The sequence below is a fragment of the Bubalus kerabau genome, chromosome 2, assembly GCF_029407905.1.
Source record: "Bubalus kerabau isolate K-KA32 ecotype Philippines breed swamp buffalo chromosome 2, PCC_UOA_SB_1v2, whole genome shotgun sequence".
Lineage (NCBI taxonomy): Eukaryota > Metazoa > Chordata > Mammalia > Artiodactyla > Bovidae > Bubalus > Bubalus kerabau.
This window is the reverse complement of record NC_073625.1, coordinates 190,255,762-190,392,431: the sequence shown is the minus strand read 5'-3', so window position 1 is coordinate 190,392,431 and position 136,670 is coordinate 190,255,762. Positions and strand designations below refer to the sequence as shown.

The 136,670-nt window shown below is 51.5% G+C and overlaps 1 protein-coding gene and 1 long non-coding RNA gene across 6 annotated transcripts; one reads left to right on the top strand and one right to left on the bottom strand.

Moving 5' to 3' along the window:
• Positions 1-22,057: 22,057 nt before the first annotated feature.
• AGPAT3 (1-acylglycerol-3-phosphate O-acyltransferase 3) lies at positions 22,058-108,861 on the bottom strand. 5 transcript variants are annotated; one of them, XM_055569772.1, is made up of 11 exons: positions 108,713-108,849; positions 108,258-108,344; positions 84,277-84,338; positions 40,685-40,911; positions 34,931-35,100; positions 34,163-34,324; positions 33,112-33,265; positions 32,530-32,632; positions 29,714-29,789; positions 24,786-24,984; positions 22,058-24,210 (listed from the first exon to the last, which is right to left on the bottom strand). In XM_055569772.1, the coding sequence occupies exons 4-11, from the start codon at positions 40,860-40,862 to the stop codon at positions 24,122-24,124; spliced, it is 1,131 nt and encodes a 376-aa protein (XP_055425747.1). In that variant the 5' UTR covers positions 40,863-40,911; positions 84,277-84,338; positions 108,258-108,344; positions 108,713-108,849; the 3' UTR covers positions 22,058-24,121. The 5 variants fall into 5 exon arrangements, with proteins under 5 accessions (XP_055425747.1, XP_055425746.1, XP_055425748.1 ...); XM_055569771.1 differs by lacking the exon at positions 108,258-108,344 and having other exon boundaries at positions 108,713-108,861; XM_055569773.1 differs by lacking the exons at positions 84,277-84,338; positions 108,258-108,344; positions 108,713-108,849 and adding an exon at positions 69,158-69,271.
• On the top strand, positions 34,332-35,268 carry LOC129644245 (uncharacterized). Its single transcript, XR_008710781.1, has 2 exons — positions 34,332-34,480; positions 35,028-35,268. It is a non-coding gene; the product is annotated as an uncharacterized LOC129644245 (long non-coding RNA).
• Positions 108,862-136,670: the final 27,809 nt, after the last annotated feature.

Below are 136,670 nucleotides of genomic sequence, written 5' to 3'. Positions count from 1 at the left end.
AAAAGAGATTGGCAGGAAATGCATCAGAATGCCAGGGGTGACTGTGTTGGACGAGCGGTGACTGCCGCCCCCTGGTCTCAGCAAGGTTCACTGTCACCGCCTCAGTGCAGTGCTTCCTGCCTTCGTTTGTACAGAAACAGTATCCTCTCCCCGGGCTTTATTCTGCGCTCTGTGACTTAAATAATTAGCAATAATGAATCAAACCTGGCTCTGTGGTTGGCATTTCCAGACATTCTGTTCAGCGCTCCTATTTTCAGCTCTGCTGCCTTTTCCCTTGGCTTTCTGACAGCCTGGATTCTTGCTCTTCCCTTTCAAGCTGAAGTTATCCCCCAGGAGGCCTTTCCATGCCCAAACCGCCTGTCCCTCACCTGGGGTCCTGCCAGATGGGTTGGGGTGGGGCAGGAGCAGAAGCAACCACCCTGCACTGCAGGTGGCCGTCATATGTCCTCCATCCACCGCTCGGGCTGTTTTTCTAGCCCAGGAGACTGCCTTCCCTGGGGGCAGAAGCTAGGGCAGGCCTAGTGCCTCTCGTGTCAGCACCCAACACATCTAATATGTGGTTCAAGGGCAGAAGAGAGTGATGGGAGGGAAGGGCGTGTTATGGGCTGAGCCACCCAGAATGCTGACCTCCAAAGGCCCCAGAGTGCCATGGGCACAAACGGGAAGGCGGGGTGGTCAGTTAACCCCAACCTTGTGTGTCTCTTCCCCCCAACTGTCTGGTCACAGTGGCCTGTGTGGTGACCCAGACTCCAGCAGACACGCAGAGTACCCCAGACCCCGTGCCGGCAGTTCGCTCTGATCAGCTGCTGCTGGGCGGCCAGGCACTGGCAGGGTCCCACCTCCAGGACCTGCTGGGGGCTCCGGAGCAGGCAAGTAGGATGTGGTGGGGTGTGGACACCACTGGGCCTTCCCTCAGTGAGTGGTGGGATCACACCCCAGAGTGTGGGATGCACAGAGGGCCCACGGAGACAACCAGTTCAGTGACGGTCACTGTCACATTCCTCGTCCTCCCCCACCTCACCCTCCGTCACATCCTTCCTCCTCTTTTTGGGACGGACAGAAAATCCCATCTGCACCCAAGTCTTGCACATGCCTGTCCTAAGACGCAGCCTGATCGGTATCACACAGGAGGTATGCTGCCCTCAAGCCTAAAATAGACACACCCACGGCCTGGCCTCGGAAAGTCAGTGACTCGATGATTACATAAATGCTATATGTTTAGTATGCTGACCAGGAACTTGGCTAGCACACGTAATAAATGCTTTCTTTTTGAACTTTACTTTCTAGGGGGAGGGGGAAGTTCACACCAAGTGACAAGTCGAATCTTAGTTCCCCTACCAGGCCCCCTGCAGTGGAAGCGAGGATTCCTAACCACTGGACAGCCAGGGAAGTCCCGTAATGCTTTGTTTTGAACATCAAGAGTATTTCAGTCAGTCAGTTCAGTTGCTCAGTCATGTCCCATTCTTTGTGACCCCATGAACCGCAGCATGCGAGGCCTCCCTGTCCATCACCAACTGCCGGAGTCTACCCAAACCCATGTCCATTGAGTCCATCTCATCCTCTTCGTTCCCTTCTCCTTCTGCCCTCAATCTTTCCCAGCATCAGGGTCTTTTCAAATGAGTCAACTCTTCGCATCAGGTGGCCAAAGTATTGGAGTTTCAGCTTCAACATCAGTCCCTCCAATGAACATCCAGGACTGATCTCCTTTAGGATGGACTGGTTGGATCTCCTTGCAGTCCAAGGGACTCTCAAGAGTCTTCTCCAACACCACAGTTCAAAAGCATAAATTCTTCAGCGCTCAGCTTTCTTTATAGCCCAACTCTCACATCCATACATGACCACTGGAAAAGCCATAGCCTTGACAAGACGGACCTTTGTTGGCAAAGTAATGTCTCTGCTTTTTAATATGCTGTCTAGGTTGGTCATAACTTTCCTTCCAAGGAGCAAGAGTCTTTTAATTTCATGGCTGCAATCACCATCTGCAGAGCCCAAAAAATAAAGTCAGCCACTGTTTCCACTGTTTCCTCATCTATTTGCCATGAAGTGATGGGACCAGATGCCATGATCTTCGTTTTCTGAATGTTGAGCTTTAAGCCAACTTTTTCACTCTCCTCTTTCACTTTCTACTTACTAAGTAGGGAACTGATTTTCTCCCTGAATCTTTTAATGAATGTTTGAGGACCATGACCCTGAAGGAGGCCTGGCTGCCCCGAGGCCCCGGCCAGCTGTCACTGACTGGCCAGGCCAGGAGCCCCAGACCAAAACTGACAGAAGGCAACAGAGCTGGGCCCACCTGCGGGCGGCGAGCTTGCCAGTGTCGCTCTGCCCTGCTCTGGCCGCAGCTGGCACAGAGGCCCCAGGCGAGTGAGGGGCTCACCACTGTCTCTGGTCTGGCCCCCGGGGCTGCTTCTCCAGGCCCAGCGGCCCCTTCTGGCCCCAGGCCCCTCCTCGCCCCTACCCTCCCTTTGCAGAGTTCTACAGACTCAGGCAGCCTGACAAGATGGCAAGGGTTGGGGAAAGATATGCAGTCCTCCCAGAAAGCTCAGACAGAGCATGTTTTCTTCGAGGCCACTGTGTGAAGGAAAGGAATGGATGTTGTTTAAGACATATCCTCATGCCAGGAGACACAGAGAGAAAGCTGGCCCTTTGGTAAGACGGGCCTTTACTGTCCTCTGCATCCACAGCAGAACCAGCACTAAAGAAACTGTACTCATAGCCCAGGAAGATGACCAGAAAGTAGAACTTAGGGAGACGTTGCCGGTGCCATCTCAGGGACGGCACCACCTCTCTGTGTGGCCCTGGAATATTCTTAGACATTGACAACACGTTGAACCACAGAGAGTTTCAATAATTTCCATACTATAGGAAAACGCAAGATTTTCTGATCATAATGCAATAATACCAGAAATTGATGGGCTTCCCAGGTGGCACTAGTGGTAAAGAACCTGCCTGCGGATGCAGGAGACGTTAAGAGACATGAGTCTGATCCCTGGGTTGGGAAGATCCCCTGGAGGAGAAAATGGCTACCCACTCCAGTACTCTAGCCTGGGAAATCCCACGGACAGAGGAGCCTGGCAGGCTATGGTCCACGGGGTCACAAAGAGTCGGAAACAACCGAAGCAACTTGGCACACACACACCAGAAATTGATAACAAAATAAGGAAACAGAAACCCCAGCAATTGCTGCACACCAGCCTTTCTCTAGCAGCTGTCACTAACTGCTGTAACTTCCTGGAGGGTCCTGGGCCTACGGGCCCCTCTCTCTCCAAATTCCTCGTCAGCCAGTTTGCTCAGGGCTCACTTCCTGTGGACAGAGGAGCCTGGAGGGCTGCTGTCCATAGGGTCGCACAGAGTCGGGCATGACTGAAGCGACTTAGCATGCATGCATGCACTGGAGAAGGAAATGGCAACCCACTCCAGTGTTCTTGCCTGGAGAATCCAAGGGACAGAGGAGCCTGGTGGGCTGCCGTCTATTGGGTCGCACAGAGTCAGACACGACTAAAGTGACTTAGCAGCAGCAGCATTTCCACAAGTGGAGGTTCAGCCCTGGGCCACTGGGCTCTTAAAGCTCCCTTGGGACAGCCGTCCTGAGAACACAGGTGCTGGGAGGCCATGCATGTTGCGAAGACAGGCAACTGACACCCCAGGGCCTGTCACGGCCTCTGCGGTGGATGCTGCCAGGCCAGGCGTGCTCAGACCCAGCCACCCTCCAGCCTGGGCTGGCTGCACAGACAACACACTGGCGCTGACCTTGTCAAGCTGCAAAGCAGGTCAGCATGGACCTGGCTCTATTTCAGCATGGGTAAACAACTGACTCTGGTTTAGGGCACTGTTAGCAGGGTCCTGATCACTTGCAGCTAATGCCGTGAGTCACAGACCCTGGAGTGGGATGACTAAGTACTCAGACAAAGTGCCACCCACTGGGCTTGAGTGCAGAGCCTGGCTCACTGGTGCCCTGAGGTGACATAAGGGCGCTCTGGGCCATGCTGGTCACTGCAGAGTCCTGCAAGAGAGGCTGGACTCAGATCAGAGGGGCCTTCAGATCTGAAGGCAGAGACAGCACTTCCTGGTAGGTGCCTCCCTCCTGGTAGGGGAGCTGCAGCCCCAGTCCATAATCTAGTGCCTTGCTGGGTTGCCAGAACCAGATCCTGCAGCCTGAGCAAGGCTGGGACATGCTGGGAGCTGTAGGGGACGGGTGACGGGAAACCCACCCATGGGGGTTATTGATCCTTTGGTGTCTTTGTGTGGGAAATGGGCCACTCAGCAGCCTCGGCCCTCACAGCCTGAGGTCCGTCCTGGTGCCGTGAACATGCACAGTCTCTGAACCAGCTGGGCAGACAACCATGAGACAAGAGAAGCTGGTGGCAAAGCTCAGGGCAGCAGTATTTGCCCCAGGAGGGGTGAGTCAGAGGCAAAGGGAAGGTGGGCGGGAGGTGAAGCTGATGCTGGTTCCAGGGCCCCTGGGACCCTGCGGAAGAGACTCAGGATCAATCTTCCCAATGCTACCCAGGACCTGGCCGGAGCCGAGGTCATGCATTTTTAAGTGGCCATTAGTCTAGGCCACTCTCTAAGTGAGTTGTGTGGTCACAGAGGCTCCAGCCGGGTGGCAGAAAGGCCCTGGGGTGGCTGCAGGAGGTGGTGACCCCTCCACCCACCAAAGCCTGCAGGCAGGGTCCCAGCATGCCCACCAAGAGCTGGCCACTGTGCTCATCCTTGCTCTGGCTGTGTCCCCAGATGACCCCTCAATCTTCACTGGAAAGTCTGAGAGGAGCCCTGGGCCGGTTGAGTCCCTCAGATGAATTCAACCTCAGTCCCTGAACTAACTAGTCTCACTTCCTGTACATTTGTTAATTCTTTTTTTTCCTCTTTCTTTTTTATGTTTTAAATTATGAAAGTATGATAACACATTTACTGGAGACTTGGAAAATACAGAACAAAGTTACATATGGCTCCACTACATATTACTACATTTGTTCATTCTTAATTCTGCATTTTTGAAGTAAATGAAAGCACCTATTGCTTACTCTTGGGGTCCTCAATTCCCCTTGACTGAACCTAGTATTAGTTATGAGATAGTTCCCTGATTTAAATGGCCACGTTTCCAGTGCCCTGACCTGTGCCCTCAGCAAGGGTCTCAGTTTCTGTCCCTAGACCCCCAGTCACCAGTAATCGACCTGTCCTGAATTGGACCCAGGATCTGACCATAAGCAGGTGACTAACTCTGGGAGACAAAAGGGCTTGTATCCAAGGCCATGGGACTTTCAGGACAGTCTCAGGATCACTGGGATGGCCAGTCACACAAAGGAGGCAGAGCCACAGGCATTCTGGCCATGGACCAGGCCACGTGACAAGTTTACTGTGCTGAAGACTAGGCACGGGGTGGGGATGGGACCCTGAGACCCGGGAGGGAAACTCTTACTAGACCAGCCCACAAACCTTCAGCTAACTCCCCCCAGCTCTGGTCCAGGAGAGCAGCCTCCCTCGCGCTTACGAGGGGAGCACCCCCCTTTCCCTGGAGACCTACAGGGGCCCCACCTGAGTCAGGTGTCACAGGTGACACCAGTCCCTCATTCCAGAACAGTCAGGAGAGAGCCAGGCCCGAGCATAGCCTGAGCAAAGGAACGTGGGCTCTGTTCACTTTAGTGCAGGGTCTGGCTCCTAAGAGGGCTTCCCAGGTGGTGCTAGTGGTAAAGAACCCGCCTGCCAATGCAGGAGATGCAAGAGATGCAGGTCGGATCCCTGGGTGGGGAAGATCCCCTGGAGGAGGGCATAACAACCCACTCCAGTATTCTTGCCTGGAGAATCCCATGGACAGAGGAGCCTGGGGACTAAGTTCCTGGGGTAGGGTTGCACAGAATCAGATATGACTGAAGCGACTTAGCATGACTGGCTCCTAGGAAGGCACGGTCTTTGGGGGACTGGATGGTAGGGGGCAGATGGTGGTGCAGAGTATAAGGCCGGGCAAGGAAGAGGGTGTGAGTCTGGGCTCTGTGCCCCAGAACTTGGGATCCCTAATGCGCTGGGTGGGTATCTGGATGACCCTGATGAGCTGTGAAGGGGCTGGTCGGAGGGCGTGGCCACAGTGACTTCTTGTAGCCCATGGAGATGCCGGCACTGACTGGCCAGGGTGTGGAGGAGGGGTGGGAGGCTCAGGGGGCAGAGACTTGCAGCAGATGCACTTGTGTGGTCGGAGAGTCCTCCATCTGACCAGTGTCCTAGGAAGGCCGGAAGTCCCCGCTCTCCACTAAGTGGAGGGCGGGTACCAGCGCGGGCCCCGCCACTGCACAGGCGCTCCGGCGGCCACTGTCCATGGCCAGTGCGGTGGTCCAGGATGTGGATGCCAAGCCGGGCTCCCCGGGGGTAGCAGGAAGGGCCCCCCTGGGTTGTAGTGTGATGCCAGTCCTTCTGGATCAGGGAACTAGACACTGTTCCAGTTTCTGGGTCCTGGCAGGTCCTGAGGACTCAGCACCAACGTCGGGTGTGGCTGGAACTGCCCCTCCCGAGCTAGGGGCTCGCAAACCCCTGTCATAAGGTTGGGCGGGTACAACAGCCGCTGTCCCGGGATGGAAATGGGACGTTTGGGTTCAAGCCCAGGGATGAGGAAGTTACCCAGACTGTGGTCCAGACCTTCCTGTCACCTCTGTCACCCTGACACCTCCCCCTCAGTCTCACCTTGGCCACTTGGGGGTGTCCCCTAAGTCCTAAGACACTACTAGGGGGGCAGCCTAGATCCGGTTCATGAGTGGCTCAGCCTGGTATGATGATAGTGCAAAGGAGCATACACATGGCTGCACTCCAGCCCACACAGGTGGCCTGAAGGCCAGTGAGCAAAGATCACAGAGGTCATGGTGCCCTGCCTTTGGATGGAGGGAGAGGTGGCTTGAGGGCATGCCACGAGATGACTTCTGGGCAGTGGCGAATGGCCTGGGAGCACCAGATTGGAACCAGACCGGAAGGTCTGGGGGGAAGGCCTTGGTACGCTGCCTTAGGGAACATGGATGGGTCTAATGGGGTGGCCCAAAGTGTGTGCATCTTTGTGTCCCACCTCTGTCCACAGAGAACATCCACACAGAGGACAGCAGGTGGCCAGATGGCCCAGGGGCAGGTGTCAGCATCTCACTCCCCGGCCACTTGCAAGGCGACTCCCACTCCAGCTCTCCAAGGGTGATGTGACTGAATGTCCAAGCTGCCTGCAGAAGGCTGTGCTGCTGAGTCCATGACAAGGGTTCCTTCCTCAAGGAGCTCAACCAGCCAGCTAGGGGCAGGCTGGTAAGAGGAGACCCCCGTCCTCACTGGAGGGGGCAGCGGGTCATCACCACCAGAGGGGATGTCAGCTCCAGCCAGGGGCTTGCTCCCGGGAACCCAGGACCTGAGCCCACACTGCTCTCCAAGGGTCCTTGCAGAGCCCAGTCCATGCTCAGGAGACCTCACACATCACAGCCACAGATTGGGGACTCACGTCGTAGCAGAAGAGCTGTGGCCACAGAGACCCAGCTCTGTCACTGGTTCCCCACGCTGCTGGGAGCCCAGCCTCAGAAAACCCCTGAGTGGGGCCAAGGCTCAGTGTCCTCGGGGGTGGGGTGTTAGCTCCAGGACACTGTCTATGTATTTAGCCAACAGCAGAAGGTACAGTAACGTCCCCTCATAACCAGACTCCCCATGGGGAGGGGTGGAGTTGGCTCCTCTCCCCATTAACTCCAGAATCTACCTGCAAAATGTGTGCCTCTCATGCCTGCAAACGTAGATCCTGCTGGACTGGTGGCTCTGGTTTGGGGGAAATGTAGGGGATGCTCCACGGGAGATACACTAAGTTCTGCACAGAAATAAATCTATGGATGCCTCTGGCCACTTCGCGCCCCTTATGCCAATGGCCTCGTAATCCAAGAAAGGAGGTACCTCCCTGGAGAGCTACTTGGCCCTGACTGTGCTGGGTGAGGGGTATTTCCAGGACTGAAGACTCTTTGGGGCTTAGCCATTCATGGTTTTGTGCATCCAGAATGTTTAAAGTATTGAAAGGGGATCAAAAGCATGAGACAGGAACATGATACTATATGAAAAAGAGGAGGGATGTGCTTTTTTAAAAACATAGGATAAAAATGTAAAATTTAAGATTAAGACTCAGTGGATGGGCACACTTCCCTGGTGGTCCAGTGGTTAAGAGTTGGTCTGCCAATGCAGGGGACACCAATTCAATCCCTAGTCCAGGAAGATCCCACATGCCACAGAGCAAAACGCTCATGTGCCATAGCTATTGAAGCCCACGCACTCTAGAGCCTGTGCTCAGCAACAAGGGAAGCCACTGCAGTGAGAAGGCCCTGCTCACCACAACCAGAGAAAACCTGCAGCATCGAAGGCCCAGTGCAGCCAAAAATGAATAAATAAATACTTTTTCAAAAAGACTCAATGGACGGTTTAGAGGTCAGATTAGATGTGGCTGCTGAAAGAATGTGCCAACTGGCAGAAGGACAGAATTGCCCATAATGCCGTGCAGAGAGACGCAGAGGTGGGGCACAGGAAAGAGGGTCTGAACCTGGGGATGGACAGGCAGGTACGGGACATACCTGGCTGGAGTTATAGAGGGAACGCAGGAAGGAACAGGGCAAAGAGAAAATGTGAGGCACAGTGATGGCTGAGCAATTGCTAGAACTCATGAAAGACTGTATTCTCAGAGGCAAGGGGCAAATCAGACCTCAAGCCAGATAAAAACAAATTCATGCGCAGACATTCTAGTGTGGCTGCAGACAGTGAAGACAAAAAGGAGGAAGGATTTCTGAACAAACAGAGAGAAAGGACGAATTCGCAACCAGGCCTGAGATCCTGTCCACAGACCTCTGAGCAAGAGGAGTGGAAATTGAAAATACTGAGAGAAAGCAATGATGGCTTGTAACTAGTCACACAGCCAAACTTCATTTCAAAACCAGGACAAGACAAAGACATTTGCAGAAAAGCTAAAGTTGTTTCCCACCAAGAGACCCACTCGAGGAAGTTCCCAAAGGTTTGTTCTGAGAACAATGAGCCTAGCAGGGGTTTCTAAGATGGAAGAGAGCTATCAAGCCCAGAAGTTCAGACATGGGGAATCCAGGCAAACGGGAACTCTCTGTGAAAATAGTAACAGTGACATTGGGGGTAAAAATGAGAAAGAATTGCAGGTGCTGGGAAATATCTGGGGGTGGTCGGGAGTGGGGGACACAGATGTGAACACTGCCCTAGGCACATGCACTGTAGGAGGAAAGTGAAAAATGTCCATGATCTCAGGGCTTATTACTTTAAGAAAGGATGTTAATGGAAGCAACTTAAATGTCCACCAACAGATGAATAGATAAAGAAGATGTGGTACATATAAACAATGGAATATTACTCAGCCATAAAAAAGAATGAAACAGTGCCATTTGCAGCAACATGGGTGAACCCAGAGATTATCATACCAAGTAAGTCGGAAGGAGAAAGACGAATATCATCTGATATCACTAATGTGCATGCTAAGTTGCTTCAGTCATGTCCAGCTCTTTGTGACCTCATGGAGTGTAGAGCATAGGCTGCTCTGTCCATGTGATTCTCCAGGCAAGAATACTGGAGCAGGTTGCCACTTCCTCCTCCAGGGGAATCTTCCTGATCCAGGGATCAAACCTATGTCTCCTATGTCTTCTGTACTGGCAGGTGGATTCTTTACCACTAGGGCCACCTGGGAATATAGGTGAAATCTAAAATATGACACAAGTGGGGGCCTTCCCTGGTGGTCCAGCGGGTTAAGAATCTGCCTTGAAATGCAGGGGACAGGGATTTGATCCCTGGTTCGGGAACCAAGATCCCACATGCTGAAGAGCCGCTAAATCTGTGTGACAGAACCGAGGAGCTCCCAACAAAAGGTCCGGCATGAAGCAACCCAGATTCCTTGTGCCGCGTCTAAGACCTGAAGCCACCAAATCAACGCAGTCAATAAATATTTAAAATAAAACACAGCGCAAATGGACTTATCTTCGAAGCAGAAACAGTCTCACACATACAGAGAGCAGACTTGCGGTGGCCAAGGGGCGGGGAGTAGGGGAGGGGCGGACTGGAGTTTGAAGTTAGTAGATGATGCTATTATATAGAGAACAGATGAACCCCAAGGTCCTACAGTATAGCACTGGGAACTATTAGGTTGGTACAAGAGTAATGCAGTGTCAGGTCGTCAATTTTAAATCATTATAACTCGGCTCAAACACACCTTTACTAATAAAAATAGGAACCATTCTCAGTTTGTGTATGGCTGAAGCCTAGCTCGAAGGATTTTGAGCATTACCTTGTTAGCACGTGAAATGAGCACAATTCTATGGTAGTTTGAGCAGATAGAAATAACTAAAGATATAGAGGTTTGGTCCGTCTTCAAGGCTATGCTTTCTCCAGTGGTCACGTATGGGTGTGAGAGTTGGACTATAAAGAAAGCTGAGCGCCGAAGAATTGATGCTTTTGTACTGTAGTGTTGGAGAAGACTCTTGAGAGTCCCTTGGACTGCAAGGAGATCCAACCAGTCCATCCTAAAGGAGATCAGCCCTGGGTGTTCATTTGAAGGACTGATGTTGAAGCTGAAACTCCAATCCTTTGGCCACCTGATGCGAAGAACTGACTCATTGGGAAAGACCCTGATGCTGGGAAAGATTGAGGGCGGGAGGAGAAGGGGATGACAGAGGATGAGATGGTTGGATGGCATCATCGACACAATGGACATGGGTTTGGGTGGACTCTGGGAATTGGTGATGGACAGGGAGACCTGGTGTGCTACGGTTCATGGGGTCACAAAGAGTCAGACATGACTGAACTGACCTGAACTGAACTGATAGAGGTTTGGAAAAATCAAAGTAAGATTAGGGTTAGGATTAGCTTGATTTAATGCACACACAGAAGGATCTAAGAGCAGATGTGTAGAATCTATAAGGAAAAAAATCATAAAACTTTATTACAAGACATGAAAAAGGATTATATGAGAGGAGGAATGGATGTTCCACACAGGAAGAATCGATATTGGAAATGGCCGGTTCGGTTCAGTCACTCAGTCGTGTCTGACTCTTTGCAACCCCAAGAACTGCAGGACACCAGGCTTCCTGTTCCTTACCAACTCCCGGAGCTTGCTCAAACTCATGTCCATCAAGACGGTGATGCCATCCAACCGCCTCACCCTCTGTCGTCCCCTTCTCCTCCTGCCTTCAATCTTTCCCAGCTTCAGGGTCTTTTTTGATGAGTCGACTCTTCACATCAGGTGGCCAAAATATTGGAGCTTCAGCATCAGTCCTTATCTGTTTAGGTTATGGATATTTCTCCCTGCAATCTTGATTCCAGCTCATGCTTCATCCAGCCTGGCATTTTGCATGATGTACTCTGCATAAGTTAAATAAGCAGGGTGACAATATACAGCCTTGATGTACTCCTTTCCCAATTTGGAACCAGTCTGTTGTTCCATGTCTGGTTCTAACTGTTGCTTCTTGACCTGCATGCAGGTTTCTCAGGAGGCAGGTAAGGTGGTCTGGTAGTCCCATGTCTTGAAGAATTTTCCAGTTTGTGGTGATCCACACAGTCAAAGGCTTTAGTGTAGTCAATGAAGGAGAAGTAGATGTTTTTCTGGAACTCTCTTGCTTTTTCGATGATCCAGTGGATTTTGGCAATTTGATCTCTGGTTTCTCTGCCTTTTCTCAATCCAGCTTGAATACCTGGAAGTTCACAGTTCACGTACTGTTGAAGCCTGGCTTGGAGAATTTTGAGCATTACTTTGCTAGTGTGTGAGATGAGAGCAACTCTGCAGTAGTTTGAGCATTCTTTGGCATTACCTTTCTTAGGGATTGGAATGAAAACTGACCTTTTCCAGTCCTGTGGCCACTGCTGAGTTTTCCAAATTTGCTGGCATATTGAGTGCAGCACTCTCACAGCATCATCTTTTAGGATTTGAAATAGCTCATCTGGAATTCTATCACCTCCACTAGCTTTGTTCGTAGTGATGCTTCCTAAGGGCCACTTAACTTCACATTCCAGGATGTCTGACTCTAGGTGAGTGATCACACCATAATGGTTATTTGGGTTGTGAAGATTTTTTTTGTATAGTTTTTCTGTGTATTCTTGCCACCTCTTCTTAATATCTTCTGCTCTGTTAGGTCCATTCCATTTCTGTCCTTTATTGTGCCCATCTTTGCATGAAATATTCCCTTGGTATCTCTAATTTTATTGGAGAGATCTCTAGTCTTTTCCATTCTATTTTTTTCCTCTGTTTCTTTGCATTCATCACTTATTTAGGAAGGCTTTCTTATCTCTCCTTGCTATTCTCTGGAACTCTGTAGTCAGATGGGTATATCTTTCCTTTTCTCCTTTGCCTTTAGCTTCTTTTCTTTTCTCAGCTATTTGTAAGGCCTTTTCAGACCACCATTTTGCCTTTTTGCATTTCTTTTTCTTGGGGATGGTTTTGATCACCACCTCCTATACAATGTTACAAACTTCCATCTAATGGAGAAGGGAATGGCAAATCACTTCAGTATTCTTGCCTTGACAACCCCATAAACAGAATGAAAGGCAAAAAGATATGACTCTTGTGGCTAGGGTAGCTTGTTAGTTCCGTGTTCCTTACTAGCACTTCCAGTGTAAAATAACTCACACAAATGGTTACTATGATGCCTGGCCAGGGTGGGCGGTTTCAGCCAGTGTGCTTCCCCTAACAAGCCCAATCTTTCCATCTCTTCATATCTAGAAAAGCACTAAATCCCTTCTTGGTGACATCGGCTCCTGGTGACTAGCAGAGAACCTTTTGTAAAGTAAGTGCTTGATAGCACTGAACTCTGCCTTCACCAAAATCTTACATACTGACCTTATATTGACCTTCTTATATTGACCTTCTTATACTGACCTTCTTCTCCCTCCTTATATTGACCTTCGCTGCCACCTCTTTGGAGCAGTGTCTCAGAGCTCTCTGAGGTGCTGTCTCCCGGGCTGCAGTCCTCATGTGGCCCCAAGTAAAACTCCACTCTCAACTCTCATGTTGTACATTTTCTGGTTGACAGTTGCTTTGTTGGTGGTGCTCTGTTTTCACTTCAGCTCTTTTTCCTTCGAAGAGTTCATCTTGGGACTTCCTTTCCAAATAACCCCATCCCTCCCTCACCACCCACCCCCATTGCCTGCAGGCCTCAGAGAAGAACCCAGGGGCAAGTGACAGTTCTGATCAAGTGCTGCCTGGAGACTTCCAGTGTCACCACGGGACTCCCCTTGGAAATTCCCCACCCCCCACCATTCAGCCTTGACCTTCCCAAGTTCCTTCCAGCAGCTTCTGTGCAGGTTGGCTTTCCTTTGCTCTCCAGTTCTCATGACCCTTGCTGCAGAAACTCCAGGCTCCTCCAGGCCACACCAGGGGAGAGCCAGCATAATGGCCAGGGGATGAGGGCAGGGAGGTTGGCCCTTGTTCCCTGTCTGCAGGTCTGAGAACCGTCCAGACCTTTCACTGACACTGATCTGATTCTGGCAGCTGCTGACAGCTCGGGGCCCTGCCCTGAGACAAAGTTGAAAGTGTTAGTCGCTCAGTCATGTCCGACTCTTTGCGACCCCATTGACTGTAGCCTGCCAGTCTCCACCGTCTACGGGATTTTCCAGGCAAGAATACTGGAGTGGGTTGCCAATTCCTTCTCCAGAGGCTCTTCCCAACTCAGGGATCTTCCTGACCCAGGGATTGAACCTATGTCTCCCACATTGCAGGCAGATGCTTTGTCATCTGAGCTACCAAGGAAGGGCGACAACCCCACCGTAAAATGCTCAGCTCTGCCAGGAGAATGTCCTGCCAGTTCCAGCCAGTTCTAGCGCCACCTGGCGCTAGACAGGTGGCCCCTGGAGCCCTCTCAGGGCAAATCCTCCTCTGCCCTTATATGTAAACCTCCTCTGCCCAAAGGGCCAGGGAGCAAATGTTCAATGAGCCTCTCCATTCTCCCTGCCCTGTACCCAGGGAGGTCAGGGCCTACCGCTATGAAATGAAGTATTTTCCTGCCATATCAGTAAGCAAGGCTGCCACAGCCATCAGTGACTTCAGGCCTCCAAATGTGAATTACTGAGCCCAGAGGGTGCCCAAATGGGAGGACAATGCCTGTGATCCAGCAGCTGTCAGCTGCCACCCCCTCCCTTCAGTGAACCGACTGGTGAACCAGAAATTAAGTTGTTGTTCCGTTAAGTTGTGTCTGATTCTTTGCGATCCCATGGACTGTATTCCGCCAGGCTTCTCTGTCCATGGGATTCTTCAGCCAAGAATTCTGGAGTGGGTTGCCATTTCCTCCTCCAGGGGATCTTCCTGGACCATGGGTGGAAGCTGGATCTCCTGCATTACAGGCAGACTCTTATGTCTGAGCCGCCAGGGAAGCATGAACAAGGAGCTAAGGAAGTAATAAAATCAAGAAACAGAATGCTGGTCCCAGATAGTTGAGGTATATAAGAAACACATGATTTCAGTAAGCCTAGATGCTTGCAAAGATGGGCTCTACAAAGGACAGAAATGGTATGGAGCTAACAGAAGCAGAAGATATTAAGAAGAGGTGGCAAGAATACACAGAAAAACTATACAAAAAAAATCTTCACAACCCAGATAATCACAATGATATGATCACTCACCTAGAGCCAGACATCCTGAAATGTGAAGTGAGGTGGGCCTTAGGAAGCATCACTACGAACAAAGCTAGTGGAGGTGATGGAATTCCAGTTGAGCTATTTCAATTTCCTAAAAGATGATGCTGTGAGAGTGCTGCAGCAAATCAATATGCCAGCAAATTTGGAAAATTCAGCAGTGGCCACAGGACTGGAAAAGGTCAGTTTTCATTCCAATCCCAAAGGAAGGCAATGCCAAAGAATGCTCAAACTACTACAGAGTTGCACTCATCTCACACGCTAGCAAAGTAAGGCTAAAAATTCTCCAAGCCAGGCTTCAACAGTATGTGAACTGGGAACTTCCAGATGTTCAAGGTGGATTGAGAAAAGGCAGAAGAACCAGGATCAAATTGTCAACATCCATTGGATTATTGAAAAAGCAAGATAGCTCCAGAAAAACATCTATTTCTGCTTTATTGACTATGCCAAAACCTTTGTGTGGATCACCACAAACTGTGGAAAATTCTTCCAGACATGGAAATACCAGACCATCTGACCTGCCTCTTGAGAAATCTGTACACGGATCAGGAAGCAACAGTTAGAACTGGACATGGAACAACGGACTGGTTCCCAATTGGGAAAGAAGTACATCAAGGCTGTATATTGTCACCTGCATATTTAACTTATATACAGAGTACATCATGAGAAATGCCAGGCTGGATGAAATACAAGCTGGAATTAAGACTGCAGGGAGAAATATCAATAACCTCAGTATTCAGATGACACCACCCTTATGGCAGAAAGTGAAGAACTAAAGAGCCTCTTGATGAACGTGAAAGAGGAGAGTGAAAAAGTTGCCTTAAAGCTCAACATTCAGAAAACTAAGATCATGGGATCTGGTCCCATCAATTCATGGCAAATAGATGGGGAAACAGTGGAAACAGTGTCAGACTTTATTTTGGGGGGCTCCAAAATCACTGCAGATGTTGACTGCAGCCATGAAATTAAAAGACACTTGCTCCTCGGAAGAAAAGTTATAACCAACCTAGACAGCATATTAAAAAGCAGAGACATTACTTTGCCAACAAAGGTCCATCTAGTCAAAGCTATGGTTTTTCCAGTAGTCATGTAAGGATGTGAGAGTTGGACTATAAAGAAAGCTGAGCACCGAAGAATTGATGCTTCTGAACTGTGGTATTGGAGAAGACTCTTGAGAGTCCCTTGGACTGCAAGAAGATCCAAGGAAATAAGTTGTGGATATTCATTAGAAGGACTGATGTTGAAGCTGAAACTCCAATACTTTGTCCACCTGATGTGAAGAACTGACTCATTAGAAAAGCCCCTGATCCTGGGAATGATTGAAGGCAGGAGCAGAAGGGGAAGACAGAGGATGAGATGGTTGGATGGCATCGCCAATTCAATGCACGAGTTTGAGCAAACTCCGGGAGTTGGTGATGGACAGGGAGGCCTGGCGTGCTGCAGTCCATGGGGTCGCAAAGAGTCGGGCACAACTGAGCTACTGAACTGAACTGATCTGAGATGCTTGCATCTTCCAATACATAGAAAAGCGCTACTAAATTCCTTAACTTGATGTATCTGGTTTTTCTTAATTAAAATAGCCTCTTATGTTCAGATCTCCTGCCTCCCTTTGTTGCAAGCTTCTGTATAACCTGACTCTTTCCTCCGCCTCCTTGGAGCAGTTTCTTGGGACTACTTGGGACCTGTCTCCCAGGCTTGAAGCCCTAAACATTCCCATAAATATAATATAACTCTAAGTTTTTAAGCTGTGACTTTTTTAGTCGATACCTCTGGGCCCCTTGCTCCAATGTACATACCACCTCCTGTCCTCGGGGGGCCTTGGCACGTCCAGTTAGCTCACCCTGGTGGCCCGGTCACGGCCCGCACCCCTGCCCTGTGCCCTTCCTTCAGGGCACCCAGCCTTCCAGAGCCCCTGCCTTGGCATGGGGATTAGGGCTCAAGCCTCCCTGGCTCTCCTCCCTCCTACAGCAGGAAAACCTGCCTTTGACAGGTGACCAGCCCTTATTTACCCTTCCTAACTGGTGAGCCAGCCTCTGTCTCTCCCTCTGGGAGGAAGCTGACAGCACGGGACTCGGCAGGTGTGTCCAGTTAAGGTCAGCTCTCTTGCTTCTTGGGGCACTGGTGGGCATGGGGAGGGGTGGCCAGCTGAGCTCAGCAGGCCTGGAGGACCTGGAAACCATTTGTTGGCTGAGACCCCAGGTCCACCTTCCAGTTCCCCACCCCCCCTAACTCTGGAGACCTGGCTGTCCCGCCGAGAGGCATCCGCTCTGCTGGCTGCTGTCCAGAGGGATGGCGTCCCTCGATCTTCAGACTGCTCTCCAGCACCTGGATGGCTATTCTGGGTGCTCATTCTGGGATGGAGGACAAGCAGGAGGAAGGCCCAGTGATGCCTCGTGGGTCACTTACGTCTACCAGTGGGTGGAGTCTTCTGGGAGTCTCCTGGGAGTCTCCTGAGGAGATTCCACATGCTGACCTGTTAACACATGGTTGTGACGACAGACCCAGCGGTCAGGACTCTGAGCTCTCACAGCCGAGGGCCTGGGTTCAATCCAAGCTCGGGGAACTAAGATCCCACCAGCCAGTGCAGAAAAAAAAAAGTCAAAGCGGGAACAGCGTTCAGAATAGTAAAATGCGTTTCCCCTCTTGGGGACAGGACACGGGAATACCGCAAGGGGCAGCTCAGCTTCAGTGGCCACGCTGGGCTCTGCGGCCCGTCTGCCGCGTGGCCTGGCAGGAAGGTGCACACATGTGCCTTCACCTCCCACCCGCAGCAACCCTGAGCTTATCAGATCCGGGGGTGTGTGCAGGAAACTGAGCCACCGGGAAGAAACAGTTCTCGCCAGTGCATTGCTCACAGCTGTCCCGACTCAGCACGGTGAACACTCACCCTCGTGCCAAGGACACCACAGATGTGCAGGCTGTCCCCAGGAGACAGGCCAGCAAGGCTGAGGAGGGGTGTCTGGACTACGTACCTCCCACACCGGAAGGTGGGCGTCTCTCCAACCCCTTGACCCCAGGAGCGGTTCCATGCAGGGCACACTCCCCCAGACCTTGAGCCTTACCAGGGCGCACAGCACCCACTTCCCTCTGCACCAAGTCTCTCACTGAAGAGGGGCAAAAGGCAGATTGGTCTCAGCCTCTGTTCTGGTTGGAAGCCACAGAAAAGGGCTTGAGCAGGAGGGGCCGACAACTCCTACCTGCCCAGCTGGCTTTGGGCACTGAAGGGCCATCCCGAGACAGTTGCACAGCTCCGTGTGGCATCCATAAGGCAGGGGCCTGAGGCAGCAGCTCCCGCCCTGCCATTCATAGGGTTGACGGGACATCCATGGCCGTGGGTAGGCCCAGTGGGTCAGGTTTTCTTACATAGTCCTGGGCAGGAGGGACCGACCGTTTAATAAGAGGTGTCACTGAAGTCCTTTACCAGTAAGTGGTAACATTTTAGCACAGTCTGATGGGGCTATGATCCAGAGCTTCCTAGTCCTGAGTGGTGACCCAGACCCCGGGGTAGGTGGAGAGCCCTCAGTCCTGAGTAGTGACCCAGACCCTGGGGGAGGTGGAGAGCCCTCAGTCCTGAGTGGTGACCCACACCCTGGGGGATGTACAGAGCCCTCAGTCCTGAGTGGTGACCCAGACCCCGGGGGAGGTGGAAAGCCCTCAGGGCAGGTGTGTTGCGCCTTCCCAGACAGCGTTCCCCTCCCTGGGGCTCTCAGACCCACAGCACCCAGAGTCCCTCTAAGTCTCCAAGCCCTGGCAGGAGGTCTGGCTCCTATGAGTGGAACACCCTGCCAGTCAGTGGAACTGGCGCCCAGAGACCGCCTGTCCTCGCCCCCTTCCTCCGAGCTACCACAGGACACTTCCAACTCCCCACTGAGGTTTCAGCCTCTAGGGAGCACTTTCAAACCCATACCTGTGCAACTGCCAGGACCAGGCTGTGCTCAGGCTCCATGCAGGGAGGAGATACGGGGCAGGGGAGCCCCCAGGGCAGGCTTGGGGTTTCATCCCATTTCCTAATGGGGCTGTTCCTACATGACCACCTCAAGCTCTCCCTTTGCTGTCTGGGGTATGTGTGTACCTGTGCGTGTGTGTGTGTGTGCGCGTGCACACCAGTACACATGTGTATGGGGGGCCTGTAGGCATGCGCCGGTCCACATATGATCTGAGTTCAGGATATACTTGCAAAGCCAAGTCATGGGTAGACACATGTGGGTCAGGAGAGCCTAGCGGAGCCTGGCTTTCCCAGGTCTCAGGGCAGATGCCCACTGCCGGCACCCGCCCCAGAGCAGAGAGGCATGTCTTCGGGGCCTTGCCCAGAGCATAAGTGACACCATGAGTCTTTTAGCTCGATTTATTTTCACAAGACAGACAAATCAGACCCTGGAATAGCTCTTGGTTCTGACAAGAGTTTTTTTCTTTATAAAGAAGGGTTCCTGGGTTTTCTCCACAGAGTGAATTTGCTTTTACAAAAAAATAGCTTTTGATATATACATGCCTACTTTGGAAACCCTTTTGTCCTAGATGGCTTTTCAGACTGGTTTTTACGCAGAGGGGTCAGTGAGCATGCTTTAGGCACCAGCTGATCTTTCTGCCTTGCTTTTGCCTGACCATTGCTCTGCTTGAGTTCCCTTCCAAAAGCAACTTTCACAAGATGGGGAGGCTCAGAGACTGTCATCACAGGACGGTCTCGAGAAACAGTCCAAGCCTCAGGGTGCCTGCAGGCAGGGAACCCAAGGGCCAGGAAGTGCCCAGGGAAAACCCTCCGCGGGCCAGCAACACAGGGACAGGAGGCGGCAGGCGGTCACTGTCGCGTAGTGTGGGTATTTTATCCCTCTCTTTCACAGCAGCAATTTCAATAAACAAGCATGACGCCCACAGCATTCTATCTAGAAAATACCACCACTCAGGCAGGCTCGAGCACACCCGAGCACAAAGCGACCTTTGCAGCACACGGCAAGTGCAGCCAGTTCTCGTGGGATACAGGCGTTTAGAGTCGAAGTTAGCTCCCACCCCCACCCCCCACCCCCGACAGGCTCCCATAGACCAAAAATACCGCTCTCCTCCACTACACAAAGCAGTAGCAAAATTGTAAAAACGAAGTGTACAAAAGGAAGCATCCATATAATACATTTGCACCCTGTATACAATTTATCACCCTTTGAAGCTGGCCAACGGTCAGGTACGGCAGAGGATCAATATTGGAAAAAGAATGCCGACATCTGTCCCGCACATTTCGGTCGATGGTTTGTGTTGTTTTCCAAAGACAGAGATTTTCATTTACAGTTACAGTACTTGCTGACGATCGTTATGATTCAGAAGCCAGTTGAATTTCCTGGTATGTAGGCAAGTAACATTTGATTGTCACCACGTACAATTCTGAGACAATAAATACGAGTAGATCAGATGCATTTCTTCATGGCATCAAGTAACTCCAGTTAACACAATTTAGTGCATTTCAGTATCTCATTCACAGTTCCACTTCTGTCCAAAATACTTTTGCAAACAAAAAGTTAAGAAACTGAAAAGTTTATAGGAAAAGAAAACTCCAAGTGAACTTGTCATCACAAAGCTTCAGATTTTAAAGCATTTCAATTGTCTTTGAAAGGAGGGTGCGGCTGCCGCCAGCCTGACTGGAATCAACTGCCCTGAGTTCCTGGGTTCCCCCGAGGGCTCTTATTTCCTTCCCGGGCATTTGTAGGAATGCCTCCATTGCACTGAGTCAGCTAGTGGCCAGTGCTGGGGGTGAACTCAATTCATGCATGTCCACCCCTGCATCAAGCAGAAGGTAGTGTGACATCACCTACCCCAAAAAGGTCCCAGCGTATGTGTGTCCTGGCCCTGACATGCAAGGATGCGGAACCCACAGGAAAGTCTGCCTGCCTGCAGCACCACTCACGGCCCAGGACAAGTCCGGGGGTGTCAGGGGTGTGGCTGGCCCCAAGGGCACTGGGGAGAGGCTTGCCTTTGCCCAGGAGCTAACTTGCTAGAGAGGGGCAGGCATGTAGAGGGGGGACATGCCGTCTTCAGAGGGAAGCAGGTGGGCACGTTGGGCTGACGGTTTTAACCCCTAAGCCTGGTTACACTGCCAGGGGAAACCACAAGGTACCACTGCCTGCCACGGTGCGTGCCAGGGCTGCATGCCATGGTGCATGCCAGGGCTGTGTGCCAGGGCTGCATGCAGCTGTGGTGAGAAACTCACAGCACACAGTACACAAGGGTCAGTCAGCTCAGCTGAAAATCAGTCGGGCTCTGAAGACTCTATGTGGCTTGTCTCTAGGTGTCTCAGGCAGAGACAAAGCAACATGCAGAGAGGGACTTGTTCTTCAAATGTGACATGAACAGGGGTCACATGGGTGTGCACAGCTTGGAGACAGCGCCTGACCTGCACGTAACTGCATGCACCACTCTTCTGCAGGTGGACGTCGGTGCTCAGCAACTAAGCTAGAGTGAGAAAGAGCACGTGCCATGGTGCACACAGGGGTGGGGGGTGACCGGGCAAACAAGGTGGAGATTCCAAACTGCCCTGGTAGGCCGTTACGCCTGCGTCACCTCTACAAGCACTACTCATGTTGCTGATTCAAGTCATTACTGAGCAGTTCATACAGAGACCATCTCTTCAATCTGACTCTGCTTCTCAGCGGGGGGCTGTGGCTCAGACAGGGCTGTGCGTCCAGCACGCTGTCACCAAGGAGCTGATGACCAGGGTCACTTCTTTGGGGTTAAAAACCCTGTCAGGTAAGCCTTTCCCCAGCGTCTGCTCACCTGCTCCCGGGCTGTCACAGGACCGTGAGAGGGGCACCTGTCACACAGCCACAGTGCTGAGGGCACCCCAGAAGCCCCTGGAACCCCCCGAGGGACGGCTGGACACACAAGGAGGGCCCAGAACCCAGACTCTACTTGCCAGGCGGCATCAGGACACGTGTCCCGGCAACAGAAGACACAGCACCGGGGCCTGAGCTGAGAAATACACCATCCTGCGGCCTGGACTCAGAACTCGGCCTTCACCGGGCACCCGTGGGAGGGACCCAAGGCCTGGAGCTGCTGCCTTTCGTCTCTTCGGTGGGAGTGGGGCTGGCTCTGGACGCTGCTGCAGCAACAAAGCTACACCCCCAGAGGCTCAGCAAACCTCTCCCCTGACAGAGCGGTCACCCAACACCGTGGATTCCTGGTCCCGCCCGATCCGACCTGGGGCTACATGTGTTGAATCTGGAGTGCATCCTCCCTGGTGGTGACCAGGAGGACTGTCCCAACACTCAGCCTGATTTTGGACAATGAGAACATCAGTAACAAAGGTAAAGGTAAACAAAGGTAAAGGAAAAGAAGTAAGAAAAGCACTGTTCTGAGATGTATTAATTTAAAAAACCTAAAGGAGCCTCCCCCCTCTTCCCTCTGAAGTGGATGAAAAGCAAGATCCACCCCTCCAAAAAAAAAAAAAAAAAAGCAAACATTCATGGTGTAATTTTTATTGCTCTCAAAGGGCTTGGTATTCAAATGCACAAGCTAATCTTTGTTAAATCAGAAGGAAGTCACTGAGATTTAAAACCTACACGTGGTCTCAATCTCCATTCACCCAGGAGTCTTCACAGCTGGTTACTGACTCAGTATAGAATTTACATATTGTGTATCAATTTCAAGGGGAGGGAACTTAGCTGGGAAGCAAGAACTAGTAATTAAATGGTAAAAGATCTAAATTTGCACTTTCCAGGTAATGTAGCTTCACAGTAGTGCCCTTCAACTTCTTCCTTTAAGCTCTTCAGGGATGAGTGGATTAGCAAATGATACACACACACACACAGGTGAGCAGCATGTTGTGTGAAGAAAAACAAGATCTAAGGGAGCCGCTCACCCAAGTGGAAGTGGGCTTACTGCGTGCCACGCTCCACGCCCGAAGGGAAGCGGGAGGCAAGCTTTGGGGCAGAGGGCAGCTGGCTTCCACACTGTCTCAGTGCCCAGCCTTGAGAGGACGTGTGTGCCTTCAGGGTCACTGTGAGTGAGCACAGAACTGCGGGGCACGTCCCTGCGACCTTGGTGCCACTACCAAGGTCACCGACCCAGAATTCAATAGTGTCACTCTAAAGGCAATCTGCTGTTTCCACAGGTCTCCCCAGAATTCAGGCTTAGGGCCAATGCATAATTATTTTTTTCAGTTTGGTTTATAATTTTGCCCATTCCTCTTTCTTTCATTCCACCCCCCCCCCCACCTCCGCCCTAGAAAATTCAACCTGCCTCTATTTTGAATGCTGGTTACAGGACAGCAGAGATAACACCCATTATTTTTCTTTCCCTTGTTAAAAAAGATGAGGGGAGTGTGACTTTAAAAAAGCAAGTTAAAAGTTTAAGAAGAAAGTTAGATGCAGGCGGGTGGCGGAGCTGGAGGGGTGGCCCAGGTCCACCCTGCTGGGCAACCCCAAGGCTTCCAGCCCCGCCAGACCAAGAGGCCCAAGAGTGCATGAAACGCCTCCCTTTGGCTGCAGGCTGGAGAGGATGCTGCCAGGACACTAGGGACTCCCCTGCCTCCCCCAAAGGCCAACATCCTCCAGGACACACGCACCTGCTCAGAAGGGAGGTGACGGAGTGGGGAAGGCTCCCCACCTCTGGTTTCCATCAGGTCAACTGTGAAAACAAAACCTCTAAAAAGCTCCGTGTTAACAGTCTCCAATCACCTTTAGAAGACAGGGTGATGTGATACCGCCTTTTCCAAGTATCTGCCAGCCCTGCGGCCGAGGTCTCTCCAGTGCATAGCGCCCCTGGCGCACCGGCCCTGTTGGGGGTGGGGGGCCGACCCCCTGCAGCCCTGCCCCCTGTGGGATGAAAGGCCGCTGTCCGCCGGGAGCAAGGGGGACAGGAGCTAAGCTCCGGGCATGGGCAGAATTGGACATCTCACCGCATTTTCTCTGGCTCCACTCGCTTTAAAACGGATTCAAGGTGTCAGCAGGCAGGCTTAGGTAGGCGCTCCGGGGGAGGGGGCGTGTCCCGCCGCAGCCCCGCCCAGTGTGCTTTTCGCCAGGCCGCGTCCCCGCCGCCTGGAGGCCGGGTGCGGGCTGGTAGCGGCCGGTAGGTGCTCTGGGGGCCTGGGGACCCAGGCACACAGTTCTCAGCGGGAGCAGGGTAGAGAGTCCGCAGGGGGTGCAGGGGAAGAGGCGAGGGCCGGGGGAAATTCCCAAGAAAATTGATAAAAACCGAAAACGGGATCTAAGCGCGAGAAGAGAACGTTTCCAAAGCCTCCCTCGGGCCGGGGGAGCCCCCATATCCCTGGGGTTGGGAGCGGCCGCCCCCCAGAGCAGGCGCTCAGCCCGGCTCTCCTGCGCAGGGGCGAGGCTGGCGTCTCCATCTGCAGTTCTGCCGACCGCTTTACTCTTGGCTCAAGTTTTATTGGTCATATTAGTCACCAGTTAATAAGAAAAATAGTTTCTAAGTGTCTTTTTCCCCCGCTCTAGGTGCGTTGTTCTGTTTTTAATTGAGTTAATTGGATACCACCGTCAGGTTATGTGTGCTCAATCACAGCCATTAATTACTCCTTTTTCTTAAATTCTTGGTTTCCATAGCTGGAGCCTTTTTCTATTTCAGTCACTCCTATTAGTCGGCGGACTCCAAAGGAAGCTTTAAAACAGGAAAAAGGCTAGGTTAGCTGATCGCCTTGCCATCAAGCTGGAAAAGTCGTTATGGGGGGAGGGGCCTGCCTTTGACCTCAGACTTTCCTGGGAGCGAGGGGCGGGCGGGTCCTCTGCCCTTCTCCCACCCTGTGGGGTTGGGTAGCGGGGAGCAGCGGTGGGTGTGGGCCCATTGAGGCCTGCAGTGCCTGACACTTAGTGCCCCTGCGTCTGCTACAGCGCAAGCAATGGCAGTGTCCTGGGGAACCTCGGCCCAGCATGCCAGCCCACGCCCCCAGCCACCCAAGTGCAAACCCAGTGGCCAGGACCCTCCCCACGCAGCTCTTGGCCCGAGATGCCCGGCAGGCGGCAGGCCGGCTGGCCAGCCTTCTGGAGAGATGGCCCTGGAATCTGGTGGAGGTCATCACGGGCCCGTGGCTCAGTGGTCAGAGCTGCTCTCTGAGGCTGGCAAGGCTCGGCCTGGATCCCGGCTACCGGGTGACCGTCTCCAGGCCTGGGCATGGCCACCAGCACACAGAAGGCTCCCTCCCACCCTTGAGCCATGCCATCATTCCCCTTCATTACCTGCCCCGACAAACCCCAGGAACGTCAGGATCAGGAGCGGGGATCCACTGGCAAAGACGCCCAAGACAAAACTGAAGAGAGGAGACAGGAGGAGCGTGGCCCAGAAGAGGAAGTTGAGGAGCGTCCATGGCCGGCGGGTGGGTTTGAACTGCTGCCCAGGAAACACACCCTTCTGGTTGTATGTCTCCTGCAGCGCATCCTGAAAGAGTCAACCGCAACAGTGGCCTTCGTGTGCTGTTGTTGTAACCCAAAAGCAAGAAATGACTCTACCTAGAGTGGATGGACCACACGACACGGGCCACGGGATGAAGCTGACATGACATTCAGCTGCGGTTGGCTTATATCAGAAGCTTGAGAAGCATAAACCCTTCCATCAGGCAAGTTTCCTAGGAAAATGATCAGCCCGTGCCTGGGCACAATAGGCACCTCCAAGCCCCAGGACTGCAGCGTCTGCCGGGCCCTGCACCATCTCTGGCGACACCTCCAGAGCGAGGGTGGCAGCCGCTGCTGCCGGGAGTCCATGGCCCGCTGGCTGGGTCACGCACAGAAAGCTGCTTAACCTCTCCTTCCTCCGTGTCCTGGCGGCAAATGATGGCAGGACAGGGAGCAGGTGAGGACGTGACAGCATCCTCGGCAGGGAGACGGGGCCACACTACACACCGAGCAGCGAGATGCCGACACAGAATTCTCTGCAGCTATGACACGTCGCGTGCCAGCAAGGACATACACTCACGACAGTCTGAGTTTTCTGAAGAACCTAAGTGCCATACAATTCCATATAAATAAAAATATGTATGATGAGGCATGTGTCCGGGGCCAAGTCTGGAAAGATGAACACCCACGTGATCTTAATCACCTCAGGGGCTTGGGTCTCACCTCTTCTCACCTTTTTCTGTTTTATTTTCTGCATTTAGCTTCTTCAGCTATGTTTGGCATTACATTAAAAACAGGGCAGGGGTCTTGACAAATACCCAGTGTCACAGCCTCTTCCAATGTGTGGTCAGACACCAGCTGCCCCTGCCAACCCAGAGGGCATTGGGCGGGCGCCACAGTCCTGAGAGCTCAGGAGCAGCTGCAACCCTTACATCTATGAGGATACCTCAGAGTGCCCACACGTGCCCCCCAACCCCAAGGGCCCTTCCCGTGGGGTTCCAGAACATTTTCAAGCCTGTTTGTTCAGCCTGCTCTACTCTGCCCGCCTGCCCCTAAGCAGACGATGCAGATGGTGGTAGTCTCTCCCGTCCCGACCTGTCAGCCATTCCTCACACACCCAAAGGCCAGTGCGGTCTCCTTCCCCAGGAGGGTTTACGCCTGCACCCCTTGCATGGGCACCTCTATGACAATGTCCAGGACTGCTCCTGTGCTGTGTGCTTTTCTGTGAGTAGCATCACACCACACGCCTACCACAGTCTGCTTTTCGTACACCTTTCTCAAGATTCAGTTAGACCGAGAATATGCCTGCAGTTCATTCATTTTAACTGAATCCCAGCAAATGAATAAACAATGTGTCTATGTTCCAATAATGCATTTTTAGGTTATTTCTCACTTCCTGCTAAATAAGCAAATACTGTTTCTGGGAGATGTCACTCTTCTTTGTAAGAGGTTCCAACTTGTAAAAACTAACCCTGATCCAGAGACACACTCTCCTTTGCACCCTCATGCACGTCTTTCTGCCCATCCACCGCGCGATGCACATACACTGTATTCCTTCTTTTAACTGGTCGGCCTTGCCCGAGGTTTTCCATTTTATTAATATGTTTAAAGAAATCTTTTGGTGCACTGGTGCCTCTTTTGTAGCTTTGTTTTCTGCTTAAATAGTTTATGCTGTTATTTTCTTTGTTCCCTGTTTATCCTATTTCATGTATGTTTCTGTAATGTATGTTTGTGTGCATGTGTACACATGTATGTACATACATTCTTTTTATCGATCCCATCCCTGACTTGTGTTTCTTGAATCTGAAAAAACCCGTGTTCTTCAACTCTGGGAGTTTTATGGTTATCCCTGACAACTGTGCTTTATCATTCTTCCCACATTCTGGACATGTGTGTAGCCTCTGGATCTTTTAACTTTCCTTTTATGTTTTCACTTCCTCTGTGATACATGCTGCGTAATTTCCTCAAAACCTTTGTTGTTGTTATTTGCTAAGCTGTATTCAACTCTTTGGGACCTCACGGACTGCAGCATGCCAAGTTTCTCTGTCCTTCACTATCTCCTGGAGTTCACTCTCACGTCCATTGAGTCAGTAGTACTATCTAGCCATCTCATCCTCTGCCACCCTCTTCTCCTTTTGTCTTCAGTCTTTCCCAGCATCAGGGTCTTTTCCAATGAGTTGGCTCTTCGCATCAGGTGGCCAAAGTATTGAAGTTTCAGCTTCAGCATCAGTCCTTCCAATGAATAGTCAGGACTGATTTCCTTTAGGATTGACTGGTTTGATTTCCTTGGAGTCCAAGGGACTCTTCAAGGGTCTTCTGCAGCACCACAACTCGAAAGTATCAATTCTTCAGTGCTCAGCCGTCTTTATGTTCCGACTTTCACATCCTTACATGACTACTGGAAAAACCCTAGCTTTGACTAGATGGACCTTTGTCAGCCAAGTGATGTCTCTGCATTGTCTAGGTTTACCGTGGCCTTCTTTTCAAGGAGCAAGCATCTTTTAATTTCATGGCTGCAGTCACCATCTGCAGTGATTTGGAAGCCCAAGAAAATAAAATCTGTCACTGCTTCCACTTTTCTGCCTTCTATATGCTATGAACTGATGAGACCAAATGCCATGATCTTAATTTTCTGAATGCTGAATTTCAAGCCATCTTTTTCACTCTCCTCTTTCACTTTCATCAAGAGGTTCTTTAGTCCCTTTTCACCTTCTGCCATGAGGGTGGTGTTATCTGCATATCTGGGTTGTTGATATTTCTCCCAGCAGTCTTGATTCCAGCTTCTAATTCTCTCTTCAGCTGTATCAAATCTTCTATCTAATCTGTTAACTAAGATTTTACTGTCAATTACTAGATTTCTCATGCCTGTATATCTTACTTGGTTTTTCCTCAAATCTGTTCGATTTTTAATAGGTCTTATTCTTTTGTTTTCAATCCCTTCTTCTTTTAAAAAAATATTTGTTACTTTTTATTTTTGGCTGTGCTGGGTCTTTGTTGTTGCCTGTGGTCTTTCTCTAGTTGTGGTGAGTGGGGGCGACTCTGGTTGTGGTGTGCGGGCTTCTCATTGCCGTGGCTTCTCCTGTTGCACAGCGTGGGCTCTAGGGCGCACAGGCTTCAGCAGTTGTGCCACATGAGCTCAGTAGTGGCACATGGGCTTAGTGGCCCCAAGGCACGTGGAATCTTCTTGGACCAGGGATTGAACTCATGACCCCTGCGTTAGCAGGTGGATTCTTCCCCACTGGACCACCAGGGAAGTCCTCAATCCCTTCTTTTTTGCTTAGTCATTTCAAGCAAACTGATTTGAGTCTCTGCCTAGTAGTAGTTCCATAGCTGAAGTTTCGGGAGGGTTTAATCTTCTGTCTGCTTGACGTGCTTGCGCATGGCGGGTCTCGGTTACGAGCGCGTCTCCAGCAGAAGTCTCAGCAGCTGAGTCTGGAGTCGTGCTCTTCTAGTTTTACATGTGCTTCTCTCGGGGACTCTAGAGAGATTCACCTGGAACCACTGTTTTATGCTGATATTTCGATTTTGTTCTTGAACTATGTTGTTAGTATGACATCAATCCCACACCTGTTTAAGGACAGTGCTGTGAGTATGAATCACCAGGGAGATGTTTCAAGACTCAGAGGGGAAAGGTAAGCTTCAAAGTCACTCCTGTGCTGGCAGGTTCATTTTCCAGTTTCAAGCCTCCATGAGGATGAAAGTCCAACAGGGTCCCAGCTTCATTAGGATCTTCAGTTCTAACTTCCAGCCCCGAGTGAGGTCAAATCCATGTCTTCTGTTTCCATGTAGGCATCAGAATTTAAGACCACAGGGTGGGCGGACCAACAGACTCCATGAGCTTCCACTCACAGCCTTCCCAGCTGACTCCCAGTCCCACCTCCTCTTTTGCTCCTGAGAGAGGTCCCTTACTTTTTTTTAGTACCTGTCAGTGCATTTAAAAGGATATGCATTGTATTTTTTTTAATTTTAGAAGTTTGCTTAAATTCCTCTGAAGATTTCACACATTACTTGCTTGCTGCTGCACGTGTGCTCGGTCATGCCTGACTCTCTGCGACACCATGAACCCACCAGGCTCCTCTGTCCATGGGATTCTCCATGCAAGAAGACTTGAGTGGGCTGCATTTCCTACTCCAGGGGATCTTCCCGACCCAGGGATCGAACCTGTGTCTCTTGCATTGGCAGGTGGACTCTTTACCCCTGCGCCACCTGGGAAGCGCCTGTTACTTGGTTAAAACCCTTATAAAAGGGTATGTGTTTTATACTAGAAGGGCTTTCTGATTATCTGAGCTTCTCTGTTGCTGAAGATGAGAACCTAGTGCCCTGTATGTTCGTGTGTATAAAACAAACCGAAGAGTCAGGGGTGAGACATGTCAGGGGAATGGAGGAGGGACTGGGTGGGGTCACCAAAAAGGCTGTTGTGTCATCTATAGTGTGTCTCTTACATATTAAATCATATGTATACACACACACTCAATGTGTGTTGTATACCTACAATTTCTTTTACACACACAAAATGAAACAAATGTGATATTATCAGCAATGGTTATACAAGCACTGTGATATCCAGTACACTTTCCTCTAGTTTGTTAATTTCTTGAAAGTTAGGAAAAATGAAAGATGCAGAAAAGGACCGGAAAGAAGAATTTGACTGGCACAGCACGCCTGTCTCTAGAGGCAGTCCACGCGCTGCCTGCCTGCCCTGTTAGCTGCCCCTTGGGAATCTCTGTGAGGCCCCAGGGGTAGAGGTGGAAGTGGGGGGCGCTGGGCGCCTTTACCTTCTCCTGGTACAGTTTATGAAGCCACTGAGCTGCTTCCTTCTCATCCAGTGGGATCTCTTCCAGAGGAAATCTCCTGTTTCATTAAGAAGATTGAAAGCATAGTGAATCACCAGATGACATCAAGCTGAAACAGGGGAAAGTAATTTCTTGTGCATCAGGAACCTCTGTGAGGCCCCAGGAGTAGGGCTGGAGCCGGGGGGTAGGGGGGGTGGTAGGGGGGGTGGGGGGGTGGACTGGGCGCCTTCACCTTCTCCTGGCACAGTTTATGAAGTCCTGCCTTTTCTATTCAAAGTCCTGCCTTTTCTATTCAAATCTGACTCTCAATTTCTAAGAACACACAAACATCAAAGTAACTTTCCCTCGAGCAGTGTCCCATGCCTCGGAGGACTGCGGGGGATCGTGGAGGGCCCCGGCAGGCGCTTCAAATGTGCAAGAGCGCTGAAGCATTGCACGGGGACACTTCAGGAGTGTCCCCACGGACAGGAGCAGTTAGCCCCACTGGGAAGGCTGACTGTTCATTAGCCTCAGCAGCAGGTTTGGTCTTTCAGTTCGTCTTTGGATGTGATCATCGCTGAGAGTGTCTTTCATGAGGCAAAGAAAACTTCATCTTTCACAAATGAAATCTACTTGCCTGAAAAGCTGAAGAGATTTTGAAAATTTAATCTCACCTAACAAACTGCTGACTTCAATTGGGACAGTGGCTTGTGTGCAAACCGCATGACCAGCTGAATTACCAGCCTCAGGCTGGGAGGTATCTACCTGGTAAGACCGGGACCTCTTTCCAGGGCACTGCAATACCTCAGGGTCGCCAGCAGGGGCCGCCGAGCGCACTTAACCAGCGGACCGCGGTCACTGCCGGACCTGACTGCCTATCGCTCGGAGGGCCCAGGGTGAGAGAAGAGCCAGGAGAAATTTCCACAGCCAGAGGCAAATCTCCTATGTTGAAGGAATATCAACCTTTTTTTTCCTCTAAAACTTGAGAACTTTGGTTTTTGTGGGTTGTACCTATCCATTTTACCATATTCAAAATGAAAAGAGGATTTTTACAAGAACACGCAATCAGACATCTGACCACACATCACGCAGCCTCCGGGAGACTCCGCTGTGCACTGAGAGGACAGAATAAGACTGCTAACCCCTTAGTAAACAAAACGGTTTATCTCTGTGGACCCGGAAGGTGTGGGGCACTGCAGGAGTCCCCAGACCACAGGGAGAGAGGTATCACTTGAAGGACTCATCACAGGCACCACCTCGGGAAGGAAAGAAAGTCAGGAGAGGCTTGTCTGCAGAGAGATGACTGCCCACAGCGTCAAACTCAACTGACTGTTCTCCCCTAACTGCACAGATACCACATACAGGTTCTGTTGTATGTCTGATGTATGAAGCATGAAGTATATAAGAATTTTAAATGATGAGATAAATATGAATACTATCTCCTAGAGTCGACTCAAGCCACTTTGAGGATGCTGGCCCCAACTGCCAGAATGGACACAGGAGAGCCTCAAGCCACAGTCCCCATGGCCCTGGCCCTGCCTTATCACAGGCCCCTGGGGCATCCTCAGTAGGGGATGGGAAAATGAAGCAAAACTCCACTGGGTCGTGCGAACCTTGACTTGTTTGATTACAGGTATGTGTAATACCTGTATTACAATATTCCAATACTCATTAGAATATTGCTTTTGCCCAAAACACCCAAACGGTACATAATACAAAGCAGTAAGTTGAACCTTTCCAAAATTCTAAGAATATATCTGTTAAGATACTGAATACAGCCCCTCGTTTTCTGCAACAAAGGAGAAAAAGAGCAGATTACAGGACCAGTCCTCTCCCACTGGAGCTGAATGTCCACGTGGAGGGCACTGCATCCTGGGGGCAGGCGTGAGCACCAGTCTGGAGCTGGACCAGGTAGGTCCCCTCCCCACGAACTGCTTTGCCACCTGCTGGTTCTGACCATGGGCATCTGGGACGCCCGGAGCCCCTTACTACCCAGGGGCTAGACCAAGATCTGCCTCGAGGGCTCCCTGAGGAGGACAGGACCTGCCAGGGCCCCAGAAAAATCACCAGCCCCTGGTGGCCACTACTGTGTCAACCCCCCGCCCCCCCACCAGACTTTGTGGGTGGTTTGTCTTCCTTTCCTGAGGCAGAGAAATGTGGAGGTCCGAGTGTGGCTGTGAGACAGGAATGACCTTGCAACACAACTCTAGTCCCCGACCTTGATCTTTCGTTACAGACATGGATCCCACCATCCCAAGCAGCCCTGTGTTACCCAGCTTGATGTGCCTCTGTGTTGGCTGCCTCTAAGCCAAGGGGGTTCAGGCTGGCTAGCATAGAACCTGCCGACTCAGCCTGCGGTCGCCAGGAGAGGGAGGCGGAGGACATGGCCCTGACCCCACCATCACTCCTAGGTGGTCTAGATGGCTGTACACCATGAAAAGGGGATCACATGGGCATGCTGCTCAGGATGGAACAGCTTGTCCTTCTCCTGCCTATGAAAAGCCTACTCACTGGCAAGTTTTAGCTCTCTAAAGCCTCTTCCCCAAAGCCTCTGCTCCCTCTACTGGGAGGGATCACGCCTCCCTTGGAGCTTCTAGAACCTTCTGCCTGCACCTGGCGCAGCCTCCTTTGCTCTGTACAGGCCCCATCATGCGCGGGTCCTGGAGGGTGGAAGGCTCCAGCACCTCCACGTGGGGGCGTCCTGGAGAGGGGAGGAGCCGCGCAGAAGGTGCAGGCTGGCTCGGTCCCGGCCCCGCCCCCACCCCCGCCGGCCCCGCCCCGCCGGCCCGGCGCCCGCCCCCGCCTACGCAGTAGCTCACCTGACACACATGTCCGCCTCGTACTTCTTCCCATAGAGGATCCCCAGCAGAGATGGGTTCTTGTTTCCTCGGAAATTCAGCGTGACGTCATACACAGCTGTGACTGCAGGGAGGGTGCAGAGGGTGACAGGTGACATCCAGCAGCTTGGCCCACTGTGGCTCTTCACCTGGATGCCCGTTGTGAGGGTTCCCATCTCTCATTGGGGCGTTTAGTTGAGTCACTTGTGTTTAAAGCTAATGTCTGGCTGTTTCCTATCCATCCTGTGCTTTGTCCCTTTCTTTGATTTTGCCATCCTTTTGGATTAACTGGATATATATTTTTTCCTTTATAAGGTTTTCAGTTATATACTTTTAAAAAATGATCACTTTAGTTGTTTTCCATTAACTAGTATTTTATCACCTCAAAAAATGACACAGGAATCTTACAACATGTAAACCCATGAACTCAGATCTCCTTTTAATGCCACTGGCATTCTGTAGTTTACACAGAACTCACTGATTTGGTTTCTGGCAAATCACTGATTTCATTTCTCACTTTGCTGGGAGTCTGGGGTGGTGGTGGTCAGGGCGGGCAGCTCTTACCTGTCCCGCGGAGGCACTGGACCGCGGTGGTGAAGCCTTTGGTCCGAGGCAGCAGGTGGTACTTGAGGACGGGCAGCCCCTTGGAGGCGGCCACCTCCATGCTGACGCGGTGCTTCTTCTCCGTGAAGCGTGTGCCCTCACAGTACAGGAGGAACTAGGACGTGGTGGGGGACAAAGGCCAGTTAGAGATGCAGTGGTCACGTCTGTACACAACTCCTCACAGACAGTGGGAGCACTGCGCTTACTCCCAGGGAGTGAAAAGACACTTCCTGGAGAGAAGTGAGACTCGGTGTCCCTGGGCGCCAGCCTCCGGGTGGCTTGTGGAAAACAAAATCTCCCATCCCTCTGCCTCAATGTGAGTTGTGAAAGTGACGTCGCTCAGTCATGTCCAACTCTGCGACCTCAGGGACTGTAGCCCACCAGGCTCCTCCATCCATGCGATTCTCCAGGCAAGAATACTGGAGTGGGTTGCCATTTCCTTCTCCACAATGTGATTTACAGACACCAAATACATAAACAGCTGGTTCACAAATAATTGCCGTCAGAGACCAGAAAGAAGAATCACAAAGAACTGATTTCAAACCAATTGATACCAATCATTTCAGATGGCTGTCCGTCAAACTCCAACCAAGGGGCTCAGAAAGGAACCCCCAGGCCCCACTCTGCCCTTGAAGGGTGGCTGCTTTAAGTGCAGTGCAAACCTTCTAAGAACTGAAGTCCACGTTGACCCATAAAACTGCGGCTCACAGGGCTTGTCCTGACACCTGACTCCACAGAACAGCCTGGGTGCCTGGGCAGACTCTCCGCTAACATTCCAGAGGTGCTCCCAACTCAGCCCAGCAGGATCTCCTCTGTGTGGGCCCAGATGTGCGGGGCCCACCTGGGGCAGGTGGAAGCAGGTGGTCTAAGAGGGGTTCCGCAGGTGCACGGGGCAGGGCCGTGGCCCTGGAGCTCAGAGGCTCTTGTTGGCTTTACAACTAACAACCTGGGCTGCGTTCCTGATGCCCAAGGTAGCACAGCTTGTGTGGCCTTGCCCCGCCGCCTCACTCACCCACATGTATTCGGGGTAGTTGGCCAAGGACTTCAGGCCTTTGATGACAGTGTCCCGGTCTTCCTCCCACTTCCGTTTGCAGAACACAATCTCCAGGAAGTACCACGTCCAGCCGATGAGGGGCACGTAGAGCAGCTCCCTTTTTGCCAGGACTTTGGAACTCTGAAGAGAGGGGGAGCAGCTGGTGCATTATGGCCACGAAGTCCCCACAGGCAGTGCCCTGCAGGCAGCCCTCAGCACTGGCTGTCATCGGGAGACCCTGGCACTGAGCATGATGCCATTGGGATGGGCAGGGCCCCAGAGTGTGGGTGCCACTAGGTGAGAATCCATGGGCAGACCTGGCCGACGCTGGTAGGCGGGCGCGCGGGCGGGAGGGGAGCCTAGAGGGTATACTGGGCCTTCAGGGCTGCTCCGGCTGCCAGGCTGGGGGCTTGCTGAGGATGATGCCAGGGCCACCACCCACTGGGCTTCCCTGCAGGGGACCCCTCAGCCTTTCTCATTTGAGGCAGCTGAGCCGACGGGGAAGGATTGCAAAGGAAAGGCAGTAACACCTGACTCAGGAGGGAGCCCTGGGGCAGCCTGCAGTCCCAGAACCCATGTGATCAGCCATGCTCACATGCCTAGCCCAGAGGGACCAGGGGCTAAACACAGAGCAAGCAAAAACTCAGAGCCCTGGAGACTCCAGACCCCCCAGGGAGCCACGCCAGTCCCTCCTTGGGACCCCATGTCGCTCACCCCACACCCTCCTGGGACCCCTACATTGCTCACCCCCAGCACGCCAAAGCGCTCGCACATGGTCCACCCACAGAGGAAGTCAATTTCAAAGTTGTGGTTGAGGATGATGACTGCATGCTCCTTCCCAAAGGTGTCCACCGTGGCCTGGTCGGTGAACAGGGTGCACTCCGTGCACGACCACCACTCCAGGAGCATGACCAGCTCTGCGGACACATGCGAGGACGTCAGCCAGGTGTAGACCGCCACGCTCCGGCCAGCCCTCCCTCCCTGCTCCCTGACATGGGCGGGGCTTGCACAGCATCACCCAGATTGGGATTTTCTGCTGGAAATGAGTTTTGATGGTGTGTGTGTAATAAATTAAGTTTTCTAAACCTATAATTACCTCTCTAAGCAAAAGTCAGGGAAGAAGTCAAATGGAAGCAGAAAAAAAGGGGGATTTCCCCAGTGGCCTAGTGGTTAAGAAATCCACCTTGCGATGCAGGGGACACAGCCCTGGCACACAGCAACTAGAGGAAGCCCGTGTGCCACAGCGAGGACCCAGAGCAGCCAAAAAAAAAAAAAAACAGAAGAAATGGAAGAGGAAACCCATTTTAGGTGGATTTTTTTTGGTAATCAACATATCTAAAGGACTTAATTTAAAATATATATTTTTAAAAATCAGATCTTCACTTTTCTTAAAAATCAAATAACCCATTGGATGAGATGGTGAATAAAACATTCACTTGTTAAGAGAATACAGCATCATAATTATATTATTATTTCATTACAAGGTATTGAATACCAACTGTATACCAGGCACTCTGCCTATAAATGACATCAGATTCTAGCAGACAACTTGAGTTATTGTTATTATTATTCCCAAAGCTCAGAGACAAAGTGGTGGAGTTCCAATCTCAGCCCCCCAAAACTAAGTCCGGGGCTCTGTGGAAAGTTTCAGAGGAAGCTCCAAAATATAGAAGTAAGTGAATAAAACCAGGGTCTCCCTCGGGGGGGTCTTTGGTTGACATGTGTTAAGCACTATTACTCTTATCCACACTACTCTTTACAAAGGGTTGAGGTGGACACCTGTATCATCATGTATGACTATGGTCTTCACACGTGCTCTGGACCCATGGGGCGGCACACATTCTGTCCCCAGACGAGGCGGCTGGGGAGGCGGTGGGCACCTAGCCAGGCACTGTCACACCCACCATGGCCAGGCATCCTGAGAAGGGTGGCCTCAGACCACGAAGTGTAGCTCCCAGGCTCAGGATGGATTTCAGAGACCTGTCCTTTGTGTGCTGGACACCAACCCATCAGTTTTCAGAGAGGACCAGCCCTGGGAAGGCTGATGAGGCAGGACAGCGGGCTCCTGGCCTGCTTCCCTGTTGGCAGGAGACAACTGTGCCTTCTTCAGAGGCTGCCGGGGCACCGGATGGGACTTGGCACAGGGGCTGCCTTCTCCTTCCCGATGAGGGTCCCCACCAGCCCAGACAGAAGTGAGGAGACACACAGCTCCCCCCATATACTGGGGTCTCAAATTCCTCTTTTACATGAGGTGGGACCGGATGGAAGGCCAGTTCTGAGATGACACCCACACGCTCTCAAACCATGGAGAGGAGGGGCCATGAAGGGGTCAGCTCCAGGACACACTCGCCATAAGCTCCATCAAGGGACCAGGGCCCTGAGGAGATGGAGGCCCACCAACAGGGGCAAACTATGCCCCTGGGATAGCCTGGCCGCTTCCATCCATCATTCAAGTTGTGAATAAAGGTCCAAGGAATGGAAAGACAAGAGGTCCTCAACAGACGTTGTTCAAGGATGATTTACAGATGGCCAACATGAGAAGATGCTTGGCATCTCTGGTCATCAGGAAAGTGCAGGCCGAAGCCACGGCCAGGCACTGCGTCACACTCGCAGGACAGCTGCCATCCAACAGATGGATGACAAATAGCATGTGCCAGCGAGGACCAGAGGGCCTGGGACGCCCAATGCTGCAGGTGGGGATGTAAACAGGGCAGCTGCGTCTATGCTCCAAACAGAGTAACCAGATGACCCAGCAATTCCACCACCAGGAAGATACCCAGTAGAAATGAGAACAGATGTCGGTGTAGAAACTTGAACATGGATGTTCCTGGCAGCGTTATTCACAAAGCCAGAGAGTGGAAACAGCCCAGAAGGGTGACAACTGATGAAGAAATGGGCAGTGCACATCCATACAGGGCAGCATCGTTCAGCCGAAGTGCGGACGTGGGCCTGACACGCAGCAGGACGCAGATGAACCTGGGAAACACGGAGCTCTGAGTGTGGGGAGTCAGACAATGCCCACGCAGTGGATGATTCCATCACGTGAACCACGCAGGACAGGCAGAGCCATGCGGACAGGAAGTAGATCAGTGACTGTGGGGCTTGGTGGGGGAGAGATGGCAGGGGGCGGGGGGAACATGCGGAGGACTAGCCCACGCTCTAAGTGGGTGAATTTCACTTCCTTATTGCTATTTAAGAAAAAAGAGGCCCAAGGCTAGGCTGACCTGTCCATCTGAAAGCACGGGTGGCTGCTGGGGACTCACCCCCTCCCCAGGCGGTGGGGCCCTGGGGCTGGGACAGACCACGAGCAGCCTGGTGACGGCCTGCTCCTGCTCCTCCTCGGCTTCCTTCTGGGAAGCCTCCATGTGTCAGCTGGTCAAGGAAGAGCCGGTGGCTGAGGCTGCTGCCTCTAGAGCAGTTTGCCTGGGAACAAGGAGGTGTCCTTCCTTATCACCGTAAGGACGTTCAACCTGAGGCCTCCCTCTGTGCAGATGTCCAAGTGCAAGCACAGTCCTGTTAACTGCAGGCTCCAGGCCCTAAGCGGGCTCTAGAACTCACTCCTCTTGGGTAACAGACACTTCCCACCCATCCGACCGCAGCTCGCCACTTCCCCTCCCCCAGCCCTGGCCACCACCGTTCTCTGCTCCGCTTCTCTGAGCTTGGTCATGTGGATCCCTTGAAGGAGGAATCAGGCAGTGTTGGTCCTTCTGCGACTGCCTGGTTTCCCTCCATGTCATGCCCTCCAGGTTCATCCATACTGTCACAAACAGCAGGATTTCCTTCCTCTTAAATAGTACTCCATTGTCCATATGGACGGCATTTTGCTTGTCCGTTGGTCTGTTGATGGACGTGGATGCCATCTCCACATCCTGGCTACTGTGAACAAGCCATGGTGAGTGTATACCCTCACCTGGCAGCACTCAGGACCCGGGCCTTTCTGGCCAGAACAAGAGGTCTGGCCCAGGTGGGGGCCGCGAGGAGGAACCAACTTTTAGACAGACAAACACAGGCAGCCCTCTGGAGAGTGGGTCTAGCAGAGCTGCCTGTGGAAAGCCGGCGTGTTGAGGATGCTCTGTCCCACCAATGGCCAGCATGGCCTGAGGGTGGCTTGGCCCATTTCGAGATATATCGTCTCCCCGTGGATGGCAGGTGACTACATATGCAGAGAGGACTGATGACATGATTCTTCTGCTCATGGTCAATTTGGACAATTTTTTATTTTCAGCTCTGCTGTGGGGCTTGCAAAATCTATTTCCTCGACCAGGGATTGAACCTGGGGCACTGTAGTTTAAGTGCTGAGTCCTTACCATTGAAGTTTCCCTTCAGGAAAATTCTCAGCCACCATCTCCTCCAACAGTGCTTGTCCTTATTCACTACTCACGGACAGGAGTCCAACACCCGTTTCATAGACTTGCATGCTCTCATTACCTCCTTTAGCTCCTGTTTCATATTCTTCATCTTGTCACTCTACTGCAGTTGGGGTGAGCTCTTCATATTATTGTCCAGTCCACCTACTTGCTTACTAGCTGTGTCTAATCTGATGTAAGATTCACTAAGTTTTTACTTTAAAAAATTATTATAATTACAATTTTCATGCATAGAAGTGTTCCTTGATTCTTCTTCAAATCTGGGGACTTTGGGTAGTCTTTTGTCTAAATCTTCCATTGTATGTTTATTGTTTTGAGTTCATATATGACTTGTTTCAGTCTATGTGATTCTACTGAATTAGAGACTAATTCAGGCCAAAAGCACATTTCTGTTTGCCTCTGTTGACCCCATGGGCACTGCCAGTCTGCTCATTTCAGCAAACTTTCAAGGTCCCGGCTGAGACCCAGCCCGTCTCTTGGAGCTGCCAAGGCGGGGCCCTGGGAAGCAGTGCTGATACCCCATCTTAGTACCCTCTTCTGCGGAGAGGCGGGGGTGTGGCTGAGGGATTTCCTTTATTTACAGCCTTAAAAAAGCCAGCTTTACTCAGAGTCTGGCTGTGCGGAAGTGCTTTCACTTGAGAACGCTACTGCCAGTGGAGGCTGTGATTTTCACAAGTCAGCATTTGCCCTTTGGGCATGCACCCATCTGCCCTGGTGATGCTGCTAAGTGCTCTGCATGGCAGTATTTCTAATTCTCCTTCTCACACACAGGAAGGTGGCCTTTTATTTAGGAAAAAAGCAGCTGGGAACTGAAACCTTCGCCTGTTTATGGCTGGAAGCATGGGCGGTGCTGCTGTCCCCTGTTGGGGGCACGCACACCTGGGCTTGGACACCTCACTGCCTGCTCAGTGCCCTCCTACACTGGGGAGGGGGAGGTCTCGGGGACAGGTGCAGAATCACCGCTTCCCATAGGACATAAAATGGGTACTACCTGCTCTTCATTGTAGAAGAAAGGTGTTCTTATGCTAAGTAAATTGTATGGAAAAAACAGCAGAGTCCCTCCCATCCCCACTCCCAGGACAGCCACATTTTCTGTTGTGACTTCCACACTTTCTAAGGAGGGACGGCCACACGCCAGTGCAGACACATCACACGTGTCTTTAAAAGTAAATCATGGTAGCACCTCTGTACTTTGTTTTTTAGCTTCTGTTTCCACCTGAAAATGTATCTTGAACTTGGTTCTCTATACCAGGAAAGAGAGAGCCCCTGCTGGTCTTAGAGGCTGTGTGGGCCTCCATCCAGTGGACACACCACAGTTAGTGGGCATTTTGGCTGCTCATTTTTATATTAGTTAATATAAAACTGGAAAAATGAATATATCTGTGCATATACAATACTTTTATAGATATCTTTCTGGGTTACATTCTTATGTGGTGGAATAATTAGGGTCAAAAAATAGAACTGTTTATGTTGCTGATTGTTACGGGTCCAAAGAAGTGCCTGGGAACCCCAACCCGCAGTGTGTTCCCCTCGCCAGTCGTGGGTCGTCACCAAGCTTCCTAGTCTCTGACAGGTGAGGGTGACTCTACACACCCAAATGCACGCACATCACAAGTGCACACAGGTAACATCTGTGCATGCCTAAACATTTAATTAAGAGACAGGTAGGTCCTTTTTCTTCAGAGAGAGATGCTGAAGTATTTACATGTGATAACAGGCCACTCGAGGGGAGTGCTCCAGGCCTGGGGGCTGGAGGCCTGTGACGGCCGCGTGCCGGCAGGCGTCGGGCCTAGTCATGGTGCGCTGACACGGTGCTTGTTTTCAGGTATCCAGAGTACCGTGTGAGACCACATGGAGCCACCGTCTCTGTGGGTCCAGAGGCTCGGGTATCGGGACATTGCGTGGTTCAGCCCAGTGAAGGGCTCAGGCTGAGCACCCCATACATTCCTCGCTGCCAGGAGAGGCCCCCTCGTTCCCGGCTGTGGAGCCCACGGCCATCTTGTCTCATCGTCACAAGCACTAGCCCCCACGGAACCCTGCGCCGGCTTGTCTGGGGTTGTCCAGCAGAAAGGTGGCTGTCCTTGTCCCATACCCCTCCCCCCGCCATGCCATGCCCACCGCAGGCAGGACTCACGGCTCCAGAGCGAGTAGGCGAGGCGGCAGTTCAGCCGGCGGTACAGCTGCTTGTTCACAGGCCAGAGGACCAGCGTGCAGAGCTGGATGGAGTTGATGACCAGCCCGCTCACCACGAAGACGAAGCCGATGAGGAGGTGCACGACGAACTGGGTCTTCAGGAAGGCGAGCAGGCCCATGGCCACAGCTCAGTAGCGAGTGCAGGGTCCTTCACTGAGAATGGCCGTCCTGCAAAGACAGGGCAGCGGTCAGGAGGTTGCAGGGACCCCAGGGTGAGGGGTGGCGAGTGGAGAAGGGGTCCACAGTGGTCTTGCCAGAGCCCAGATCTGCGGCTCCCACAGCACCCTCAGTCCCTTCCCTCCTGAGAGTGACGGATGGACGTGTGGGGTGGAGGGGGAGCTGATACATGGTTCACACAGGCACCACGCACACCACCAACACCAGATACACACACCACGCACACACACACACCATGCACACACACACAAACCATGTACACACACACACCATGTACACACACACACCACATATACACACACCATGCACATACCACATATACACACACCACGTACACACACACATCAAGTACACACACACCATGCACATACCATGTACACACACACCACATACACACACCCACCCATGTACACACCCACACACCACACACACACCATGCACACACACATACACCATGTATGTACACACACACACACCACGTACACACACACAGCACACACACCATGCACACACCACATATACACACACCACGTTCACACACATACCATGTACATATACACACACACCATGCACGCACACACACATGTACACGCACACACACCACACACACCACATACACACACACCATACACATACACACATGTACACACACCACATGCACACACACCACACATACCAAATACACACACACACCATGTACACACACATACCATGTACATATACACACATGTACACAAACACCACATACACACAGCATGTACACATCCACACACCACACACACCACATACACACACCACACATACCAAATACACACACACCATGTACACACACACCACGTACACACCATGCATACGCACACCACATACACAAACACCATGCACACAAATACCATGTACACACCACATATACACACTACACACATACCAAATACACACACCATGTACACACACATCACATACACACACACCTCACACACATACCATGCACACACCATATACACATACCACATACACATACCCTCATATATACAAGAAAGAAAAGACTAGAAAACTGCATACAAATATCAATAGCGATTGGCTTCCCAGGCGGCACTAGTGGTAAAGAACCCGCCTGCCAACACAGGAGACGTAAGAGACACAGGTTCAAGCCCTGGGTCGGGAACCCACTCCAGTTACTCTTGCCTGGAGAATCGCACGGACAGAGAAGCCTGGCGGGCTACAGTCCATGAGGCCGCAAAGAGCTGGGCATGGCTGAGACGACTGAGCGCAGCACAGCACAGCATGTTATCTCTAGCTAAAGCCATGATGGGTAATTTTTCTTTTCTTGTTTTAGCATCTTACTTAAAAAATCAAAACTACACATGAAATCACTATAAAACATTCAACTAATGCCTTTTAACTCACAAGCCGTTGTGGACTTTTTTAGCTGAAAAGCTTTTGTTTTGGTCTAAGGTGGAAGGGATGACCCCCAGGAACCCAGTCAGCTTCTCCCCCGCTTCCCTTCAACAGCAGTTTGGTTTCTTGGTTTCAAACGTGAAGCCAGAAGCTCACATTTCATGGCTGTACTTGTTCTGTGAGCAGCCCTGAAATCCCCCTGTGGACAGAAGCAACAGAGCTGGGCACAGGACAGCTGGCAGCCGCTGGCCGCCGCTCCAGGTCCTCCAGAGAGGTGCCCACACTCTGGGGTGAGGGTGGAACAGGCTTGGGAGGCCTCCAGGGTGAGCCATGCCAGGCTCTCCAGGGCACAAGCGGCTGCACTGCTGAGTGGGAGACCAGGCCACATGACTCTAGACGGTGCCCTCCGTCTGCCCTTGGGTGCCAAGTGGCTGCATGGGGGTGTCGGGGGGTGAAGTCTGCGGCCATGTGGTGGGACACTAGGAGGACAAGGAAGGACCCGAGGCCGGATGCCACCTTCTCCATCAACGCCCCCTTCCCTGTCAATGCCCCACCTTCCAGTCAACGCTCCCCCACTCCTGCCAGCACCTCCTGGCATTCAGGCACTGGATCAGTCTTCCTTTTCTAAAGGTTCACATGAAGAGGCTCACAGGGTATCCATCTGTGGGCCCAGCCCGGCTGCCGTCCAGCCTCTGGTGGGAGCACCATCTCCAGTTTGTCCGCTCACCTGACGGCAGCAGGTGTGCAATCTCTGGCCCCACACTTTCCCTGCAAGCCTCTGCGTGGACACAGCCCTCCGCTGAGGAATCCATTTAACACCTGCCAGTCCCAGTCCAGCCCCTGAATCTCTGGTCAAGGACGTCCATCCACAGAGGCCCTATGAGCCACACCTTTTTCTTGGACCAGCTGCTTCAAGTGCGCACCCCTATCTGGAATGGCCGCCCACCCCCTTCCGGGAACTCTGGTTGACCAGGAGTTGACCGCCCCCTGCTGCTGGCCACTGGCCTAGATTGTCAGTCTGTCCCCAGTGCCTGGATGTGGGCCAGACCCTGTTCTAAGGAGCATCAGCAGTTGCAGTTCAGGCCCCCCACCCACCCACCCCCATGAGAGCACAGAGTGGCCACCATCTGTTTAGGCATCCCTGCCTCTCGCCCACCACCTCTGGGCCACCCGGGCATGAGTGCTTTAATAACACATCAGTCACACACGGTAACCTGGGGGGCCTTCGATGACAGTGGGCTTACCAGCCCCGCCCCCTGCAGAAGAAACCCTGCTGCCCATTCAGCTCACACCCTCCCCAGCTCCCCCCAAGGCCTGCAGACCGGCAAGGGGGAAAGCATCAACTCAGCAGCCCCCAAGAGCACCGGCTTGTGCCTGCCTCTTGAAAATATTTTCAAAACTATATATATCACAAGACTTCCTTGGTGATCCGCTGGTTAAGACTTCCTTCCAATGAAGGGGGTGCAGGTTCGATCCCTGATCAAGGAGTTAAGACTCCACATGACTCACGGTCAAAAAACCAAAACATAAGCCAGAAACAATGTTGTAACAAATTCAATAAAGACTTTAAAAATGCTTCACATCAAAAATATTAAATAAAAAAAATATATCACCAGACAAATTGTAAGTCGATTTCTACATTTTTAAGCCCAAGTTTAAATATGCTAGGGGTATAAATTCTGGTATATTGTGAAGTCTCACTTTTTAAATATACAGATCTGGACTTCCCTGGTGGTCCAGTGGTTAAGAATCCTCCTGCCAATGCAGGGGACTCAGGCTCAATCCCTGGTCCAGGAAGATCCCACACGGCATGGGGCCACTAAGCCCACAGGCCACAACTACTGAAGCCTGTGGGCCTAGAGCCTGTGCTCCGCAAGAGAAGCCCCACAAAGAGAAGCCTGCACACCGCAACTAGCATGGAGGCTAGAGAAAGCCCACACACAGCAACAAAGACCCCGCTCAGCCAGATGAAAAATAAATACATACACTTAAAGGAAAGCCTAGATATATAGATCTTCCTTAACTTACAACAGGATTACATTTCAATAACCCCACCATAAGTTGAAAATATCATTAAGTTGCTGCTGCTGCTGCTAAGTCACTTCAGTCGTGTCTGACTCGGTGCGACCCCATAGACGGCAGCCCACCAGGCTCCCCCGTCCCTGGGATTCTCCAGGCAAGAACTGGAGTGGGTTGCCGCTGCCTTCTCCGTCATTAAGTTGAAATATGTTTAATACACCTAACTTCCCAAACATCACAGCTGAGCCCCACCCACCTTAACTGTGCTTGGAATACCCACATTCGCCTACAGTGGGCCAAATCACCTGACACAAAGCCTATTTTATAACTAAGTGCTGAATATTTCTTGTGATTTACTGAATTCTGTACTAAAAGTAAAAAACAGGACAGCCATCTGGGTCCAGCACGGGTTGGTGGGGCTGACGGGGCTGTGGCCACCACTGTCCAGCATCAGAGAGAGGACTTGACCGCACGCCACCAGCCTAGGAGAAGGTTAAAATTCACAATCTGAAGTATGGTTTTCACCGAATGTGTATTGGAAAGTCCAAAAATCATGATCTGAATCACCGTAAGTCAGGGACCTTTTTCTCTTAAGTGTAGGCGGTGGGATCGAAATGCCACTGTGACTTGATAGCCACCACCACCATACATTTTCAAAATACAAAAAAAGCAAGCTTTTCTTTAAAAATCAAGAAATGCATTCCATTTTCTCCTTGATTTTGTATTTCCACTGTACCTCCTCTACAGAAACTTATTAGAATATAATTTATTATGATTGAAAGTCTTCTACCAATCACATTAACATAACATTATATAACAAAAATACATATGAATATTTAAATTTAATTTTTGCATTTCATGTTTATGGGCTAAATTTAAATTTTTCTTCTGGAATATTTGATGAAAATGCACTCTGAAACAGTTCAGCCTATGTCTCCTCAGATTCTGGGCATTTGACTGACCATAAAATACCATGATCATATCTGAGAAATTTAACCCCAACATAAGCATATTGTTGAATATCCCATCTGTAGCCCAGTTTCACCCACTGTCCCCAAACCACCTGTACCACTTCTTTCCATCCAGGCCCTGGTTGAGGGGTGGTGGGACGTTCGACCACACGCCCCTGTTCTCTGACCTAACCCCCTTGGCCCACCCACTTGAGAGCCTGGGCCAGCTGTCCTGATGTCTACAGGACATCCCTCTACAGGATGTCTGGCTGTTCCCTCGTGACTGATTCAGGTTCAGAGTGTCGCTGGGGGCTCTGGCTGTACCCACTGGCACACTGCACCTTCCCATCCCTGCCACCACCTGGTAAAGGCAGGGCCACCAGGAGTCTGCAGGAAGAAGTTCAGCTTGCTGGGCTGAGCCCACCATCTGATGGGAGATGCTGAGTTAACAGCCATCTCCAACCGCCTCTGACCCCACAGTTCCAGTCAACGCCTACTCCTGCCTAGCTCTCATTTCACAGGCCAAGCCTGTTCTGATCCAGGACCGCCCCCCTGTAATGGATGCTGTAGGGACCGTGCCTGCCTATGTGATGTGCTTAGCCTAATGACACAAGCGAGATGCTTCACACCACAGCAATGCACAGCTCTTTCACTGAGGCTGGTACGTGCTTTTAGAAAACACACGGTGTGTCCTGGAATAAAAGAATGCATGTAGGGTAGAGAACATGAGGCATAACAGGTATCCATTCATCCCCTAATGCCCCCAGAAAGAAAGAAAGTCGCTCAGTTGTGTGACTCTTTTTGACCTCCGAGATTGTAGCCTACAAGGCTCCCTCATCCACGGGATTTTCCAGGCAAGTGTACTGGAGTGGGTTGCCATTTCCTTCTCCAGGGGATTTTCCTGACCAAGGTAACCACTATTATTCCATAAAGTTTTAAGATAAACTATAGTGGGAGGTGGGAGGGGAGTTGAGAGGGGACAAATGTATACCTATGGCCAAGTCACGTTGACATATGGCAGAGACCAACACAACACTGTAAAGCCCTTATCCTCCAATTAAAAATAAAATATATTGGCACCTTTTCATTAATTCTCAGATGCTGTTGCTGAGCTGGAGAAGAAACCTGACCCTAAGTCCTTCACTGGATAAGATTTAGGTTGCTCCAGAAGCCTGGCACCTACACAGCCCAGCCCTGAGGGGTTTGTGGTCCCGTACAAGCCGCCGGGACCCCACCTTCTCAGGGCAGGGGAGGGGCTGCATTCACGCTCCCCAATGGGGAGACACAGGGTGGTATTGCCCCTCACTCGGGAGAAGAGGCGCAGAGCAGAGGTGGCCAGGTGGGGAGGGGGCGGGGCCAGGGGCTCCGCAAGGCTGTGCTCACATGGTTCCAGGGCAGGTGAATCCCAGACAGACGCTAACCCCAGCCGCCCAGGAGTCACCAGAGCTCTGATACAGCAGGGAGGGCTAGGAGCCGAACCAGACTCTCCTCCTAGCCCCTGCCCCGCCCCAGGCCCCTGGCTCACAAGCAGGCCCCTTGTGGTTCTGACACCACCCCTCCAGGGTTGTCCCACTATTTCTGAGCCTGGGGTTCCTGTGGCCACATTGCTCGGGGCTCAGGGTGGTGAGGGTGAGAGCCAGAACCAGGAGTACCGGGACCAGCTCACCACCATGCCCAGAAGGGCCCAGCCCACTGACCACTGCCAGTCCTGACCTCGGCATTCTGTTATGAGTGAACTGCATCCCCTCGCAAGGGTGTGTTGGGGTCCTAACCACCCCCAAGCACCCCAGCGAGTGGCTGTGTTTGGAAATATGATCTCAACAAAGGCAGTCAAGTTAAGTGAGGTCACTAGGGCGGGTCCTAATCCAATCTGACCAGCATCCTTTTAAGAAGGATGACCACAAGAGGACATGGGGGAGGCAGCCTCCACACGCAGCTTCTCCCTTCACAGTGTTCAACACCCTGGCCTTGGCCTTCCAGCCTCCAGGACAGGAGAGCTGATGACTGCTGTTTAAGCCCCTGGCCTGTGGTGTCACGGTCCCCCCAGCAGAGGAACACACCCATGACAAACATTCAGGCCTCATCCTCAGATCCTGCAATGCCCATGCCCTGCTGCCCAGGAGGCCCAGCCTCACCCTGCTCACACCCCCTGCACCGGCCTCAGGCACCACCAGATGCTCGTCAGGCTGGTATTGGTCCCTTTGTCTCTCTTCCTCATGAACTAGCCAGTCAGGCGGCGCGGCCTTCAGATTTCCCTCCCAGGCACCTCCGCCCCCCTCCCCCCACCATTTTTCCAACAAACCCTTCCCACAGAAACTGAAGTTGAAGTCCCAGGCCTGCTCTCTCCCACACCACCCAGACAGCTGCTCTGCTCCCTGCAGGGCGGTGAATGCCTCTCTGCATGTGGATGACCACTTTTCTACTCACACACAAGGGCCCACGCCTGCCCTCCAGCCTCTGCCAATGCAGTCTACTCAGACAGTTGGAAGAGCGGTGCCCGACAGGAAACTGCACCCCCAGCCTCAAGCATCCAGTGCCGCCCCATGGGCAGGCATCTGACTCTGTGTGGGGGCAGGAACTGGCCAGTGCTGGGGTCACCACTTCAGCTGCCCTGCTGCCCCATTCCTGATAACCACCCTGGACCAACTACCCCTCAGAGCTGCGGTCAAAGGCTGGCAGCCTCATCCTGCCCTGCTGGGGCAGTCTGTCCTGAGCAGGGCTGACCCTGAGCACAGTGGTTAGTAAAGGGAAAAGACATTAAACACGCCAAAAGTGCCTCATTTTTGTGGTTCTAGATAGGAAGTCTGGGTTACAGGATTAAAAAGAGCTGTTTAGTTATATGCAATCCAAATTCAAAGCCCACGATGAAAGGGAACCAAGGCTGTTACCTGCCCTTCTTCCTTCTTTCTCTTCCTCTGTCCCATCCACTCACTTACCATCTACCCACTCACTCACCCATCTATCCATTATCCATCCATTCACTCATCCCTTCATCTATCCATCCACCTATCCATCTATCCACCATCCATCCACCCAGCCATCCATCCATCCATCATCCATCTACCCATCCAGCCATCCACTCACCCATTCACCTACTTGTCCATCTACCAATCCATCCACCTACCCACTCATCCACCCATCCATCCACCTACCCACCCACCCACCCATCTATCCATCCACCCACCCTGCCATCCACCCATCCATCTACCAATCCATCCACCTACCCACTTATCCATCCATCATCCATCCACCCACCCACTCATCCATCCATCCATCCATCCATCCATCCACCCACCCATCTACCAATCCATCCACCCACCCACCCATCCACCCATTCATCCATCCATCCATGCACCCACCATGCCATCCATCTACCAATCCATCCCCCTACCTTGCCATCTACCTACACACTCATCCATCCATCATCCATCCATCCCTCCACCCATCTAGCTATCCATCCATCCATCCACCTATCCATACTCTGCCATCTACTCATCCATCTACCCAGCCATCCACCTACCGACTCATCCATCCACCCACTCATCCATCCTTCCATCCTCCCTGCCATCCATCCACCCACCCACTCATCCACCCATCCATCCACCCACCCTGCCATCTACCCATCCATCCATCTACCAAACCATCCACCCACCCACTCATCCATCCATTCACTTACCCACTGGCCCCACATTTGAGTGCCTATATGCAGAGCAAACAGAGCAGACCTGGTCTGCTATGAGGCTGCAGGACAGAAAGGCCATGCTGGCTGACTGCTTGGGGGGTGGGTTATGCTGGGGCAAGCCTTACATTTTTGTTTTGCATGTTGATAGTTCTGTTGTTTCCAGTCAGGAAATACTGGAGGAAAAAGTCTATGAACTGGACCGACTATTCGAAACAGAGGACAGTAGAGAGATACCATCTCAGATATTTTTAAGTTATCTTAAGATAATTTAGATGGCAAATCTGCCAACTAATTTTATCTTAATTTGGCAAATAATCTCAATTACTTACTGTTCTGAACACAACCAAAACCAAGAATAAACCCCATTGCTTTCTTTGCAGCTGGCCAGGGTACCAGGGAGGCAGAACCCTCACTCACAACAGACGCCTTAGCTCCTGGATGGGCTCCTCCTCACTCTCGCTTTTAACACAGCTCGGACACACAGGACTGGGTGGCCTCCTGGCCCACAGCCAAGCCGAAGTGCCAGATGAGAAAAGGAGGGGCAGTGAGCACTGGGGGCAGGCATCCTGCTGACGGCAGCACAAGGGCAAAGGCAAGCCCGTGACCTGAGACGGCACACCTCGGAGGGCGTCCGGCGCTGGGCCAGCTCGCAGACCCAGCGGACCCATGGTGACATCACAGATGAGAACATAATGCAGCAACTGCTGTCCACGGTGACCTTGCCCCGGCGCCAGGGGCTGTGTCACGGTCACCAGGGCACTGAAGGCAGCTGGGGATCAGAGGAGGCACTTTCACAAGTCCAACAAAAAATTAGATTAATCCTAGTTTTGAGATTTAATGGGGCTGGTTTCAGTTCTTGGGTAAATTCACTTACAGGGACCACCTTATGTTTCAATAAGGCTGAGAAATTCGATGTATTTCTTTGCTAATAATCATCTGTTGCTAGTCCGACCCTCCTCAGGATATGAAATCACCAAGACACCTAAGAACTGAAAAGGAGGAGTGAAGCCAACAGTGTCTGCAGGTGGAAGGTGTGTGCTGTGTAGACTCGCGAGAACCCACTGTAACCACAGTGCTGCTGGAACCAGTAAGTGGCTACGGTCACGTTGAAAGGAATAAAACCAATACAGTGCCTGAAGTCAATGTTCTACTGATAATAGTGTTCAATAACCTGCTGCTGCTGCTGCTGCTGCTAAGTCACTTCAGTCGTGTCCGACTCTGTTCGACCCCATAGATGGCAGCCCACTAGGCTCCTCCATCCCTGGGATTCTCCAGGCAAGAATACTGGAGTGGGTTGCTATTTCCTTCTCCAATGCATCAAAGTGAAAAGTGAAAGTGAAGTCGCTCAGTTGTGTCAGACTCTTAGCGGCCCCATGGACTGCAGCCTACCAGGCTCCTCCGTCCATGAGATTTTCCAGACAAGAACACTGGAGTGGGTTGTCATTTCCTTCTCCAATACATGAAAGTGAAAAGTGAAAGTGAAATCACTCAGTCCTGTCCGACTCTAGCGACCCCATGGACTGCAGCGCACCAGGCTCCTCGGTCCATGGGATTTTCCAGGCAAGAGTACTGGAGTGGGGTGCCATTGCCTTCTCCGCAATAACCTGCTATAACTGAAGTAATGAAGAGACCCAGTACAGAAGTTTGTTTATTTCTGACTTAACAGATTTCAGTCCACTGGTCCCAGATGGTCATTTGGGACAATGGAGCAACCTAGGAAGCCATGCACTGAAGATGCAGCCTGGCAGCTCCAACCCTGTGGTCATCCAGGGCCCAGGGAGCCTGGCAGCTCCTCCCCCCAAGGTCATTTGGGGCCCAGGGAGCCTGGCAGCTCCACCTCCTGTGATCATCCAGGGCCTAGGTAGCATGGCAGCTCCACCCCAGTGGTCATCTAGGGCTCAGGGACCCTGGCAGCTCCACCCCCTGTGGTCATCTGGGGCCCAGGCTGTTGGGAGCTCTGCCATCTTCAATGTATGTCTCTTTGGGCTGCTCTGTAGTTCCTCTCTAGCAGAAAGGAATAAAATTGGAATTCCAGTACCAGGGATTCCCTCTAAAGCAAGACGGGTGGCAACAAGTGCTCAGTGACCAGAAAGACACAGAGCCCTGCTGTACATCCAGGCTGCCAGCGGGCACGGCCAGTGGGCACACCTCCAGGTGAACACGCAAAAACAGAAGACACAGTGGAGAAGGCCCTGGGTACCTCTGCGATAAAAAAAGATGGAAAAAAAAAAATGAAAATACCTACTCACAAACTTCAGAAGAAATAAACAGAGCTCATACACGTAAACCTTAGGACCAGAAGGAGATGAAAGCAAAACTAACCAAATGGGAAGGTGCCGTGCAGTAGGGGCAACCGTGCCCCCTGTGCTCACACCCCAGTAAACCAGCACTGCTCCCCCATCAAGATGTGGGGATCTGCTCCCCGGCCCCTGGAGCCTGGGCTGGCTGCAAAGCTCACCCCTAAACAGAATGGGGTGACATCCCATCCTGAGCCTGGGCCTTCAGAGGCCTTGCAGCTTCCCCTGCACCCTCCAGGCACCAGGGGAAGAGACTTCATCTAGCCAGCTGGAAGGTGGGCCCACAGGGAGCAAAGATGGACCCACGGCCCCAGGCAGTGGCCCCAGTGCCACTGCCCACAGAAGAGGTCCTTCCTCCTCACGTGGATCCCTTCATGCTCCTGAGATGGCCTCATGCCCATCCCTGGAGCAATCGCTCAAACTGGGGGTGAGACCCCAGGTGAGACCAGCAGAAAACCACTCTCCTGGGCATAGCCCAAAGTGCTGGCCTACAGAATTGTGAGATAAGAAAATGGTGGTTGTTTTCAATCATGACTTTTTGAGGTGGTTTGTTAGATAGTAACACATAAATAACACATAAGCCATGCTTTCTAAGTTAATTTATAGATGTAATCGAACCCTAAATAAAATACCAAGAGGTCCTCTCTCCCTCACCCCTGGAACTGGAAATGCTGACTCTACGGTCCACATGGGAAAACAAACAGGAAAGAAAACCAAACAACCATGAAAAAGAACCTGGAACGGCCTCAAGATACCATCACATATGACGAAGCCTCTGCTCTTAAGGGTATGTTCCTGGCCTGTGACCAGACATGCAGGCCAATGACACAGACCAACAGTCTGTGGTGGGCAGTCGGCTAACAAGGAGGGGGCCTCCTGGAGTCCCTAGGCAGCTGGACCAGGTGACCCTGCAGTTGCCAGGGGGAGACCAGACAGTCAAGTGTCCTGAGTGTTGCTACCAACTTAGCAGATGACGCAGGACACGTCTCACATGACATCTCACATGGCAGACTTTGCTTTGCTCTTGCCTTTAGGCAAGCTTGTATTTCTACTGCGTGTACAATAAAGAGAATACGAAGTTGACCTAAAACCATCACTGGGCTCACGAGACTCTTGGTATTCTGTATCTCTCAACCAAAGGGGTAAGAAAAGTACCACAAAAGGATATATTGAATGGCTCCTTCAGGCTTCCATAACAATCCTCCCCCACCCGAGGGCTCTGCCATGGCAGCAGCGCCCATCCTTGGGCCCAGGAGGGGACCGCCAGCCCCAGATCTAAGCCATAAAGGTAACCTCACCCCCAGTTTGAGCGACTGCTCCAGGGATGGCCATGAGGCCATCTCAGGAGCATGAAGGGATCCACGTGAGGAGGAAGGACGTCTGCTGTGGGCAGTGGCACTGGTGAGCAGCTGAGACTCCGCTAGCAGCCACCATTTCAAGAGGCAGAGGGGACACGAGTCACAAGCATTTCAGTGGGCATTCCTGTGACCCGAACCCCTGTGGGCGCACCCTCACCACGTCCGTTCCTGCTGTGCATGCAGGTCTGGCATACAACACACGGTGCTCCAGCAAGGCTAAGGGACGCCTGTGTTTATTACGTGCATGTGTGACGTGCGGCAGCGTGACTCCTGAAGCTTGCACCACTCACGTCATTACTAGCTACCTCAGGAAAAGCTTCCTGAAAGAACAACGTTATGGGACAGCCGATGAAGCCCTTCACCTGACAGTCTCATCGGAGACTCTCAACACCCTGCCACACTCTGGATGGGCAGGTGCTGCTGGCTGCAGAGGGCCTGTGCAGGCTGGAGGGCGAGGGCTTGGGATGCAGGAAGAGGGAACTGTCATGTCTGCAGCCCTGTGGGAGATGCGTGGGGCATCACTGCAGCTGGTGAAGGCTGGACAGACAACTCTGGCTGCCCAGGATGGAGGCAGGCACCCTGCACAGCCAGCATCCCTCCTGACCACAGGCCAGAGGAGCCACATGGACTAAAGGGTCGCTGTGCCCCTGGGCCACCGCTGAAGGAGGCCAGAAGCTCCCACCAGGCCCTAGAAGAAGGGCCTGCAAACCGCACCCCAAGGACCAGGTGGGCGGGGGGAGTGCTGTCATGTCCCCAGGGGGGCTTCCACTATGGAAACAGTGCCCCCAGGCAGGAAGTGGGGTAGCTGGCTGAGGAGAGGGGCTGGGACAGATGCCCAGGGACAGAGGCCTGAGGGGGACCTCCGGGCCCCCTACACGCCACCTACCCTACTCTTTGAGCTCCAGAATCAACCGTCTTAAAAGGGGGTGTCCTGATGGTCTTACTGGTCTGGGTAGTGGTGAATTTTGGGGCAGGAGGTGGGAGGGAGGTGAAGCGCTCCCAGCTTGATGACTGCACAATAGGCCTGTGACAAACCTCCGGGCCTGAGGACACTGCAGGCGCCCCGCACACCAAGGCAGCTGTCCACCTGCACAGACACACACACGCACACGCACACACACAAAACAGGCGAAGCCACCTTGGATGTCACTTTGTGACAATGATCTGCCCTTTACAGTAATGACATTTTATTCTTAGAGAAACAGGTGTTTGCTTTATAATTATTGCAACCCCATGTACTATACAGTCCATGGAATTCTCCAGGCCAGAATACTGGAGTGGATAGCCTTTCCCTTCTCCAGGGGATCTTCCCAACCCAGGGATCAAACCCAGGTCTCCCACATTGCAGGCAATTCTTTACCAGCTGAGCCCCAAAGGAAGCCCATTATTCAATGAACTGGTTGTTAATTCACTTTTCTACATGGACAATATATTTCATAATTTAAAAAGTTATATGGAGTCTTGGTGTCCCCTTAGGAATGCAGAGAGCTCATCACTCCTACCCTGCCACGAGATAATGCCAGACAAAGTGCAAATTCATGACTTTTCTTGACCCCATCAGAGATGTGGGGTTATAGGACAACCAATTAACAAAAAATGTGGAGTGAGGTGGGTGCCTGCCAGGGGCAGGACTGAGACCCAGCCTCCAGGGCAGACATGTGAGGAGTTGGTCAGCAAAGGCAGCTCAGCTGGGGAGTATGGGAAGGTCTCCCCTCCTGCAGACTTTTCCTCCATGACCCCCAGCGAACCCCATGCAGCAAGCCTGGGAAAGCTTCTCCTACACACTCTAGAGTCTGCAGGTCATTAACAAGAGATTTTTAGTAAGCAGAACACAAACCTCAAAGGATGAACAAGGTCATTTACAAAGATAAAAAGTCCTGTCACGTTTCCCATTAAAGACACATCGTGACTCCAAGGGGTAAACTCAATGGGTTTCAAATGTCCATCTGGGCCTCTGTCCAGGGCGGTGGAAGAGCCCACTCCTGGGTTCCCAGGCAGCCCAGATTCAGGATGGTTTGGAAAAGGCCAGACTCACCCCAAATCAGAGGAGGAGGGCCACCCGTCACGCAGCAGCTGCTTCTTACTTGAGTTTCCTGCCTGAACACCAACTCAGAGCATCTCAGATATACACATGCTTCAAAGGACATAATCACACCCGTGAAACGTTAGGTAGAAAGTGAAACGGAGACTGCCATGAACACTGCACACCTACTTCCCGTGGGGGCTGGTGCCCTGAGGTGCCTCCTGGTCTGGTGCAGAGCCAAGGTGCCACCCTGGGATGTTAGGACCCCAGAGGGCAAGCAGTATGCTGCTCCTCTCTTTCCTACCAGTAGCCTGACTGGAAAACGGTAAGAGAAGTGTGGGTCGGGGTGGACATGCTGCCTTCAAGGCCGTAGCACACTCCCTGCCCCCAGGGCGGCTCCATCCCACTGCATCACTGGGGTTGGAGTTTCAAGGACAGCAGCCCCACTGGGATGATCCAGTGACAAGTGGCTGTCCAGGGGAGGGCTGGGGATGCTGGATGCTGGGGAGACCTCTCCTGTGTGTGCGTCTGGGGGGGCAGGTACTGAGAACTGATGGCCATCCCCTCCTTGCTGCACCCCTACAACGAGCTTCTCACCCTGAAGTCAGCTTTTCCAGTAAGATAGGAAATGCTTGTGGAGTCTGATGAGATTTTAAGGGGGGGGGTCCCACCTCTGCTGGCTTTGTCTTCCTCGTTTTCCTCAAATCCACCTAGGTTTGCACCACACCCCTTTGGTCTCCAGTTTACCCCTAAGGATGCCTCTCTGTAGGCTGCAAGATTGACAGCAGTGTCCAAGGATGGGTCCACGGTACTGGTCCCCATGACAGGCGCATCCTTGGGGGGAAGGAGACTCCGAGACCTTGGATGAGATGCCATTAGAGGCTTGCTGGGCGCTCCAGAAAGAGCAGGGCTGTGTCTGAGGAACAGGCCTTGCTTTCTGTTCTTTTGGGGGAACCAAGCTCTTTCTGTGATCCCTTTAAGATCATCCTGCTTAGGGAGGACAGGTCAGGGGCTGAGGGAGACGCTGCCTCCAGGGCAGACCTTGTTCCACAACGTCCTTCCCTAAACGTCAGGGCAAACCAGAGGCAGCAGCCTGACTGCCCCGTCCCCACCCAGCACCCAGCACTCAGTGGAAACGGCACAGGGACTGACGACAAATCCAGCAGGTGAAGGTACAGCCACGTCTCCTACTGACAGCCCCACTGTGTGAGCAACATCTGCTCCCAAAGATGCGCGATACAACACCACCTGCTTATACTTAAAAGGCATGCTAGACAAGCATTTCCTGGGTTGACTGTTAATACAGCTGTGGAAAGAGTGCCCAGGGAGTCTGGTGAGCAGTACAGATCTGTCCAGCAGTGACAGAGTTAACACTGACGCCTGAACAAGAGGCCACGTGATGACCTCTCTAGCTCTTTCTAGCGCTGGACTTTTCTCCTTTTTCAATAGATGCTTACGAAGCACCTGCTGTGGACAGTCACTGTTTCTGTATCCTAAGAGACGATGTCACAGACCACCTACGTTCAGGACACGATGCTCTACTTGACATAAAGACCAAGTAGCAAAATAGAAAAATGAACTGACTGCAAGAAAAGAAAATTAAATCCATGAAATGGCAACGATTCACTAAGGATTAATTTAATCTATTAAGTGATCTCTATTACAGTGGCAATGATTTCGCAACATTTAAAATGTCAAATTGCTTACGAATTTTTAGCCTCTTCTGGTCAGCATAGAAACTCCAAGCCCTCTGCATTTGGCACTGCCGGGGTTGGAATGCTCCCCACCTCTCGTGAATGGCCCCACACTCTGTCCTGTTCCCTTTGGGGAAAGGACCAGGAATGATTATCCTGACTTGCTCTTTCTTCTTTCCTGCATGACTCTCTCACTCCTAGTCTACAGATTTTTCTAAATTGTAACATATAGACCAAGGATGGGTCTATTGACTAAACCAAGAAATAATACTGCATTCGTACTACAGATACTTTATTTTCATATTAAGCATGTTCACTGCCAGTAGTATTCTCTTCCTGAGTGCTTTCAGGTTGAAACCTTTATTTACGTCAATAGCCGTGGAACACAACAGGTGTTTCCTCTAGGATCTGAAGCTTAAGCACAATCCAAAATGTGGTCACTTGACAAATTTCACAGAATTTGAACCCTGGGACCAAGAACAGCAAAATTTAATTCCATGATTCTCCTCCTATTGTCCCCTGGACCATTTACTCCCCTACCCACTGCACACACACAGAAAAGGCTGAAAAAAGTCACACTATTTGCAAGAACTTGTTAACTCAAGCTATTTTTAACCTCCTTATTGCTTTCCTTAATCTCTGCCTACACTTTTGTAAACACCCCCTCTTTACTAATCCTGGCTTCACACATTTGTTTTCTAGTGGGATGCTGACTCATACAAAGACTGAAGACAAAGATTATGGTAACCTCATAACAGGCAAGGTTTCAGAAAACTTAACTTCTACTCATCCTTTGTGAAAAGATTACTTGAGGATGTAGTCTAGCAAAACAAGAAGGAATCTAATGAAGATTCCTTTTTTTAAGAAAAAGAAAAAACAGACCAGTTATGCAATAAAAAGAAATGCCAGGATAACACCTTTATAGATGGCCTGGAAAGAAATTGGTTAAAATTAACATAGGAAATCTTTCAAGAAGAAAATAGAATTTATTCAACAAAGAATACAATTAAGGAGCTAGAAGTTTTGGGTATTGAAGAAGGAATGTTTCTTTTCTCAAAAAAAAAAAAAAGCAATTAAGATTTTCAAGTAATAAAAAATGCTGTGCAAGGCAACTGTGACCCAAATGTAAATCAAATTAACAGGGGGCACGATTTCCCACAATCACTTCACGAGGTACCTAAAACTTCCTCCTCCAAGCAGTAAAGATTTAATGGCTTAGATTTCTAGTTTCTCCTTTGTGGCACTTGCAGGAACAAAAAAATTTTTTAAATTTTACTGTGAATTCTATTTCTGGACCTTCAATATTTATAATCAACCCATAAAAGAAACATGGAGAATTTAACTGCAATTATACAACAGAATATGAACATCCTAAACCCAAATTTTTTACATAATGGAGATTCTACATAAGAGATTTCTAAGTTGATCCAACAAAAAGTCATAAGTTGAGTATATTAAAGTTTTAAGGGAACAGTAAAATAACTAAAAATAACAGTATAACTAACAAAACTTAGTGACAGCGAAGGACAGAAGACAGGAGGCGTGTAAGCTGACTAAACCCCTCATCACTGGCAGCGAGGACTGGACAGGTCCTGCTGCTGAGAGTGGGGCGTGATCTGTCTTACACACTGAGAACCAGAAGTCTCGAACAGTGCCTGGGACACGGCGGGTACTCAGTGGAAATCTGTCGGAGAACTGAACGAAATTTAGGTGACGAAACAGAGGCACGCGCAAACAGCAGAGTAAGCCCCAGGACTCAGTCTCAGGGCTCCTCTTTTGAGCAGGAGAGCTGCCGGGAGGCCGCTGGAGAACCACCTGTCCTTTCAGCCATTTCTGCTGCTTGATTTCTTTTAAACCAGTGCGCGTTGCTATTCTTATCATCATAAAAAGTAAAGACATCTCGGTGCATAAATTAACATTGACTATTGGGGTCGAAAAGAGTCGGATATGACTGAATGACTGAACAATAATGAAATGATAACATCTTTAAAGATGAAAAACAGATCCTCTTGGCACTTTGTCAGGCAAAAAGGACCTGAAGAAAGTTTGAATCCCATCTGTGTCTCAGTGTCCACCCTCAGCGCCCAGGACCCCATACACCTGCTAAGGTTTTTTCCACCAAAAAGGAGGAGCCTGTGCTGGGCCAGTGTGCTAGGCCCGGGGCTCCTGACACTGGACTCTTGCCCCGTCTCCCCTGTCTGTGGCCTTGGCACATGACATGGTCATTTTGAATGTCAGTTTCTGGTCTGAAGATGAGAATAAGGCAACCTTTAGCCCAGTGGCATATGGTGGCTCTGAGGGTTGAGAAGGGTCCCTCTCATGCTTATAAATAGCTGAGATCTGAAAGATCCTTTGTAAGCCAAGTTTTAAAGGGTATTCAGGTTCCCAGGTGAGCAAACAAAGGTGCTATTTTCCCTACAAACAGCAGATATTTGAATCATTTTGAGCATTTGTAAAACCGCATACTTCAACTGCTAATCCCAAGAAACGGCTTGTACAACAGGGTCTCACTGTCACATTACTTTGGGAAATTCTGAGTGCCCCAGTCCATCTGGAAGGCAACTGATATGCACTCTGGGAGGCTCGGCAGGGAAGAAATGGTCTGGCCAGTTACTTCTCCTTTTGCCTTCAATCTTTCTCTGCATCAGGGTCTTTTCACTCTACATTGCTGCTGCTGCTAAGTTGCTGCAGTCGTGTCTGACTCTGTGCGACCCCATGGACTGTAGCCTACTAGGCTCCTCCGTCCCTGGGATTCTCCAGGCAAGAACACTGGAGTGGGTTGCCATTTCCTTCTCCAATGCATGAAAGTGAAAAGTGAAAGTGAAGTCGCTCAGTCAAGTCTGACTCTTAGCGACCCCATGGACCGCAGCCTACCAGGCTCCTCCACCCTTGGGATTTTCCAGGCAAGAGTACTGGAGTGGGGTGCCATTGCCTTCTCTGACACTCTCTATTAGTGGGGTTTTAATTATTATTTACACATTTCATTTCAAAGAGTATGGTTGGAATCTGATTATTTGACATGGTTATAAATCACCAACATGAAAAACAACTTCTGTTATAAGTTCAAACAAGGTTTTTGGTGCTAGGGTTTTTCCTCTCTGAAACACCCCAAAAGCCCAGAGTGATAACCACACTTCAACTAAGATGGCAAGGAGGGAAACTTACCACCAAGCCAGGTTTAGGAGGCTTCCAACTACACCTGCCCAGACGGGACCAGTGGGATTGTGGGACTGAGCACAAAAAGTGAGAATTCCGCCAGGGCAACCACTGGGAGTCTGCATATGCTACACACAAGATGCTAAAATGTCTTTCTCCTCTTAGGGTATTTCTCAGTGGCAGGAACTTTTTTCTTTAAAAATGAGGAAAATTCCTGAGCTGATGGATCAAATAGTTTTTGCAGTAAGGTCAAGGAACTCACAAAATATTTTCAATACGAGAGAAGGGCAACACAGTCTTCCTATTTTCCTCCGAAGACAACGAGGTTGTCCCTGCCTCTGCCTCCACCAGAGGCTCCCTGTTCCCGCAGTGTCCCCTGCGTGACCCACTCCTGGGCAGTGGGACACAGTCTAAATGGATTCATCAGGCCAACCCATCATTTTCTTATACATTGTAGTGGGGTCCTGGGATCTTCCCCCTGGGTCTGAAGCAAGGCTTCCTGAGAAAAGCAGGTTCCATCCTGGCCACGGAGCCCAGATGTGCTGACAGTCCCCCACCTCAGTCCCCAGTCAGAGGTTCCATGTAGCACTTCCCATGACCGCACTGCGCTGCCAGACCAGAGTCCCCTCATAAAGGGGCCCCCTCGCGGGGTGGGGGACCCTTCTCCCCCAGACCATGCTGGCCACATCCAGCACCCTTGTCAGTGATAGGTTCACACCCGGCTTGAGTCGGAACCTGCTACAACCCAGAGTCCCAGCCCATGGAGAGGATGAGCTGAAGCGAGGCCTCTGTCCTGGGTGCTGGGCTGTGCCAGGGCCTGCTGTGGCTGCACCATCCGGGCCCCGCCAGGGGTAGTGCCTCCCGCTGGACTCCCTGTGCTGCTCCCACCCGGGCCCCGCCAGGGGTGGCGTCTCCCGCTGGACTCCCTGTGCTGTTCCCAGGAGGGCTCTGAGAGAAGCATGGAGGCCGCCACCCTGTCCTTGGAGATCGCACCCACCCACAAAGATGCAGCGCCCTCTCGCCGAGCGGGACCCCCTCCCCAACACCCTCTGACACACAGCTGAGCTGTGTCTGTCTGAACAGTGAGCTGTGGGCCCCAGTCGCCCTTCTGCAGGGGGCCTGAGCCAGTGCCCGCCCGGAGCAGGATGCAGGGTCACGGGGGAGAACAGACAAGGAAAAGGCGGTGCTCCCGTCCAGTACTGACCAGGGAGGGCGGTTCCACAGCCCCGGAGAAGGAAACCCTTGACATCCCTCCCAGTTCTGAGCCTCAGGGACTCGCTGGGGGCTGTCAGACTCTCTGGTCAGACCACTGCTGCTTCATGAATGTTCCTGGAACAGTGTCTCTGCCTATTTATGGATCAAGCGATGTTTCGGTGGCCAGGAGAAGCGTCAGAGGAGGGCAGGTCAGAGGACAAACCAGACTAGAAGGCAGCCCACTCCTCCCCTGCCCATGTAGCGTCTGACCAGGGCGGCCACCAACCCCCACCCCCAGCCCGGTCCCATGCCCAGCAGGCCTGCAGCCTCAGAGCCTGCATTGGCTGGCCCGTCCCTACCTGGACTCACCACCAACCACCACGGGGTGATAAACACCCCCACTCCACCCCTGGGGCACGAGGACGGCCCACACGGAGGCTCCCTGGGCAGTGGTACTACACACCTGTGCTGTGGTTCTTCACCCTCAAGTGTCCTGGAGTCTGTGATAAAGTAAGTGGCTGCTGCTCCTACGGGGGGGCCACTCCAGACCAGTGACTGCTGCTACTCACCCTCAAAGAGGCCAGAAACCCATTTAATAAGGGACACAAGTCTAATGAGGAATTAGGGCTAATTCCTCCCTGCACTAACGTGTTTATCTTTTGGTTCTGTGTAATCCTCACCTGTAAACAGCACCAGCCCTGTCTGCAGAAGCTCCGAGTGCAAACATTTCCATGCATGAATTCACCCTAAGTTTGGGAGGGGAGGGTGGTGGCCTGGAGGGCTGGGGTCACGCCTACCTGGCCGCAGGCCCGGCCCCTTCTCCTCCTCAGAAACAGAAGCAGCACTAATCGGATCTACAGGAAAGGGACCTTCCAGACCAGGAAACTCAATTCCAAACCAGACTAAGGGTGTCCCGAGGAAACCAACCCGGGATGGAACCTTCAGAGGGGCAACGTCTCTCCATGGGGTGTTACCCCATTCTCAGATCTAGCACGTAAAGTTAGCTCTGGATCTAGGGTCTGGCCTTCCACACGGCTGCCCTGACAGCTCCCACCATCAGGCGAGTGCTGTCCTGTGTGGGTTGCTCCCCCCGGAGGTGCCATTACCATCAGCCCTGTGTACTGTGAGGTCGTCGCCTGCAGGGACGGGACATCAGTGTGTCCTATCTCTACAGACGGAAACGGGGCTCGGAGCTCCCAGGCCCCCAGCCTTGTGAGGGGCCAGACTGGTAGAGGGCACCCAGAACCTCCCTGTGTTCACCAAAAGAACTGGAGGGCACGCCCGTTGCAGCTGTGCCCAGGATGTAGGTGATCCGCCATAAACCAGCTCAACATTTATGGCCGCAACAAGTGCCATCCCTTTGATGGAAACCATGGTTTTCCCACTTAATTTACAGATTACGTGTGCATAGCTCCCACCTCAGGGAGACACTCTGCCAACCTTCCCTTTGTTTGCCGCAAGGGACCGCTTGTTAGCCTGGAGAACAGAGCGTGCAGAGCCACAACAAAAGCAGAAGTAAGTGTGGCCCCCCGCTCCCCGCCCTGACAGCCCAGCCCGGGCACCAGCCATGCTCACCAGTAGAAGTAGTAGGCCAGAGCCACGGCCAGCAGGGCGGTGCAGACGCCCCAGAACAGGCAGGCCGAGTAGCTGGCAAGCATCTTCGGGTCCTTCTTGAGAGTTGGTGAGAGGAGCCTGGTGGCCGGTGTGGGTCAGCCTCCGACCCAAGGTTAACCAGAGGGATCACGGCCAGGACCGCTCTGCCAGGGTCTGTCGGGCTGCAGCCACCGGGACCATCTGCCCAGCAAAGACCCAGCTTCTGGGTCCCGCCGTCCACAACAGCCTGCGGGTCTCAGTGGCCAACTCAGAGACAAACTGGAGCTGCGTAGAAAACTCGGGCCTCTCCTCGGCCACCGCGGGGGCTTTGTGGGTGCCCACTAATCCAGTAAGCGGCTTGCAACCTGGAGCCACGGTAAGCAGGTGGTGTCACGGGGCTCGGCCAGGAGACAGGTCAGCGGGCCCCATCCAGCCCCCCATCTGGACTGTGGATGGAGGGCACACGCAGGAACCCCAGTGGCATGACAGCCCCCTACTCAGCCTAGGGCGGGTTTTGCGGTGAGCTAGCCGGTCAAGTGTGGCCCTCGGGCTGATGTCCTCTGTGTGGGGCCGAGTCCTGAACTCCAGGCAGGGCCCAGAGACCACACGCACTGCCCAGTGTCAAACCCGGGTACCAGGTGGGCACGGCTGCTCCAGCGCTGCTGTGGGCACGGGTCCCTGTAAAGAACCATGGGGGAAGATGCCCCTCTTATCCTTGGGAGGGGTGCAGAATGAACCTGACCCCTGAACAAGCAAATGTGGGGGCCTGTCTTCTGACCCTGAAGCCTCCCCAGTCTGAGATGTCTGAACCTGCCGTGAGCGGCCAAGGTGAGACAGGATGACCCAGGGACAGAGGTGGCCCTGCAACACAGGACCTGCACAGACACAGGCACACGAGGCACGGAAGAGGGGTTTCCAGAGGGCTCTTCACACTGTGTTGGGGTGGAAGGACAGTCATCGCTTTCCACATCTTTGCGGCACTCAGCATAAAAGACCGTCTCCTGAACCAGCTGTTGTCCTAGCCCCTCTGGCTGCCAGCCTGGCCCCCTCACAGCCCTGTGTCCTGCTTGGTAAATACACAGCTGGATAAGCCTGATCAGTCTGAGCTCCACCGTAAGGCTTCAGGGTGTGGACAGCCCCATGTGAACCAAGGCGGCTGTCCTGTGCCTCTGGACAGGCTACTGTACGGCTCCTTCTAGACACATCGTTCTGCCAGTCCAGCCTCGGGCTCCTGGCCCAAGGAGCTTCAGGGGAGAAAGCGGTCATCACTCGTCCGCTGAGCACATGGGCGGGGCTGTAAGCTTTGCCCAGCACCATCCCCACTGGCTAAGGCTTTCCAGCCCTTAATCCCCACCAAGGCAGAGGAACTGCTGACCTGGGAGGCTGGCTCCTCGGGAAACACTTGGAACTCAGGAGAGGACACAGCCTCTGCCCTCCTGATGAGGAATGACCCAGCCCCTCCCCCAGAGCTGTGCACTGACCTACGGCTACAGAGCAAGCCCCCAGCATCTGGCAGGGCCCCTGGTGCATCTGCTTGTGTGATTGTGACCCATCACTGAGCTGAGGTCTCCCTCAGACCTCCAGGAAGGGCGCAGACAGCCCTGCCTTGACCTTTGACCAGCAGCACCTGGATTTGACCTTTGCCCTAAAGCCTGTTCTCATTTAAAAAGCTATTTGTAAGGACCTTCTGAGCCTCAATTGGTTCTGCCCTGCTCCAGAAAGGCTCCCCAGGCCTCTCCACATGCAGCCAGAACTAATCATGCATCTGAAGCACAAATCAGACCATGGCCCCCCACATCACCGCTGCCAGCATCCCAAGGGTCACCTTCAATTTCAGGCCTTGGAGACACTCCCAAGTCCTTTCCTGTCCCCAGCCTCCTGCTACAGTCACAGGGCTGGAGCCAAGCTCGGAGGGTGGGTGGGCAGCTGGGGGAGGCGGTGTCCCTGAACACCCGGGGTCTGGCAGCGGCCCCTGAGGATGGCCACAGGGCCCATGAGGCAGGAGGTGAGACAGAACCCTCGCGAGAGTTAGGCCCCTTCCCCGGCATCCACAGGCCCACGAGCTTCCACCCTGGAAACTAGGAGCCAAGAGTCAAGTGGAAAGTGCGGGGGTGTCATGCTAAGTGCCGGGCCCTGTACAGGCGTTACTCACTGAAGGACCAGCATGCTGCTGCCGACTCCACAGAACACTGTCCCCGGGCTCCATGCTACTGGCAGAGCCAGGACTGGAAATCAGTTTGGCTAACGCAGCCTCTGAGCCGGTCGCTGTCCCCAGCTGCTGGCTGTACTCCAGATGCCCAGAGAGGAGCTGAGCTTGTGCTGTCCAGCAGTCCCCAGGGGCCGGGTGTCCTGGAGCTGGTCCACACAGCTCCACGCCTCAGACACTTATGAAATCTCAGCCCACCACCCTCTACCCTGGTTCCCCAAAGACACTGTCAACCCTGGTGCCCTAAGCTCAGGGCAGTGGGCAGCAACAGGCGTTGGCCTCGGAGGAGAGGTGCTCCGGGTTCTCTGCCCTGCCTCCAGTTCTCAGCTGTCCGGACACCTCTGCCCCAGGAGGGCCTCTTACTTACTGAGTGGCTGCATTTATTGGGTTAACGGGTTGAGGAGAGGCCGCCCGCCCACTGGGGAGGCCTGGCTGTTTATAAACAGCAGCCTGTTTATCCAGTGAGCTCAGCACCAGAGCTGGGGGAGCACCCTCAACAAGGGACGCGTTGCCAGAAGTGCTCACCCACGACTCCCTGGCCCCAAAGGCCTCTCTGGGCTCCCCTCCTCACAGGGTCCCCTAACCCGCACCTCATATTCCGCCCAGGGCAACCTCCCCGCTGACCGCTTAGACACGGAGCTCCTGGTGCTTTCCTGCAGCACGGAACTGGAAAGGGCATGAGTTTCTGGGGCCTTCTCCACGGGTCCCAGAGGAAGCAGAGAGGGGTGGTGTCTGCAGCCCCAGCATCCCCAGAGAGGATGCTCTCACCAGCTCCGGTCTGCGTACCCGGAGGGCCCAGGGCCACGTTCTGCTAGGAACCGGCCTCGGACACACAGGGTGGCACCGTGGCAGGCCACCTCCCACCCGCACACCTGGAGGTTTTGGGTTTCACTCTTCAACCCGATCCGCCCTCCCACAGCTTTAAATACGTGAATAAATACGTAAATAACAAAAATAATCCCCACACGTGAAAAGCTCCCGGGTAAACGAGCCGGCGGCGGCGGAGGCCCCAGGAAGGAGGCCAGTGCTCTCGGGGACCAGCTGACACAACGTCCTTCCAAACCACACGGGGACCTTGGAGAACACAAGTTACTATGCAAACCAAACACGAGTAAACAGCCTGAGGCGCGAGCCCAGGAAAACCCATGGCCAGGTCTCCAGGGCCTCGGAGGAGCCCGGGACCTCCACCTACTGCCTCCTGGGACCTCCACCAGCGCCGTCTGCACAGTGGCAGTGACCCAGCGGTGTCTGTACAGGCTGATCGGTGAACACAGGCAGAGGGGCAAGCGTGGTAGGTGGCCCGGGATAACATGGGATCCACCTGCAAAGCCTTCCAAAGACTTGGGACCAGGCTCTCTGGCAGCCCCTGGCCACCTCAGGCATTGAGACAATGAGAACACGCTTATTTTTTGAGGGGACTATTTGTCAGGCCTTCAAGTGGCACTTAAGAGTCCAGTGCTTGGAAGCACCTGTAAAACTACCTGCTGGTCCTTGAAGCAAGATGACAGCATAGGAAAAAAGGAAACTGGCATGTGGACAACTTTGGTTCATTAGGAGATAACTTTAGGCAGCCCAGTATTCTGCATGGACTTGAAACACACAAGCACACCCCTCTTAGTGAATCTCTTGGTTTCCAGGAACTAGTACCACCCACTGGACACTCACCCACAAAGAAAGCTCCTAGGATGAAGGCAATTTTTAAACAAAATATAGTTTCAATCATGAAATCTGTTTGAACAATTATCGTGATTTTTAAAAACTCATATGAATCAGCTTGCTTTGTTCCTAACCATTTCAACTAAACCTGCTGTTAACATTTCTAACCTTCAGCTAAGTGACTGCCACATGTACACTGCAGCCATTCCCAGGCGGGCATGTACACGACCCTCACTCTGGTCTTCGTGATCTCCTGATGCAAGAAAACAGACCTGGGAGGCTGTGAAAGCCACGACACCGTGATCATCAAGGCTCTTCCTGTGATACTTACAGATGTTGGGGCACAGGAAGAAGCCAGGTGTCTACACCAAGGACCTGCTCGAGTGACTGAATAGTTTACATCCATTCAGGGCAGCAGCTGGGCAGGGCTTGCTCACCCCTGCGTGTGCTGAGCGAAAGCAGAGCAAGAACGCGACGGCACCGCACAGACGCACTGCTCCTCGTGGCAGGATGCCCACCCCGGGGCAGAGCAGCGTCACATAGGAAGAGGAGGAAGGTCCCAGGCTGGACCTGAACCTCCCACCTCCCTGGGCAGCACCAGGGGCTGGAAACCCAGTGGGGAGGGAACCAGGAAGTGGGTTCTCACCAGACACCAAACCTTCCAGCACCTTGATCTTGAGCTTCCAGCCTCTAAAACTGTGAGAAATGAAGGCCTGCTTGTGTCCGCCCCCAGGCTATAGGAGTCTGTGGCAGCAGCCTGAGTGGCCTGAGCATGGTAGCAGGAGACTCTCGGGTCAATACAAACCTCTCCTCTTCAAAAGCAGTGGAGACCGCGGACAGCACCATCTGGGTTCAAACCTGGTCTTGTCACCACTGCGCTGCGCGCCCCTGAGAAGTGCACGTGCCTCCCTGGGCCTCCGTGTCCTCATCTATACAGTGGGGATGGCAGTTCCTAAGTCACCAGGTTTCGAGTGACTCTTGCAAAGCACTTCGACCGGGGAGGTGGCAGGGGTGGGGTGGGGGTGGGCAGCCCAGGGCCCAGTACCTCTGGTGTCAGCGTCACTGCGTTCAGTCTGGTAAAGTCAGCTGCAGGGTATTTCATTGTACAGATGCGGTAACCACATCACCCTTCTCCTTCTGAGGACGCTTGGGTCACCTCCAACGTTTCTCCTTTACAAGCGATGCTACATTGAGCCTCCTTACAGGGATCCTGGAGCCCTTGTTGAATATTTTGGTTAGACAGAGTCCCCAGAAAAAAAGCTGGTCAAAGCGTAAACAGACTTTATATTTTAAAAGGTACTGCCATCTTAGTCCTCAAAAAAGCCGCAGCAGTTCCCACTCAGCCCAGTTGCGGACAGTGCTTTAATCACTTGACATGTGCCTTCCGACAGGGTGTTTAATGGGACAAGAGAAACCGCCTTCGAACACACACTTCTGTGCGCTCACAACCTGGTCTCTGCAAGATGTGGGCCCTCAGTGGGACTGGGTGTCCCCGCGGGCTGCGGTCACACTGGCCACAGAGCCCGGCCCACACTCGCTCAGCTGCCAGTGTGCCCAGGACGTCCGTGCAGTCCTGTAACTCTTAGCTTTCTTCCCAGCCCTGGCGTCTGGAGAGCCTGAGGTACCCCACTGCTGGGGCACCTGCCTGTCTCTGGCCCGAATCCGCAACTGTTTAAGCCCCGCAGGCTGTCCCAGGCTCAGTTTACTGCCCTCGTCCTGGAGCCCTGTGGGTGGCGGTGTGATGACGAGCTGGCCTGCATCCCCGCTGCCGGGCTGACTCTCACCGGCCGACCAAGTGTGGCAACAGTGGAGCCTCATCCTTCACCGGGGGCGTGTGAACACAGCCAGACCGCCCGGCTCCTCCTGGGAAAGGACAGGCTTCCACAGTTCCGAGGGCGTGACCCCGCCTCCTGCAGCACACCCTGTGCTAGCCTCCAGGCTGTGGATGAACTGTCCCCGCCACCACCTAGGGGCACAGCGGGTAGTGGGACACCGATGAGCAGGCTCGTCCCTGCCTGGGACGCCAGACTACTAGGAGCCTTCTCTCGGGGACCTTCCTGCCCATCTGTGATCAAAAGACATCTTCTCCAATGGGCACACACATGCTATCAAGAGCCCACAAAGCTAACTAACCCCTCCCCAGTTTCTGGGGCTCAAATACGAGCCCTCCGGTTCCCACCTGGATGTCCCTATGGGGCCACCCTGGTGTCTCCTGATCTATTGGTCAGGCTCTGGGGCCCTGTGCAGTTGAACTCGCATTTTCTGACCACTGGGAAAACATGCCAGGCCCTCCGGCCGCTCCCATCCCCCGTCCTCTGAGCACGAGTGGTCTTGGTGTCAGCCTCTCCTTCCCACCCTGACCTGCAGACTGCCCATCCTCAGGCCTGCCCAGCCTGAGTGTCCTGGGGTGGCCCTGCCCTACAGTGGGGGGCTGCAGTCACCCATGGGTGGTGGGCAAGTCTGGGGCTTAGAATCAGGAAGTCCGGCTTTGTAGGACACCTAAGTCACATTCAACAGATCAGTGACACGGCTGTCACTTTGACCTCCCCCGGTTCCACACCAGGCAGGAAAACGGGCTGCCATTCGTAAGCCCCTAATGAACAACCGTTCTCGCTTCACAGTGTCTTGTCTCGTCGTGATGGGAGCTACAGTCTCGTCCTGCCCTGAGCACCCAGACATAGTGCATGTTTTCTAGACTTTGCAAGCTGGCTCACAGAACCAGCTCCATCAGGAGAAAGCTCTGACTCCAAACACACTTCACGTGCTCAGTGTCAGACTTCTCAAGTGACCCTGACCTCGACGCGGACTCATGCTGTTTGTGCGTCCAGGAGTGTAGGCCTCCAGGGGCACCTCCACAGCCCAGGCCTTGGCCCTCCCCACGGCTGGCACCTAGAGAGGCTGGGTACCTGGAAGAGCTCACCACTCCTTGAAACAATCAGATCAGGAAGTCATGGGCACTGAGGCCAGGGGGAGTTCACAGGGGTAGATGACAAGATGCCCTGCCCAACACTCACCTCTGCCCGGTCCAGCCAACCAATTTCAGCTCCAGGGAAACTCAGCCACCAGAGAGACCACCCAGAATGCTTCACTCAACTGTCTCTGTGCTTCTTTTGTAGCACAAAACCCACCACACCTAAGTACTTACTGGTCCAGGTTTATCCTCTCCACATCATAGCCCCTGGGCAGGGACCCACCCTCTGGCATCTGCCTGCTTCACACCCCTGATTCTGCCACGGGCATGAACACACCCTCACCCTTCAGAACAGCTTCCTCCAGCCCTTGCATGTTAACCTGACATAATCCCCAAGATATGGCTGTGGAGAAAGCGAAGGCAGAAGTGACAGCCAATCACAGCCCCTCCCCCAACTCCAACCCCGCCCTCCCCTGCAGACTCAGAGTCTGTCCCAGGCAAATCAGGGAGGCGGCACCCCAGCAGGCTGGCACAGGGTGATACCATGAGCCTGGGGGGATCTTAAACTGCCTTTAAAAAGTGAAAGGTAAAATTCACTTTAGTGATGTATTTTATTTAACCCAGTACAGTCAAAATGTCATCATTTTAACAGGCAATCAATACTAAGAAGGCAGTAATGAGATGTTGTGTATTACCCCTTCATCCAAGTCTTTGAAGTCTGTGTGTTTTTAGCTCTCATGGCTACTTAGTTTTCAAGGTCTGAGGCATCGCACGTTGGACCGTCAGCTCTGCCGTTTGGTTACTTGTGTAATGTTTGTGGCAGATGAAAGCTTCTGATCACCCTGACTGGGAGACACTACAGACCCAGGAATCACTCAGCCATGACATCCTGATGGAAGCAGGGTCAAGTGTGGTGCGCTGGAGGCAGACACAGGATGGGAGAACACAAGACCTCTGGGTCCCTGGTCCTTGCCTGTCTTCTGAAGCTCAGGGTGAGGACAGACAAACCATGAAAAATTTCAGCACATTAATGAGGAGCCAGTTCTCAAAATTGGAGGCCAGCAGAGGCGGGGAGGGACCCTGGATAGACCACTAACCCAGCCCCCTCTCCTGCAGCTGGAGCTCAGGGAGAGGTGAGCCCACAGAGGGTACAGACTCGGAGACCTGAGAGGTGGCCCCGACCTCCTGTCCCCTCTCCCCAGGAGGACTTGGAGCCTCTTCCAGAGGGAAGGAGAGAGGCCCTGTGGGGAGCAGCTCCCAGCCACCCTTACCTGGGCTCTGGGTGCCAGCCTGCAAGACAAGTCCCAAAGGCCCTGAAGTCCCACGAGGTGGCTTTTATCCTGCCCTCAGCCCCGCCCCGTTGGCGAGGCAGGAGCTCCTAGGAGGATGGGAAAAAAGATCCTGCCTCTTGCCTGTGCCTGGAGATGGGGGCTTTTCACCCATGACTCAGACTCTGTGCAAGCCAGGAAGGCAGAAGCAGCCAGGAGAGTGGTCTGGGACGGGTGCTGCAGGGCCCAGGGGAGAGTGCACTGCTGCCCACGGCTGCTGGCCTGGCCCCAAGTGCGGAGAGGAGCCAGAGACTGCGGCTGCCTCCTTCTTTTTCTTATTTTCAGAGACTGGAAGCCGGGACTTGACCAGCCCCCACACTGAAAGAAGAAGTGCAAGTCCACGGTGAAGAGCCACCCACGTGGAGAGCAGTGAGGAGGGAGGACAAAGAATCCAAATTCAGGCCAAGGGTCAAGGACACACACAGTTCCTGGAAAATGACTACTCTGCCAAGTGGCAGAAGGAGCTGCTTCTGTACCAACTGGACAGACATCCTGTCCACGGGCACAGGCCCAGCCAGGAAGGAGAGGGGACCAGTGGGAACCCCGTGTCTGGCCAGGAAGAGGGAGGTGGAGGCCACTGAGGGGAACTTGGGGGAAAGCCCTTTAAAAGGAAACGGCCCAGATATGCACTCTTCCTTCCTACCTGGAATGAAGATGAAATGGCAAGGGGGGAGCAGCCTTTTTGAGACCAGCAGGTCACAACCAGGAGGACAGAAGCTTTGGACTGAGGTGTCAGAGTCCTGAGTCCTTGTGGCTCCATGGAGCTACCACCCCTGCTGTGGACTGTCTTACTGTTAACAGGAGAAACACTGACCTGTGCTGATTTCTTAGAGCACCTGCGCAGGGGCTGAACCTGCTCCCAGCAGATGTGGAAGTCTGGGGCAAAGGTGATTAAAGGGTAGATCTTGAGACTGTTACAAATTAACCTCATCAGTTTACGACTCTCCAGTGGTTCATGAATGTGGCTCTGGCTTCTGCACTCCCATTTCAATCCTGTCTACACTTGGACAGGGAGCTGTGGAGGCCATGCCCAGCATGCACCGGGTTCTCACACTACCCTTCCGAGCACACACACCCGTGTTCTCTTGGCCTCACATGTCCTTTCGCAGCATAAATGCCCAATGACAGCTGGTCCTCTCGGGGACAGTTGCATCATGGGTTCTGATGTCCCCACAGTGTTGGGAGGAGAGCAGAGGCTTGTGGATGGAACAGGAGAGCTCACCCACCAGGGCCCAGCTGGGCACACAGCACCCTGGTCCCAGTCATGCCGACCAAGGCCTGGGATCCATCCACGGCTGGAGGCTGGTCACCCAAGCAACTGCCTCCCCAGCCCCTCACTGGAGCCCCAGGGCCACCCTTTACCCTGCAACCCCATTCCCAAGGACAGGAGCCCCCAGCTACAGTCTCTGGGCAACACTTTACAACTTCTACCACTTGCATAGATTTTTGATTCTAACAAGTCAAATGCAAGAAAACAATGTCTCTGACACCCTTGTACCCACATCGCCAGGTCGCAGTGCGGGGTCTGAGACAGACCCCAAGTCCCAAAAGGGCAGCTCCAGGGACACGAACTGTCAGCCTCGGACAGGCTACCGTTCACACAGACACGTGCACATGCAGACACGCGTGCAAACACAGACACGCACACCCAGCCTCTGGCTCCTCATCTGCAGGAGGATGGCTGGTGCAGGTGCCCCCAAGGCCCTTGACCCTAGAGCCTGTGACTCCCCCCACGAGGGTCACAGGTGGTGTCTGAAGACAGGGTTGAGATAAGAGGCTCCTGCCAGACCAAACCCAATCCTGGTGAAACACAACCACCCTGGGCCACCCTCCTGGCACCAGGCATGTTCCCACACATCCCAGCTCGGAGCACAAGGCAGGATTAGCACCGTGCCCTCCCCACATCTCCCACGGCACTCAGCTGCGGCTGGGGGCTGGCACACCGCACACCTGCCTCCCACCTTCCCTCCTCCCCCACACACGCGTGTGCACCACACGCATGCCCACAGATACATCCCACACGTGTGTGCACCATGTGCATCCCACACCCACACACACATGTGCACCCATACGTACCCCACACACGTGTGTACCACACATGTGCACGTGTACATGGGTGAACCACACACACCCACACATGCATCCCACACATGCACCCACTCACCCCCTGCAAGCCAAGCTGCTCTCCGCCTAGTGCTGCCACCCAGCCCACCCCTTCCCGACCTTCACTAGAGTCCCCCGCCAGCCTGAGTCAGCTGGGGCCTCCCTGTCCAGCAAGGGCTGTGACCATGCCAGGCATCTGCTGGGGGCCCCACTGAACTGAGAACAAATCCCCCACCCCCTGGCTGCTGGGCCTGCCGTCCACACACCCTCTGCTCCCCACCAGCTGCACTGTGTCCACCAGCTGTCCCTCCGTCCGTCTGACCCTCCTCCAGCCCACTCCTGCTGGGGCCCACTGTCCCCTGCTGCCCCCCTGGGAGGGGCTGTCTGTTCTCCCACAGCATTCACCCCACCTGCCACCCTGCCACACCCCCAGTCAGGCTCCTGTCAGCAACTGTCACCTGGCATTTTGGTGTTCATCTGTTTATTACTGTCGCCTCAGCCCCCATCCCACCACTGCCTACTGGAATGCAGCCCTGGAAGCTGGGAAGGACCCCTAGAAATTGGCAAAGGACAGAGGGTCCCAACGTGGGTCTTTAGCACATTTCATGTTTCTCTGTGTCGCCTCCCCCAGGAGCCTCTGACCCCCCAGGACCCCTGAGCCCCCAGGAGCCTCTGCCCTCACCAAACAGAGGTCTGCAGGCTGCTCACCCACCCCTGACCCGAGCAGCACATGGGACGTGACTGGCCCTTCCCTGCAGTTAGCGATTGTTGAATAAGATCTCGGCTGAACCTGTTTCCAGGCTCAGTGCTTCACCGTCCCCACTGGGCACCTGACCTCTGGCTGGGACGGCCCATCCTAGGGGGCCTGGGCAGGTCCACGGTCACGGTGGCCAGGTCCTCTCCAAGCCAACAAACCCCAGTGGACACCGACGGCCCATACCCACAAAGCAGCAGACCCTCCCAGCAGCCACCGGAGCCCAGACCAGGGCCTGTTCCGCAACCACTGACAGGCAGGTTCTTTATAAGCAACCTGACTTCTAAGACAGACAACACATGTCGCTGGTTACAGCATTTTTCCAATGCGTATGACACGAAGTACCTACAGCAGAGAGAAAACATCCAAATGGTCCTCCCTGGCCCCCAGCTCACTGGCACCAGCCACCAATGCTCCCTCCTTCCTCAGGCTTCAGCTCCTCACACCCAGATCCTGGGGGAAGGATTCTGGTTTCACCTCAAACAAAGAAGCCGACTTTCTCACAATGACCCACCAAGTGTTCGTTAAACCTTCACGAGAGCGGCATCAAGACACAGAGGTATCCTCACACCTGCACCTTCTGCTGACCTCCCAGGATGTCCCCCCACCCCGCCCCGTGCTCTGGGACGTTCCCCACCACATCCACCCAGCACTGTGGCTGTGGGACATGCCCACCTCCCCCGATACCCACTGGCCCATCCTGAGACTCCAGAGGTTGGGAAACGATAGGCAAGATCCCTGGAGACTCACTCAGAGAACCAACCACCTGGGGCCAGTTACTGATAAACAAGCACAGCCAACAACTGAAAACAAGCTGCCAAGGTGCCAAACAGTGGGGCTGCTGCAAGCTCCTTCACTGCCCCGATAAAGCCACGCTCCTGGTGTCCCCAGCATCCCTGAGCCCCACCCTCACAGAGGAAGCCACACACACACACACACACGCACGCACACACACGCACGCACACACGCACACACACGCATGCACACACGCACGCACACACGCACGCACACACACACACGCACACACGCACGCACGCACACACACGCACACACACACGCACACACACGCATGCACACACGCACACACACGCATGCACACACGCACACACACGCACGCACACACACACACACGCACACACGCATAAGCCAGCGCAGGAGCTGCCACAGGAAGGGCCCGTGCTCGGGGGTGCGCGAAGCAGGAGTGCGGTGGCTGCGGCTGGTGACCAGCAGGGCTTACGCACCCGCTGGGCCGCTGCAATAACTGTCAGCCTCTATGGCAGAGAAGGAAGGGGATAGAAAGGCCAGCTGATGGTCCTGGGAGGCCCGGGGCGGGGAGTGAGGAGCAGGTGGGCAGGGCCACAGCTGGAGCCCACGCACCCTGCTGCCCACTCCAGTGTCACCGCTGGGGCTCCCTGTCCCTCATTCGAAGATGATGCCCAGAGCCTGTCTGGTCACAGCAGAGACTCTGAGAGGGCACAAGGGCAAACACCCGGCATGATACCGCATGTGCCAGAGAGCAGGGCATGAAAACACCGTGTGCCCAAATCCTGGTCCTCAGGTTTTCACATTATTTGAGACGTGAATACACTCTGTCTCTGTCTCAGGCATCCCAGAGTCAGAAGGATGGGTACCATGGGGAGGAGTGAGTTGAACAGGTTCAACATGCAAAATTCAAGAGCAGGCAGGAAAGCAAAGGAGAAGGATGGTAACAAGATGATTACAAGCAGGAAGTCCAAGCTCATCAGTGATCGCGACAAGCATACACAGCAGTCTACAGGTCCAGTTGCATGCTAGACCACAGGAGATAAGCAAAGCTAAGACACAGTACCACAGAAAGACAGAAACTGCAGGCAAAGGAAAGACACACAAACACCCACAGGAAGAACGCTGGCCTGAGAGAGTAAGATCGAGACACAGACTCAGAGCCGAGAGAGGTCCTGGAGCCGTGAAGAGGGTTGGCACGTGAGGACAAGTGGCTCTGTGCCCAAACCTGTGCCTGCAACAGGACTGGAGGACACGCCCGGGCCACCAGAAGGCCCAGCGAGGGGCTCTGATGTGCTGCAGGGGACAGAGGAGTCCAAGCACAGGGCCTGACCCGACAAGACACACTGTGCGCTCAACAACCAGGCAGGGTAGGGGAGGGTGTGGAGGAGGCGTGGCGGAAGCAGGGTGACCCCATCACTCCACGAGCAGCAGCAGGTACACCGAGGGGGCCCGGGTGTGCAGGGCGGTCGGGAGCAGGTGCCAGGGAAGGGAACGGCGCGGGGAGGGAGGCCACAGGGCATCTTACTGTCGCTCTTAGGAGAAAAACAATAGACATTATCTGAAAGGAGGGGACTCTGGATCTGACATAAATCTGCTCACACTAGGTAACCACTAATGCCAAGAGCACTTTCCTGACTGTCGGGTCTGCATCACCAAACACAAAACGAGATACCAGAAAGGCCAAGAACAGACACCACAAAGAGAACAGGGGAATGTGTCTGTGTATGGGTACCATTCTATCCGTATTCACCCCCCAAATACACAGAATACTGACGGCATTAATCCAAACACATGGGTCAGGTCAGCACAAATGGATGAAGATCAGTTACACAAAGGGAAGCTTTTTCATACTGGCTTGCGAGTAGCACTGAATCATACATATTACCATATGTAAAATAGGTAGCCAGTGGGAATTTGCTGTATGAAGCAGGGAACCCAAACCTGGTGCTCTGTGGCAATTTAGAGGAGTGGGATGGGGAGGGGGCTCAAGAGGGAGGACACATACGTATACCTATGGCTGACTCATGTTGATGTATGGCAGAAATTAACACAATATTGAAGTTATTCCCCAATTAAAAATAAAATTTTTCAAAAATTCAGCTCTGCTAGGTATAAGAGAATAATAGTTCAACCAAAACAGTTCAGCAGGATTGAAAACAATGAACAAATATACACGAGGAATGCTCAAAAAATAGGGTCCAAAATCTTGATATTGGAGAAGAAAATGTCAGGCAAGTGAAATTAAATGACACAAAGCAGGACTATTTATAATGCTAGAAACTAAAATTCTCAAGGGAGATGTAAGTTTAGATCTACAGACCAAGCAATGCAGCTTCACGTTTCAGGAAGCAGAAATCACGGGGATACCACAGAAACAAATCAAAGCATCTCCTAGTAACAGGAGATGTCAGTACATTGCTCTGAATCCAGGAAAGAATAGTGTTCCAGAACCAACAGAGACCTCAGATGATGCCGCCCGTTGATGTGCAGCTGGAGGACAAGCAGCCAGGCCTGTACTTGATAAGACAGGACGCACTTTCTCTCAGCTGCTTACAGAAGCGTTCACAAACAGTGCCCATGAATTAAGCAACGAAGACATTTTCAACCAATCCTAAACAGGAAGTAAGATGCACACAATATTGCCTAGAAATGAATAACAAAATCAGGAAACAGAAAAGGCCTGCTCCCTTGCCCCAAAATGTCAGTGTTCTCCCCTGACAAGTTACTCTCCAGGGAAAGTAGAGACCCCAACTGCAAAATTCCTAGAAAACATGATGAAAACGAAAGCAGTACTTAAGAGGAAAATTTATCACATTAAATACTTTAAATCTTTAGAAATGAGAACATGAAAATAAGAGAGTTAAGCCTCCAATTCAGAAAGTTAGAAAAAAATTAAAAAGTAACTGAAGGAATTAATAAAAGTAAAAGCAAAAATGAGTTAGGAAAGAAGTATTCTAATTAATGACTAAAGCTTAAAAGCTGGTTTTGGAAAAAAATCAATAAAATAGGTAAGTTCCCTATAGCAAGAAAAATAAACTAAGGAAAGGCAGAACGCACAAAGAACGCACAAAGAATGAGAATAACCGTCAAAAGAAAATAGAGTTTTAAAAAAATCATGGAAATAACTGTACATCTCTATGCAAATAAACTTGAAAACTTGGGTGACAGAGAATTTTCTGAGAAAAATTTTTTTTTTTTTATAAAAACAGTGACCACAGAAAAGATAGAAGTCTGAGCAGACCTAATTTTATAGAATTAAAAATTAATGAAAGATACCAAACCCAGATGACTCAGAAGAGAATTTTACCAACCCTGTAAGATCAGATTGTCTTAACATAATCTAACCTTCTCCAGAACATAGAGAAGGAAGGAAATTTCCAAGTGCCTTTTTATGAAGGAAGTGTGACCCTGAATTCACAATGTGAGAATGAACACAGAAAAAGGGGAATTTGTCTAAACAACGGTTCTCAGGAGTGATCTGGGAAGCCCAGGGGACCCTAAGACCCTGTCGTGGGATCAGACCCATCTGTTTTCCAAGCACATTCTTGGTGAAGCAGAGTTTTCATCACTAGCTCCACCAAACTGCACAGTAAAGCAAACTGAATGCAGAGCCAGACAGTTCAGTCCAGTCGCGCAGCCCTGTCTGGCTCTTAGGGACTCCATGGAGAGTAGTGCACCAGGCCTCCCTGTCCTTCACCATCTGCAGATGCTTCAGGGGTCTCCTACTGGGTCATATGCTTGAGAGATTTACTACATTGTAGTAATATAAATTTATAAATAGCTGAGGAAAGAAGAGAAGCAAAAGGCAAAGAAGAAAGAGAAAGGTATACCCAACTGAACACAGAGTTCCAGAGAATAGCAAGGAGAGATAAAAAGGCCTTCTTCAATGAACAATGCCAAAAAGAAGAAAACAATAGAATGGGAAAGGCTAGAGATCTCTTCAAGAAAACTGGAGGTAACAAGGGAACATTTCATGCAAGGATGGGCCTGATAAAGGACAGGAACAGTAAGGACCTAACGGGAGCAGAAGAGGTTAAGAAGAGGTGGCAAAAAAGTACACAGAAGAACTATACAAAAAAGGTCTTGATGACCCAAATAACCACGATGGTGTGATCACCCACCTAGTGCCAGACATCCTAAAGTGCGAAGTCAAGCGGGCCTTAGGAAGCAACACTACGAACAAAGCTAGTGGAGGTGATGGGATTCCAGTTGAGCTATTTCAAATCCTAAAAGACGATGCTGTGAAAGTGTTGCACTCAATACACCAGCAAATTTGGAAAACTCAGCAGTGGCTACAGGACTGGAAAAGGTCAGTTTTCATTCCAATCTTACAGAAGGGCAATGCCAAAGAATGTTCAAATTACCATATAATTGTGCTCATTTCACATGCTAGCAAACTAATACTCAAAATTCTCCATGCCAGGCTTCAATAGTACACAAAACAAGAACTTCCAGATGTTCAAGCTGGATTTAGAAAAGGCAGAGAAACCAGAGATCAAATTGCCAACATCTGCTGGTTCATCGAAAAAGCAAGAGAATTCCAGAAAAACATCTACTTCTGCTTCACTAATTGTGCTAAAGCCTCTGACTGTGTGGATCATAACAAACAGTTGAAAAATTTTAAAGGAAAGGGGCTTCCCTGGTGGCTCAGACTGTAAAGAGTCTGCCCACAATGCGGGTGACTTGGGTTTGATCCCTGGGTCCGGAAGAGCCCCTGGAGAAGGAAATGGCAACCCGCGCCAGTATTCTTGCCCGGAAAATTCCACAGGAGAAGACTGGCAGGCTACAGTCCATGGGGTCACGAAGAGTCGTACACTACTGAGCGACTTCCCTTTACCTGTCTCCTGAGAAACCTGTATGCAGGTCAAGAAGCAACATTCAGATCCAGACATGTTACAATGGACTGGTTCAAAATTGGGAAATGAGTATGTCAAGGCTGTATGTTGTCACCCTGCTTATCTAACTTCTATGCAGAGTACATCATGTGAAATGCCAGGCTGGATGAATCCCAAGCTGGATGAATCCCAAACTGGAATCAAGATTGCTGGGGGAAATATCAACAACTTAAGATATGTAGATAATACCACTCTAAGGGCAGAAAGTGAAGAGGGACTAAAGAGCCTCTTGATGAAAGTGAAAGAGGAGAGTGGAAAAAAAAACTGGCTTAAAATTTAACATTCAAAAACCAGAGATCATGGCATCCAGTCCCATCACTTCATGGCAAAGAGAAGGGGAAAAAGTGGAAGCAGTGACAAGATTTCATTTTCTTGGGCTCCAAAATCACTGTCAATAGTCACTGCAGCCGTGAAACTAGAAGACCCGTGCTCCTTGGAAGGAAAGCTATGACGAACCTAGACAGCGTATTAGAAAGCAGAGACACTGCTTTGCCAACAAAAGTCCATACAGTCAAAGTTATGGTTTTCCAGCAGTCACGTATGGATGTGAGAGTTGGATCATAAAGAAGGCTGAGTACTAAAGGATTGATACATTCAAATTGTGGTGCTAAAGAAAACTCTTGAGAGTTCCCTGTACTGCAAGGAAATCAAACCAGTCAATCCTAAAGGAAATCAACCCTGAATATTCATTAGAAGGATGGATGCGGAAGCTGCAATACTTTGGCCACCTGATGCAAAGAGTTGACTCACTGGAAAAGACCCTGATGCTGGGAAAGATTGAGGGGAGGAGGAGAAAGGGCCAACAGAGGATAAGATGGCCGGATTGCATCACCGACTCGATGGACATGGGTTTGAGCAAACTCCAGGAGATAGCAGAGGACACAGGAGCCTGGCGTGCTGCAGTCCACGGGGTCACAAAGAGTCGGACACAACTTAGTGACTGAACACCACCACCAACAAGGAATATATAAAACAATCTCTCTCTCCTCATTATTTTTTTTTTCAGTTTTGGAAAATGTTGTTTTTCAGTATCCAACTCTTTGCGACCCCATAGACTGCAACATACCAGGTTTCTTTGTCCTTCACTATCTCCTGGAGTTTGCTCAAATATAGTTTTTATTAAAAAATATTCTTTATGTTAACATGTAATGGGTTTACTGCTGCTCTTTTAAGTGAATCATTACATGAGGTTTTCTATGCTCTGCGCTACTGAGGCACTGCCGACATTTGGGGCCTCTCACAGGGCAGCTCTGGGGCGGCTCTGTGCATCACAGGACACCTGCCTTCTACCCACAGACACCCGTGCAAACACCCAACACACCAGCGGTGTCAACCAAAACCCTCTCCTGACGTCACCAGATGTGCCCCTGTGTAGAGGAAGGCTCACCCTCAGCTGAGAACGATGGACGTTATACCTCACAAAAGCAAAGGCTTTATATAGTCCCCAATAATTTTTTAAGAGTGTAAAAAGACCAAAACTTTGAGAACCATTGCTCTTTACTTATGAAAATAAATACAAAACTTCCTTTAAAAATTAGCAAACAGAATCTCACAGCACATTAAAAAGACAACATGGCAGGACCGCGTGGGGTCTGCTCCAAGAATGCAAGGGCAGTTTGATGGTTTGTTGTTGCTGTTTTGTTGCTGAGTTGTGTCCGACTCTTTGCAACCCCATGGACTGTAGCCTACCAGGCTCTTCTATCCATGGCCTGTTACTTAACAGGTCAATCAGATGTGTGAACACAGACATATGCAATAAATATATCTTAGCAAACTGATTTCATCACGTAGTTAACGGAAACAAAACATCATGACCAAGTTTGGTTTATGGCAGGACACAGGAACGATCTACCATAGAAATTCAATTGACCTAATAATTGTCAATAGAAACTAAAAAAGAAAAAACATGATTATGTCATGAGCTTCAGGAAAAGCCCCCGATGACAGTGCCATCCGTGACTGTTTAGGGACGTCCACCCTTGAGGCCCCTAATCCTCAGAGAGCTCACTGCAGCCTCCGTGATGAGACAAGGAAAGAAGTAACAGAAATCAGGGTGAAAAAGAAGGAAACCAGCTTTCCTTCTTTTTAGACAATCATAACCCGTAGGTGATACGATTGTCTACAAAATCCAAAAAGCTCTTAAGGCAAGTTATCTGTGATAGCGAGGGATAGGTGGGCAGCTGGGCAGAGCCTCCCTCCTCCCGGGTCCTCTCGCAGCCAGTGGTTCCCTTGAGAGAAGCTCATTTTGCTGGGGGACCAGGAGGACAGCAAAGCAGCACTGAAGCTGAGAAGGGGCCACGCGTGGACAATGCAACTGGCACTCACAGGCCAGCCTCTTTCTAGCACCCACCTGCCTTGGCCCTGGGGTCCCTGTGCTTCCAAGGACATGCTTCTGAATGTAAATTAACACACAAGCCACTTCAGGCAGGCCGGAACTGAGTGCAGAAAGGCAGCTCCAGACCGGACGCCCGTCCCCGGGGCAGCCAGACCCCTTGGAGCGTGAGCCATGTGGGTGCTCAGGCTCCGCGAGGGCTCCAGAGGACTCTCTAGCCTCGGCTCTGTTCACCAGGAGACAAGGGGCTGTCAGGCAGACGGTGTCTTGGGGACACGGGGCCTTGTGGTGGAGCAGAGTCAGTGCACACGCCTGCTTGTGCCTCTGCTGTGCTTGCTCTTTAAGTGCTGGAAGGACACGGCTCTGTTACTGGACTCTGGTGACCAGCTGAACGTAACCACGTGTGCACATACCTTTACATGTGTCCCAATGAGAGGAACACAGTGTGGAATGTTCCAGAAAACAGACGCTCCTGGGTGGCAAGGGAATCCAGCCCAGGCCGCTGTTCTTGTAGAGCCTACCCCACCCCACCCCCAACCTACAAACAGCACCAGCCAGGGGCTCTACACGGGCAGGGCGCAAAGCCTACCTTCCAGCAGGGGGGCGACCTGGGCCGGGCAGGGCCGCTCACACTGACGCAGTGTCCGAGAGGGTGAGCCTTGCTCTCTGCCTATTGTTCCCACTGCGCTCACCCGACCCCCTTCACCCAGCCCCTGAACAGAAGGATGAGCGTGCCAGTTACACTTTCTGAGAAGACACACATACGTCAAGTCATGAAAGCACACTCTGGGTCTAAGAAACTGAAAACCAGAACCAGGTATCGTGCTCTGGAATTATCAGCCAGGCTTCTTACAAAGCTTGTGTGTGTGTGTACACATGTGTATACATGTTTGTACATATACGTATGTCCAACCATGCTCTTTAGAACATGCATAAAAGAGGAAGCTACGTCTTTTTAAACAAGGTAGGTTTGTGTATGCTAAAAGACCCCAAGCAGGTTAAAATCAAGTCCCACAGACAGACGTCATGACACATAAATGTTTTCAGAAACTGCATAAGTGTTCTCATGTGTATGTTGACAAGTTCTGGAAGGATAAAGCACAAACCATTTACAGTGGCAGCTCCCTCCAGAAAAAAAAAGGTGGGATTTGTGATGGAGGAAAGAATGAAATTTTGATTACTTATTAGGTTTGGTTCTGTGTTTAATTTTTACAAGCATACATTACTTCTTTAATTAAAATGTAAATATTAACAAAAAGTTATCTGCTGGTTTATAAAGCCCCAATCTTCTGTCTTTGCAACCATTACAAGGCTTAATCAATTAGGCTGAACCCGAATAAGATTGTGTTTAAGGGAAAAAGCTTGCCCTGCAGGACACCAGCCTCTTCCAGACACAACTTAGCAGGTCAAAGTCTGAACCCTTTGCAAGTTCCCTCATGTCTCCTTTAGAACAAAGAGGACCTGTCCCCAAACATGGCCGAGTGGGGGGGCCTCCCACCTTATCTGCCCTTGCAGCCCCTCCCTCTGCACCCCAACTCCCCCACCCCAACCCCGGACCGAGTTCTGAGATCCACGTGGGCCATGGGAGCAGGCAGGGAACGGTATTGTTTCAGCATCAGTACCTAAGAAAGACTAAGGAAAACCTTCTAATCACCTTAAAACTTATAAGAAAAGCTAATGGAAAACCTGTATGAGCTAAAATTGCAGTAAGCTACGTAGGAGAGATGTTGTGTTTGTTTTACCATTCATCAGTGGGGGGGAGGTGCAGAGCCAGTGACCATCATTGTGCCTGGGGCCGTGTGGCAGACGGGGTGCTTCTCAGGACCACTCAGGCCCCAGGGCCCTAGATTCCACGCAGCCAAGGTCTGAGCGTGCTCCCGGCTTCCCGCAGGGCTGGGCCAGGACGGCATGACCAGCACCAGAGTCCACCAGGGCATGGGAGCAGGAGCGGCAGGGACAGGACCACATACCCCTGCCCTCAGGGCAAAGGGATCATCGTGAGCCTGTGTCCTCCTCAGAAAACACAAGTAAGACTCACTGTTCACAGATGGGAAGAGAACTGAATGATGAGGGGTTTTTTAAGTGCTCAGCTAGGAGCCGACTTGCAGGAAAACAGAGGTAAGAGTGACTGATGAGCCCCTGCTCCTACCCTTGTCCACCTGCCTCCTCTCTCCACTCATCACACCAGCACACTGTGGTCTGTAACTGCCATTTCTCTGATGACTAAGTCGCACATCTTTTCAGATGTTTATCGTTATTAGACACTCGGGCACCTTTTGAGAGGTGCCGGTTCAAGTCATAAACAAACGATTTGATTTAACTTTCAGTACTGATGACTACTAGCTTATTGTGGTGGTGGGGTGGGGGTGCAGTTACTATATCTTTCCTGTTTCTAAAAACTGTTCAGTTGTATGCAGGTAACTGAACGTTGTTTCTTCTTGTAAACGTTGAGTTAATCTTGTTGGGTTCTTGGTTATCAGTCTGATCTGGGAGTTGTCCAGTAGCTGAAGAACACTGAGTCTCTGACTGGCTGCTCCTCTTCCCACTCCTGTTCCCAGCCCTCAATGGCTACAGAACTTGAGGCCCGGTACCCAGAAAGAGGGAGACCAAACTGACTTCCATCTCTGACCTCCCCAGTTCTGTCCTTCCGGGAAAGGCCTGGCTGATGACCGGTGCCGTTGGCCACTCTCCTCAGTGCTGACGACTCACGGCTGCCGTGCACAGAGCACTGTGCTTCGCTGCTCAGAAGGCTCTTGGTGCCCCACAGCCCTGCTGGGCTCCTTTAGGAGAATCAACCAGCAATGCATTAAGGCCCAACTGTGCCCACTCCGTCCCTTCAGCATCACTGAGGCTGGACCAACGAGCCTGGCTCTCCAAGCAAGGAACTTCTGTGTCTGCCAATGGAGCCAGGTCCAGAGGACTGGGGTGGGACCCTGTCTGGCTGGGACTGCTCCAGGGGACAGAAATAAACACATGCACACACACAACCACACATGCGCACACACACGCGGCTAAAGCATCAGGCACTTCCCTCTCTGGACTCACCGAGGCCCAGGGTCAGCAGGGTCAGCGGGAGAATCGTCCTTGGAGGTTTCTAACTTCAAGGCCTGAAAGTGAAAGACACAACACAGGGTAGTTAGGCAGGACTAGAAAAACGCCAGCAAACAAACTACATGCTGTTCCCCTGAAATCAAAAAAGTGCACGTCGGGGAGGCGGACGGTTATGAATGAACTGATTTCCTGATGAACTGAACCGTCTGCTAACTGAGGCAAACACCAGGGACACAGTCTCGTGGGGCCTTTCCGAGAGCTGCTACTGTCCTCTGCCTTCTAAGGAGGCCTGACATATGGCCCATAAATGAACATACCCAGAGAGAGGCAGAGCGCACACCCCAGGAAGGGCTGCAAAGCAATTTCAACCTCCGTGGGGGGCTAGCAGGAGCAGCTGAAGGTGGGCTGCCTCCTGCCTCGGAAGAGGAGCAGAACAGCCTTCAGGTCTCTGGCCTGTGGGCGATGAGGCTCCGGCTCCCAGGACAACGACTGTGCTGACCTCAGCAGCTCTCACCTTCCTCCAAACCCACTAACCCTGCAGATGGGCTCTTCTCCAGGTCAGCCCAGCCCCCCTCCAGTACAGCTTAGCTTGTGATCAAGGAAGCCGAAACCAGGCCTACTGGCTAAGTTTAGCCCTTGTATTTGTGTGTTTGTTTTAAACTACAGGTAAGAGTCACCATTTAAATCATTGTGTTGTGTCCAGCTCGGTGGCCTTAAGAGCATTCATACCGTTGGGCTGCTCTCAGCACCGTCCATTCACAGACCTTGGCCATCTTCCCACACTGAACCTCTGCCCCATCACTCGCTCACTGCCCTCCCCCTCCCCAGCCTCTGGCCCTGCCATCCTGCCTTCGGTCCCTGGGACTTGGCTCCTCTAGGGACCTCACGTAAGTGGATCACTCCCGTGTTTGTCCTTTTGTGTCTGACGTATGTCATGGAGCATCCTGCCCTCAAGGTTCACTCATGTCGTAGCATGTGTCAGAATTTTGTTTTATGCTAAGTTGCTTCAGTCGTGTCCGATTCTTTGCAGCCCCAAGGACAGTAGCCCACCAGGCTCCTCTGTCCATCGGATTCTCCAGGCAAGAATACTGCAGTGGCATAGTTTTCTTCTGCTTGGGATTTGTGGGTCTTCTTGAAAATCAGTTTTCATCAAATTTGCAAAATTTTAGCCTTTTTTTTTTTCAAATATTTTCCATCATACATCCTTTTCAATTTCCTATTTATTATCCCTCTTTATGGTTACACTGATGATGTTTTGTTTTGTTTTTTTTTCCTGCCTCTTTCCTGTGTTTCATTTTAGAAAGTTTCTGGTGCTATGTCTTCAAGAATACTGATCTTGTATCTGCAGCGTCTGACCCACCAAGAACCCACCCAGTGCACGGCTTTCCTCTCGAGGAGACTTGGGTCTTTTTTTACACCATTCATTTTCTCCTCATCTTGTGCATAGCTTCTCTGTGTCACTGAACACATGGGCCATATTTATAACAGACACTTTTAACATCCTTCTATCCTAATTCTACCATCTGGATAGCGTGGATCCACCTGGATCTGTTTCTAATTGATTTTTCTTAACTTCTGGGTTACATTTTCCCACCTGTTTGCATAACGAATAATTTCTGCCTGGTTCCTGGACACTGTGAACGTGGCATGTTAGGGGGTGAGTTTGCTGTCATCCCTCAAATATTGTCAGGCCTCATTAGTGGATGCCATTAACTTACTCAAGAGTTGTTCAACTCTCTCCAGGCTTCCTTCAAGCTTTCTGTCTATGGGTCCTGAGCAAGGCTCACGTCTGGGGAGGAGACTACGGCCTTTGAGGACCCTGCTCGATGCCCTCTGAACTGTGAGGTCTTTCCACCTAGCTGCTGAGTATGCAACTTCACTCACAGTCCATGTGAACTGAGGAAACAGTGATACCCACACCCTTCCAGGTCCCCTGACCTTGGGGGCATCCCCGACACGTGCAATGGTCAACACGGTCTAAGCGCGGGGTGGGGGTTCTCAGCTTCCTAGATCTCCTGTTTCATACACTCCTATTTTCTGCAGCATTTCCCCCACAGATTCCAGCCTCCCTGGAGCCCGGGTCACCAGGCTCCGCCTCCACCACCCTCCCTGTGCTCAGCTGGCAGCTGCAGGGGATGAGCTGAAGGGGGCGCCTCTCCCTCCTGTGGGGTCACTGTCCAGCACTCCTGCCATGCGGTGTTTGATGTTGCAACCTTACATGCTTCTGTTTGGTTTTTCCTGCTGTTCAACGTGGGATGTGAGATCTGGTCCGGGTCACCCCATCATGGCTGGAAGTGGATGTTGGGATCCCACGTTTGCATTCCGTTTCTCGCTCATCCAAGTGGGCACCACTGCACTTGGTTGAGAGGCGCTGACCATATCAGAGGCAGAGGCTGCAGCCGTATAGAACGGTGACGCTCATGACGTCTGGAGAGATGACCAGTGACTCTCCTGCACGCAGGCGGATGGAGGGGTGGTCCAGGCGGGTGACAGCACAGGCAGGAGGGTGCGGTCAGAACCAGCGGCAGGGGGCAGGACCTCCCCACTCACTGTTCCTGCTCGAGAGCATCACTGGCACTCAGGTACTGGCCGGACAGCCTCGTCAGAGCTCTTTCTACCTTCTAGCACAAGCCCCTAGTCAAATGAGTTATTTGCATATTTTCTCTCATCGTCTGGGTTGTCTTTTCACTTTCTTGATGGCATTCTTTGAAGCACAAAGACTTTTAATTTTGATGTTAAAAGCCAGAGAAAAAATCAGATCATGTGCAAAGAAGAGACAGCCTGACAACGGTTTGTTAGCAAACAAAGGATGCCAGAGGCCAGCACACAATGTCGTACTGAAAGGACCCAACAGCCAACCTGGATTCTACAACCGGCAAGCCCATCTCCAGAGCAGCAGGGAAACCCAAACAAAAGAGGGGAAAGCTTGCCACCTCAGAACCTGATGAAAGGCATTTCTAACACATGTACACTTGAACAGGAACAAGTGAGCTCAGATGGAATCTCAGAGATGCAAAAAGAATAAAGAGCAAAGAAAGAGGCAGGTACGTCTACAAATCTAAATAAGACTAATACTGAGGCTACAGCGGCAAAGGCTAGTGGGTTAAAAAAGTTAATAGACAGTAACACTCGGAAGGGGTAGTGGGGTCATCTCAGGTCCTTGGGTTCCACCCAAGAGTAAAGTACAAGTTAGTTTCAGACGTCTGATAAGTAAGAATGTTGTAATTTCTGGAAAACCATCAAAGATGCAGAAAAAGTCTATAACTTCCTGGCGGTAAAGGTAAAAAAAAAAAAAACAACGGATCAATAACCAACTCAAAAAAAAGGAGAAGGAAAGAAAAAAGAAACACCGCACAAATAAAATAGTGAAATACAAGATGGTGGGTTTAAACTCACACCCATCTGTACTTACATTACAATGGCTCTGGTTAAAGAATTCTTAACGGTCAGAATTTTTTAAAAAAGAATATCAAACTTCAACTTAAAATACCATGTTAAAAAAACGACTTTAATTATATTGGGTTGGCCAGAAAGTTTGTTTCGGTTTTTCCGTAAGATGTTAGAGAAAAACCCAAATGAACTTTCTGGCTGACCCAACATGTACGTGTTTACAAGGTACATCTAAGACTTAAAAATAAAAGAACAGAAGGAGTACACAAGGCAAATACTACCCAGAGGCTCAGCCACACGAATCTCAGACCAAGCCGACTTACAGGCAAGACACGCTGGTGGGGACAGACGATCACTCCATATGACACACATGTCAGGCATGAAGAAGATGCCATGATTTTAAACTGTGTCACTCATAACACAGCCCCAGACATACAAAACAAAAACTGATAGAAATGCAAGAATTAGTAGGCAAATCCACGGTGATGACTGAAGATTCTAACAGACCCGCTCTCTGTATTTGATAAAATAGATAAAATAAATGACTGAAGACACAAGAGTTGGCAAAAATATTCTGGAAAGGGCCAAAGAGTAAATATTTTAGATTTTTCAGGGCAAATGGTCTCTATTGAAGCTACTCAACCAAGTCATAGAGCAAAAACAGCCACAGCAATATATAAACCAAGGCTGTGGATGTGATCCCATAAGAATTTATCTCTAGGGACTGCCCTGTAAGTCCAGTAGTTGAGGCTCTGTGCTTCCACTGCAGAGGCCGCAGGCTTGATTCCTGGTAATTAGGGAACCATGATCCCACATGCCATGTGGCATGACCAAAAAATAAAAGTTAAAGCAAAAAAAAAAAGAATTTATTTCTAGAAATAGGTGGCAAGCCAGATTAAGCCTATGGGCTATACTTTAGCCAAGACCTAATATAGGAGGTTTAAACAACATGATTAATAAACCTACCAAAACTAATCTCACCAACCACAGAATACAGTCTTTTCAAAGATGCACAGAGCATTTCTAAAATGTGACCATAATGCTAGCCATAAAACAGGTCTTAACAAATTTCAAAAGACAGGCATCAATCAGAGTATATTCTTTGACCAAAATTTACTGATGCAAAAGAAAAAGGTAACAAAAAAGACACTGGGGAAAATTCTCATACACTTAGACAGCCCATCAACAGAAGAATGGATAAAGAAGATGCGGTGCCAATACACGATGGGATCTCAGCTACAAAAAGGAACAGAACTGTACAACCTGCAGAGACGTGGATAAACCTAGAGACTGTCAGAGTCAAGGAAGTCAGAAAGAGAAAAACATTGTTATCATATCACTTCTGGAATTTAGAAAAATGATACTGATGAACTTTTTTGCAAAGTAGAAATAGAGATGAAGATGCAGAGAATGGTTGCATATGGATGTATGGATACCAAGGAAGGAAAGAGGGCATGGGGTGAATTGGGAGACTGGGATTGATGCACATACACTATTGATATTATGTATAAAACAGATAACTAATGAGAACCTACTGTTAAGCACTGGGAACTCTACTCAGTGCTCTGTGGTGACCTAAATGGGAAGGAAACCCAAAAAAGAGGGGATATATGGAATGAGGTTCGTGACATTGTACAGGAGACAGGGATCAAGACCATCCCCATGGAAAAGAAATGCAAAAAAGCAAAATGGCTGTCTGGGGAGGCCTTACAAATAGCTGTGAAAAGAAGAGAAGCAAAAAGCAAAGGAGAAAAGGAAAAATATAAACATCTGAATGCAGAGTTCCAAAGAATAGCAAGAAGAGATAAGAAAGCGTTCCTCAGCGATCAATGCAGAGAAATAGAGGAAAACAACAGAATGGGAAAGACTAGAGATCTCTTCAAGAAAATCAGAGATACCAAAGGAACATTTCATGCAAAGATGGGCTCAATAAAGGACAGAAATGGTATGGACCTAACAGAAGCAGAAGATATTAAGAAGAGATGGCAAGAATACACAGAAGAACTGTACAAAAAAGATCTTCACAACCCAGATAATCACGATGGTGTGATCACTCACCTAGAGCCAGACATCCTGGAATGTGAAGTCAAGTGGGCCTTAGAAAGCATCACTACGAACAAAACTAGTGGAGGTGATGGAATTCCAGTTGAGCTATTCCACGTCCTGAAAGATGATGCTGTGAAAGTGCTGCACTCAACACGCCAGCAAATTTGGAAAGCTCAGCAGTGGCCACAGGACTGGAAAAGGTCAGTTTTCATTCCAATCCCAAAGGAAGGCAATGCCAAAGAATGCTCAAACTACCGCATGATTGCACTCATCTCACACACTAGTAAAGTATTGCTCAAAATTCTTCAAGCCAGGCTTCAGTAGTACGTGAACCGTGAACTTCCTGATGTTCAAGCTGGTTTTAGAAAAGGCAGAGGAACCAGAGATCAAATTGCTAACATCCGCTGGATCATGGAAAAAGCAAGAGAGTTCCAGAAAAACATCTATTTCTGCTTTATTGACTATGCCAAAGCCTTTGACTGTGTGGATCACAATAAACTGTGGGAAATTCTGAAAGAGATGGGAATACCAGACCACCTGACTTGCCTCTTGAGAAATCTGTATGCAGGTCAGGAAGCAACAGTTAGAACTGGACATGGAACAACAGACTGGTTCCAAATAGGAAAAGGACTTCGTCAAGGCTGTATATTGTCACCCTGTTTATTTAACTTATACGCAGAGTACATCATGAGAAACGCTGGACTGGAAGAAACACAAGCTGGAACCAAGATTGCTGGGAGAAATATCAATAACCTCAGATATGCAGATGACACCACCCTTATGGCAGAAAGTGAAGAGGAACTCAAAAGCCTCTTGATGAAAGTGAAAGTGGAGAGTGAAAAGGCTGGCTTAAAGCTTAACATTCAGAAAACGAAGATCATGGCATCCTGTCCCATCACTTGATGGGAAATAGATGGGGAAACAGTGGAAACAGTGTCAGACTTTATTTTTTTGGGCTCCAAAATCACTACAGATGGTGACTGCAGCCATGAAATTAAAAGACGCTTACTCCTTGGAAGGAAAGTTATGACCAACCTAGATAGCATATTGGAAAGCAGAGACATTACTTTGCCAACAAAGGTCCATCTAGTCAAGGCTATGGTTTTTCCTGTGGTCATGTGTGGATGTGAGAGTTGGACTGTGAAGAAGGCTGAGCGCCGAAGAATTGATGCTTTTGAACTGTGGTGTTGGAGAAGACTCTTGAGAGTCCCTTGGACTCCAAGGAGATCCAACCAGTCCATTCTGAAGGAGATCAGCCCTGGGATTTCTTTGGAAGGAATGATGCTGAAGCTGAAACTCCAGTACTTTGGCCACCTCATGCAAAGAGTTGACTCATTGGAAAAGACTCTGATGCTGGGAGGGATTGGGGGCAGGAGGAGAAGGGGATGACAGAGGATGAGATGGCTGGATGGCATCACTGACTCGATGGACGTGAGTCTCAGTGAACTCCGGGAGTTGGTGTTGGACATGGAGGCCTGGCGTGCTGCGATTCATGGGGTCGCAAAGAGTTGGACACGACTGAGCGACTGATCTGATCTGATAACTGGTTCACTCTGCTGTACAGCAGAAACTAATACAACATTGTAAAGCAACTGTACTCCAACAAAAATTAATTTTAAAAAAGTTATTAATTAAAAAATCAATTAAGATACTATACTAGACAAATCTATTGAATGAAATAGTAGCAAAACATGTCATTTTGCAACTTTAGGCTGCAGCTAAAAGTTCTTAAAGGGATCAAAGGTTAAACTTTGGTGTAGGGGACAAATTTTCAGAAGGCTGAAAACAAATGACATAAAACATTAACATGAACAAAGTAAATTAAGAGGAAGGAAAGAAATAACTTAGCAGAAATTAATGAAATGAAAAACATGCAGAAACCCACAAAAGTGGGTCTCTGAAAGGATTAGTAAAATTGGCTGTGTTTTGGCAAGAGAATCAGGACACAATGAGAGACCGTGTGGACAGCGTCACGACGGAGGGGCAGGCACAAGCAGATGCTGTGGGATTTTTCCAGAGGGAATCAGGAGCCGCTTCCGAGCAGCTCTGGATGTGCAAACACAGCTAATGGGACAGATTCCTAGGAACAGCAACTGACCACCAAATCCTGAAGGAGCTACAGAAAACCGAAAGTGCACCATAATCTTTAAACCCTGAAGCATCAGTCACAAGCCACCCCCGGAACCCTGGACACCAGGGCCCCTGCCTGTGCCCTCACCTGGGGAGACTGCCACCCTCACAGATGCCCGGCACCCCCGGGCAGGCCTAGTTGGAGCCTTCTCAAATTGGCTTGTGTGAGAAACTGGCAGCCACAAGTGGAGAAGACATTTAACTGAAAGCGTTTACTCGAGAACCAAGTGTGAACTGAGAGGCAACCTGAGCGCACTGCAGACAGAGCGGGCTGTGCGTGAGCGTGGTGTCCGGACACTGGAAGCTTCTGCCTGGGTCTGAGCCCCACCCCATGGGGCCCCTCTGCGGGGGTGCCGGGGGACACTGTCCAGACCCCGGTCCTGCTTCCACGCCCAGAACCGGGTCAGGACAAATCCTTGATCTGAAGACCAGAGCTCCCATTCCAACAAGGTCTCTGGGGCTGAAGGTTATGTTTGTGAAGGCACCACAGAGCATCATTGTTACCCAATTGTTAAGGGGCACAGGGGAGCCGGGGGAGGGACAAAAGAGTCAAAACGTACAACAAGCAGCCGCTGCCAATCCAGGCCAGGCCAGCACTCAAGGTCAGCCCTGGATGCCCCAGAGCTCAGCCCAGGCACAGGTATGTGTGTGTCACATACACACACACACACACAGCAATAAATGAAACTGCTGAGACAAGGAGATGATCCCTTCTGAGCCCACTAGAGTCCCTGAGAACAAAGCAGGACAGGCCCAGTTCACCCAAAACCAGAAACTGAACCCATGGCACAGATAGCTCAGTTGGTAAAGAATCCGCCTGCAATGCAGGAAACCCCGGTTTGATTCCGGGTCGGGAAGATCCGCCGGGGAAGGGATAGGCTACCCACTCCAGTATTCTTGGGCTTCCCTTGTGGCTCAGAGACTGAACTCGTGGCATAAACAGTTGGGGTCCCTGCAGAGCCCCTGCTTGGTCTCCCCAAGACTCACAAACACAGCTTCGTGCTCTGAGGAGCAGCCTCGGAGCCACACAAGGATGGATGGGCAAGGTGCCCTGCCCGCTCTGGGTGCACAGCGGGCAGTTGCCTCCCTGGGGCAGGCCGCCAGCACCTCTGATGCCCTCGGGGGTGCTTTAGAGGGAAACAAAGCTCCTTGTGACGTGCTGAGCCATGAAAAGATCCGGCACCGGGGTGAGGGGGGTTGTCAAGTTGGCACGGAAGCCAGCACTTCTGAGATGGACAGACCGGCACCCAGGCTGGCCACAGGCTGGTGGGCAGCAGCCTCTCCCATGTTCCAGAAAAGGGCCGAACACAGCAGGATGTGGCTTCTGCAGAAACAGGACCCACCAGCCTCTTGCTTGGCATCTGAGGGGCAGAGGGGAGAAGCATCGGGTGAGAGATGGTTGGGACCCTTGTCAGCCACCCAAGGACGCGTGCGCCGCTTTGGGGATGAGCTGGCATGGGGCTCAGCTGTGTCCATCTCTGTACCCCCTGCACGGCTCGTGGCCCTGGGCCTCTTGTTCACATGCTGTCATCCCTGGCAGCCCCGCCGGGACTCACCATCACCCCTTCATGAGGCATCACTGCTCTGACACACGTGGTACCTCACGTGTGACACCACTTGACAAACTGTCTTCACACGTGATATTTTCCAACCCTCATGAGCCCCTGGGGCGCAATGAGGAGAAGAGGGCCACGCCTAAGAAGTGTGAAGTCACCGGCTGGGGCCACTTAAGCCTGTGGCCCATCCCACACCTCCACGGGGAAAATCAGTCTACCTGCCACCAATCTGCATTGTGTGTGTGCGTGTTTGTGTGTTAGCTGCTCAGTCATGTCCAACTCTTTGCGACCCCATGAACTGTTCCCTCCAGGCTCCTCTGCCCATGGGATTCTCCAGGCAAGAATACTGGAGTAGGTTGCTATTCCCTTCTCCAGGGGATCTTCCTGACCCAGGGACTGAACCTGGGTCTCCTGCACTGCAGGCAGATTCTTTACTGTCTGAGCCACCAGGGAAGCCCCGACTCGCACTGTGGACACACAGGGGACAGTGTGGGTTATGATGCTACCGAGGTTCATCGTAGAGCAGGGACAAAGCCTCTGCTTGCTGGATTTCAAAACCAGAAATAAAGTGGAAACAAAAGACTACCAGGCACCCAGAATGGTGTTATTCTCTCCATCATCACGGGTGGGTGTGGAGACAGGTGTGGTCTCTTCACGGTAAGTCTGCTATGTGGGTCTGCAGTGTTGGGACGGGCAGGATGCGCTCAGCGAGCCACTCAGGGGAGTGTGGTGCCCACAGGACTCACCACAGGGAACGGAAAAAGCTCCAGGGCTGGCTGCTGACCTCACTGTCCACACCACAGGGCCAAGTGCAGCCCTGCGGTCTCTACCCAGGGACGGGGCAGGCAGATGTAAAGGTCAGCAGTGGGACGTGAAGTGAGGAAAGCAGCCCATAAAGACAGTCTGCACGATGTGGTGTGTGTGCTTGTGTATGTGTCTGTGTGTGTGTGCACGCGTGTGAGCCTCTGAGTGCGTGCATGTGCATCCTAGCTGGGTCTCGGGCTGGGGAAGGTGTCCTGGCACACTGACAGCTGGAGGATGAGCAAGAACCCACCAGGCAAAGGTCCAGGGTGCAGCCTCGGGGGAGAAGCCGAGCCCGGGTGTTGAGGGGCAGTGAGGACCAAGCAGAGGGGATGGCGTCCTCTGAGCGTCACCACCGTCAGCAGCGGCTGGAGCGGGCAAGGACGGGAACAGAACTGGGCTCACTGAGACAGAACCTCAATGGCCACAGGGAAGGGATCTGATGGGAGCGGGACTGGAGGCGGTCTTAGGTGAGGCAGGGGGCCATGAGAAACATGGAGGAGGGGGTCGCGGGTGGGGCAGGGCCTGGCCTGGACACGTCACCCCAAGAGGCATGTTCATGGGTAAGGGAGAAACGGACAGGAGAGGACTGCTCAGGTCGGGGTGCCTGGTCCGGGGACGCACCAGCAGGGGACCCTGTGGGCCCAGGGTTTAGGAAGCAGAGCCGAGAGGACAGTGAGCTGGGGTCACGGCCTCACAGGCAATTAAAACACAAGGGGGTCTTGGAGGCCCACAGTGGACATGAACTCGGGCAGACCCCGCACCATCAGACAACAACATTCCAAGTGCCTGACGGTCTTTCCATTCATGTTTAATTTCTATTAATAGCTTTGAAATCTGACCTGTAAGATGTACTAACCCCCTTTAAAAAATCATGCTCTTTCACATTTACTGGTATATACCACGCAATGCAGACGTATGGCAGTTTTCAGCTACCAAAAACGTTGTCTGGATGATCTGCCTGTTCTAAAACAACAGATACCACCTCCATCACATGGACAACAGAGAAGTCAATGGGAAGTTAAGTTCATTGAGGACAAAATCAGAGTCACGTTTTGCAACTGTGTCCCAAACTGAATAAAGAGCTTAACAGAGATGTGTAGGGAGCGAGGGCCTCCGACGTTCTGCATCCTGGACACTGGTCTTGTCCCTGGCGAGGCAGTCCTAGGCCAGGACAAAACCCCCCAGGTTAGCTGAGTCCCCCAGGGCTACTCACACCATAGCATTCCTTAACTCCCACAATTGCTTTCTTCACCAGGATTTGTGTAGGTTTACCTTGGCAATCTCTTCAAGCTCTGAGTTCTGTTTAGGGGATCAAGTTTGTCAATGACACCTTCAGAAGTCCCCTCTTATGAGTCCAGGAAATAAACCTATAATGGTTTATTTCTAGATCAGCCCCACTCCTGGGCTCCTGGGAGAAGCAGAGCCCCTCCAGGGAGACAAAGTCTCCTGAACACAAGATCACAGCCCAGGGTACAAAGCACATGAGAACTGGGCTTCAGGGAGTGAGAGGCAGCAGAGCAAAATGCTCAAGAAATTTAGACTTCGGTATTATTTTGTGTGTTTTTATTATGTTGGCATTATTCTTTGCAGTATATAAAATAAGTAGGGCTTCCCAGGTGGCACTAGTCAAAAAGAATCTGCCTGCAATGCAGGAGACCTGGGTTTGATCCCTGGGTCAGGAAGATTCCCTGAAGGAGGAAATGGCAACCCACTCCAGTATTCCTGCCTGGGAAATCCCATGGACAGAAGAGCCTGGTGGGCCCGTGAAGAGTTGCATGAAGCTGAGCACACATATAAAATAAGTATGCTTAGAGATAAGAGAAGAACTTGGAACACGTGCAAAGAAAAGAGCACCAAGCAAGAGAAGAGGCAGGTTTGGAGAGAACTACCGAGGACATTTAAGAACGAGAAACAGGGACTTCCCTGGTGGTCCAGTGGGTGAGACCGAAAAGACCCTGATGCTGGGAGGAGTTGGGGGCAGGAGGAGGAGGGGACGACAGAGAATGAGATGGCTGGATGGCATTACTGACTCAATGGACGTGAGTTTGAGTGAACTCCAGGAAATGGTGATGGACACAGAGGCCTGGCGTGCTGCGATTCATGGGGTCGCAAAGAGTCAGACACGACTGAGCTACTGAACTGAACTGAACTGAACTGAACTCCTGATGCAGGGGGCCTGGATTCGATCCCTGGTCGGGGAACTAGATCCCACTTGCTGCAACTAAAGATCCCACATGCCGCAGCTAAGACCCGGTGCAACCAAATAAATCGATGAATAAAGATAAAATATTTTTTTTAAAGGAATGAAAATTAGGATCACTGAAATGAAGAGCTTAATGTGCAGGTTAAGTAGCAGATAAGACAGAGATGAAGATACAGCTGGAAAACGAGAGTGGAAAGTGGAGGAATTCACCAAGAACATGGTGATAAAAAAAAAAAAAAAGACTAAAAGACAAACATGAGCAAGAGTATGAGACTTGGAAAATGGTGTGACAAAGTCAGGCATAAGGTAAATTGAAGCAAAAGTCAACAGAAGAATGGCTGAAATTTTTCCAGAATTCCCGAGAGACACAAAACTTTATCCTCAGGAAGCACACTGACTCCAAAGCAGGATAAATAAGAAGAAACCCACTCTAGAGATGCCACCATGAAAACAGAGAACGCTGGATGTAAAAGGGACCACAAACACAGTGGAGAGGGAACATCGCTCACACAGGAAGGGCAGAGGGACCACCAGATGGCCCCTGGAGACAGTACGAGGTGACATGATAGTCCACGTCTGTGCCCTCTGCCCACAAGCCTTCCCAGCTGAAATCAATAATAAATGTATAAGCTAAAATCCCCATGCACTTAGAAAATAAAAGTACCTTCCATATCACTCATGGGTCACAGAAGAGTAAACAGATATTTAAATGCTCAAAAAAGAAGACGGTGGCAGAGGATGAGATGGTTGATAGCATTCCTGATTCAATGGACATGAACTTGGGCAAATTCCAGGACATAGTGAGGAACAGGGAGGCCTTACATGCTGCAGTCCATGGGGTCACAAAGAGTCAGACATGATTTAGCAACTGGACAACAAAAATGCTCAAGATCTGAACAATAATACTAAAGTGAAGTTGCTCAGTCGTGGCCGACTCTTTGCGACCCCATGGACTGTAGCCAACTAGGCTCCTCTGTCCGTGGAATTTTCCAGGCAAGAGTACTGGAGTGGGTTGCCATTTCCTTCCAGGGGATCTTCCAGACCCAGGGATCGAACCCAGGCCTTCTGCATTGCAGGCAGATGCTTTACCATCTGAGCCACCAGGGAAGCCAAACAATGATACTGCTACACTCCAAAATATACCAGACACAGGACTATAGAACCAGGAAGAAACGTTTAACTTTAAATTCTTATGAAAGAAATAAAGCTTGAAAATTAAGAAACTATGCTTACAAAAATAACAAGGAAGTTAAGCTTTCAACTCAATAACCTGTAAAGAGATCACCAGGAAAAAAACCCAGAAAGAGTAGAAATAAATGATGACAATGGGAGGATAAATTAACGACAGGAGAACCAAAAATGTGATGGACATGCGAGTTGGCTGAGAGTCGGCTCTTTGTGAGCAGCAAGGAAACAGATAAACCTCTGCTGAGATAAATTGAGAAAAAAGAAAAACAAAAACAATTCTAGGAATGAAAGGTGGAGCTTAATGTCAGATACCATGGAGATTAAAAAATTAAGAAAATATTAAGACCTTTTTACCAAGAAATTGACAATGTTATTGATGTGGATCCTAGGGTAGAGAGGTCTAAGATGGCTCCAAGGTTCACACCTTTGAGTGTGGGCTGGACCTAGTGACTGGCTTTCAAGAAAAGTAGTGGAAGGTGGCCTCCAAGATGGGGTTTACAGCACTGAGTCTTAGACTAGCTGGCTCACACTCTCTCCCCCTCTTGCTCTGATGGACAAACTGCCAGGATGGACAGAACAACTGGCAAAGACCTGAATCCTGTTGACAGTGTGAATGTACCTGAAGAAGGACCCTTGCCCTGTCTTGCCTTTAGATAAGACTGCAGCCTCTGTGACACCCGGTCACAGCCCATGAGAGACCTGGGCCTGAGGAGCCAGCTCCGCTGAGCCTGGATTCCTGGACCACAGACACGGTGAGATGGAAAGTGTTGTTGAGAGCCAGGAAGTGTTGGGGTCACTTGTTACATAGCAACAATGCAGGTCACTCCTTAGAAAAATAACACCAAATCTTATTTTAAAAAGACCTAGAAAAGCTGAACAGATCAGTAGCTAGTAAAAGAATCAATCAAAATGTAAAAATCTGTCCACACAAAAGCCAGGCCCAGGACAAGAAACACATCACCTCAATCTCACATGGGAGGTAACACCGCCCACTTAGATAATGAGATGAGTGTAACCCGGCCCCAAACCCATTGGGACAGTGCAAGAGAGGACAGTTACAAGCCATGCACACTTCTAGACAAAGGTGCAACAAATTCTAAACAAAATCTCAACACACCAAGTACGGTAACGCAGTAAAATACGTCATGGTTGAGATGGGGTATTTCCTGAAAAGCAGGAAAATCTACTCATGTTCTTTTACCACATTAACGGATAAAAGGAGAAAATTTTATATGATCAGCTCAACACACACGGAAAAAGTCTTTGATAAAGCAACATCTTCAGTCAAATATTCACGACATCTATCTGGAGAAAACCATAATTTAAAAAGATACAAGCCCCTCAGTGTTCACAGCAGCACTGTCCACAAGAGCCAGGACATGGAAGCAACCTAAATATTCATCAACAGACGAGCAGATAAAGAAGACGGTACATGTACACAGTGCAGCAGTACTCAGCCATAAAAAGAAGGAAATAAGGCCATTTGCAGCCACATGGATGGACCTAGAGACTGTCATACTTAGCGTAGTCAGAGAGAGACAAATACTATGGGATAGCGCCTGCATGTGGAATCTTAAAAAATGGTACAAACGAACTTATTTACAAAACAGAAATAGAGTTACAGATGTAGAAAACATATGGTTACCAGGGGGGAAAGGGATAAATTGGAAGATTAGAATTTACATATATCAACTATTACATATATCAATAAAATAGATAACTAATAACACCTACTATATAGCACAGGGAACTCTACTCAATGTTCTGTAATGCCCTATATGGGAAAAGACTTTTAAAGTGTGGAACTGTGTGCATGCATAACTGATTCACTCTGCCTACACCGGAAACTAACACAGCACTGTGAATCAACTGCACTCCAAAAGAAATTTTAAGAAGAAAGCAAGGGAAAAAGGTATATATGGTTCCTATTTTTCAGAAAGAAGCCAATTATTTGTATAAACAAGACAACTCTTTTAACTGGAAAAGGGGGGAGTCTACAGAAAAATAAGCATTCTCTCTTTTATTTTTTGTGACTTGTTTTAAATGGGTAAGGTAATCTGAGGAGATATAGTAATACATTGTAACTCCTCCCAGCTACACTATCCCACCCTTGTAAGAAGTAACCACTTACCCCTTGAGTCTCTTCCCAGTATGTCCTCATTCCAACAGGACAAGAAACCTGGGAAGGGGGTCTTACCACCACTCCCCACTCCATATGACTTGCCCTAAACCCCACGCTCTCCCCAGCAATGCCCCGGGACACAGCACACATGCTGCTGGGGCCATCCTGCCCACGTGGGACCACACACCAAGTGCACCTAGATGTGGAAGCTGCTCTGCAGACATGGCCGTGCTTCTGTAACACCCCCCAGCTCACACTCACACAGCGCACCTTGGCTCACATCTGCACCCACACCTGGCCCAGGCACTCTCTTTACATTTTGGCCACCCCAGTGGAGCAGGCCAGCATCTAACCACGCTGTTATTTTTGCATCTCCCTGATAACCAGTGAAGGTGAGCCTTGAATCTCTTCACCTCTTTATTTCCTTCCATCTGCTAGCTCCTTTGTTCCCAGGAGGAGCAACAGGAAGATTCAGAACTAAGCAGCCTCCATATTTGTACCAACACCAAACGGGAAAACTGAGCAGATTCCCTGAAAACCAAGAATAATGACCAAAACGCCGCATCACACTTGCATGCAGTACAGTCCTGACAGCCCTGGCCCAGGCAGCAAAACAGGACGGGACAATGCTAAAGGTGTAAGGAAGAAACAAGCACTTTCTGTCCATGCAGAAAATCCCCCAACGCTGCAAATAATTTATAAGAAAAAGAGATTGGCAAGGTGCCTGGATAGCAATCAATATCCAAAATCAACTCCCTTTCTGCTCAACACCAACAAGAGTTAGAATTTTTTTAAGTAAAAAAATAAAATGTGAAAACACCACTTATAAAAGTAACAAAAATAAGGACACCTGGGAATAAATTTAACCACAAAGTATAAGATAGTGTGCAGAATAGTACGTAGAGAGCCCTAGTAAAAGCCATGTAAGAAGACTGACATTAATGGAAACACATCACCTCTATGGCAGGAAGACTTCATACCATAGAGATGAAATCCACCCCCCAGCTGATCTACAGAATTGGTGCAGTTTTGATCTAAATCCTTGACAAAGTTTTTCAGGAAACTTGACACACTGCTTTTAACACATACACAGGAAAACAAAGAGCAAGATCAGCCAGGTGCTCTAGAAACCCCGGGTGGCAGGGGTAGTGGGGTGCATGCCCAGAAAGTAAGAGGGTCAGGTTGAGGGGCCACCCATGCACACACATCGACCAGAGCGACAGAGAACCCAGCGGAGGGACCTGGACATGTGACTGCAGTGGCCCCACCAGTCAGCAGGGAAAGAGGGCCACCCGGCGGAGGCTGGAATCAGGACAACTGTACTCCGCATGGGGACAGAGCCCCTACCTGTCACCACCCAGAAGCCACTCCCGAGGGACGGAGGGCTTCAGCGTGGAAAGCAAACAGTCCAACTTCTATAAGAAAACACAGGAGAACACACAAGTGACTCCAGGACTTCTCAACTGCATTCGAAAAGCTGAAAAGGTGGATAAACTCTACATTACATCAAGAATTTCTATTCGTCAAAAAAAAGTAAAAAGACCAGACCCAGCTAAGCAAGACGCCTGAAGCACACATTAGGACAAGATTATTATCCTCAATGCACAAGGAAATACCTCATACAGAACCATATGCAAGGAATACATAAGGAAAACCTATCGCCCAACAGGAAAATGGGTGAAGGAATTCACAGAGGAGGAAAGGCATCTAGCAGTAAGTGCAGGGGGAGGCTCAACTCCATCTGCCAGGAAACAAATCCAGGCCACCACCAGTCACATTCTGTATCCAACCTATTGGCAAAACTTTCAAAAAATACTTATTTGGCACATGGGATCTTTAGTCGGGGCATGCAGGATCTAGTTCCTTGACGAGGGATGGAAACAGGTTCCCTGCATTGGGAGCGCTGTCTTAGCCACTGGACCACCAGGGAAGTCCCTCCACTTGCAAAACTGAATGACATCACCAGGTGCCGAAGAGCAGGTGGGTCCACTGAACACCCTGTGGGTGGCTATGCAGTCGGAGTCTCTCCTGCTGCTGCTGCTAAGTCACTTCAGTCGTGTCCGACTCTGTGCGACCTCATGGAGAGCAGCCCATGAGGCTCCTCAGTCCCTGGGATTCTCCAGGCAAGAACACTGGAGTGGGTTGCCATTTCCTTCTCCAATGCATGAAAGTGAAAAGTGAAAGTGAAGTTGCTGAGTCTTGTCCAACTCTTAGCGACCCCATGGACTGCGTCCCACCAAGCTCCTCCATCCATGGGATTTTCCAGGCAAGAGTGCTGGAGTGGGGTGCCATTGCCTTCTCCACGGAGTCTCTCCTATCTCTCTGCAAACAGCCCAGTGTAGGCATCACTGCCCAGACTTCCCCGCCCAGCGGTCCCCTTCAGAGAATGCTAGAGGGCTGCATGGCTCCACACGTGTAATTAAGACGTGTGGACACAGAACATTCTATCAAAGTATAGAGCAAGATTATACTTGGGGATCATAGCTCAGTTGGTAAAGAATCCACCTGCAAAGCAGGAGACCCCAGTTCGATTCCTGGGTCGGGAAGATGTGCTGGAGAAGGGATAGGCTACCCACTCCAGTATTCTTGGGCTGCCCTTGTGGCTCAGCTGGTAAAGAATCTGCCTGCAGCGTGGGAGACCTGGGTTCGATTCCTAGCTTGGAAAGATCCCCTGGAGAAGGCAAAGGCTACCCACTCCAGGATTCTGGCCTGGAGAATTCCATGGACTGTATAGTCCATGGGGTTGCAAAGAGTCGGACACAACTGAGCGACTTTCACTTTCAACACTTCCATAGAGCAAGATGAGGAGCGCCTTCCACTAAATGCATTTGGTATCAGTAAACATTACGTTTTGCAGACTTCATCTTTACATGGACCTTGGGAGGGCCTCCTACAGGCACCCAGAGACACACAGAGCTCCTTTGTTTCCTGACACCTCTCTGGGTACCAGCTTCTCCTTCCCTCCACCCATCCTCACGGACCCCAACCCTGTTTACAGCAGCCATGCTTGAGATAGGAAAGACAGTTCATCTGGACATGAGATCCTGGGGTTTTGTTATTCATCTTTTTGTTTGTTTGCTTCTCTTGCATGCATTTTGTCCTCATTTAATTGGCTCACTGACTTTATTTTGAAAATTACACAAATATTTTAGACAAGAGGTTGTAAAAATAGTGGCCCACAGTCTAAATTCAGGCAGGAACATTTTCCATTTGCCTGCACAGCTTGTTAAAAATAAATAATTGTATATAAGGATCTAGGTTTCTGGCTGATTTCAGCAGCCAAAGAGCTAGTGACTTGGGTACCATAGCTGCATGGCATGTCTGCTGGGGGTCCGTGGCTGAGGGTCAGAGGCTAGGGGTCACTGGGTGGAGGTCAGTGGGGTCAGTGGCTGGGGGTCAGGCAAAACACATCTGAGAGAAGAAGCGTACAGTCATCATTCATGTTTGCTTGGCCACCCTGGCCTAGCACTTGTCCCATCTGTGTTTAGAATTTTCACATATAGCTTTTTTACCAAAATAGAAACATTTATATCTGATAACAGGCTTCCCTGGTGGCTCAGATGGTAAAGAATCAGCCTGTAATGCAGGAGACTTGGGTTCGATCCCTGGGTTGGGAAGATGCCCTGAAGGAGGGCATGGCAACCCACTCCAGTATTCTTACCTGGAGATTCCCCATGGACAGAGGAGCCTGGAGGGCCACAGTCCACGGGGTTGCAAAGAGTCAGACACGACTGAGCGACTAAGCACAGCACATACCCAATAACTCATTAAAATTTAAAGAAGAAAAATGCCAGGTACAGAGCACTTGGAGCTCCAGTAAAACACCCTGCTGCCTTGGAGCTTGGAACCGAACCACAGGCCACCGATGCACTTTCTACCAAATGTTCTAGAGCTTGAGTAACAGTAGTAAGTGCCCACTTTAGGAAACTGAACACACTGCCCCGTGCTCACACATGTGTGCTCTGGCGTTTGTCATCTATCTGCAAGCGTTTGCTTCCTCTCATCGCTGGACACTCTCTTTTTGTATCAGTTCACCACAGCAGTCATGTGTGGATGTGAGAGCTGGACCATAAAGAAGGCTGAGCACCGAAGAATTGATGCTTTTGAACTGTGGTGCTGGAGAAGACTCTTGAGAGTCCCTTGGACTGCAAGGAGATCAAACCAGATCAAACTAAAGGAATTCATTCCTGAATATTCATTAGAAGGACTGATGCTGGAGCTGAGGGCTCCAATACTTTGGCCACCTCATTCAAAGAGCCAACTCATTGGAAAAGACCCTGATGCTGGGAAAGATCGAAGGCAGGAGGAGAAAGGGATGACAGAGGGTGAGATGGTTGAACGGCATTACTGACTCTATAGACATAAGTTTGGGCAAACTCCTAGAGACGGTGTAGGACAGGGGGCCTGGTGTGCTGCAGTTTATGGGGTCATAAAGAGTTGGACACAATTTAGCTGCTGAACAACATCAACACTACTTATAGTAAAGGAGCCAAAATAAAAGCCCAAGGGAACCCAACAGACTACAGGGCTTTTCCTAAAACTAAACCAAAACTTTGCCCAGGCCAAGGGATCATTCTTACTGTCCTTCTACTTCTGTGGAGTCCAAGTCACTAAACTTTGTCTCTGAGGCTGCGATGGCACTTTGACACACAGAAGGCCCTCAAAAGAGACCCTGCTTCCCAGGCTACAGGGGAGTGGTGCCTGCCATTCCTGGCTGCAAGACGCAGGGTGGGGCTGAGGACCCCAGGCTGACCTTCTCAGAGCTGCGTCTGAGGCCCGTCCTCCCAGTCCTCTGCCCTTTCTCCCACCCCACCCCACACAGGCCAGGTGCAGGATCACCCCTCCTCCCCTCCCTACAGCTTCCACAGCAGCCCCCCACAAACCTCCTGCACTTCCCATCTTGGCATCCTCCTTTCACGGAACCTGGACAGGTGAAGTCTTCATCCAACAATCTGATTTGTGTTAGTCTGACGAAAATCGCTGCTAGAGAATCGTATTTTGCAAGGTATACCATCAATTACTTTCTCTCTGAACCTAAGGATTAGATTACGTGTATCTTCCTAAGAAAAGGTGCATTCATTCATTCATTCATTCACTCAACCAATCATTCCAGTTAGCCTGGAATAACAGTCTAATTAGAAACCAAAGTATGAAAAGCATTAACACAATCATTGACACATTCTCCACATTGAGAGTCGATACCCATGGGCTCAAAGGCCACTCCCCTACGCCGGGGGTGCACCCATGGGGCTCACAGGCCTCAGGAGAGCAGAACCGGTAAAGGTGTTCCTGCTGCAGCTTTTACTGCTGCTCCCAGTAGAACTCACTACTAACCTTCTTGCTGCTGACTTCATTCCCCGCCCACTTTCAGAAAGGAACCGAGGAGCCACATCAATGATGCATGGCCTCCCTGGGCCACCTGGGGACAGGCCTCTCGGCTGCTGGTGGGCGGCTCCCACTATGAGCACCCAGCTCAGTTTTTAGTCCTGTGTGACGCCAAGTTCTCCTGACTGGGAGAAGACTTCTGCCTGTCACAGTATCAAAGGACACATTTCTTTCAATTTGCTAACACCAGCATCTACAATGTATCCTATCCATGACCTTCTAGCTGCGCTTGGGAAAAGATGTGGCCAATTAAAGCACAGCGTCCACGGCCACAGGCCCCAGCCCTGCAGCGGGAACTTGGGCCAACTTTCCCCACGGATCTGCTCCTCCATCTCCAAAAAGACACATAGGAACTGCCGCCAGATTATCTGTGTTTCAGTTTCTGGCACTTTGGTCGACACAGATAATCAGGGCATGGTGAATTCTTCTAAATAACTAAATAAGAGTCTGTACGAGGTTGAACCAGTACTGGGTTTGCCTAAAATCCAGCATTTTGAAATGAGCAATTTAGGGCTTCTTAGGTGGCTCAGAGGTGAAGAATCCACCGGCAATGCAAGAGACATGGGTTCGGTCACTGGGTCAGAAAGATCCCCTGGAGAAGGAACTGTCACCCCACTCCAGTATTCCTGCCTGGAAAATCCTATAGACAGAGGAGCCTGGCAGGCTACATACAGTCCATGGGGTCACAAAGAGTCAGCATGACTGAGCAACTAAACAACAACGGCAACAATTTAGGATTACTTTTAATTATTAGGAAGTGGTTTCAGAAACAACAGACCAAGTCCAAGTCATTTCAACTTTACAACATGAAGCAACTTATTTAAAACCTCAAGCATTCCTTGGTTAACCAAAGTAAAATCTATGAACCTTCCAAGCAATCGTTTTAAGAAATTCAGTCCAACCTTACTGTAACTGTACATTTATCGATGAGAAGATCAAGTAAAGATTCCATGTCACACAGTACAAATCATTAAGAAAGGAATAGATACATGCAGCCAATTGCATCCAGTGCTCTGCTCTATAAATATTAATCAACCACAACTTGTAACAGTGAGATATTAGAGTTTTTGATGAGGCCCAAGAGAGGAGAGAAAAAGACAGAAGCAGAAGCCACTACTTTTGCCCCAGGTGGACTCTGACGGAGTCAGGGCCTCAGTGCTGAGAGCAGGGGTTGGGGTACTAACCTCTGCTGAAGCTGATCTCTGAGTCTGCTCCACTGGGTCAGGCCGAAGGCCGGTGGAAGGTGTGTGGTTTGGAGTCAAATGTGATTGGACACATCAGCAACACCCTCCCCACTCCAGAAAACCCCGTAAATTCAACTCTTCTCAAACACAGTTTCTGCTTTTCATTTTCCCTGTTTATAGGGATTTCAACATTTCCCTCCCATCTCTGATTTGACTAGAGATAAAAGTGTTCACAGATGTTTAGCAGACTGATAAGGCTGACAAGACGGGAGTCCAAGGATCTCAGTTCAGATTCTGGTCATGCCGATCTGTGACCCACCCTTCAGGAGGTAACGGAAGCTCTGGCTTTTCCCAGACCGCTCTTCTCCAAGGCTGAAGTGCAATTCAGGGGTGTCACGTGTAAAGGCCTGATCCTACATATCAGGAGCCACGCTAGCAAACAAGGGAAGCAGAAGTAAAAACGGACAGACCAGGGCCTTCCCTGCTGGTCTGGTGGTTAAAATCTGCCTTGCAACACAGGGGACTCTGCTTCGATGGCTGGTCAGGGTGCTAAGACCCCGCATGCCGGGGAGCAACGTAGTCCACGTGTCACAACCAAGATCCAATGCAGTCAGAGCTTATATAAATGGATGAATAGTTTTTAAAAATCACTTTGGTGGATACACTTCTTCTAACTTCCAAAATAAACTACATTCAGTTTGCTTCCCTGGCCCTGGCACCCAGACTTGTGACAGACACACAGAGAGTCAGCTGGCCCTCCCAGGCAGCGCAGAGTCCTTGCCGGAGGTGGCTCCTAGAGCCCACACCCTGGCAACTCAAGTGTCCCCTGGGCCTCTTCCTTCACCTCCTGCCACTTTCCCTGCTCCCGCACTTTCTCCGGGCCACACTGCTCAGCCTCAAACCTCTGGACAGAGGTGCCTGGGCAGGGCCCAGCACAGCCAGTCTGTATGCGCATGGAACATGGAGGCACCTGTCCCCCACAAGGCCACGAGGGCCAAGGGGCCCTAAGCACGCTGAATCTCAGTCACGCTTGCATTGTGGATGTCAGCCACATGGTGTGTATGAACCTCAATCACAGGTCCTCTTTTTTTATACAATGTAATCAAGAAGGTTCCCTCAGGGCTGAGAAAAGGATACAGAAGTGAGTTGTAACAGGACAACTCTGAAACTTGGAGGGAGAGGAGAAGTGGAGTCAGGATGGCCTAGAAAAGGGGAAATAACCCAATTAGAAAAAGTTCCGAGTCTCCCTGAGACCCCCAGGAAGCTTTTCAACAGCAGAGGAAGTTGATTTCCAGCCTGGGGATGACCACAAGCAGCCTGTAGGGCTGTCACTTAGACCCCTGGGGTCCCCTGGCCTCTCCCACTGATCACAGCCGCCACACACCACCCGCGATCTGGGGTCTCCGTGATTCCACCCTTAATATGGGTGTCAGTTCTCATTCTAGTCAGTCACAAGGCCAACAGCCCACTGTCATTTTTCCTTCTCATAAGATCAAATTTCCTACAGAAAGGAACCTAACTGCTCCAGTATTCTCTAAGACAAGGTTTTATATTGTGCCTAAAAAAAAAGTCTGGGGAGCCATTTATAAAATCATTTTCCCTATTTTACCCAACTTCTTTCAAAAGTTGAAAGAAAGGAAGAAAGAAGAGAGAAGAAGGAGAGACAGAGAGGACCTGCTCATTATTTGCAGGCAGCTTCATCTGCTAGTCATCCTCCCTTCCTGAGACCCTGGGAGGGCAGCACCAGGCGTCCCTGGGCCCTCTGGCCGGCCCTGGGGGTGAAGGTGGTTTTCCTCCCAAACGGCTCTTGGATCATTGACCGGCCCCATCACCTGACTGGAACCGTGGAAATTCACAGTCGGCCTTTGGTCCAAACGCCAAAGTCAAATCGGAACGCTCAGCCCCACCACAGCCTGCGGTCCCACCTGCAGCCCTCCCCTCCGGGCAGAGCAAAAAGTGAAACTAACCCGTGGCCGCAGCGCGCAGGGTCGGGGGCGCGCGCGGGGTCCCCGTTGTCAGCTCCCCGAAACCCGGCGGGGGCGCGTGGCGTCCACCTGGAGCAGAGGGGCCCAAGGAAGTCCGCGGGGCGAGGGGCAGGGGTGTCGTTCCCTCGCCCAGCCCGGCTGCCCGCCCCTCCTAGGGCGCCCCGGCCCCAGCCGCGCGCCCGGCTGCAGCGCCCCAGGCCGGCCGGCGAGGACCGGGACAGGCTTGGGCCTGGCCGGTCGAGGCCCCGGAGGCTGGGAGGGAACCCACGGCCCGCCGTCCCCAGTCCCGGTCCTCCCGTCCTCCCGCAGGCCCCGCGCCCGGCGGAGCGCAGCCGGCCTGCTGCGCCGCGGGGCCCGGGTGGGGGCGATCTGGGGAGGCAAGGGGGGCCGATCTCGGGCGGCGGGGAGGGGGCCGACCTCGGGGACGCGCCGCTCACCTGCAGCCGCAGCCACCTGCTCCTCGCGCGCGTGGCCCCGGCGTCGCCTCCGCTCCGGGCCGCTCGGTCGCTGCGCTCCGGCCCTGGGCGCGCCCGGCCCTGCGTCGGGCCTCAGCGAGTGCGGCGCCCGCCGCCCCCGGCCCCCATCCCGCCCCGCCCGGCCCGCCGCCCTCCGCCCTCGGCCGCGCCGCCCCGCCACTTCCTGTGCGCGGCGATCCCACAGTTCCGCCGGCGCGCGGGGCGGCGGGGACACGCGGGGGGGAAGGGGGACACGCGGGGAGGGGACATGGGACCTGCGGAGGGGACACAGGGCGGAGACCGGCCAGGGGGCCGCGGGAGTACTCGGGAGAGCGGGGAGGGAATACGAGGGGGGAGGGGAGCGGGGACACGCAGGGGAACACGGGGAGGTAAGCCAAGGGGACAGGGAGGTACCAGGGGACAGCGGGCGGAACACGGGACGCAGAGGGAGACAGGGCGACATGGGGTTGGCGGCCTGGCCGGGCGCCGGCTGTGAAGGGACGGCCGGGGTCCAGTAACGGACGCGGCTGGAGGACCGGGCTGTCTTGGGGCGGCGGAGCACGTGGGTGCGGAACCAGCGAGGTGGGTGGAGGGCGGGGACCCGTGGGGGGCACACAGGGCATGCGTGCGGGGTGGGCCTCGGGTCAGGGGGGCCTGCACGGTGGGGGCGGGGCACACGGGGTCGGGAAGACAGTACCACGGACCGTGCTGACCGCGTGGACGCCCCCTCCCCCCAGGGGCCCGGCCGGGGCTCGGGGGTGTTACCAAGAATTAAATCCCCCCGCGCCCCTCTCCCCCGTCCAAGGTTACCGCCGTGCGGGGCGGGTCACGGTGGCTGCAGTGGGAAACGTCCTGGGAACCACGGTTCCCATTGGATTCAGACCGAAGTGGAGCCCCTTTGACTTATTTACAGTTGGCTCCCGGCTGGCAACGTTGTATCCTTGTATCCGCTTTTGACAATGGAGGAAGCTTCCCCGAATGGGGGTGGGGTTTGCCAGGGGGGGCCTCAGACCGGCCTTGCTAGCCCAACCCCTCCCCTGTGGTCACTGACACTGTCCTCTCCTGAGCAGTTGGACAGGGCTGCCTGCGTCCCCTCAGGCACCTGGCCCAAGGGAGCGGCCAGGCTGCACAGAGGGAGAGGGTCATTACCACTGTGTCCTCCCCGCTCCATACCTCCGTGTGGCCTGCCCTCTGCTTGAGTCCCTGCTTCCAAGGTGGACCTCCTGAGCTTGGAGGAGCTTCATTTGAAAACTGCTTACAATACTAGGTGCTGTTGCTGTCTGCTGTGCCTTATTTTAAGCCTCCTCAAATTATTTCAGAAAACACCAACTAAAATAAAATAAACAGACCTGCACCTGTTCTACTCACAGTCCCTTATCCTTGAAAAAGGAGATATGTTTGCAATGTTCATGCGAATTTAATACCTGTGAAGCCTGGGTCCTTCACTGCCACCTGGACACGACAGTTGAAGCTCCACAGGCACCTGAAGGTGTGTGTCCAGGAGGTTGTGACACAGCATATATTTACAAAAAAAATAAAAATAAACTTGAAACAACCAACAAGACACCTCATTAAAAAAAAAAAAAACCTCTGAAATGTTCATTTAGCAATATTTTTCTTCTAAAACATTAAAACTGTAACTGATTCTATACGTGCTGATAGTACATAATCTCTGAGATTTAGGCAAAATCCAGAGCATTGAGTATCTGACCATCCCTTTTCTGTATCAAAAGCAATGGATGAATATACACATCCAGAAAACTTCTGGAAGGATAAACAGACTGTCGTTGGCTGTGCTGCAGTGAACTAGGTAGTAAAGTTTAAATATATCATACCCACACACTTTATAATTACTTTTTAAAAACTGAATAAAATGTACCTCATCATTTGGACATTTGTGCATATGTGTGCTAAGTTGCTTCAGTCTGGGGCAACCGTATGGACCGTAGCTTGCCAGGCTCTGCTGTTCATGGTATTCTCCAGGCAAGAATACTTGAGTGGGTTGCCATGCCCTCCTCCAGGGGATCTTCCCAACCCAGGGCTCAAAGCCATATCTCTTATGTCCCCTGCATTGGTAGGCAGGTTCTTTACCACTAGGGCCACCTGGGAAGCCCTTAGACATTTAATGCCCCCTTAATAGTTACTCTGAGATTTTAGATCAACTCAAAACACTGTATTTGTCTCAACAGCATAAATTGTCAGCAATCTAATCTATATTCAGTGGGAATCTATGATCACGGAGACCCCAGCTGAGCAGAAATTTGCCTCTGGAAAAGCTCGGCTGAACACATGAACAGAGCAAACATACAAAAGGAACTTGAAAGTGAGCGTAGCAGACCTGAGCTCCTCTCGTGTCACCAGGAGATGTGGTCACCACGAGGGTTTACTGAGAGCTGTTATTTCACCTCCTTATCACAACAAGGCCACTGTTATCGTCCCATTTTACAGTTGCAAAACTGAGGCCCAGCAAAGCTGCACAGCTTTTCCACAGGTGCACAGCTAGCTGCAGAGCCAGCAGCCTGGCTCCAGGCCCCAACCCACCCACAGGGATAGAGCTTCTCAAGAGCGCAGTAAGGATGCTCTCTTGCTAGGAAAGAAACTCAGGTCCCCAGCCTACTGAATTAAAATGGGGAAAGGATAAGTCTCACCTAGAATATTATTTGACACAGGTATGTAGCAAGAGGGGGGTGGATTTTTGCCATGAATAAGCCAAAAGAAAGTGGGGGCTGAGCACTGAAAATGGGTATGAGCCAGGCTCTAGGAGAAGGCCTGTCCTGGTCATTATCTGCTCTAATTCTTAGAACGGACTTGCTGGCATACCATGTCACAGAAAAGGAAACTAGAGCCTGAGAGGTGATCCCAAATCAAATGGCAGACAGCTGCTCACCCCAGGCCCAGAAGGGATCTTTCCAGCTCTGAGACAGTCTCATCAGGACTGTTCCTGTCAAGCCCAGCTCAGGAGCTGGGAGCAAAGGTGATGGGCCAGGCAGGTCCGGAGATGGGCGATACTGCCTGACAGGTGTCTCCAAAAGTAGCTGGACAAACAGCCGCGGAACTGAGAGCCGAGGTCTGGACTCTTAGTATTCTTTCTCTGTAAAACCAGGAGATCCACACCTGGACTTCCATGATCCCAAGAGTGTGCCAGGAGAGCCACAAGCCCTGGGGCTAATTCAAGCACTTTTGAAAGTCTGTAAGGCAAAGGACTTCCCTGGTGGTTCAGTGGCTAAGACTCAGAGGTCTCAACGCAGGGGGCCTGGGTTCAATTCCTGGTCGGGGAACTAGATCCCACATGCCACAACTCAGATCCAGTGCAGCTGAATAAATAAAGAAAATTAAATGTAAATAATAAAAAATAGTGTTTGGGCTTCCCTGGTGGCTCAGTGGTAAAGAATCTGCCTGCCAGTGCAGAAGACACAGGTTCGATCCCTGGTGTAGGAAGATCTCACCTGCCACGGAGCAACTAAGCCCATGTGCCACAACCACTGAACTTGTGCCCTAGAGGCCACGTGCCCCAACTATTGAGCCCATGTGCCATAACTACTGAAACCTGCACGCCCTACAGTGCATACTCTGCAATGAGAAACCACCACAGTATCCTGAGCACTGCAACTAAGAGCAGCCCCTGCTCGCTGCAACTAGAGAAACGTCTGAAGCAACGAAGACCCAGCACAGTCAAAAATAAATACATAATTTATTTTTTAAATAAAGAGTGTTGACAAGTGGGGAACGCAATGCAGAGGGGCTCCAGGGAGAAACCTGGCCTGATCAGCCCACAAGTCAAAGTCAAGGTCACAAGAGTGGTGAAGCCAGTGCCCAGCCCAGGACAGACCTCAGGCAAACCTCCAGCATACAGGGAAGCTGGCTGCAGTGGTGAAGCCCCAGGGTTGAATCTGGTCTCACCTTGTACTAGCTACTCAGCCAAGCGGGGCCAACTGGCTGCTGTATGTGGTCATTCTGTCCTGGGGACTGAGGCTCTTGTCCTGAGGACTTGAGCACAGGACCTGCTGAGATGCCTGCCATGGACTGTCATGGGCATCCTTGTAGCAAGTCCCATGGGAGAGTCAGGGCACCAGACAGAGGGCAGCTGGGCCAGAGAGTCAGTGGGAGCAGCCGGGGTGCTGGGGCAGGTCTGCCGGTAGCCAGACACCCCAAACAGGCCATCCAAGCCTCAGTCAGCAGCTCTGAGGTCTGAGGCTCCATCCCTCAGACCTCAGGTATTTTCACAGGCATTACAACGGCCCCCAAGCCTCTTGCGCCCTAACCCTTCTCTGTGTTCTGCTCGGAGGCCCTACCCGATACATAGACCTTGCCTGCACATTTTGCTTAGAAGTGCTTCGTACCTGGGGCACCCTCAGGGCCTGCACTCCAGCTCTGCAGACTGATTGGGGGGTGGGGGAGCCATCTGGCTGATACAGAACTTGGCCTGGACTTTACGTGAGCTGGAATACCTGTTTATGGCCTTTCCAACCTGCCTTACACCTGCCTTAATCATTAAAGAAAATAACGCATTACCTAGAAGAAAGAATGTCCACTTTGAAGATGGGGATAAAAGCTGATCCTCATTTGAAGATAAGGTTCCCGTTCAGTTGCCAAAGCTGTGCTGACTTGCTCTATGTATGCTACTGTGTTTCCTTTGAAACCTTGAAGGAGTATATTCCTGGATGAGGGATTGAACCCTTGTCTCCTGCATTGGCAGGCAGATTCTTTACCACTAAGCCATCCCTGTCATGTTTGATGTGTGTTCTCTGTTCTTACAAAATCTAATGCTGCCAAAGACTGTGCTTTTATATATATATATATATATATATATATTTATTTATTTAGGCACACAGGATCTCTTTGTTGCAGCATATGGCATCTAGTTCCCTGATCAGGGATTTAACCCAGGACCCTTGTGTTGGGAGCACAGAATCTTAGCCACTGGACCACCATGAAGTCCTGAAGCTATGCTTTCTTCCTTGGTGGAGGTTACACTCCCAGGCTAGAATTCTTGACTTGAATTAAACCCTCTTCCATTCTTATTATAAACTGCTTATTTTTGTGTAGCTATCATTTATTTTTATTATGTTTTAATTTTACTGAACTATATCTGATTTACAATATTATGTTTTTTTCAGGTATACAGCAAAGTAATTCAGATACACACACACACATAAGAATATCTATATGCTTTTCAAGATTCTTTCCCATTATAGCTTATTACAAGATATTGAGCAGAGTTCACTGTGCTATACAGGAAATCCTGATTGCTTATCCATTTTATATATTTAGTGTATTTGTGTTAATCCCATGCTCCTAATTTATCCCTCCCCCTCTTTTCCCCTTCAGTAATAAGTTCGTTTTCCATGCCTGTGAGTCTGTTTCTGTATTGTATACAGATTCATTTGTATTATTTTTAGATTTTACGTAAAAGTGATATCATATATTTGTCTTATTCTGTCTGACTTTGCTTAGTGTGATAATCTCTAGGCCCATCCATGTTGCTGGAAATGACATTACTTCATTCTTTTTTATGGCTGAGTAATATTCCATTGGGTATATACACTACATCTTCTTTATCCATTCATCTGTTGATGGGCACTTAGGTTGCTTCTGTGTCTTGGCTATTGTAAATAGTGCTTCTATGAACATTGGGTTGCATATATCTTTTCGAATTTTCATTTTCTCTGGATATATGCCCAGGAGCGGGATTGCAGGATCAAATGGTAGCTCTGTTTTTAGTTTTTAAGGAACCTCTGCCTGATCTCCATAGTGGCTGCACAGTTTTCATTCCCACCAAGAGCGCGGGAGGGTTGCATTTTCTCCACACCCTCTCCAGCATTTGTTGTTTGTAGACATTTTGATGATGGCCGTTCTGACCTGTGTGAGGTGGTACCTCACTGCAGTTTTGATTTGCATTTCTCTAATAATTAGTGATGTAGATGTGCCTATTGGCCACACAGATTATTGATTTTTTTTTTTGAGACCAAGACAAAGTGGACGTCCTGTGCGCACTCACGTCCTCCTGACCTACAGCCACGGGCCTCCAGATCCACACAGAGCTGGGGGCTCCTTGTGAAGGTGGGAGCTGCTGCCTTGGGCAGGCTTGTCCACACAGTGGGTGGGCAGGGCCTCTCCAAGGAAGGTCAGTCTGCCCTTCACACCCACCCTTACCCAGATACACACCCTCAATCAAAAATTCTCATTTTTTTTCTTTGCATCAAATTGTTTTCCAATTTGTTCTCTGAGGTTTTGTTTTGTTTTGTTTTTAAAGTTCACGCTGTTTCTATAAATTCACCTGTTCAGATTGGGTGTTTCTAACATACACAGGGAAACTAACTCATCTCACAGGCCCAGTATGCCACCTGATTCCTGAGAAGTGAGGGAATGAGCCACTTGAGTAATGTTTTGAGTGGGTTCAAGGAAATGCTTCCAGAAAAAGCCATCCACTGTCTTAGTATAAGGGGAAGGGAACCTGGAGGGGTTTGGGGGGGGGGGTGGAATGCCTTCTGCACAGAGGTTTAGGCACAGAAGTAAGATCATGGCATGACGTGACTGGAAACAAAACAGTCTAAAAACCCAGATATTCAGAATAACCAAAGAGTTGTTTCTGGAAATAAGAAGAGAGGCGTGGATAGTGCCCTGGGCCCCAGGAAAGGAGCTGGTCTCTGCAGCATCCAGCGCATTGAGGACAAGCTCAGGATCGCTTCCTGGAAACGCATGGGAGGAAGTGCCCTTTTGGCTGACTTGTTAACGTCATCGGTCACGACATCTCAGCAAAAAATAAGCGCAGGGACTTCCCTGGGGTCCAGTGGCTAAGACCTCCCCTTCCAACTCAGGGGGTGTGGGTTAGATCCCTGAGGAGGAAGTTAAGATCTACATACATCGAGGCCAAAAAACAAAACATAAAACAAAAGCTATATTGTAGCAAATTCAATAAATAATTTGAAGATGGTCCACATCCCGCCCTGGGAACTGAGTAGTTGCAAAATCCATCAGTTTATGTTCTTTGGCTTCAGGGATGGGAGGCTTTAGGTAGTGGGGGGCGGGGTGGGGGGCACTGAGTCCTCAGGTGCCCTGCCCTGTAAAATGGAGTGGCCTCTGTCAGAACCGGTGGGGAGGGGTGTGGTGGTCCCTGGAGGACCCTGAGTCTGCTGTCACAGGGATGGCTCAGCTGGGGGCCAGGGCCCAGCTCCAGCCACCATCTGGGCCTGGTCTGCGCGAACAGCTGCGAACCTGCTTCGCGCTTGGGCAGCTGTGCAGCAGGCCCTCTCCGGAGACCTCAAGACGGGGGTCCATGGGGAAAAGCGCTCTGTTCACTTCACATCTCGCCTGGGTTTGCTAGCGCTGCAGCGACACACCACAGCCTCGGTGGCGCAAACGACAAAAATGTGTCTTCTCGGGATTCCGTAAATGAGAGGCTGGCGGTCAGGTGTGGGCAGGCCAGTTCTTCCCGAGGCCTGTCTCCTTGTCATGTGGATGGCTGTTTCCACCCCGTGTCCCCACGTGGTCGTCCCTCCATGCGTGTCTGTGTCCTCCTCTCCTGTCCGCATGGGACCCCTGTCATACTGGATAAGGCTCACCCTCGTGATCTCTTTGTACCCGAATGACCCCTTCAGAGACCCCAGAACGTCACATTCAGCATGTGTTGAAAACATGCCTTCAGTGTATGAATTTGGGTGTGACATAGCCCCCTCAAACACTCAGTCCAAAATGTAAATGTCTTCTCTTGCTTTATTTTTATTTTCTGCATAAACATGTATCACTTATGTAATGCAGAAAGGCATTTAAAAGTAACCCATGTCTTACCTGATCAGAGATGCTGAGAGGAGATAAGCTGGACCTGGAGCTGGTGTTGTGAAAGCAGAAGCGGCTCTCCAGGAGAAACAGAGATGCTTGCAGCCGGATCAGGTCTTGCATCCGCTCCATCATGGCCTCCCCACGGTCCACTGCAGCCAGACTCAGCTGGGGCCGCTACTCTCTGGGGAACAGAATCCGGAGAGAGTTCGGAATCTGGAAGGAAAGAGAAGACAGGAACATGAGTAAAGATAGTTTGAGTCCAAGGGCATTACTCTGATCCTCTCCAGGGATCACTCTCCACAGCAGGAGTCCTGGCCCCTCCGGCCCAGCTAGTCAGAGTCAGGGCTGAGAGGAATCAGAGCTGTGTCATGATAGCAACGATGATGCTGATGGCAGGCCTCGCGTGCAGCACTGTGCTATGTGCTCGCCCTTTGTCCCCAGCATCACTATGAGGCAGGGACTATCTTTCTCTGTTTTCATGTGAGAAAGGTGAGGCACAGAGCGGCTGAGTAACTTGCCTGAGGTCACACAGCTGCTAGTGTTGAAACCAGGTCCCCTTGGCTGGAGAGCTTGTTTGCTCAACCCCTGGTGGATAATTTGAATGAAAGGAGAAGGGACAGAGCTTCCAACCCTTGACAGAAAAACACCCCCTAGTTAGAGCTGGCCAGCCACTTGCTGATCACGGAGACTTCAGGCAGAGAAGCGGAGGGGACAGGAATAGAAGCCCCAGCCGTTGGGGGGTGGGGGGTCAGCCTGGATGTCTCAACGGCCCTCTCAGCCCCACAGCTCCAGACAGAGCTGGTGCCTGGTCGGCAAGCAGGATGCCTGTGGGGATGGGGTGCGAATGTGTCACCCCCGTCTCTCCCAGGCACAGGTCTCTGCCCTTCCCCCCGTGCCAGAAGCCCCATTTCATAGCTGGGAGTGTTTGACCTCTGGGGGAACACAGGGTTGGAGTGGTCATGAGGGTGAAAAACACTGGGAGCATCCTGTGTTCTCACTGCCCAGAAACCCCAACAAATAGCAGCCCTACCCTGCCCAGGCTGTCTGCAGAGGCAGACCCTCTGGAGACCAGCAGTCCCCAGGCGTGGATGACTGTCACACTGAACGCCAACCCAGTCAGGGCCACGTCGACACCAGCTGAGAGTCCAGCCATCTCTCAGCAAGCTCCGCGGTCCTTTGTTCTACGGCCTGTGGCGGGGCCGGGAGCGGAGTGCAGGTGGCCTTTACGAAGATTAGGTCTGGAGTGTAAGACCCCCTGTGGCCCAGCTGCCTGCACTCACCAAATGCCTGTGCATCTGCCGGCTCCCCCAGACCAGGGAACACAGAGCCTGCCCACGAGGTACGACTCCTGCCCCCAGGGCGGGTACCCTTATCCCACACTCTGATCCTTGCCTGGGCGCCCTGGTGGGTCTTTGCCTGGTGGCTGCCTCTGCCCCCTCCCCCTTCCATCCACCCCAGCACGTGATGGCTTTGCCCTACTCTGTGGCTGGTATTCACCAAGTGAAGCCAATACTCACAGCCAGGCTGGCGTACCCTGCTAGTGTCAGGCCAGCCAGTGGCACCCTGACCACCTGCCTCGCTAGGCCTATTCCCCGGGACACTGGACCAGGGTCCACGCCTCCAGCCACTGGAGCCAAGCGTCTGCCATCTATTGCCACTCCCCAGGGTCCCTGTTGCCCTGTCTCTATCAGACACAAGAGCCATGCTGAGCCACCTTTCCTCAAAAGTGACCCTCAGCTCCCTGGCCCACCTACCCACCTTGGGAACTGGCTGCACTGCCCTGCTTAGCACTGCCGTGGCCCCGTTGTGGCCCTTGGCACCAAAAGCTCCTGTAAGGTTCAGCTCCTCCATGACCTCACGACCTTAAACCTGGGTTGCTCTTGAGATCTGCTTTGGCAGCAGGACTACAGCAAAGGCATGCAAGGGAACTGTCTGTAAACAATGCCACTGAGCTAAAACTTGAAGAGGCTAAAATAAAATTAATGTTATGTGTGTTTTACCACAACTGAAAAGGGATAAAATTTTTTAAAGTGGCTTTAAGAGGACCTGCTCGTGCGGCTGTCTGTCTTGCTTCTCTTGGCATCTCTGTGGTCTCATCACATCAACGGCTAACCTGTGGGTGCTGAGGCGCATGCAGCCAAGTCACTCCCATCCCCCCAGGCGACCACCAGCCAACCACCAGTCACGAGGCCACTGACCATCAGCTGGCTTCAGATGCTGGTGAAACTCAGCCAAAACCAGCAGGAGAACCGCCCAGCTGAGCCTAGACTAACTGCCAACCCACAGAATCATGGGCTAAAAAATGGTTAAGCCGTGAGATTTTGTGGTAGTTTGTTACACGGCTTTGGCTAATCGATAACCAGCCTATCACCCTATTTCTACTAGCTCACACCAGAGAGGTCTCAGCACACTCTCCTTCCAAAATCAATGGAGAAGATATAACTACTGCTTATGTTTCCTTGTTACTTTACAGCTGTGATGAGCTGATGTATTTCAAAGAGTTCTAAGCATCTGAGCTCCCATGATGTTGATCTAAAAGGACATGAAAACCAGTGGGGTTCATTTATCTTAACTCCACCAGGAGGCTGCCTGAGTCCTCACTTTGAGGGTTGCAATTTTATGGAAGATAATGTAAGAAACACCCAACTGGGCTAGATTTTCAGAACTCACGGAACTAAATGACCATAACTCCCTTATAGCAGTGTACCAGTGAGAACAACATGGGGAATCGGGGTGGGGTTTCTAGTTCCTATAAAAGTAGCTGGGCCCCAGACTCCCTGCCAGCCCACACTGCCTCTGCCCCCACCTGCGGGAGACAGAATCCTGCCTGCACAGCCCCCGCTCGGTGAGATGGATGGAGCACTCCCTCAGTGGTCGTGTGCTGGCTACCCAGCACTGAGCCAGGAATTGTAAGAGGTAAGCTCAACCTGCTTTCTGCCCCATGGAGGGTACCGTCCCATCCAGGACACATGCACCATCCATCCGCACAGGGAGTGTGAAGAAGGGGGCACAGAGAAGTCACAGAGCAGGGCAGGGAGAGGTGGACACCATCCACAGCACAGAGAAGGTCTTGTCTTGTTGGGAAGGTGGCCTGTAAGAGGGCTGCGAAGCATGGCTGGAAATAAGCCAGAACCAAAGGGTGGCCAACTCAGGGCCTCTCCATCCACCACCCCGGCCCCAGCTGTCTGGCCCCCCTTACCCATGCACACCGCCCCCCCACCACACACACACACACACACACACACATGCCGCTTTCACAGTGGGGACCAGGGACATCCAAGGAACCAGAGCCCCAGACTGCGTCCAGGTGGGATCCTCCCACCACACTGATGCTCACACCACCAGCAACAGCTGCTGTTCCCGGAGCTGCTGAGACTGTGCCGGGTCCTGGGAGCCGGGCCAGCCTTGCCCTGCCTGCATCACGTCCATCTTCATGAGACTATGAGGACCATATCACTAATCCCATTTCCCAGGTGAGAGAAGTTTAAGACCAGCAGAGGCTGACAGCAGGCTCCTGTCCTTACAGCTAAAGAACTGGGTGTGAAGCTTCACATGGAGTCAACACTCAGATGAAGAAGGAAGTAGAAGAAACATTGTCCCCCTGAGTCCAGCCCCTTTGAGAGTTTGGAACTGAAACCTGTGGCCTCATTTTTGTTTTCTGATTTTTTTTAAGATTGGAGGATAATTGTTTTACAATATTGTAATGGTTTCTGCCATACATCAACCTGAATCAGCCACAGGTATACATGTGTCCCCCACATCCTGAACCCCCCTCCCTTCTTCCCGCATTCCAGCCCTCTAGGTGGCCACAGGGCCATAATTTCAAAAGACGCGTGTACCCCAGTGCTCATTGCAGCACTTTTTACAATAGCTAGGACATGGAGACCACCTGGGTGTCCACTGACAGATGAATGGACACAGAGATTGTGGTACATACACACAATGGAATATTACTCAGCCATAAAAAAGCATGTTTGAGTGAGTCCTAGTGGAGTGACTGAACCTAGAGCTGATTATACAGAGTGAAGTAAGTCAGAAAGAGGAAGACAATATTGTATATTAACATATATGTGGAATCTACAAAGATGGCACTGATGAGCCTCATTTTTAAAATTATTATTTATAATTTTATTAAATTATAAATTTAAAACATATGTTATGTATCACACAACTTGCCCCATTTCAAATGTGTAACTCAGGGGTTTTTTAATAAACCTCCCGAGGCAGGTGACCTTCACAAGCAAGGTGTGTAACTGTCCCCTCACCCTGGGAGCGTCCTTCTTGCCCACTGATTATCGACCACGTTGGTCCCCCTCAGCCACCGCTGCCCAGGCAACCTCTCACCCACTTTCCGGCTCCATAGATTTGCCTATTCCGGATGTTTCATACAAATCTCAGCCTCCGTTTTGCATCTGAAATCTCAGGCTCAGCTCTGAGCCGGGGACACGTCCATCCCCTTCGTTCCTGGGAAGGGGGCATGTCTGCAGGAGGGGACTTGCCCCCACCTGCTGGGCCAGCCCCATAGGAATGAAAGAGAGGCAGGGCTGCCACCTGCTTCCCACGTGGCTCACGTGATCCTCTCGGGCTTCAGGAGCTCGGCCTGAGTCCCACGGCCATCATGGCCTGAGCCAGCCTCCCCTGGCAGGCAGGGCTCCATGCCTGGACCACACAGCACTCGACCCCTGGAGCCTGGGATGGAGGAGGCCAGGCGCCTCCCCTGAGAAGGACCCACGACGGAGCGTGGCTCCAGGAACCACCCACAGACCACAGGGCCACCCTACGTCTCCCACCACGTGGGCACTACAGTCAGAGCCAGGTTCAAATGTAAAAGTGCTGCTCACAAGGAAGCGCGTCGTAGAGCTTTGATCTGCTTGAACTTTATCCACAGATAGGCTCTCACTGGGCTAATCACTTCTCCCCAAGACACAGCGATGTGTTTTCTGCCACAGAGGACATGGGCAGATAGGGCATGGCCCACGAGGACGGCCGGGCAGCCCAGCTAGAAGCAGGTCTGAGTTAAATGCACCCCTTGGGTCTGCTTCAGATCCATCACAGGACACTTCCCTCCAGAGTGTCGTCCCCCATTTCCCCCATCCCCTCTTGCGGCTGTCGCTCCCGCCTGGTCCTGTAATGGTCATGGGGCCTCCTGTAGCTTCCATTTCAGCACGTTAGTGTCCTCTGCTGCTGGGTTCATCTTCACAAGGTGAAGGCTGGTTCCCTCCACTCACAAAAGCCCTCAGTGGCCCCTGGCCTGTGGGATTAGAGGTGAGCATGGCCAGCCCAGCCCAGATTGGGGACAAGAGGAAACAGGGACACAGGCATACAGAGGGATGACCGTGTCAGGACACAGAGAGGGGATGGCCATTCATGCAGCCAGGAGAGAGGCTTCAAGGGGAACAACCCTGCAACCCCTGGATCTCACACTTCCAGCCTCCAGACTATGAGACAAGAAGTGTTAACTGTCTTAGTCTCCAGCCTGTGGTCCTTGGCCAGGCAGCCCGCTTCCCCACCCTCCCTGTCCCCAGCCTGGCAGGCAGCCCGCTGCCCCTCACTGTGGTCAGTGGGCCATGCCCTCGGCCTGCCCCCTCACTTCTCTGCTGAGCATCCACAGTGGACTGAACCCTGCACAGGGGCTGAGCAGGTAAGGCCAGAACCCCAGTACAGGGTAGGGAGAGGGACAGGCCCAGGTCTGCCTTCCCGGATCCTCGTTCTGTGACCTGAATGCTATGTGCTTAGTCGCTCAGTTGTGTCTGACTCTGCGATACTTTGGACTGTAGCCCACCAGGCTCCTCTGTCCATGGGATTTCCCAGGCAATAATACTGGAGTGGGTTGCCATTTCCTGCTCCAGGGGATCTTCCTGACGCAGGGATCAAACCAGAGTCCTGCATCGCAGGTCAGCCCCAAATGCCCCCAGCAGCTGAGCGCAGCCCTTTCCTGTTCATGGACCCAGCGCCAATGGTCCAGGCTGAAGACTGGGGTCTTGTTACCATTCGCTGGGGTATTGGGCTGATTACTTCTACTTTATACACACTTTTATGTACTTGTTGCAGAGAACTGCAAATTAATAGGTTAATAGAGAAAATAAAACTGCTGAAGGAATGTCTAAAATATTCGAGGACTATTTTGAAGCAATTTAGAAGCAATCTTCTCACAGAAATGTAAATGTTAATTATAAATAATTATGATCTATTTACTAAGATAATCAACACTATTATACTGGTCTGAGCTTCTCTTGGCATCTGGAAAAAGAACATGGCACTCTCCAGCCACCTGGCCAAGGGGTGAGCCGGCCTCAAACTCAGACAGACTTCTTCCCGCCCCTCCCAGCTACCTCTGCCCTCTGTCCTCTCCTCCCTCCTGGCTCCAGGGAGAACTAACTTTCACCACCTCTGAAATGTGCTCCCAAGAGCTTGAACAACCTGTTTCTGCCCTGTCTGGACCAGTTTCTTGGGTTTGCATCCTGACTTGGTAACTTACAGCTCTGTGACCTTAGGCTGTTTCTTAAACTCTCTGCACCTTAGTGTTCTCATTTCACATGGGGATAATAAAAGTACCAGCCTTGTAGGAACATTGTGAAGATTAGAAAACATCAGGCAATAGGGCCTTGCCCAATGCCTGGCAAGGGGTAAGCTCTGCACAAAATTAGCTGTGTGGACCAGGCTCAGGGTGGGGCTGATGGCCGTATCTGCCCTTCCCACCTCCATTCATTGTGGAAAGTTCATGGGTCACTTTTTAAATATTTATTTATTTCTTTATTTCTGGCCACACTGGGTCTTCGTTGCCATGTGGGCTTTTCTCTAGTTGTGACAAGGGAGGGGCGATTCTCGGTTGTGGTGCTTGGGCTTCTCATTGCAGCGGCTTCTCTTGTTGTGGAGCAGAGACTCGAGGCACATGGGCTTCAGTAGTGTCAGCCATGGACCCAGTGGTTGAAGCCTGCAGGCCCTAGAGCACGGGTTCAGAAGTTGTGGTACACCGGCTTGGTTGCTCTGCAGCATGTGGGACTGTCCCAGATCAAGGATCAAACCCATGTCCCCTGCATTGGCAGACAGATTCTTAACCCCTGAGCCACCAGGGAAGCCCCCAGAGATTATTTTTATGATTTGAATAATTTGTGCATTGATCATTCTAAAAAGGTGGACCCCAGACCCCAGCCCCGACAGCTAGACCGGGGCACTGAGCAAGTCTCTGACATGGTCCCAGCCCCACTGAAGCAGAGACTCTGGGGTGGGACCTTGCCATCTGTGTTCCAACAAGCCTTGCAGGGAATCTAGTGCAAGCCTAAGTTCTGAGAGCTGCTGCTATTAAGGCTGTATATTCAAAAGTAAATAGAAATGAATTCAGTAACCTAGGTCACACAAGAAAACAGAAATGTTTGTCCTTTCTCTTCCTATACTAAACATGATGATTTCTATATTATCACAGATACCCACACTCAGCCTCACTCTGAGCCCGAGCCCCCATCCCAGGGTACATGTCCTGCGGTGGCCCTCTCCGAGTTCCCTGGACAGGGCCCAGAGACAGCAGAAGGTTACTCTCACAGTCTGCACGCTGGAGTCTCAGGTCAAGGTGTCAGCAGAGTTGGCCCCCTCTGGAGTTTCTGGGGAAGGACCTGTCCCAAGCTCTCTTAGCTTCTGGAGGTTGCTGGCAATTCTTGGGGCTCCTTGGCTTGTCTTTGTGTGCACTCCTATCTCTGTCCAAATTCCCCTCTTTTATAAAGACGCCAGTCATGTTGGATCAGAGTCGCCTACCCCGGCCTGGCCTCACATTAACTCCTTACATCTGCAATGACCCTATTTCCAAAGGTCACCTTGTGAGATACTGGGAGTCAGAACTTTAGCATGTGAGTTGTTGAAGGACACAGTTCAGCCAATAACTCCCAGTAGAACCCACCTTTCAGACTGGTGTTGAGATGGAGACCACACACAGGTGTCTATTATTTTACGAGCGAGTTTCCAGGATTCTGATTTGCAGGAGGGATCAGAGGCTGCTCATCTAGACTTTCTGCCCCTGGAGCTGAATATGAGGAGCTGCCTGTTGAGAAAGGGCTTTGCTCCTGGGTCTGGGGCCCGAGCTGGGCTTGATGCCCCCTAGGCCCTGCGCAGGTACACCACCTGAGAGCGACCTGAGCTGCATGCGCACCTAGTTCTCCTGTGAGGAGGGAACAGCTCACCTGCCCTGCGGGCTGTTCCCTGAGTCAGAGCTGATCTGCCCCAGCTTCTTGCCTCAGAGCTTCACGTGGGTGTCGCCTGTGGAGGTGTTTGTCTCGTTTTGTTACAGAATCCAATGTGGAAATGGTGTTTGTTTTACAGAACTTACAACGCAAACGACTTACAAATGGCTTTTAACTAAATAAAATGACAGATCTCTGCTAGATACCTGCTCTCACAAGCATCCTTGTGTTTAAAGTGATTAAAGCCGCTTGTGAAACCAGAGAAGGACTCAATACAGAGAGGTTGCGGTGCAAATTTTCTCTACAGCTGCACCACACTCAGGCTGGATAAAGCGAAGAGGCCCCCTCTCACCTCCGTGTGTGTGTGTCTGTGTGTGTGTGCATGGGGGGGGCGTGCATGTGTGTGTGTGTGCATGCATATGTGTGTGTGTGTGCACCAGGGCATCTGTGGACATGAGCTGCTGAAAGGACAGCATCTGGAGGGAGTGAGGGCTCATGTCCTAGGGTGACCGGCCCGATGCCCCTTCAAGGTCAGAGCAGCTCAGATATCCTGGGGCCATGGTGGGGTCAAGGTCCTCTGGTCTCACCTAAGCCCCAAGGGGAGTTGAGTTGAGTGTTGCACATGTGGTCTATGTCAGGAAGGAAGAGGCCAGGGTTCCAGGCTCACGGGGGAGACAGTAAGTAAACCCCTTCCCCTGTCCAGGGCCAGGGTGCCCCCTCCACTAGGGTGCGGCTCCTGGCAGAGGCCCGCTTGTCTCAGCCCCAGGTGGACACTTCCTCCCCTCCCACACTGGCAGTCCACCTGTGCCCTCAGACCCCCCATCTCTGCAGTCCCCAGCCAATTTGGGGTGACATGGGCCCAAAGCACGCTCCCCTCAAGGCCGAGGAGAGTTTCCTGACAAAACACCTGTGACCCAGCTTGGTGCTGGGGGTCAGGACCCACCCCTCCCTCCGTGTAGACAAAGGGCTTGTCCCCTCCGCTAGACTCAGCCATACAGCACCAGCCTGCAAGATAGCAGAAGTAGGGGCCCTGAGTCTGCAGGGTCCAGGCCCGCTGAGGATGGAGAAGGTCGCCAACCAGGGGCCCAGTGGAGCCTAGCTGGCAAGGCAGGAAGGAGGCCTCTGCAGGTGGGTTCTTTTGGACATGAGTCCAAGTCCACACCGCCAGTTGCCTGTTTCCTTGGCTGTCTCCAGTTCAGCCTCTTCCGACTCTGGTGTCCTTGAGGTAACAGGACGGGCTTGAAGGATAAGCCCATCAGGTGCTTCAACATTCCCAGGAATGTTCAGGGCCCAGGGACAGCTCAGGAAATGCCAGAAAAGCCTTTCCCTTGAGGCTGATCACCTGAGGTCTGAATCTCCTGGGGCGGCTGCAGCAAATACCGGTAGCTGGGGCTTAGGGTCATTCTGCCCAGTTCCGGGACCAAAGTTTGGAGCCACTGTGTCACAGGGCTGAAATCCACCAGGGGCCCTCCAAGTGCAGGGGCTCCGGGCATCCCGTGGCTCATGGCTGCATTGCTCCCAGGCTCACCTGCATCGTCACGTGGCCTCCCCCTGGGTCCACATCTTCTCACAACCCTTTAAGGAGGTTCATCTTGGATCAGGGCCCACCCTGCCCCCGCCCCTCATCTTAGCTAACATGCCTGCAATGGCCCAGTTTCCAAATAAGGCCACAGGCATGGGGACAGGGGTCAGGACCCACCTTCTCAGGCCCACAGTTCAACCTTCAGCACCTGACAAGTGGTACATGCCTCACCACATGAGCCTCACTGCAGGCCTAGGCTTCCAGGGCCTCCAGGGCACATCTGTGCTCATAGGTGACAACAAGCACACACAGGACCCAGAGCCCCAGGGTGACAGCCTGGGAGGCCATTAGTCAGCAATCCCTCTGGCCCAGATGTCTGGCCAAGCATCTGAAGCAATCCTCGGCTGGGGGCAGGGCTGGCTGTGGCCCAGCGATTCAGGCCCTTCTCCATGTGTCCCAGCACAGGGATGCAGAGTAAAGACACACAGGCCCCCGGGCCCCAGGACGGGGTGTGCTGAGCGTCCCTGGAGAGAGTGGTTCTCACGCCCAGTCCCAGTCTCTTCCTCTTATCCCCGCTGACCTCCCCCAGCACTGCCTCCCTGGGGTGAGAGGTTCCCCCCTGCCCTCTCCTAGTCCAGCCCCTTCACCTGCATCCTACACTCTCGGAGGGCTCCTCAGCCGTCAGGTCTCTGACTCCAGCCCCCAGGTCCCCACCATGACGAGTGTCAGTCCCTGGGCACCGCCTGTCTGCTCACAGTCCCCAGAGTCTGGGCCTCCCGGGTCACCCTGAGACACGGGTGAGGTACGCAGAGCTGGCCAGCAGGCGCTCACCCGGCAGCACCTGACTCGGGGCCCCAGGAGGGACCCCCGCAGCGGGATGTGGACCCGTGTTCACTCCTCGGGAACCACGGAGGCCCTCAAGTTCAGCTTAAAGTTCACCGAGCACGTCGCCCTCCTCCCGATGCTTGTTTTCCTCGAACGTCTCTTTTAGGTTCAAGGAAAGCTCTTGCATTTAGGGACAGTGCTGGCCCTCAGAGTACGATCCCACAGGAATGCACACAGGGCAACAGACAAATAGAAACGCTGGCTGGGTGACATCGCCCTAGAGACGCATCCATGCACGTGCGCGGGGACAGAGCGGCAGAAAGTCAGAAGAGAGCTCGACTCTGGGCTGAATCTGTCAGCGTCACTTCAGGTATCATTTGGTATTTGACAGTTTAAGAGATCTCCAAGCACGGAGTTAAATAGGAAAAAAAAAAAATCCAAATGATAGGTGTTATACAATGCCATTTATGGGTGAAAAAAGTCAGCCTATAGAATACTGTATGTACTCTATGTATCCATCTTTATGTCATCTCTGAGAGAAAGACCTGGAAACATACACCCAAGCTCTCAAATAATGGAGTGGAGAGACCAGGACTGGGGGCCGATCGAAGAACTAGAACTCTGCTTTGTAACTGTTGGGGTTTCTTCATTTTTCTCACCTTATCATTGCTGCTGTTCAGTTGCTAAGTTGTGTTTGACTCTTTGTGAGCCCATGGACTGCAGCACACCAGGTCCTTCACCATCTCCTGGAGTTTGCTCAAACTCATGTCCATTGAGTCGGTGATGCCATCCAACCATCTCATCCTCTGTCGTCCCCTCCTCCTCCTGCCCTCAATCTTTCCCAGCATCAGAGTCTTGTCCAATGAGTCGGCTCTTCTCATCAGATGGCCAAAATATCGGAGCCTTCACCTTCAGCATCAGTCCTTCCAATGAATATTCAGGGTTGATTTCCTTTAGGATGGACTGGTTTGATCTCCTTGCTGTCCAAGGGACTCTCAAGAGTCTCCTTCAGCACCGCAATTCAAACCATCAATTCTTCAGCGCTCAGCCTTCATTGTAACCTTATTACAAAGCGCACAAAAGAGTAGCCAGATGAAGACACACTGGACGAGGTCTGAGTGCCCTGAGCGTGGAGTTCTGTGCCCAAGGAGACAACCCAGTCTCTCCCTGATCTGCCATTGTTCACTTGTAAACTTTTATAAGGAGAACAAATGTCTGTACCACTTGGGTAATTAAAAAAAATTACTTTTTTTGAAAAAGTCACATCATTTCCAACAGTGAAAATGCTACAACTGTAAAAACAAAAAGAAAAAGTGCTAAAAAAAGCATGTAAGGGAAGTGTTTCTAGTAAAGAAAGCCTAGGAGACCTGAGCTGAAGTAATTGGGCATTTTCCTTGGCTGGGCCTTTCCTGGCAGCTAAGACAGGAGGAGAAACACCAACAGGTGTGTGGATTCTGCTTCCTAACTTCATAAGGGAAAAAGGTACATCTAATGAGAAAAAAATCCTCTCCTGGAGTTGAATCAGCAGGAATTTATCTTGAGGGTCCTTGGAGGAAAGATGGACGTGACGCCAGGGGACCTCAGTCCCGCCTGTACTACACGCCGAGGACCCCTTCTCCACCAGTGCCTGTGACCAGCTGCTCCCTGGGCCCCACGTGCTCTAACCTGTGACAGCAGGAGGCTGGGGAGGGGGACTGGGGTCCCTCCCACAGCTCAGGGCCTGCCGTACGTGAGGACAGGACCGTAGATCCAGACACACCAAGCAGGGTGGACGTGAGCACACGCCCCTCACAGAAGCTCTGCGAGTAGCTATTACTTAGTGATTACTCTCATACTCCCATCTGACAGCCGAGGAAACGGAGGCCAAAGCATGATTACAAGTTGCCTAACCTCTTGAAGCTAGTGAGTGCCGACACGGGGATCCTTTGAGCCCAGGTCTCTGATGCCAGGGCTCTGTGCTCTTCCCAGAGTACATTTTCCACAAGGACACACACCCACACGCCTCTCTCCTGTGTTCTTGGGGCCCTTGTAAACACGCAGCCCCTGGGGGTCAACCTCCCCCCACGGCCACCCCACCTCCGTCAGACTGGAGATGCAGGAAGGCGGGTCTTCACAGCTGTGTCTAGATCAGGGCCAGTTCATGCAGGGCGGTCCACACCAGCGACCAGAATCCCACAGGTGACAGAAGAAGACTTTCTGTGCTCCAGGGAGAGCCCCAGGGGCAGCTGCAGGCAGTCCTCCAGGAGCGAGTCCACACCCATGGGGAAGGCTCTCAGGTGCAAAGGCTGGGTGAGGTCCCTGGGACGGCTTTTTCTTAGAGAGAAAGAAATGCAGGGACCCCACGAGCTTTCGTGAAAGCCAAGCTGTTCCAGGGGTCGCGGGGGGCAAGGTGGCAGTCCTGGATGTGGCCGTAAGCAGGGGCGAGGGCTCTTAGCGCCTGGTTTGAGTGGATGGCTCTTGCCAAGAGTTCTTACTGCTCTCGCCTCTAGGAAGGTAGAATTTTGTAAAATAACACGAGTCACCCCAAAATCAGCCCCTAAATATGACCAATATAAAATATAATCTTGATACCGAACCCTCAGACCTTTTAAGTGAAGTTTTGCGTGTGCTATTGTATCCTGGAACCTCCAGGATTTGTGTGTAGGTTTGACAATACCCTGTGGATTTTCCATGGCAATTCCTGTGGCCAGCAAGGAATATTCCTATCTGAATACCCCATGATATGGACCAAGACCTGTGAATGGAGACTCGCTGGTTTGCTGTGGTTGTGTCCATGTGGCTGAACCTTTTACAGGTGGCCCCTGTACAGCCAGGCACCCCCTCTCGAGGAGAAGGCCTTCCCTGCCTGCAAGAGGACACAGGAGAGCCTGGGCCCAGGGGCAGCAGAGCCCGTCCAGGGACTGAGCCGGACAGGGCACGTTCATCGCTCCTGGGTCAGAGAGGCTGAGGCAGGGCCAAGTCTGGGCCATAGCCTGTGCCCCTTGGTTGCCCTTGGGGATCACTGCTGCTAAGCTGGTCCGATGCCTGTGTGGTCCTGGTGAGGCTGCTGGCTGGAAGCACACAGGGCACGTGGCACCTGGACTGAGGTCCGGATGTCTGCAGAGAGCCAACCCAAGACTGGCCGGTGCTGACACCAGAGCCGAGGGGCTCAGCTTTGGGGCAGATGCCTAGAGACCATGTGGGATGTTGTCTGACCACATGTGTCATGATGATGTTGGGGACAGGACTGACCTCTGGGCTGACGAAGCCCCGGGATCTTGGGCGTGTCCAGTGGAAGGTTGGTGACAACACGAAGAAGGTCCACCTTCCTCTGATGGGGACAGCCAGACACCCATCCATGTCTCTCAGCACTCGTTGTGTGGCTCCCAACATCATCAAGCCTTCTGGAATTTTCAGGTCAAAGGATAAGGGCATTTAAACCTTGATTCTGGGGCCTCCCTGGTGCTCCAGTGGCTAAGACTTCACGCTCTCAGTGCAGGGGACGTGGGATCCATGCCTGGTCCAGGAACTAAGATCCCACATGCAGAAACTGAAGATCCCGCGTGGCACAACTAAGACCTGGCACAATCAAATAAATAAATATTTTAAAAAATAAATAATCAAAAATAAACCTGATTCCATGGCCCCACAGAAGCCCGGAGGTAACCTTCTCCCGCTCTGAATTATCAAGGCCCAGTGACTGCCGCCCTGAGTCCAGTCGTTTTCCAGCCACGTCGGCCCAGATCCTGCACATCTCAGACCCCTGTCTAAGCTGGGCAGGCAGCGTCTCACAGACCCCATACCCAATCCTCATTAAAAGCCCCGACGGGCCAAAGCACTGAGACCAGCGACTTCTCCCCCACTCTCCTCCCCTGGGCAGGGCTACAGGCTGGAGGTCTGTGCGCCCCCAGATTCACAGGCTAACCCAGAGGCCCAGTGTGGTGGTGTCAGTGGGGCCTCTGGGGGTAACCAGGTCAGGAGAGTGGAGCTCTCAGGAATGGGGTCAGGGCCCTTATAAAAGAGACCCCGAGAGGCCCCTGCCCCTTCCTCCAGTGAAAACACAGAAGTCGGTCACCCACCAGGCAGAGCCCTGATCTTGGACTTCTGGCTTCTTGGTCTGTGAGAAATAAGCGTCCACTGTTAGAGCTGCCCAACTGTGTGCTCCACTGCAGCAGCCAGGGCCAGCTGATGTGCTTACCTGTCTGTTTCATGCCCACAGTCCTCAAGGCCAGCATGGCTCTCCGGGCCCCTGAGGATTTCCTGGATACCAATGCCCGGGTCCTACCTCAAACCAGCTGCATCTGAATGCACTGGAACTTCCGGTACTAGGAGCCAAGGAGCCCCAGCCTGGGGCCTCTGCCATCTCACATCCAGGGACCCCAGCTTTGCTCACCTGACATCCGGGGATGTAAGGTGGGAGACGGCTTATCTACCCAGTGGGCCTGACCTGAGCTCGAGGGCCTTTGAATCCAGATGCAGAGACCAGAGGAGAGGAGTAGAGATGGACAAGTGCAAGGGGTTTGAGGAGGGCCAGATGCTCTGTGTCTGTCTTTGAAGAGAGAGGACCACTTGGCGGAGAACTCGACAGCCAGCCCGAGAGGAGCTGAATTCCTCATCAGCCCTGTGAGCTGGGAAGAAGGCCAGGCTCCGGGTGAGAAGACAGCCAGTGGCCCCCTTCCTTCTGCCCAAAACTTCAGGCGCTACGTGTCACTCACGCCCAGGAAGGCTCGAGCACAGGGGGCTGTGTGCTCAGGGCCTGGGGACAGGGAAGAAGGGCTGGTGCCGGGCGGGAAAGCACTTTCTGAACCTTAAATTGATGGAGTGGAGGCACAGCTGTGAGAAATCGAAAGTTCTACTTTCAGGATTTTCCTGTTGGTCCAGTGTTTAAGACTCTGCGCTTGCACGGCAAGGGATGCAGGTTCGATCTGGTATGGGAATTAAGATCCCACATGAGTCAAGGTGCAGCTCCCTCCTCGCCAAAATTATGGCAGGACAACAGGAATAAAATGATATTTTTAAAAAAGGAGTTCTATTTTCTCTGCCACTGTTTAGGCAAGAGTCAGTCCTTGTACCTCGGTTGTAATCCAAATGGGACTCAGATTGGTTCCACCCCAGGAATCCCGTTCCAGGGGGTCCCAGAGTCAATTCCATCCAAAGGACACCACGGTTCTGCTGGCAGGGCCAGGGTACAAGTCCGCACTTTGACCTCTTCTTCCTCAGACAGCCTGCATCTGAGGCTTGGCGTCATCTCCGTGGCTAGTGTGACCAAGGGCAGGAGTCGGGGCTCCCAGGCCTCCCCCACGTGGGAGCCCTAAAAGTCTGAAACCCCTTCCCTGCACCTGCTGTTTGGGTTTGTTTCTTCTTTATTATTGTGGTAAAACAACCTAACACTTTTTTACCATTCTATCTGCTCAGAGGTGTGTCCAGGCCAGTGGCATTAAGTCCATTTACATTGTCATGTGACCATCACCACTGTCCAGCTCTTCCCCAACAGATACTCTGCCCCCATGAAACAGTGATTCTCCATCCCACCCCCAGCCCCTGGCACCCACCGTCCTGCGTCCTGTCTCTAGGACTCTGACTTCTCCAGGGACCTCAGGTAAGTGGGCCACACAGTACTTGTCCTCTTGTGTCCGGCCTATGTCACTGAGCATTGTGTCCTCAAGGTTCACCCTTGTCATAGCAGATGTCAGAACCTCCTTCCTTTTTACAGTGGAGACTGTTCCCTTGTGAAGGTGGACCACATCTCTCTGACCATCTGTCCCTTGATGGACACTGGCTGTGTCCCCTGCTTGGCTGTTGAGAGTAGGGCTGCTGTGCACATGGGTAGGCAAATATCTGTTTGAGGCTCCACTCACTTCTCCTGGGTTCTACCCAGAAGTGGAATTGCTGGATCATATGGTATTTCTATGTTTAATTTTTTGAGGAACTGCCATACTGTTTCCCACAGGAGCTGTGATTCATTTCTGCTAACATGTTTCGAAAGATCTTTAAAAAGGAAATGAGACAGCAGGAAGTGAATTGTTTGGCCTGAAACACATAAGGGAAACCAGTCCCTCAGATCCTACAGGGCCAAGCCACAGTCCCTGGGCTCCGGCTGTGGCTGGTGTCCACACCTACCGCTCCTCTGCCCTGGAGGCCCCATGTCTGGGCAAGCAGGGGCTCTCTCCCTGCATGCAGGAGGTGGAAATCATGCAAGCCCCTGTCCACACACAAGCAAGACCTCCCCCAGCCCCACCCTCACCTGTAGTAAACCCCAGCCAGTGCCTTCCTGGCTCTGAGCTGTGTTCCTACCAGCTAAGGAGTCTGCTCTGTTCTGCTTGGAAAACCTGGTCCTGTGAGGAACGAAACCCGAGCATGTGAGGAACGAAACTTCCCCCACCTCAGATGCAGCTGTGGCATCTTTAGTCTCCACCTCAGAACTTAATTCAGGGTGCAGGTCCATCCAGCCTCTGGGGATGACTGCCCAGGGCTTTTGCAGCAGGTCTGCTGGGCCCCTCCAGCCGGGGCTTGGGGCTGGAGCACCTGGGTCCTCGTGTCCACAGGATGCTATGAGACTGGGCTGTGCAGAGCCATGCAGGCTGGTCTGAGCCATAGGCCTCGAATCCTCCACTTGCTTGTTTTACACCCAAAGTGGCTTCCTGCATCATGTGTCCTAACTCCAGCCCATAAGAAGTGACAAGGAGGGGGACAGATCAGACCAGTCATTATGTCCCCACCCCAGCCCTGAGCCCATAGTATCTGCCAGCCCTTGGCAGCAGCAGATGGAGGTCAGCTGGAGGTCTACCGAGACCCCACCGGGGGCACATAACAAGCTCCTCAGATGCACTGTGACATTCCATCTCTCCCTCAACTGTGGTCCTGACTGAGGGCCAGAGTCCAGGCCAGGCCCGTCCCAGGGTGCCTGGCTCAGGACAAACCATAAGGCACTGGGCAGTGCTCTCTGTCCTGGGAGATCCCACAGAAGAACTTCACTCCTGTGGTGGCTGGGGGTCTATAGGCTCTCCTGAGGTTCAAGCAACATTGGGATGATCCTGGTGGATAGAAGAGATTTGGTGGATTCTTTAACCCAGATCTTCCATTTTTATTCCATCTCCTATAATAGGGCAGCTATTTGGAAGATCAGATGTCAGAAACACGGGGGTGCTTCTAAGCTGTTCCCCCAAATTCCTGTGCGGCTCAGAAAAGTTTAACTAGTTTGTTAATTCCATGTGATGCTCCTTCAAGGGTAGCTGGGAACATGCTATTTAAATCCAAGCTTTAATTTTTATCCTTATCTGAAAAGGCAGCTGTGAACAGTACCTGCTCTAGCAGGCTGCCATTAAATTTAATTGTCTCTTAGCTTGTGGGTTTTCCTGTAGTGAGGTTTGGTGCTGGTGCCTGGGATGTAAGTAAACAGGTAAGCCTACCAAGATGTCAGGGGAAAGCAGAAGAGTTCAATTATTGACACTTCCTTGGGGCCGGAACCTCAGATGTAGCTTCTCTTTGCCCTGTCCAGGCCTGGTCCCAGGGTAGTCCTACTGCAGACTCTACTCCACACTCCCCTTTGGTGGCCTGGAGCCCTGACTTCAGCACCATGGCCAGCTCTGGACTCCCCCCTTTGGGGAGACAGTCTGCTCCTCTCAGCTCAGATCTTTTGGTCTCTTCCCACATCTTCCGGACTCTCACAATTAGACAGAAGGTCAAATACCCCACAGTGTGAGGGGCTTTGGGACTAGGTTTGTTTAGGCGGGGCAGTGACTCCATCAGTCCCAGGGCCTCCACCATCTCTCTGGCGCCTGGTCCTCAAGGAGCTCGTGTACCAAACCCTGGACATCACTCTGACCTGCCCTCTCTCTCCAAATCACTAACCCCACTTTTACTGTCTGAGACATTTATTCACTCTGCAGATTTGCTTAGCAAGCTCTGTTCTCACCACGGATGAGTTCAGGGACCAGGGATGAACAAGACAATCCCAGTAGATGCTGGAGTCTGGGGGCAAGGCTGGCACCAATGGGGAAGTCCCGAGCCTCAGACCATTCACAGCTGTGACAAATGGGCATGAGGGACAGAGAGGCAGCAGACACTCCCAGGAGGGAGGTCCTCACTCAGGTACCACAGTAGCAAGGGGACTCAAGGTCAAACAGCAGGAATGCAGCAGGCAGGCTGGCAGTAGCAGACCACAGAGCTCTAGCATCAGGCCCAGGGCCCAGGGTTGGCAGACAGGCTTCTGGAGGGAACTTCAGGAGCAGGCCAGGCAGCCAAAGCCGGACTGTCTGAGCAAATTCATCTGCGATTCTTCCTGGAGGTAATTATCAGTATCTCCAAAAAATATTTGTACACAAAAATGTTCATCAGAGAATTTAAATTGTAAACAGAACATCAAAAAGGAATAGTTTCATCAATTTAATAAAATATATAGTCATTAGAATTATTAATATTGATGTGCTTACCATAAAATCTCAAATGATAAAAGAAGGCTAAAATTTGTAAACATAATTGCTTATGTTGTTGTTATTCAGTTGTTATGTTGTGCCCAACTCCTTGTGACCCCCATGGACTGCAGCATGCCAGGCTTCCCTGTCCTTCACTATCTCTTGGAGTTTGTTTTCAAACTCATGTCCATTGAGTTGGTGATGCCACCCAACCATCTAATCCTCTGTTGTCCCCTTCTCCTCCTGCCTTCAGTCTTCCCAGCATCAGGGTCTTTTCCAATGAGTCAGCTCTACACATCAGGTAACCAAAGTGTTGGAGCTTTAGTTTCAGCATCAGTCCTTCTAAGGAATATTCAGGGTTGATTTCCTTTAGGATTGACTGGTTTGATCTCCTTGCTGTCCAAGGAACTCTCAAGAGTCTTCTCTAGCACCACAATAATTTCTTACAACAATACAAAAAGAGTTCTACATATTTGGGGGAAAGATTGAAGGAGTATCAGCCCAAATACTCAGAATTATTGTCTTTATGTGGTCAGACTGATCTACTTCTTTTTTTTTAGTTTTCTGAATGTCTCCAACTTTATTCAATTAAAATTTTATTTTTTAATCTAAAAATATGTTTCTGTGGCAGTTACCCTGTTTCTGAGAGGCAGCTCCTAACACATGATGAAATTAGCTTCCATCCATAATTGCAGTGACATGCATGGGTGGTTCTGGGTCCACAATGAAAGGATGATAATTATGTACCATTAAATAGGAAACGCAGTTATTAATATAGCTTCAGTGATTAATCCTCCATCCACCTCGCAGTTGTGCTGGTAAAAATCAAACGGAAGGTAGACAGGAAGGCACCCAGGAGGAAATTAAAGCCCAGCTCAAATGCCAGGAGCTCACGCTCTGGAGCAAAGCCTGATGCCCACTTGCTAAGTCCTAAACAGGACAAGGAGGCTGCAGTTTATACTTAATTAGATCAGATTTGCCTCTAATCCTGGAGAGCAGCTCTGCCACGGTGAGAAGTGACAGGCGTAGAGCAGGTCTGTTCGAACCTCCCCTGGAGCCTGTGAATGTCCCCTGTAAGGACCTGAGGTGGGTCCTTCCGCATCCTTCCATGAGGACAGAGGTCTGAGGTTGAGGAAGCCCTGGTTTCAGGGAGCTCTGTGGCACCTAGGGCCTGCAGTCACCATGTTCAGCATCCTCTCACTCATCAGCTGTGCTCCCGTGGAGTATGATTCCCGCAGCAGTGGGGACTG

Bases quoted from the DNA above. Each gene is read 5' to 3' on its own strand.
- AGPAT3 (XM_055569771.1), bottom strand. From the start codon at position 40,862: ATGGGCCTGCTCGCCTTCCTGAAGACCCAGTTCGTCGTGCACCTCCTC. The intron at 34,325-34,930 runs GTGAGCAATGTA...CCCTCTCTTCAG, and splicing joins AGCGCTTTGGCGTGCTGGGG to AGTTCCAAAGTCCTGGCAAA. The intron at 33,266-34,162 runs GTGAGTGAGGCG...ACCACGTCCTAG, and splicing joins ACTACCCCGAATACATGTGG to TTCCTCCTGTACTGTGAGGG.